The 144,179-nt window shown below is 37.6% G+C and overlaps 1 protein-coding gene across 4 annotated transcripts; it reads left to right on the forward strand.

Moving 5' to 3' along the window:
* Positions 1–2,534: 2,534 nt before the first annotated feature.
* RB1CC1 (RB1 inducible coiled-coil 1) lies at positions 2,535–119,800 on the forward strand. 4 transcript variants are annotated; one of them, XM_032180790.1, is made up of 24 exons: positions 2,535–2,713; positions 57,607–57,722; positions 59,620–59,747; positions 62,581–62,707; positions 62,964–63,134; positions 73,503–73,705; positions 74,790–75,225; positions 78,094–78,264; positions 84,566–84,750; positions 87,390–87,576; positions 87,657–87,738; positions 88,597–88,658; positions 89,642–89,745; positions 91,808–91,934; positions 99,484–101,399; positions 105,481–105,640; positions 107,402–107,510; positions 107,626–107,866; positions 108,772–108,823; positions 110,163–110,210; positions 113,227–113,285; positions 114,999–115,135; positions 118,198–118,268; positions 118,832–119,800. In XM_032180790.1, the coding sequence occupies exons 3-24, from the start codon at positions 59,677–59,679 to the stop codon at positions 118,907–118,909; spliced, it is 4,797 nt and encodes a 1,598-aa protein (XP_032036681.1). In that variant the 5' UTR covers positions 2,535–2,713; positions 57,607–57,722; positions 59,620–59,676; the 3' UTR covers positions 118,910–119,800. The 4 variants fall into 4 exon arrangements, with proteins under 4 accessions (XP_032036681.1, XP_032036684.1, XP_032036682.1 ...); XM_032180793.1 differs by having other exon boundaries at positions 114,999–115,126; XM_032180791.1 differs by lacking the exon at positions 2,535–2,713 and adding an exon at positions 29,456–29,477.
* The last annotated feature ends 24,379 nt before the right edge of the window (positions 119,801–144,179 follow it).

Genomic DNA, 144,179 nt, shown 5'->3' on the forward strand with positions numbered 1-144,179 from the left:
GATCATTAATAAAGATGTCAAAAAGGACTGAACCAAGTATTGACCTCTAGGGTACAATGCCAGTTATTGGCAACTAAAATTTGCAGCACTAATCACCATCTTCCTGGCTTAGCCATTCAGCTGCTTTTCAGTCCATTACACTGCCAGTTCATTTCATCATAGGAGATTATCAGGCTGGGCAAGCATCACTTCCCCTTGGTGAACCTGTGCAGACTCCTAGTTATCTTCTTGTCCTTCATGTTTCCAGGATTGGCTTCCCCATTACATCCCCAGGTATAGGGATGAAGCTGAGTAATTGGTACTTCCCTGGGTCCTCCTTCCTGCCCTTCTAGAAGATAGGAGTCACATTTGCTTTCTTCTGGTCCTCAGACACCTTTATCAGTCACCAGCATTATTCAAAGATTATAGAGTGGTCTTGCAATGACATCTGCTAGCTCCCTCAGCTGGCATTCCATCAGGACCATGGAATTATGCATGTCCACTTTGCTTAAATATTCTCTAATCTGATTCTGTTCTACCTGTTCCAACATATTCCTTTTTCACTGAGGGTCCATCTTCTTTGCTACAGACTTTCTCCCCTTCATCTCCTAGGTCTAGGAATTCTGAAGATTGTTTTTGCTAGGACCATAATTCTCCAGGATGATTGGCAGAACCTAGATTAGCCTGAAGACCTGTCAGAACACAGAAAAGGCCAAGAAAGTTTTCAGATGGAGCAAAATATGTTCATAAATGTGATTGTATGTTGGGGTGTTGTGGCAATGGGGAACTGAGCATTGCAACCCTTTGAGGTTCCCTGTCTTGTGTATAGTCTTCCAGTGTTCAGCTGTGAATTGTCTTCACTTTTCTGCCAGCAATTGAGTGGGGAAGCTGCCACCTGGCTTTCAAATCAGCAGGAACATTATCTTGCCATATGCTTAGTAAGAAAGTCCCCAGGCCACTGTATTTTGGTTACAAGTGTGTGTGTGGCTTCCCTGGATTCTTCATGTCCCTATCTATGTTATGCACAGTCAGTCTCAGTCCCAGCCTTTCTTCATGTCTCCCTGTGCTACTGCAATGAGGATTACAAGTGCATGTTTTCTCTTGCCAAAGCAGTGGTCAAAATGGAAAGGCTGTCTCTCATTATGGGACAGGGAGAAAAAGGATGAACCTTGGTGATCAAGTCCTGATAAGAGGTTTCTGCAGAACTCGTTATCTTTTTCCTCCACAGGGACACAATTTAAACAGAATTGTTTATAGCACAGAAGAGACAGCTATTATTGGCAAAGAATATGGTAGTGCTTTGGTGCCTTATAAACATCTGTAACAACCTTAGAGAACTGCGAGTGTAAAGAAATCTACAAGCCCCTTTGCAGTCCCTGGGTAGTTATGATGTAGGCATTTCCAAATCTTGAGCAGCATAAACCCTCTCTGTTGCTTGCTAGCAACCCAGGTGTACAGGCTAAAACATTCCCTCAGGCAGAGCCACAGAGCAAAAGGATTGCACTGCTGCCACAACTTAAGCCATAATTTCTATAAAACACCAAGTGGAGGTTGTTGCTTGGGGTTAGCCTGCAAGAAACATGCTGCATTTAGAGAGCAGCCCCTGGGGTGTGTGGGCCACCAGTGAGCCTTATTGGCCAGTTCGATATCTGGGAGATGGGATGACACAGAGGCTTTGCTGTAGCCTGCAGTCTGGGATGTGCCCAGTGGACCATGACAAGAGCACTTCTGGAGGCTCCTGCTGTGATTCCAAGAAGCTCCCAAGAGGTACAAGCAGGCTGAACACGGCAGAGCTCAGACTGCCTGCCCTCCTGGGCTCTCAGCCCCACACAGCAGATTTTAAAATGCATTATGTTAAGATCTATCAAACTCCGTAATAGTTCCCTGAGTAATGGAAGCAACTTTTGTTTGTTACACTGTACTGGACAAAGCATTGAAATATGCTTTAAGAGCTTATTCTGAAATAGCAAGCTGTATAGGAGATAAAGCTTTTCACAATGTGTGAATAAATTGGTTTTCTTTTATAATCTTATTAACCAGGCTGTGGCTTTGGCCAGTAATTTCCTTCTTGCCTGAAGAATTCATATTCTGAGTTGAGATGAAGGGAAACATGTAATTTGGAAAATATTATGCTGGGTATGTGAAAGGTACCAACTTTCCAGTTCTCTTTAAAAAGGAAAAAGAGCCATTGGAGTTCAGAAGTTTCAAAATTAATCTCAATTGAAACATCATGTCAAGTTGAGAAAGATGTAGGCTCATACGCTGCAAGGAAAATGTTGATGTGGGAAGTGGGAACAGGCTAGACTGAATTGTATTTGATTCCCTAATGGTTCCTATAAGACCTCTGTTTCTCTGAAAACAAGACCAAAAGAAGACAAAGGAAATAGGATGCACTTTCTGCACTCTGCTGCTCTTTGGCTGGGGCCCAGGAAACACATATTACTTTGCTCTGTACTATCCTGTGAATGCATTTAATATTAATGAATCCTCTCAATAAATTTTCTTAGGCACATGTCTATCAAATCCTGTACATCTAGTGAGTAGCAGCTCTGTGGCAGGTTACATTACTGACCACATCAAATTTTTCAGTGCATGGCAGCCACGGCTGCCACGAGAGCCTCCTGAGGTGGAATGGCCCCAGCTGCAGCACTGTGCAACTACTCAGGTCAGAAGCAACCTGACCAGAGATGGACAAGGTCAGCCCTGGCAGAGGAACCACAACACCACAATGCAGGTCAGTGAAGAATGGTTCATGGCTGAATGTAGAGTGGGAACCAGTTGTTTTGCAAAAGTTGTGCAAATCTTGATAGATTTGGAGATGTTTGAAATGTGGATCTGAATGTGATTTTGATTGTGTTATCACAGTACAACAAGGTGTTTATTAAGGGTTATCCGCTGAAGAGCTCAAAATCTGTATAATAATGACTTTCAAGAGTGACAATATCAGCAAAAAGGTTGATATACTGGAGAAAAGAAATGTAAAACAGATGCCTGTGTAAAGTCATAAATTGCTACTACTACTATTACATGTATTGGGGAAAATAGATGGCCAATAGTATATTCTGTGAAACATGTCTTGACTTAATCCCAGTGGCTTAAATAATGTTGATTCATGATCCATTCTACACGGTAAGTAAAAGGGATGTTTTGGATACAAGATTAATATTTCCTTGTTAGAAAAATAAGAGCCTTTGAGCTTATTAAAAACATACACTATGTGACTGAAGCCCACTCTGGTGCAGCTGAGGTGCTGCTACAAAAGGACTAAATCTCTTCTTTGAATCTATTCTTTGGTAAATGCAAAGTTCATTGTGGGATAGGAAAAACATGGAAAAGACAGGTGTGTGTTTCCATCCGCAGGGAGCTGAATGGGGTGGACTTGTTTCACTTTCACAAGGCTTTTTAATTTAGAATAGGTTATTTTGCTTTGATATCAATCGTTAAATAATGCTTGAATGATGGAGAAGAATCACAAGGAGGCACCTGTTGAGAAGGATGCAGTGGTGTGCTGTTGCCATGCAACCCGCAGCAGGAACACTTTGATAATCTGCCTGTCTCTTTGGACATGCTGATCTGGACTTGGAATGGGAAGGTTGGAAATAGGCTTTGAAAAAAAACAATTATAATAATATTATGCAGTAATTAGTAAGTAACTTTATTCAAGCTGGCTGGAATGTTACAGAAAATGTTTTGTATGTCCTGCCTGTGCTTTGGAAAGTCATTAAAATCCTTTGATAGTCAGGGCACCAGCCTCATTTTCTTTAGTCAGGGAAAAACATAGTTTGGGATGGCTGGAGGGCTGGAAACTGAAATATTTTCACTATTTTACATGAAAAAAAGTTTATATCTTGCTGTCCATGTGTGAGGTGGTCAGTCAAATTAAGTATATTTGTTTCCCTTCACTGAAAATAATATAAAACTCATTGAAAAACTTCAGAGTATCTTGTTGCCATGTAAACTTTTGGCTTTTGGATACTGTTTAATAAAATGGCCAAACCCTGCAGTTTTTTGTTTGTTTGTTTTAAAGTTTATTTAATCTCAATTTCAATTGTCAGGAGGGAACTCCCAAGGAAGGGGACATTGACTTTGTAGCTGTCCTTTCAAAATATGATCACTTGATTTGTGAGAACATGAGAAAATTTAGATGGCCCACAGATTTCATATCTCATCTTTGTGAGGTGATGAAATTAATCTTGAGAAGGATAATTGAAAAAACTGATCTTCTAGGACTGAAGTCTGAGCCATTTGATCATTTATAACTCTCTTCAAGTTGTAAAATACAATGTATCCCACCTAAAACAAACAAGCAAATAAATAAAAGGGAAACTGTACTTTCTGATTTCATAGGTATTTAAATTGAGAGCATTTTCCATTGCATTCTTATTTTGTGATAAAAAGGGGCTGACCTGAAGAATCTGCTACTTGGGATCCAACTTAAAATGATTTTACCAAGATTCTTAACAAAATAGCAGGCTCCTAGAAGAAACTTTCACATGACCATTATTAATACAAACCTGACAAGAGCTTGCATTGAATTTTTATGAGTGTTTTTGCAGAAAATTCAGAAGTAGCAATTTATTCCAGTCTTTCCATAGTCATACTTGTGTTCATGTATGGTGAGAGGCCTTATATATCTGTTGTCTTTACCATAATAACAGAAAAATGAAGTGCCAGAGAAGTATCTTGAGGAGTGGAATAAGCAATAATGTAATAGTAATAGTTTTATATATAATGCCTAGATCTGTACTTATTTATAAATATTTATGAACAAGTATGTTGGTAATTTATCATTCATAACAAATAATAACACGTGCAAATAAGTCAAATGTAGATTTAACAAAGTAATTTTTTTCCGTATCAGTGGCAGATAATTTTTAGCTTATGCTGATATAAAATATTGCAGCCTGACTTTGATCTCTTGTAGCTAACATATAGTTGCAAAGATTTAATGTTGCTGAAGAGCTTGCTTGGATGCCTTTCCAATGATCTGCAAAGCCTTAAGGATTTCACAGTGATTAACTCTACCATATGTTTTTTTTGAAATGCCAATTTTGCCAGGCCATCAGTTTATACTCAGATTAAACTGGCAAGTATGAGCAAACTTTCAGAATGAAGTAAAGTGTTAACCGCTTGTTAATGCCTTTGGTTATCATGTTATATAGACTATTATTGTAGTAGAAAAGTTACAAAATAAGGAGGATAGGCGGGTAATGAATGAAGTTCCCATTTGGCATGACAGCTGGAGTATCAGAAAATTTTCCTGTTGCCATGGGTTGTTGCTACCAGTTATTTTACATATAAATTGCTTCACTCATCTCTGGTTGGCAAGTTTTCTTGGCATGGCCAATATTTAGTGTTTAAATCTCTAAGCAAATGCTAAGAAATATTTTCCTCTCTAGCTGCTTATGAATGATTCGCACTTGGCACCAGAAAAAAAGGCAGGTTTCTGAATACACATTAGAGGTTTTGGGGCCCTGAAAATGGACAGAAGCAGGCAGGAATGAATAAACATGCCTATACTAAGCTAGTAAGGAAGACAGAGAAAACCTCCTTCTGCGGCAACGGATTATCTGACAAGAAGATAATGGAAGTCCTGGTGCTCTGACAACAGGCATGAAGCAGAACAGATAACTGTTCACAGGAACATGTAAGGTGTCTGGCATAGTGGACTTCAAACCAAGGACAGGAAGTAATATATCCAAAAATGTGTTTTGATATTGTAGTTTCAACTAAAAACAGCACACAATTTCATATCTATATTTGTACATAGCATAGATTTATAATTTATAGATTGACTTGTGCATAATCTCAGGTTTGTGCCCTGAGATCTCCATCTCTGTCTGCCAGGAGAAAAGGAACACTTCTCAGAAGTTGATAAGCAGTTTACTTTGAGCAAAGATTGCTTTGCTTAGCCAGTAATGTTTGCTAAATTTGTGGGTATGTGAGGAAATTTCCCTCAGGAAAAAGCTATGTTCAAAGTCCTGAATGATTCCTGTTCTCAGAAATCTTGTAGTAAGGGAAAAGGGATAACTCTGAGAGAAACCGAGGGAGAGCTTTAGGTTTATGATTTGCCCACATCCTGAGATTGCAGTCCTTTTCTTGTGTATCAGATGTAAGGTTTATTTAAGACCAGACAGACAGCTGAATTTGCAGTTAGACAACACAGAGAGATTTTACATTGATACTGATGAAAACTTGCAGGTTTGTTTATTTCTGGCAACCTACCCATAAAAAACTTTTAACTGTATTGCCTACATGCAAAGTATGCAAATGAATTCCTAATATTTACTTATCTTGAGTTCTTGGCAAACAATAAAGCCCATAGATAACTCTGCTCAGTATAATCTTTAAGGTACCTGTGGGAAAAAAACACAGGTGCCCTTGCCTAGAGGAGCTGAAACAGATCTGGTAATGCTCTCTATAGTGAGTATATCTTGTGATGAGACTACAGTGACTCCCTGGGGACGGGAAAAGCTGCTTGAAATTCAAGGGTTTACAAGTTTGTCATAGGTCTGCTGTGCTTTCAGAGCTGGAAAGATCTAGGAGAGCTACTGAAACTGAAAATCAGTCCTTGTTTACCTTAGTAGATCCTGACATTAATTGTTATGTTTCAGGAAAAGTTTTGCATTCTGAACAGGAATTAGGGGAATAATAATTGCTCAGGAATTAGGGGAATAATTATTTCATTCCCCTTAAGTGAAGTTTGCTTAACACTAGCTTAATAGCCACCACAATGAAAAAAGTTATCAGGATCATAAAAAAAAAAAAAAGCAAAAAAAAAAAAAAAAAGCACAAGTATCTAATAGGATAAAACTTGTCTGGAAGGGAAAGGTGGAAAGTCTGATGAATAAAACAGATATCATAACTTAGAGGTTATCAACATTTTGAATTTGGGGAGAAAATAAACACAGAACAAGAAAGAGGAAAAAAGATAATGAAACAGTAAGGAAATTGAAGGATTAGCCATAATTAAAGACTTATCAGGGAAAAACAAAAAAAAATAAGAAATGCTGAAGTGAAGAAAGAAATGATTTGTTAATATTAATCAAAGAAGAAATCAATAAATGTATCAGGGTGATATATCCTAAAAGGAAGAAACTGCACCAGCATGAGTATAAATAAATCAATAACAAAGAAGACGATGAAGAGTCTGAATAACAGGAGGTATTATAAATGTGGAGAACTTTAATGACTGGTTATAGAAACAAAGATTTAGCAGACTGAATTCTTTCCCTGTTGGACCACAGGAGCTTTCCTAGACAGGGGAGACAGTTCACCAAAAAGCAGTGGAGACAGGTCACTAGCTCTGAAGAGACTTTTTTTTTTGTATGAAATAACTGAGCAGTGTATTTTAATGATTGCATATGTTAGCTGCTGTGACATAAGAGTATCTTTTAAGATTGTAACAGACTTAAAGCCTTTTTTCCTTCTCATCTTCAGAATAAGGGTTAGCAAACTGTCTCTGTTGTTTCTCTGTCTCTCTCTCTCCCGCCTTCCCCCACAAATTGACTTGGTGCAGTTCTGTTTGACTTCTTCTAACAAATGGGTTAAGGTGATCAATAACTGTGAATAACATGCTTGTGCACAAATTTGTAGAGAAGTCCTACCAGACATAAAATACAGGAGGGGAAAAATCTAAAACAGCTGGATTACTCTTGAACGAAGACTGATGCTTATATGATCACAAACCTTTGTGAAATAGTAACCCTAGAGAGTTTCTAATGAATGAAAGCTTCCTCACCTTAATCATATTACTAAATGGAAAAGGAATTCCAGCTTCACTACGTTTATATAGTCAAGATCATGGGATGATGTGTGAGAGCCACTGCTCATATTTTGTATGATACATTTGCTGACTTTCTGCTTAAAAAAAAAAAAAAAAAGAGAGAGAGAGAGAGAAAATGCAGTCTGAAAATACCGTTTTTCTCATACTTTTCTTTTACTTTTTTATTGAGAAATAAAAGCAGAGATACAAACACCTTGCTTTGTCTTGTTAGTATAATGCATGACAGGAGACTGAGACTGGGGGAATTGGAGTGCTCAGCAGACCTGCTGTGAATTTTAGAGAAGAAACCAAATTGTTTTTGTTCTAAAATATGTTTCCTGCTCCTAGGCACCATTCATCATACACACTATAAAAGCACAATACAACACAACGTTTGGAATACACACAATACTACATGAGTACTGTCAACACTAAATCCCAGTCAACAATGATACAAACTATTGTTTTTGGCAGGGAGATTCATTTGACAGTCATTGCAGGGATTTCTGAAGTTTCTGGTGATGTTTTACATATCAGGATATGGAAGAAATATTTCAGACCTCCCTTTTTAATCTGGAGAAAGCAACACAACCATTGTAGATGAAGAATTAGTTACACCCATGCCCCTTACACAGCTTTACCTCTCTTGCAAATCAGGAGCTGAAATCAGCTGTCAACATCACCCTTTGATGAAGCTGAATGTAGTATAATTAACGTTGAATTGCCCTTACCTGAGAACTTTGAGGTGAACAAATAGTCAATCTGGCACATCTAATATTGTTATCCTTTGCTTATTCTTAAACAGATCCATTAAGTTCAACAGTGAAGCAGTTTAACAAATGTATGTGCTCCTGCCTAACAGAGTCATCCTTAACCCAGGTTAAAAATGTACTAGAAGCTAGTTTGAATATCTAGTCCCAACAGTTTATAAAAGAGGAGTGACCAGCAGATGGAGGGAGGTGATTCTTCCCCTCTGCCCTTGTGAGGCCCTACTGCATCCAGGTCTGGGGCTCTCAGGACAAGAAAGACGTGCACTTGTTTGAGTGAGTCCAGGGAAGGTCCACAAAGATGATCAAAGGGCTGTATCACCTTTCTTATGAAGACAAGATGAGGGAGTTGGGGATGTTCAGCCTGGAGAAGAGAAGGCTCCTGGCTGCCTATTGCAGCCCTCCAGTATCTAAAGGGGGCCTACAAGAAAGCTGGGGAGGAACTCTGTGTCAGGGATTGTGATAGGATAAGAGGTAACGGCTTTAAACTAGAGGTTAGGTTTAGACTAGATATGAGGAAGAAATTCTTTACTCTGAGGGTGGTGAGGCACTGGCACAGGTTGCCTGGAGAAACTGTGGATGCCCCATCCCTGGAAGTGTTCAAGGTCAGGTTGGATGGGGCTTTGGGCAACCTGGTGTGGTGTGAGGTGTTTCGTCCCATGGCAGGGAGGTTGGCACTAGATGACCTTTAAAGGTACCTACCAGCCCAAATTTCTATGATAACATGATTTTATGATCATATAATCACAGTGTTTAGGTGTGTGCTGGGACTATGGGAGCTGTAACCATGAATCAAGCAGAAGAGGTAAAGAAACACATTCTGGATTAGTGTTCCAACAAATATGCTGTTGCTTAAGGCAGGCAGGCTTAACCGTAGCTCTTCCTCCTGCTGTATTTTATAAAAAAGCAGATGTTATGAATGCTTTTTGTTTGAACTGTCAGGCTCAGACTCCAATTCAGGCACTGTGCTTACCCATAGCCCAAGAGAGCCTACCAGGCTGATCCCTTCCAGGAGGGCAAAGCTCACTCTGTGGCTCTCTGACTTGTTTAAATATGAGAGATATTTGTTCAGCAATGTTAAAGCTGGATAGTTCTCTGGTGCATGCACCAGAGAAGTATCTGTTGAACTTTGAGTCAGAAAACCCTCCAGGCATATCTCTATGGAATCAGAGATAGCAGCTGGCTGGAGGTTTCTGAGGTTATTTGGTGTTTAGGGAGAAAGTTAGGTCATTCAATATTACTTTAAGTGCATTCTTTAAGCTGGTTGTTCAAATAAGGTTATATAGCAGGCAACATAATCAGCTGTAAAATTGTTCTTTTCTGCCCTTTAAAATTAAACTGAAAATAGCAAACCAATTTAGTTCATAAATAATTACAATGGCTTCTTAATTGCCTCAGTGCGGGTTGCCACTCCAGCTGATGTGCTGATGGGGTATTCAGCGATTATCTTCTGACATTTTCTAAGGGCCCCTGGAGATGTCTGACATAACCAGTGGCAGTAGCTGAGCATTGAGCTGGCCTCCCTGCTGCAGTGTACAAACTGCAGGCTGCCTGAGTGCCTTGTGAGCCCGCATCTCACCACAGCATTTAAATGCCTGCTCAGTTGATTCACTACTTCCACTGCTGGTGGAAGTGGGTGAAATGAAACTGCTGAACTGTCGGATGGGGGAGCATGGTGGAAATGTGTGCTTCTCTTCCTTGTCTGGAAATGTATGCTTCTCTTCCTTGTCTGTCTACAATGACATTCCTTTAGTGAAGGGACAGAGGAGAGTGTAGGCTCGTAGTCCTTCCTGTTACTGTATCATGTTTAAAACACTACTATAAAAGGTTCAGAAGTTTGTTTGTTTGTTTGTTTAGCTCCTCCTATCGGCTGTCAGAAAAAATACAGTTACAGAAGAGGATTTGATGACCTGTGGATAGTTAAGTGTGACCATGTCAGGGAAGTCACAGAAGGGGGAGGAATTGAAGGGTCAGGGTCAGATTAGGGCAAAAATGACACAGTTTTTCAGCATTTGTGAATCCTGAAAGATCTAAGTGGCCACGCTAATTGCCATCTTTAGTTGGCAATTTCTGTGGAAAATCTGAAAGTCTCAGGATATTGTATTTATTGTATCATATTCCACATGTCTGATGTAGCATCCCTTCAATTTCTCCACAAGCCTCATATCTGAGTGTCCCCCAATTTCTCTGGAAAACATTTTATTTCCTGGTAGTGTGTTCTTCCTCTTCACTACAAACTTTTATTAGCCAACTGAGGAGTAGGGGTATCCTGCTCTGTTTAGGGCAACAGTTATGTTCTACCTCCCAAAGTATTCCTTGGGACTAGCTAGGTCTACTTTGCTTTTTACACTAAAATTTTTATCCTGGCAAAACATTCCATCTCAGGACATTGTGATTAAACTATAAAACACTTGGCATGATAGTTCAGTGAGAATGAGTGGTGCCTTACTTCATGCTTTATTCAATTAGACAATGGACTGTGAGTGAGGTAAGATAAAGAGCTGACTGATGTGTTTGTCAGGTTTTTTTTTTTTTTTTTTTTTTTGTAAGGCAATGCATAAGAAATTTCTCTTATCACATATTCCTCTTTACTCAAAGTAGAAGAGTATCTAATTGAAACTGAATATATAGAATCATAGAATGTCTCGGGTTGTAAGGGACCTCATAGATCATCTAGTTACAATCCCACTGCCATATGCAGGAATGCTACCCACTAGATCAGGTTGCTCAGGGCCTCATTTCCACTTTGCCACTGTTATAGGATGAAAGGAATGGAAATTAATGAAAAGCAATCAAATGGAAGGTAAAGAAATATTTTGGTTGGGGCTGAACAGAAGATGATTTTAAATGAGATTGGAACAGAAAGGAGGAAAAAGAAAAGCATTAATTTTGTATATTTTATTTTACAAAAAATAAATAAATAAAAGGCTTTTTTTTGCTGTTTTGTTTTGGCTAAGGTATATTTGACTAAACTTACCCTCTTTCAAACCTGTTAATGTGAAATAAATTTAGAAAAGATTTTCCAATTTGGAAAAGAATTTGCCCAAACAAGTAGGCGCTTCAAAAGCAGACAGTTTTTTTTTTTTTTTCAAGTAGGCACTTCAGAAAACAATAATAGCTGAAAAACAAACAAAACAAAACAAAAAAAAGTGATGTTCCATCTCTTGGTTTTCTTCCACAATTGAATTAAAATGAAAATGAATTTTCATAATGAAAGAAGTAAAAGCAAGAATAAGCATTATTCAAATATAGGCAAAAGACTGTTATTTGGATGCTCCAAGAGCCCCTCTTGCTCTCAGATACTTGCATTCAAAACCCAAGAAAACTTCTGCTTTCACTGTGGTTATTCTTTTAATGACAGACTTCCACAATAAGTCTTTTTAGAAACAGCATCTTTATCTATCTATCTATCTATCTATCTATCTATCTATCTATCTATCTATCTATCATTTGCTATTTTAAAATAGCATATTTTATTTGAAATTATTATGATGCCAGACACTTATGTAAAGTCCATTGTCTGTTTTATTGGGCTTTTTCTTTCACACGTACATACCATATTTCAGAGAACAGCAGGACTGCACAAAATAAAAGGGCTGGGTACTGGCTAATATTGAAGGCTATCATTAGTGAAAATGAAATTAATTGGATTATGCATAGTGTGCTATCGGTTCTTACAGAAATACCAGAATAAAACAGCAGGCTTTCTTGAGAAGGGACAAAATCATGTAAACAAAGCATCAAAAACCCCACTAAGGAGCATTAAACTTCCGAAAACTAGAAAGAAATTAACCGTAATTGCTTGCTTGCTTACTAGGGAGGTTATAACCAGAGCCTCTTAAATATTGTCTGCACTTTTGCAAGAAAACACACTTTTTTTCCCCTGTGAAGATGACATCTACTGAAGTGCCTGTGTGTGCCCATCTACATGTATTGCTGGAGAATTCCTGTGGTCAGGTATTACGCAGAGGGAGAATTTATGTTATTTGACCCTAGCTGTTCTCCTCCTTGGATTTCACAGAAATTTTTGAAGCTGGAAGACTTCAAGTGCATTTTGTCTTAAATATTTGGTTACTGGAAGTTGTTCTGTTGGTTCATCTGCCTCCATTTGACATTCAGCAGAGTGACCACAGCACAGAACAAGCATGGATGCCCAACCCTATGCTGCTGGGCACCTGTGAGCTGTGTCCAATAAACCTGTGATAGTCTCTTTGATGGTTGTGTCTTTTCCACAGTTAAATCTTCATATCTGTTAGTGTGTGGAGCATAATCCACTCTTTGGTGCTCATATTACTCATCTTACATCAATTAATTTCATTACCCTTTTAAATTTATTGTTACATTCAGAGTAAATTATTCCTGCACACAGAAATATTCCTCACACTCTGTTCAACTGGATAAGAATACAAATCATATTTAAACACAATACTCAAGATTATTTGTTATTTACTTCATTCTGCTTGGGAAATGACTGTTGTTTTTGTTTCTTTGTTTTTGTTTTTCCATTAAGTGATAGAAAAATTTATCAAGACTAGGTTGCAAAATTCTAGCAGAAAGAATTGTACCCCTCCATCCAAAAGTAATCTTGAAAGTTTCATTTTTTGTAATTTTGAATCAATTGCACATGTATCAATCTGATCCATGTATTTTTAGTATCCTAATTGCTTTGATATCTAGAATGTGCATAATATAATAAGAGGTTAGCCAAACTTGCTAATTCAGCAAAACTAGCTTCTGAAAAGCATTTCATGTTTCCAGTTTAAAGGCATATAGATTTTATGAGTCACATTTAAGCAGTGCCAAATGCAGCTGATAAATGGCTTTTTAATGTATCACAAGGTATTGCTGCCTGTTTTAATCTGGAGTCTGCAAGCTACATAGGCCATAAACATCTTCTGAATATTTACAAATGTCTCCTATTAGTCAGAAAGAAGCATGTCCCATCTGATGACTTTTGAGAATAGAAGCCTTCCTGAAGCTGTTGTGGTTTTACCCTGCTGGGCAGCTGAGCTCCACCACAACCGCTCTCTCGCTTCTCCTCAAAAGGAAAGGAGAAAATACAATGGAAAGGGCTCAAGGGTTGAGATAAGGACAGGGAGATCACTCAACAATTATCAGAGACAAAACAGACTCAGCATTGGGAAAATAGAGAAATTTATTACCTATTACTAACAATCTAGAGAAGTGAAAAACAAACTAAAAACTCCATTCCCTGCCATCCACCCTCTTCTACCTTCTCCCCCTGAACAGTGCAAGGGAATGGGGAATAGGGGCTGTGGTTCATCTCTCCCACTCCCTCACGGTCCCTCTCTGCCTCTGCTCCCCAACGGGGTCCCTCCTACGGAATGCCATCCTTCCCCAACTGAGCCTGCGAGGACTGATCACAGGCAGCAGCTCTCCAAGCACTGCTCCCACACGGCTCCGTCCCACAGGGTCCATCCCCCAGGAGCAAACTGCTCCAGCACGGGTCCCCCACGGGTGGGCGGCAGCTCCCCCCAGACCTCCTGCTCCTGCGGGGGCTTTCCATGGGCCGCAGCCTCCTCCAGGCCACATCCACCTGCTCCACCGGGGGCTCCTCCACACATGGGGGGGCTGCAGCGTGGAGATCTGCTCCATGTAGGACCCATGGGCTGCAGGGGGACAGCCTGCTCCACCAGGGGCCTCTCCACAGGCCGCAGGGGAACTGCTGCTGCATGCCTGGAGCACTTCCTGCCCTCCTTCTGGTTCTCGCTCCTTGCTCTCCCAGCTGCCATGTGCAGCAGTTTTTTTCCCTTTCTTAAATCTGCTCTCCCAGAGGCTCAACCAGCGCCGCTCACTGGCTTGGCTCTGGCCAGCAGTGGGTCCCTTTTGGAGCTGGCTGGAGCTGGCTCTGATCTGACATGGGGCAGCTGCTGGGCTCTGCTCACAGAGGCCACCCCTTCAGCCCTCCCTGCTACCAAAACCTCGACGCATTAACCAAGACAGAAGCTTCTTTTAACATTTCTCAATTTTGTGAAACCTTAAACATAATATGTAATATTATATCCATTGTTTATATTTCATTAGTATTATATGTAATATTAACAAAAAAAATAAAGTTTAAATACTTAGTGCATATATGAGTAGCTTATCCCAGATGCTGGAGTTTGAGGTAATACAAATCTTTAGTACAGTAATTGAAGCTGCATGAAAAAGGGGCTTTATGTAAGACTAATGTTACTAGTGTTATATGACACAGGACAAAGTATCTGTCACAGTTAGAATGAAAAAAAAAAAAGTCCAGCACCTCTTCCTAATTGTTCTTTGAACTTGGAAATTAGTATTCCAGTCTAAGGCTGCTTTGTATTTTCTAGTATAAATCCTCACACTGAAGTATGTTTGCACTCACACATGCTTAATGACTGTGTAGCACAGGTATTAAAGAAAATTGAGACACTATATTAGAAATTGTGAAATATAACTTCTGAGATTTATACATCAAATTTTGTGTATTGATGCTTAATATCCAAATACAATTCTTTTCCCTTTACTACAAGGCCACATATAATATATCTATTATCAAGAGATTGTATTTGGAAGTGAAGTTTAATCATATGCATGTGTTGATTGTTTCAAAACATTTAATTTTATGGAGTGTTTTCAACAAATAAGTTAAAGGATGTAAATATTGTGATCTTAGCCCCTCTGGTTAAGTCAATGTCATTATCTATAGGAGGTGTTGGTGATCTCCAAAAACAAACAAACAAAAAAAGAGACCTCCAAAAGTGATTTGCTGATATGTATGCTGAATCAGCTTACAGCTTATTCAAAGAGCTAAATGAGACACTTGAGATAGCACAGAAAATTTAAAAAGTGAGAATATGTGTTGTGGAAATTGAGCTATGAAGTGAAATTAGAAGGCAGGTTTTAGTAGAGTGAAAATCAAAGATAATCAGAAGATGGGGTTAAGATCATCAGAGGCCTTGAAACAGCAGTTTGGATCAGCTTGGGAAGCAAGGACTTTGCTGTGATATTTAAAGAGCAGCAAAATGACACATTTTAATGAGATGTGAAGAGTTAGAGCAGAAAAAGACAAAAACTCTAAAAAGTGTTATTGATGCAGATGGAGAACAAGAATCTGCAAAACAGAACCCTTTAGTTGCAGTTATGGAGTAAGAGGTACTACCAGGATGTCCTGTGTAACTTAATTAAAGCTAGGACAGTTACATATACCTAGGACATGGGTTTGGGCTTTATATGGAGACTGAGGGAGGAAAAAAAAAAAAATAAAAAATAAAAAAATACATATAACAGCCAATCACTTAAAAAAAGAGCCATTTACTGATAAAATGGTGTTAGAAAGCTTTAGATCTCAGCTACTGCCATAGTCAAGAAGAAACAATGAAAGATGATGTCAACTTGCTTAGAGGAAACTTCTAGGAGGGAGCAGGAGAAAGAATTGGAAGAGGCAAGCTGCTGTACAGCAGGGCCACCGTGAGAACAGGAGGGGAGAAAGATATAAGCGAGTCAGAAACCACTCAATCTCTGTCCCTGAGTGAGCCAGTAGGTATGTGAGAGGATTTCAGCTGTCATCCAGGTGAGCACATGGTCAGCTGACTGCTCTGATGTTGGGATACTGGCGCCAGTAGTTAGGAACTGGAGGGCAAGGAAGACAAGCACCTTTGGGACCCCTTTGTAGGGAAAGGGGAACTGGCAAAGTGATTGGAAAATGGGCACAAATCCTCAGCCTCTGGAGGTGACTCCTGTCTTGTCCGAAGGAAAGGAATCCCTTCAAGGAAGATACTGTAAATTTCCAAAGCAAGTAGACCGATGTGGAAGGAGGTATCCAGTACCTGAGAGGGTCTTGTTATGAAAGTGTGGTCTTCCCAAGCAACCACTGTGAGCCTTGAAACTTTGCCTTCCAAGATATGGCTGAACATTGCTAGCTGATGGAAAGTATAGAATAATTGTTTTCTCCTTTTACTTCCATTCAGCTTTTGCTTTTAGAGGTCTATCAGTGTGAAACCACCACAGCTGGTTCAATTGAACTGCTTGATTCCTTTTTTTCTCAGGTGGCTAAGATGGCATGAGCAAAACAAAACTTTCAGAAGTAAGATGAAAATCTTTCTTTTCTGGACGTGGTGATCACTAAAAGAGATGTTACATAAACTACTGTTTAAAGTTTTTGAAGGTAATTAGATCTTTGATGTTTGTGGGAGTGCTTTGTGCATTCAACTGTTTTGAGGCTGAGATATCACTAACTAATACAGAAATGTGAAGGTGGAATGCTGAGTCACATGGCTAGTGATACCATGGCTAACAAACTGTGAACAAAGGTGTAAGAACATTTTTTTTTTTTTTAACAAACAAACACTTTTGCTCAAGTTAAGTAATGCCTTTATGCAGTATTTTTTTCCCTCTCTTTTCTTTATTTTGAAATCCTTAGGGTCAAGGGATTTATTTGTGTGTGTGTGTGTGTGTGTGTGTTTAGGTCACTGTTAAGTGCAATATAAGAGATGATTTCAGATATGCAGGCTTATATCAGGCTCAAAAAGGTGCATATATGCATTTGCTATTGTTTCTAATACTATATGCTTATGCATCATAAGCTATTAAACCTCTAAATATGTGTTAGGCAGTGATGTTTATATCTTAAAATGATTGGTTTAAACAACCATCCAAAATGTCAGACTTACCTGAAGATAAGTCAGAATTTCTGACTTTTTTCTTTGGTGTTACTAGACTCTATAGAAGGCTTAGTTCAGAAACATTTATTGCATCATTGGGCAGTACTAGTGGGCAAAGATCGTTAAACAAGCCAATAGTTTAACTATAGTCATACAAAGATAATTATCACAATGATTTTTTGTTGCATTTCTGTAACTACATAAAGGTAATTCTATAAAAATTTCAGTTACACAGAAATGTAATTTCATTTCTCACTTTGAAATTATATTTTCTTTTCATTTCAGTTCATGTAAATCCAAATGATGTTTCATTCAGTTTCCTTTCTTCTCTCTTTTGTAGATCTGAAAAGACATCTTGCCATTCCCTATTTCATACTGTTATCTCTCTCCTCGTACTCATGGTGCTGCCATTAAACTTTTTCACATGTTTTATAGTACTTTATCTATCCAAAAGATTAAAGCAGATGGGCTAGCTTTCTCTCTTCTTCCTTTGTTGTTTTTTGTTTTTGTTTTTTTTCCTTCTTAGTCTCTAAGTAAGGGTAAATTTTTTTGCATCTAGTGAACTGCCTGTAGTTCTGTATGCAGGGAAAAAAAAAATATTTCATAAAGTAACTCTGTATCCATAATTAGTAATTTGTGCCAGAAAATTTCTGTCTTTGAAACATAATTTGAACTAGAAAATCCAAAATCAACACAGGATGAATTTTATTTCACTGAACAGTAGAGAACAATTGAAATGCAAAAACAATATATATATATATATATTTGGAAACACTTTATTTAAACTTACAGTTTATAGTATTACCAATATATTTCAGAAATTGAAATTAATATTTATTCAACTTCACAATACTTTTTAAACAGTTGGTTTTACAAACTGCGTAAAAGCTTATACTTTTGTTGCCATTTATTCAGGCTTGTGCCTCTGAAAAGCTTCCAAAGTGTTCATTCTTCTTCATAGAGAGGAAGACAAAATCAATAACTTCTTCGTCAAAGATGTTTCATGCACTAGTGAAAAGCTATTCACATGAGGTAGAGTTTCAAATGTCTCTGATGCTTGTTTTTCTGAAAGCAGCATCTTCCAAAGACAAACAGATTTGGCTGATTTTCTGCCCCAGACAGTTAAGGAGGTTTGTATAGAGAAGCCTGGGATAAAGGTACAGGAAGGTGGGCATTACCATGTTGACATAAACAGCCTCTTGTATAGGTTCTGGAAGGAAAAACAAAACAAGACAAAACAAAACAACAAAAAAAAACAGCTTCTTTTGGAATAAGATAACTGAGCCACTGTCAGGTCTGCTTAAGAAAAAAACTATGTGAGCTAAAGACTGTTTTACTAGAGGCTGAAGACAAATGCAAATGTAGGTTTTTCTGGAGTAGCATGTTTGCAACAAGCAGTGAAGTACTGCAAAAGAAAATGTAGGAAGTATAGCCAGAAAGAAAAAAAAAAAAAAAGTATAGCCAGAAAAACTTAAGAATGCATTGAGAAGGACTGGGGCTTTTGGCTGATGAGAAGCTCAACATGAGCTGGCAATGTCTGCTTACAGCCCAGAAAGCCAATTGTGTCCTGGGCTGCATCAGAAGCAGTGTGGCCAGCAGGGTGAGGGAGGTGATTGTTCCCCTCTGCACTGCTCTTGTGAGGCGCCACCTGCAGTGCTGGGTCTAGGTCTGGGGCCCCCAGCACAAGAAAGATGTGGGGCTGGTAGAACAAGTCCAGAGGGCCAAGAGGATTATAAGAGGGCTGGAGCACCTCTTCTATGAAGACAGGCTGAGAGAGCTGGGGATGTTCAGTCTGGAAAAGAGAAGGCTCTGGGGAGACCTTACAGTGGCCTTCCAGTACCTAAAGGGGGCCTACGGGAAAGCTGGGGAGGGACTCGGTCTCAGGGAGTGTAGTGACATGACAAAGAGTAATGACTTTAGTCTAAAGAGTGGTAGATTTAGGTAAGGAGGAAATTCTTTACTCAGAGGGTGGTGAGGCACTGGCACAGGTTGCCCAGAAAAGCTGTGGTTGCCCCATCCCTGGAAGTGTTCAAAGACAGGCTGGATGAGGCTTTGGGCAACCTGGTCCGGTAGGAGGTGTCCCTGCCCATGGCACGGGGGTTGGCACTAAAGGATCTTTAAGGTCCTTTTCAACCCATACCATTCTATGATTTTATGATTTGAAAGGGTGACACTGTGAATGAGTCTCTGTTATAAATGAAGGCTCTTTTGAAATGTGATGACCAGATCTCAATGGTCCATTTTAAAAGTGTGATTTTTATTTTTTTATTTTTTTTGGCACAGGCAACAAGCAGTCTGTGGCTGTATCTTCTGAGCTTTGCAAGCGTGAGGTGGGTGGTGAACGACAGATCAACATTATCATCAATTCAGCTTTCACTGAGCCCTGTAAAACATGTCCCTTGTAAAAGCTGTCCAAGGATCACAACACATATCTTTAAAAACTGTTGCACCATCCACATGTGTAGCAATAAGATTTTATAGGTAATAGAAATTGAAAGCAAAAATATTATGTTTTTTTCCAAGTTTTAAATGTCAGAAAGCAGCGTGAACTGTAGGAAGGACTCTTTCATAAAAGTGTGTACTATAACCTAAAACTATACATAAAGATACGGAAACTTGCAGATGGAGTAAATACAGAGATTCCATTTTAAGGCATAGAAGAAACTGAAGTGTCAAAGCAGTCTTTAACAACAAGAAACAGGATGACAGCACTGGATTTAGCTGCAGAAGGTGAAGAGCCTTCTTTACAAATGAATGGGATGATAGAGATGCCAAGCAAAGTTGAGTGGAATTTTATTAGTCTTTTTTTTTTTTTTCAATTTTATTGCACTGTTGGAATCACGTGTTTTCAAAAGTGCTCAGCTTTATCTTTTAAAAAGATCTACAGGAATAAAATGGAACCTGAGTTCTTTAATGCATCAGGTCATTCTGCTTCTGCTAATAAGATTCCTAAAGCCATGCTACAAGGAAAGCTCTTGCAGTAAGGACACTACGTGAATTCTCAAGAGTACCTATCATGTATGGTTTTGCCTTCAACAGTTTTCTCAAGTACATTTGAGGGCTCCTTAAACAGCCCTATGTCAACAGCAGGAATCTACTTCTCAGTGGCCAATGTTACACAAGAAACCCCTGTGGCATGTAGAGCCCATGGGAGATGATAACATTTGAAATACATTGACAGCATCGTGAAGGCAGTCTACGCTTGCCTACATCTCAAACCACTTCTGCATACCAAAGTGCCTTAGATATTTCTTATGAACAGCTTTCCAAGGCTGTTTATCCTATCCAAATCTGTGAGCCCATTGGAAATCAGTTCCTTTTATAATAATCACATAAACAGATTCCTTGGTCAAAGTCACGGGCAGACACCAACTGATTGTCTCGTGTATGTAATGAAGTATCTTAAGGAGCACAAAGCTGAAGAGACTTACTGTATACACCCTGCATCAAGATTGTTTCATTTTACTGAAAACTAGAATGCATCTTAGCTATGTTGACAGGGTTCAGCTCTGCGGCCTCACTGAGATACTTTTTTTTTTTTTTGTGTGTATTTACGTAGAAACATTGTAGATTCAATGACTTACCATTGGATTTTATTTTATTTATTTAATTCAGATTATGTATTTCTATATCAAAAGCTGGTCTCTGATATGGGTGCTGTTAGGCTATTGTGAAATCATCTTTTTAACCTACTTCAGGAATAAATTCAGCCTTTTAGGAAACAACTTTAAGAGATATTTTTCTGACTTTGCAACTTCTCTCTGAATCCTCTCCACTCGGTAAAGCTCCTTCCTTAAATGCAGTTACAGTGCTTGGCACTGTTGTGCTACAGTTGGACTGTAGTTCTTCTAATACTTATATAAAAATGCCTTATTCTTAACCTTTATGGGCTTAATTTTCATATATTCTTCTTTATAACTGTCATCTTCACTTGCTTTTAATTGCTGTCAATTTGTTGTGTATATTTTCCATTTATTATATGTTGGTAGGATGGGGTGTTTGGTTTCCTTAGAGTATGCACTTGCACTCAACAAGTACAGAGCTTAAATTAACAGGGCATTCTTTCTCTTGCATGTTAAAACATTTTCAAATAATTACCCTTTATCATTCACATTTATGTATTTATACTTTTTGGACCAGATGATCTCTAAAAATCCCTTCCAACCTAAGCCATTCTATGATTTTCCTCCTTTTCAGTATTTTGATCTTCTTTTTCATGGTAAAGGCTTTTCTATTTCATTTTATTTACTTTGAGTTGTGTCTCATCTTTCTAAACATAAAATAAGCCATATTCTTTACATTCTACTGAACATATTAGAAGCCAGTTTTCAGTCTCTAGATGCAGCAGCTGGATGTCAACATATGGGCAATTGGAGTAATTATTTAACAACAAGTGATTATTATCTTTGTCATGAACATATGCAGGAAAATGCAACAGAAATAATTTGCTGGAAATGCAAAATATATTTAAGAGGGAGAATTAAAGGTTCAACCCACCTGTCTATAAATGTTAATAAAATTGCCAATATGCTGCCTGTTCAGAAAACAAAAATCAGAGTTGATTGCAGTCATTTTCATCCATACAGTTTGCAGTGACAGAAAAAAATTACAGTGAAGCAAAGCCTACAACAGTCCAAATGCAGTTTAGTACATATAATTTATCTCTCTACCCACACTCAATTAAATAGCATGCTTTGAGGTTCATCTAATTTCCTTGCTCCAACACACAAACACCCACCATTGAAGTTAATGGTTTTTATTTTATTTTACAAAGGTTTTCCAGCTATGCTAAATTAGCAGGAACATTTTAATTAAAGCTTGCAGTGGATAGTCCCTTGCCAGTTTCTGGGGAACTACAGTTTGGTGCATGCAGGGAGTGTGTTTGCTTAAAGACAGCTATGCACAGATATCTGGTCGGCTCATCACATGAACAGAGACAGACTGGTTGAACCATATTACTTGATCATAGCTCTGACAAGCTTCAACTAATATCCTGAGAGGACAGCTGCTACTAACCATGGCAGGGTTAAGTTACAATTGGATTATTTTAAGAAATATTCTGAAAGGAAATAAATTACAGCTAGTTACTACCACAGATCTCACCACTCACTTTGCAATAACAAGGTGGATTTCTTTGATTTTGTTCTCTCTATTATAATGAATACTACGACTTTTTTTTTTTTCCTATAATACATAAGAGAACTTAATGTTTTGTCTTACAAAACAAGAAATCAAGGAATACTCTATACCTGATATAGGCAATGCCAGAAGATAGGATGATCTGACAAACAATAAGTGATATATGCCAGCCACAGTGTGATTTTGAAGTATCTGCCTTAAGTATTGTGAGATGCTCCTTGTGAGACTTACACTTTTCTCTGCCTTTGTCATTTTGGGTACTGTTATAGGACATGCACTTAGGACAGTAAGAATACTAGATATTGGATATTCTACTGGCTAATGGGGGAGGGGGGAAGGAAGGCAGGGCATGGAAACGTGCTTCATATCTTTAGTACTTTATCACTGCTCTTCTGTGAGAGAAACTGAGCCTTAACTTTGTGCTTACAGAAATGTTACTTAAGAGGGCCTATGCAAAACAAAATATTTAGTGCAGGTGTTTGCAGTATAATACCACACAGTTTCTACTAAGAGAGCTATGAAGAAAATTAATGAATATTGACTAATTTTCTGTTTCCTAACATCATTCTACAAACACCAATTTTGGCACCTCAAGCAAGTAATAACAGCCTTTAGCCTGTGTGGGAGCACATTTGGCTTTGATGGCACTGTTGGATGCCAGAGAGTATGTTTTGTCCCAGTATTATCTGGGTCCTTGCTTTGCTCTTTGCCAGATTCTAAGAGGGAAAATGCTGAAAATGTTGAACAACTTTTGGATCTAATGCAACATGTTGTTTCTTTCATCTAGAATTTGTATTAGCTTTAAAAAAAACAAAAAAACAACAAAAAAAAAAACAAAAACAAAAAAAAAAAAACGTTTAAAAAAAAAAACGCTTTAGTGATGCTTTAGATAACTAAAGCAGATGGAGGAGACTATGTGTGAAGATTTTGTTTATACATTTTGAAAGGCATTTAAAACAAATCAAATGTATTTCTCCATACTGACCTTCTAACAAGAAGAAAGACCATTTCTTTTCTCTGCCATAAGATCTCTGCTGGTTCCTTCTCTTAATATATAGGAATGGAGTTTCATTGCAAAAAAAAAAAAAAAAAGTCATGAGAAAAGAAGTATTTCAATGGAATTTCTCATATTGACGCAATATTGACTCAAAATATGCTTCAAACTTGGGTTTTACCAATATTTCCCTCTGGTTGAGCTCTGGGAGGATGTGATGTGGATTGAAAATAAATTTTGGAATTTTCTGGGGAATGGGATTTTCATTTGTCAGTCACCTACAAGCCCATTGCCTCCTCCACACTTCTCCCTGGTCACATTCTGAGAGGGCTTATTTACCCTCCCACATTCTGAGAGGGTTTATTTATCAAGTTGCATAGCTGGATCTCAAGTGGTGAAAATTAGCAAATTGCAAGCATTGTAACTAGATTCCCAAGTATAGGAATTGTGTCTGTTCTTGAACCCAGGAATTCCCATGCCTTGCACATTTCATATACCAAATTGTGCTCTGACCTCCAAGTACAGCTATTTGCTTGTTTCCTTCAATTACGTGGCCAGAGAAAGCTGCTTCCAGACCTGATCCTTGCTCCTGTCCTACCTGCTTATTTATACTGTAAGGCGAAATTGATTTTTGAATCTATTTTAACCTATCTCTGTTTCTTTTTTATCACACAACTCCACAATCAAGCAATGATACTGGAGCAGTAGTTGACATGGTTTTTAAAGAAATGTAAATCTAAACGCATGATTTTTTTTTCCCTTTGTCATGATGAGCTGGGTAAAAGTGCTTGAAGGTCTGCTTAACCTCTCTGAAATAATCTTTGTGGGAGCTGTGAGCTGTTAATTTGTTTAAATGAGACACCAAGTTTGAAATCTAAAGATGTTAGAGTGAAAATTCAAAGTGCAAATTGCTTCATCACTTCTTATCCTAGCAGAAAGCAGCCGTCTAACATGATTCCTTCACAATCCTGCACTTCCACTTCAAGCATTTGGAAATCAAATTCACATAAAAAGTTCAACATACATGTAATTACCAAAACATTCACAGGTCTATGGATATCAATATCTATTGTCATTGGTTTCTCTCTTAAGCATATTAATATTTGTTCATGGCAGCTTCTCTCCTAAGCATACTTTTATGCAAAGATTATGGTTAGATATTGTCCCATCCTGACATTACAGAAATACATACTAACCTTATGAGTAGTTCTTAATACCTTAGTTTTCTGTTGCTTAATATGATATTTTTCTTTTGTTTAGTTTCCTCAGCTTTTCTGTAAATTTCATTAGGAGAAATTTCTTCTCAGAGAGAGCAGTTAGGCATTGGAACAGGTTGAGATAAGGACAGCTTAATAAGACAGGTAAAAAATAAGAACTAATAATAATAATTATAATGATAATAATAATAATTTAAATAAAAAAAAAAAGTGATGCACAATGCAATTGCTCATCACCTGCTGACCAACACACAGCCGGTCCCTGAGCAACAGCAGCAGCCCCGACCAACTCACCCCTTTTTATCATTCCTCGTGACACTCTATGGTATGGGACATCCCTTTGGCCAGCTTGGGCCAGCTGCCCTGGCTGTGTCCCCAACAACTCCTGGCACACCCCCAGCATCCTCGCTGGCAGGGCAACACGAGGAGCTGGAAAGGCCTTGGCTCTGTGTGAGCACTGCTCTGAAACAACTAAAGCATTGGTGTGTTATCTGCATTATTCTCTTCCTAAATCCAAAACACAGCACCTTACCAGCTACTAGGAGGAACATTAACTCTATGCCAGCTGCAACCAGGATAAAGAAGTACAATTATAGTTTTCAGTTTTGCTTAATATTTATGGCTTTCAATAGATCCATTTATGAGCTTGGAACAAGAAACTATCAAAATTATTTTATCTCTGAGTTAAAAAGAGCAGAGAAAGAAACACGTTTTGAAAATAATTTTCCACTTTTAATATTTTTTTTCTTTGTCTGTATCCAATCAAAACATTTTTAGGCAACTATGAATGGTTTTCAACACAAAGAATTTAAGCTGAGACTCATTCTGAGCTGAGACTCATTCACCTTTAGCAGTGGCAGAGTCAATATCTGGAGAGAAGATAAAACATACTTCTAAATGGATTTTAGGGTGTGTGTGTGAAAAATGAAGACAGCCACTTGCTACAATTACAGTTCAACTTTTTAATTTCTCATGATGTGTCTGCTTTTGAATTTACAGGCTAGATTGAGGCACTTCCATGCAGGCAGCAATCTGGAGAAGAGTAAGTTATGGGCTTTGGTGGGCCCACTTGCCCAATACCACTTTTACAGGAGGGATTTCATTAAGTAGTTGCTCTAGCACCAAAACTAATGCTGTTCCTTCACCATCATTTTAGGTATTTCAGTAACTCAAACAATTTTTTCAACTTTTAAATGTATCTCCTATTAGCTTGCTAAGTCAAGACGTTGGGTCTAATGAAGTGAACGTGCCTTTTACATCACCTGGAAGAGAGAAGCAGCCATATGGTTTGTTGTTGTGAAGTAGTGATTTAACAAAGCTTATGTGTTTTAAAGATTTGACGATGTCAATTTGTCTATTTACTGCATAGAGGATAAGAACAGACAATATCATCAGGGAGGCCCTGCCATTGAGTCCCACAGTTCATAGTGCACCCCCTTGCTCTCTAAACTCCTTGAACCAAGGAGGTAAGGAGCATAGGTACAGCTAAATACAATCCAAGTACCACACTTGGTCAGAGACTTATGTCTGAAGGATTATATATGCACAATCTATCCTTTCTATTACTTAGAAGTGTGGCTCTCCCATTTGGCACATTTCTGTTGTGTGATTTGGCTTTTCAAACATTCCCTTTCAAAGCAGCAGTTTGGAACTGGAATTAAAATGATGGCAAAAAGCCCTAATCAGAGCCCAGAGCCTCATCCAACCTGGCTCTGAACATCTCCAGGGATGGGGCAACCACAGCTTCTCTGGGCCACCTGTGCCAGTGCCTCACCACCCTCTGAGTGAAGAATTTCCTCCTAATTTCTAATCTAAATCTCCCCTCTTTTAGTTTAAAACCATCCCCCCTTGTCCTGTCACTGTCTGCCTGTGCAAAAAGTTCTTCCCATTTTTTTTATAAGCAAACCCCTGTTAAGAATTGAGAAGCTACAATAAGGTCACCAAGGAGCCTTCTCTTGTTTAGGCTGAACAAATAGGCAAGAGTGTTTTAGTAAATTAAAGATTCCTTTTAATTGACTCATAGTTGTATTCTTTTGCACATGCTCCACTCACCCAAGATGTCTGCAAGATGTCTGTCTGTCTGTCTGTCAGCTCCTCCAGCGCCCAGCTTGAGCCAATACCATGGTTGCTCTCTGCCTGAGCAAGGCCTCTGGTGCGGCCAGGACACTTTTAGAGCAAGGGAACAGCCAGACCAAAGTGGGGGTGGGAGCACACTGTCACATTTCCTTCATACATACACACAACATGTTTTATTTTTCCATGACCGTGATCTCATCTCCTGCAGGATTGCAGATTTTTGTAGCCTGCACTGTTTCAATGGAAGATTATTTGGGTTAACAACCACTTGATGTTGCTATACCAACCCAGCTGATGGTGATGCTGAGCAGCTGGCTTGGTACAAATAGAGGTTTTACAGGCTACAACTCAAGCAGCTGGCTCCATGGAACTGTTAGTTAGGCTAAGGCAATTCCCTAGTGAAAAGCAGATAGATCCACGCATTAGAAAGACAATACATGCTGCTTATGCCCTACTGCTAGCACTGATAACACTTTGTGATTTCTGAGGTCAGGCACAAATTGTGAACTGAAAGCAGGGTCCAACTGTTGAGCAGTATTTTATCTTTTCCCTGGATGGTATAATTTGGACTCTCAATTTAAGGAGACAACATTAAAAACAAAAAACAAGTACCAGCGACCAGTAGGATTCAAGCTTATGGTCAGAAATTCAGTGCAAAATATATCATAAGAAAAACACAGATTTAAGAGATTTTAGATTTTTCTTCTGTTCAAGAATATTCAGTTCAGTACTGATGATAGTTTAGTATTCTTAGTATTTTTAATCTTCTACTGTTTTCTTTACACAGATATGCTAAACATACCATTTAACTGCCATGACATCCTCTGTGAGAAAAGGTAAAGACTGTGAATATTTAGGATCTCATCAATGCTTTTCTTCTAGCAGTCCTGAGAACTGGAGCAGGTAATGTGACCCCATATGACTCCAGTGTGCTTATAAATGTATAGGTCCTCTTCAGACCAAGGCAAAACCACTGGTGAAGGATTATATTGGGGATGTACTCTTTATTTTGAGAAGTAAATCTGTTTTGTTTTCAGCATTTTTTATATCTTCACTTGTTAAGTATTTCTTCAAATTTAAGTTTGCTTTTGATAGGCAGAGCAGGCTACCAAAATAGGCCCAGGGTGCACAACTCAGCCAGCCTCTGTGCTGCAGTGGGTGCTGAGGTGCTAGCTGTGGACCAGTAATGATAAGAGCTATGGTCTGAAAAAAACAGTGATGAATTCTTTATACCACAAATAATAAATATTTTTGTGGTTATTAAGTCTCACATAGAAAATAACCATACTGATTGTATTTAGCTCAAGATCAAGATGGTTGTTTTATTTATTTTTTGTTTGTTTGTTTTCTTTTTTTTTTTTTTTGTCATGTAATGTGTTTGTTTTGACTGAATGTGAAGTTGATTAGAACTAATAATTCCCTCATTCTTAACTGTGATTCATGAAAAAGTCTGGAGCGTTTCCAGAGATTAGCTCACTGTTAAACTTCATACCAAATGATTTAATTTAAAGATATTTACCACACAACTCATTGTTTGAACTACTTGAGGTAATGCAGAGAAAACTGATTCTGCAACCACCACTGTATTCCTGTGTAATTACAGCAAAATATTCAACATTCTTTATCTAATTCAACTTTTTCATCAATGTGTTAACCTCAGTCTTTTTCTTTCCTTTCATCACAATCAGAATCAACTTCAACAAAACACTCTAACATCAACGTGATTGTAATGCAAAATCCTTCCTCTTTGAAAACAAAATTCTAATTTTAAGGTAAGCTTTTACTCTTGTGCTCTTTTTGTATGTTAACAGTTCAAACAAGTTGTTGGCAGATTTGTCACCTCAGAATTGAAATCTAATGTGGCTGTTTGAGGCTTGAAATTTATGTGAAATTAATTCTGTTTTGTAAGCTTTCAGCAGTACTGCTTGGTCCAGGTCCCTTATTAATTCTGACATTCAAGCACACCTGCCTGACAGCAGCAATGGCAGAGACTGGTGAAATAAGAGGAACAAAAGAGAAAGCTGATTCCGCTTAATCTAAATATTTACAGTGCTATCATTGCTGGGCAAGCAAAGTTCAAGTTTTAAATTAGCAAGTTTAAATTAACAAAATAATTTATATTTTTATTTTAGTTTTTATATTCCATATGGGATAGGAGCTTTCAATTCACTTTTCATGGAAATGCTGGAGGGAGAAGAGTCTGGAGAGAAACATCAGCAGTGATTTCCAACATCCAAAATGAATGAAGAAATGATGCTTTCCCCAGTCATTTGTTTGATTGTAATGGCTGATGCAGTTTTATTATTCAGACCATGGAAATATCTCTCAAAATGCATGAGAAATTTTTTTTTGAGAAAACAATGCCGCTAGAGACAGGGTTACTATAACACATTAGAAGTCAAATAGCTCTTGCTATTTAACCACAGAACTGGAAAGGAAAGGATGCATTCTGTGCAGTAGCAAGTTTGCTGCTTTGTCATCAGAAGATTATTAATGGTTTAAAAACTAGGCATAAAAAACAGTTTTGAGCTTAGCTTTAAGTTATACATTATTTAAAGCATTTCTTATTCCATATCTAAATTGCTCCTACACCTACAACAACATTATGTCAGGAATGTCTTCAGTAGAGTCCTTACCAAATGCTGACACAAACTTGTCAGGCTGTATTTTTATTTCCCACAGAAAGTGATTTTTTTTTTCCTGTCTCTGTTGGACAGGTTTTCCTCCATAAGTCTGTGGTACTTGTTGATCTTCAAAAGCCACAGGGACGTGATTCTGGGTCCCCACTCAAGCAGCAGGGTTAGACCAGATGACTTCCAGGAGTCCCTTTCAACCTCAACCATTCTGTATTTCTGTGGTACAGAGCTGATGCTGATAAGCAGTGTTGAGTAAAAGGTAATTAATCCCAAGCAAAAAATCACTCACAAAAATCATTTGCTGTCTAGCTTGTGAATGTTGGAGACTTTACACAGCCATATTTTCACCTCAGCTGCCCTTGCTGTCAAGAGGGCAGGCTTAGGTGCTCACTGTTACAAGCACTGGTGACATGTTCCTTCCCCAGGATGAGCTCTTTACCCTAAAATTGAGTGAACAGAGACTGAAATCGACTGAACAGAGATGTTTTCTTCTAGGTTACTAGGACTAGGAACAGAGGACTGAGGACTGACAAGGAGCTTAAAGACATTATTTTTTTCCTAAGGATTTGCAATAGGAAGCAGTTTTATTTCTATAGTGGCAGGGTGCACTTCTTATTACTGCCCGCATTTTGGGTCTGCTTTTTGCTCAGACTAACTACATGCTGTTTGCAGGTGCAAAAGTCCAGCTGAGAGGTCACAGGGAGAAAACATCTTTTATTTAAACAGGTGCAAGCCCTCTGTGTAAACTGCATTGCCTTCTGCGGCTTAGTGCACAGCTTGCCTCTGAATAAAGCTAGACCTGGGAGGGCTTCTCTACGGACTCACAAACTTGTGAAATAGCAGGTGGTTTGGAAAGACATCTGTGTGTTCTTGGAGTTTCAGTTGCTTTTCAGAGAGAAACATGTGGGAGCACTGGCTCGGTTTGACAGATTTCATTCTGTCTTAAAGTTTATTTGACTGAAAAGAACCAGCCCTGTCTTCAGTTTTTCCTCTACCTACATTTATCAATTGTCATTTTTTGACAGTATACTATTAACCATAATATGACGCTAATGAAGCAATTCACTTATAAATTTGGAAGTATTTGTTGTACCACAGTAGGAATATGTCAGACATGAAGTACTATCAAGACAATTCATGCTGCTCTTTTGTATTCAATATACTTCTATACTACCCTGAAACCAATGAAATCATGTAATGTTAAAAAAGGCATGTGTTTATTCATATGTTCTTGATTTAAACTCATTGAAGAAATCTAAGGTAAATCTGCTAATTTTCATTGGCTGTAGACCATGCCTCGTATAGAATAAGCACTGTCCTTAAGCATGATACAGAATAAACTTTTTGCTTGGTATTAAGACAATCTCTGAGCAGTGAGTAGACAGCTGACCACAGTTGCATTCTCAATAAATATTGGGTCTTAAATTTGCTATATTTACATCAGAATATCATAAAGAACTCCTGCTAATTGAGGAGTAACTAATATTCTGGGATGATGACAGAAATCATGTTTCTGCTGATACTCTTTTTATTGACCTTCCAAAGACTTGTTCATAACGTACCATAGAGAAAGCTATAAGACCAGTCATGGTTGATGGGCTCAAATTAAAGCAACTGTAAGCATGTGAAACTAACTTGAATTAATCTTGTGCAGTATTCAGAGTTGTTGGTATTTTGTTTACAGTAAAATGTGAGCATTCCAGAAATTCTGGCAAAATACTTCTGCTTCTGTGCTCATATGAAGACCACAAAGCATTACAGTTTGATGATGAAAAAAGTAGTTTACCACTGCTGTGAAAAACAAGCATATTAAGGATGCTTTTGACACCTTCTGTCTCTTGCCGCTACATGAATTCATATTGAATATCATGACTTGCAAGCTGAGCATATGTCCTCTAAATTGCCAGCCTTACAAAGGCAATGGTAAAAATAAAATTGTCTTCGTTCTGCTGCTATCAGCAGAAGAGATGTTCATCGAGTCAAATATACAATTAAAAAAATCTCCTTTTTCCTCTTCCAGTTGCAGAATTATAAAAACAAGATAATGGGAATGACAGTTAGAACTTAAGCCCACAAAGAAACATCAGTGTAGTGACAGGAATTGTTTCAGTTGTGGAGGCTGGCTCTTACAGAAGAATTCGCTTAATTGAAAAGGAGGTCTAAATTCTCCACGTAGTTTACTAATAGTAAACTTACTAGTAGTCTCTTATTAAAACTTTATTATTAAACTTTACTATTTATTAGTAATAAGAGACTAAAAACCAAGAAGAAAGTCCTAGAATGCAAGATACTGAGCTGAAGGGACTGCTAAACCAGCCAAGAAGAAATGCCAGGCAGAAATCCTATCTTATTCTTGATCTAAACATTTACCTGCACCACTGAGATCAAATTCACAGTATCAAACTGCTTCTGAATTTAGATGTGTGAATTGTTCCTTTGAAAATCCTCCACTCATTTCTTACAAACAGCAATAATGCTTGGGGGGGGGGGGTGGGGTGGGGTGAGAGAGTAGGAATTTATAACGTATCTATTTGCTGGAAGTTTAACATGAAATCTAAGGAGCATGAAATTTGGCCATCAGCTGGAAGAGGCAGTGAGCACTACAAAGATGCTGACAGCACTCACTTTGCTGGATAGTGTCTGGGCTGCCTATCAGAAAAAAAAATCAAAAAAAAAAAAAAAAACAGAAATTAAAGAGATTTAAGAACAAGTAACAGAAAATGACAATCATAAGACCTCTCTCTCTCTCTCTCTCTCTCTCTCTTTTCCCTTGCCTTTTGCAGTGAAGGATTATTAGAAATCCCTGGAATTTGTGGGAAGTCATCTTTGAAGCCTTTGGTGTAAATTGAAAATTTTCATCATTTCAGGAGAGACATTTATCTGATGATAAAGTGCTTCTTTACAGTCTTGGGAATTACCCTTGACATTATTAAGGCATAATATATAGAAAGTGAAGAAGCAACACTTCAGAAAGGCTATCCTGGCAGGCAGAGCAGATGTCGTTTTTTGTCGTGCAGATTTCTATTGCACATCTCCATTAGACCAGGAGTCTTGTACCTGACGGTGCCGAGCACTTAAAAGTAATCAAAGTGAGGTCTGTGAGAATGGGTTTTACACAAAGCTGAGCCCTGTTCTGACCGACTGCAGGGCTGGTGCTCCTTGAAACCTCATTTCTGGATAAATTTGATCAATCTTAGTGGTAACTTTCATAGCTCTGTAGGTTTCTTTTCCAAAATGATGCAGGAGCCAGAATGCTCCTGCCTTCAGTGATTTGCATTGCCAGGTACTGATGATTATGGGATTTGGGAAAGAATATTTAGTTTGAATATTAACACCCGTTTAAAACTTTTTTTTTTTTTTGTGATAATAAGTTTAAGTTTGCCTTCAGTGTAATTCTTAAATTTTGTGAATAATATATCCTTGATAGAAAAGATTTACAGGAAACTATATTTATTTGAAAAGATTAACTGGTAATGAAAAATGCATGTGTTGTTTCACTAAGGTAGTACTTTGGCTAAGAGAATGGCCTGCTTGAAAATAAAGAATTTGCATGTTACCAGCAAGTTCTCAAGAACTATTCAAATATTTTTGTACCACTTAAAAGATTTAGTCATCTCTACTTTAAACCATGCAACTCCATGTTCCTTCTTCGTTGTTTCTTCTTTTTTTTTTTTTTTTTTCTTTTTTTAAATGTAGTATGTTCATTTGGAATGGTCAATCTTATTTCCTGAATATCTAATATCATATTTGATTGTGAATGTATTAATTGTATCTACTAAAACAGGCTTTACGAATCTGTTTTTTTAGGTTAGGCTAAAAAAATATGGTGTTCAGTATAAGCAAAAAATTGTCTAGTCTCAGAATAAAAATGGTAAAAAAAAAAAAAAAAAGGTAAATCAAGTGGTAAATCAAATTTTTACATGGTAAAATCAAGGTAACATTACATTTTTATGTTACAGCTGAAGTTCTATAATGCAAAATTCTATACTGCAAAATATCTAACTCTAGAAATAACATTAGTGGTTAATCAACTGTCATAACACATAACCTTAGGAAATGTTTCTAATGATGTTCTCCTTCAAATTCTTGTTTGCAATTACTATCTTCCACTGTCATCTAGTGTCCAAATAAACTTTCTGCAAGTGCTTAGTGATTAAACAGAAAAATGAAATGCTGCTTTTTCCCAACTTAAATTGAAATGAAAAAAACAAAACAAAACAATCCACAAACAAGCAAACCAGACCACAACAAACAAAAACAACTAACAAACTAATCAAACAAATTTATTCCTAAACCTTGGGTATTTTCTTCTGTCTCTGTAGTTACTCAGTCTTGAAAAACTCTCTGTAGCTGAATATGCATGTCCAGCAAAGAAATGTGAAATGGAGAAGCAATACAGAGCTTTGAAAAACAACAGCATTACAAATGATAGTTGAAGGAACAGGGACTGCAGGTCCTCCTTGTGTCTGAGCTTGAAGGGAACTAGAAGAATGTGGGCTAGGAGAAGGCACTGTCAAAATGTCTCAGCACAATTAAACATAAGAAGTAAATAAACATATCTAGTGAATAAAGATATTAAGATATTATTGAAAACCAAAACAAAACCACAACAAAATAACAACTAAAACCCTGGCAAAACAAGAACATGCATTAAATATATTCCATGCTTTTCCATGGAATCTGCCTCTTTCCCACATAAAGTAACAAGAAAGCAGACGTGGCAGATTTGAGACATTCCCCAATGCATTTTTATGGTATTTCAGTGAGCACACTGCCAGTACGGTGCAAAATTGAGCCATATCCAATAGTTTCCTCTTCATAAACACCCCTGTCTATCATTCTGATTAGTATTTCAATAGAACTTGTTAAAGTATTGCACTGAGAAAATTTGACAACCATTTCACAGAAATACCAATTAATTTTCAAAGTGAAAGATGATATGAAACTTGTTTCTCCTTACGTGTATTTGCCACAGCCACCTGACCAAATTCAGTTTTCATTTCACAACATTCATGTAGCACACAAGACATTCTCGGAAAAGGGGGGGGGACTGTGCTCACATATTGATAAGAAAATAGGATTTAAAATAAACTTTGATAACATGAGATGTCATATATGTATTTAGCCTTGCTAGAATTAGCTTCCAGGAACCACAGCACCAGACTCTAACAACAAACTTAGCCCAGGGCATTAATATCTGTTTTTGAATGCAAGGTTGCTGCCAAATGTGCATTACCTGTTTACTTCATAAATATAATTCCAAGGGCAAAAATAGAAGTATATTGAAGTTAAATAACCCAAGGTGACATAAGGCCCATTTATTATTACATAACATATTAATAAAAGGCTGTTAAAAAAAATGTAAAAAACTTGCTATTCTCGATTAAAGTACATACTGAATTTTAGTAGGTAAGTGCAATAAAAGTTTTCATCTGCTTAATGGGATTTTTCTTAACCTTTAAGTTCTTTTCCTGTATTTAGTAAATATGTAAATAACCTACCATGTTTACCTGTTTTTAGTCAGAAAGAAAGAACTTACTGTCACTCTCTTTTAGTAGGTGATTTTTGTCTAATGTTAAAATAAGGTTATTAGGTTATTATATAGCCTGTTAAAAAGGCTACATATTAAGTCCCAGTATGTCCTTTAGAGAGGTCCATATGGAAAATGCAAAAGACACTTGGAACCCAATGAAATAAGTATGTGCATTATTTATTATCCTGTCTATTGCCTTACCAAGTAACTAAGGAAATTTCGGTAGCTTGGAGTTCTGAAAGAGCTTTAATGCATTTTCTATAGAGAAAAAAAATATTATTCTATAAATCTGAATGTTAATTTCCTTGCATTATGGTGTGCAGAAAGAAAATCTAACAGTAGCTTTAGAAGTCAATAGAAAATACTATACCAGGGTGGCTGTCCCATCTGCAATGTTGCTTTAAGAAAACAGAAGAAAAAATGTTCCAAAAAGTTTTTTTTTCTTTTTTTTTTTTTTAATATGAAATTATTCTTTATTTATTTTTGAACACGGTAAGCTTCAATTGAAACATAACCTTGAAACCCACTAAGCAGCACAATACAACTTCAGTCCTTTGTGAAATGAAGTCTCTGTGTGTCTAGTAAAGTATCGAAGTATTGGTACTTGAACTTTTGATATTGTGCTATATTGGACCTGCTCTTTGCTAGAATATTAGAAACATTCAAGGACATGCCTTTTTGCATAGAGTAAATGACATTCAGACAACTTTGTACTCATCAGACTATAAAAGAAACAGAACAAATATTAAATTCCTTTCTGAATCACTGCCTAACCTTAGCAAGCATTCTACGTGCCAGAGGCAGCTCAACAGTAATTCCTAATATAAGTCTTTAATGAAAAATATTAAAATTCACATTCAGGCTTGCTAAATTAGATATTTGGAAAATAATTAAGAAGCAAATAGAGAGAAAGAAATAAATCGTGTAGGACTGACATGCAGACATGCAGGTTATTAGACCACTGTGTTGGTTTTAATGCATATATTCACTTGTCTGTTCTGGGACTGATGCTCTACTCATTTGATTAAAAAAAAAAAAAAAAAAAAAAAAAGATTAAGAAAATATGAAGCGTGAAAACTTATGAAACCATGCATCACGAGCGGGTTTGGTTCCTAAACATACCCCTCATTATATACGTTTAAAGAGAAAAACAGTAACTCAGCTCTGAGAGCTCTGCTTGCTTTCAGGCAGAATCAACGTGTAAAGACTAACAATGTCCTCTAGCGTTGCTTTCTCAGAACTGCAATATAGTGTTGCCAGCAATAAACCACAGCATCCATGAAATAGGTAATTCTAGACTGTATTCAACTATGTGGTGTAATGCATAAGATCTTTGAGAGAAGAAAAAATGCTTATTCTATTAAATAAATACACCAGCAGAAGTACTCTGTCGTCTTCTCTTAAAAGCTAGTAAAAACTTATGGAGCCCTGTTTGGATTGATAGCTCCTGTTTCTGACTATAGTAGGGAAAAAATTTCTGTGCTCTTCTTTGCCCCTGGATGGGGAAGAAAGACAATGGCTCAGCTGAGAGGCTACTCCCTCTGGCTCTCAGGACAGGCAAGACAGGAGGAGTAGGAGAAAATGAATTAAACCCCAACAACAAAAGCAAGTGAAAGGCTATTACATTTCATACTGTTGCTGGCTATGCATAACATCCTACAGAGCTTTTGTGGGGAAATGATAGAGAAGCAGTGCTTTCTAAGACAACCTTCATGCAGGGATAAGGCTGTTACTGTCCCCTACGCAGACAAATACCCCTGTTGCATATTGGCTTCAATAGCCATGAGCCTGAACAGAAAGAGCCTAGATACACAGACGTGGTTAGAAAAAGACAGTACTAGTATGTAAATTAATTGCTCGTTTGGGCTTGAGAGGAAACACAATACTTCTCTTTGGTAACATCACAGATATGCCAAGAATCTTTGGCCTTAGTCCCACAGCCCAGACCTTGATTTCAGATCTCTGGTGCATCTGTTGGAGAAGTGAGATCCATTCGGTTCTATTGAAAATACCAACTGCTTCAGAGTAATTAAAAAAAAAAAAAAAAAAAAAATTGTCTTTAGGGACAAATTGCCAAAGCAGGATGGTTAAAAAGATTAATCAAAATCTGTGGAAGCCATCTTACAGAAGGACTCCAGAGACCTTCATAAACACAGCTGAACTGAAATCACAAAATAATCTTCCAGGGTTCTTTCAGAGTTTGCTCTGGTCAGCAGGCACTGAAGAGTGCAATGTTTCTATGTCTAATTCCACTTTTGGGTCTGGCTTGCTCTCACTTGCTCCTCATTTTTCTCCTTCTTAACCTTTCTTCCTTTTCAATGACAATATTAAGCACACCGCTGAGCTACTGCTTGTATCTGCAAGACATATATATTTATATAATATATATACATATTTATATACATATAATATATAAAATATTCTATATAATATATACTATATATTAATATATATTAAATTTATATGATATATAGATATATAGAATATAAAATATAGAATATTTTATATATATATAAATATTCTATATTTTCTTTAATTGCCTCTATTTCATTGCTACTTGCTGTGTAAACAGATGTGTGGTTTTTTTTGTTTGTTTGTTTTTTGTTGTTTTTGTGTGTGTGTGTGTGTTTGGGTTTTTTTTTTTTTTTTTTTTTTTTTGGTTTGGCTTGTGGATTTGTTTTTTGTTTGTTAGTTTGTTAGTTTGTTGGTTTTTTTTTTCAGAGTACACCTATGCAATTCTCTAGTCGATCTATATCTGCAACTTGAGATGATTTCTATTGCACAGTTTAAGAAATGTAATCCTGCCATTAGAGAAAAGAGTGACCGTAAAGCCTACAGGGAAAGGTTTGACTCTGCTAGCCCTCAATGGGTCACAGCACTACTGGTGGCATAGCTGCAGCGACACAGAACTCAGGCTGGGGTAGCCAGTTGTGAATTTCCCGAGTTCACAAAGCAGTTTTGCAGCCACGGCTGGGCAGGTGATGCTTCGGCTGTGCTATCACTAATGAAAGACGCACATTTCATGCAAGTTCTGCTCCACATCTGCGGCCTGAAATCCAATACAGAGCATTGGCACTGTGTGCGAGTTGTGGGACGAGCTGTCTGCAGCAAAATCACAAGACATCCTGGCACGCGCTAGAATGTACCTCACAAAATATTAAAAGGGACAATGAACTTAGGAGGGTGTGAGAAGCAATGGCTTTTTGAGATGGTTGTCTGGAGTATTTCTGAATTGAAGATAACCACAGGAAATGCTTGAATTTCTATATGCCTCTGGAGAGCCTGATGCAAAATCAATCGTAAGCACACTCAGACTATAAGAAGCATTTGGAAAAGATTGGGCTTCTGTGCTCCTATGAACTAAGTAAACTGAAAAGTGGAGTTACTACTTGGAGAAATAGTAAATGAACAAAATTATGACAGTTTATCTACCTCTGTCTTTCTAAAATTACCTTTTTTTTAAACCAGCCAGAAATAAAACAATTCCTCTTGCAGATAAACCTACATTATTCATCAAGTAGAATGTGTGGCTGTTTAGTGACCACCAATAGTTTGTCTCATTCAGAATGGGTGTACTTTGGTCAGGTAAGGGGACATAGATAAACTTGGCAATTCCTTTTGCCTAGTCTTCCAATGGGAAAGGTAATGAGCAAAACTGGAAATCTGAAGTCCATAGCCTGTCAAGGCATGGGTCAATCACTCTTCTGTTCCCCGAATCCTAGAACTAACACTAAGCCCATAACAAGCTGCTGAAAATGTTAATGACATAAAAATTGTCTAGTGCTAATCAAGGAATTTACTAGAACCTGGCTAGGGATTAATAATTTGAGTGAGTAAATCCAGGTAATTTGGAGTTCTGCACTGTGGTCCATTAAAGTTAATACAATAAAAATGTGAAAAGCAGGGAAACTTCAGAAGACTAAAATGCGGAGTTCTAAGGTCAAGGCAATTTTTGAAAGTTGCAAATGGATAAAACTAGTTAAAATCTATAGTTTGATGTGACACCTAAAGAACACATTTTCATCATGATGTCAACAGTTTAATTCAGTTAAAACAGCTAAAAGGATTAAGAATAATGTTAATACTGCTCAGAATCCAGGAAAATGGATCCAAAACGGTAAAACTTCATTGACTCAGGCTATATATTAGAGGAAACAATAGACTCACTGAAGCTCATTTCTTCACAGTTAAATCATGAACACAGAAAAATTCTTATATACCTAATTTTGTATATATTCTGAAAAAATAATAATTAAAAATGAAACACAGATCCCGAACCAATCTTCAAGAAAAGAATCCTATTCAGAATTTGATGGTGGTGAGATTACAGTTTTGACATAATTTTCTTACTTTCCTGTGCCCAAATGATTATGCAGATAGTGATCTGCATTATCGCTAATTTTCTTATTTCAGCAGAAAACATTAATTTGTTCTTAGTAGAGATTTTTACCCGTTAATCTCCATTTTGGTGTCCTTCATGCATTGCTGCATAAATATACTAAATTCAATCATTTTAGAAATACATTCTAGAAAAATATTCATTTTATGATATTTGAGAATTTTTAACTGCAAAACAGCCTTCCACAATCTCTATCTCTTTAAATAATTCCCTCTCTGCACTGCTTCAACAATCTATACATGTTTTTAAAATGCATAGGGAACATAAATGATGCAATGAAACCAGCAGACTTCAGAGTTGCTGTATTGCAAAGCTCAAATGCAGAGCAAATTCCAAAGCTGCAAAGCCCTGAAAGAGGATTTTGCCAGCACCCACGGCTTATCTCATCAATGAATATAAAAAAGCTTCTAAGAATGAGTAATGAATGCAAGTACACTAAGAAGTCAGATTTTTATTTTTTTATTTTTTGAAAATGATTTAAAATCTAGCTTAAATTAGTCTACTCCTACAGTATCTTTTAAAAATACTTTAACTAGGTGCTTAGGGATGGTACTTAGGTATAGCCTCTTCTGGTGATACGAAGAATCACCACTTCAGTTTATTCAGTTAATTGAGGTCAATGACTAATTCTTTGCATTAAGAATCTGGGAGCTAGAAGAAAATGATGGTTTTGTTTCCATTCCATTCAGGAATAAAAATGAATAAAAATGAAACAAAAAGCACTGAATGCTACCAGACCAAAGGAGGAAAAAATAATTCAATATGTTAATAGGTGATATTTTCTCTTCATAACATCTTCATTTAAGCACAAAGTGGGTTTTATAAATTTGGTTTGAGGATCTTAATAATCTATTTAAATATAAATAATAAATTATATCAAATGAAGAGTTTCTGCACTTTGAATTTCCAGTTTGTGTAAATAGAAAGCTTGTGGGTGGGGGGAAGTTATACGCTAATATAAAATCCAAGCAGTGCTTTTTAACAACAGCAAAAGAAAACAAACAAAAAAATGCCCAAGTTACTGACTTAGATTATATGTAATCATACTTTTTCTTGCCTTTAAAAAATAGAGTGCCCATTAAAATCTAAACATAGGAGTGGACATGATCTAGAAGCATATGAGGCTATCTCAGGGCAGTGCCTGCTGAAGGGCATCTCCAGGCTGGGTGCTGGGAGGTTGGTTAGCTTGTGGCCTGGGTTTTCAGCTGGGTACATCCCAAATCCCTTTTTCATGAATAATGCCATTTGAACATGGCTTTGTGTACTGTGCCAGGGTTATAGTGAGATACAAAGTTCACTGCTGGGGCTGAAAGGAGCCTTACCTCACAGGTAAGCCTGCACCCCTTGGTTTGTGAATTATTTCTTTATGGTCACTGATTCAGGACAGGGACTGATGCAAGTCATGAGAGGATGTGATCTGTGAACAGAAAGACTATCAGGTATTTAGAATGATGTTTTGCAAATGGGAACAGTGTATCCCATGCCATAACTCTAGAATGAAGAGATGTCTCCACAGCTTTCTAGCAACTTAGGCCAAACTGAATTCCTGGGATAACTTCTTGAACCCAAATATCTGCTTATATAATTAATTTTCTTGTCTGTGGGAATTAGGTTTAACATTTAAAACTATCATTGTATATGTGAATGTGACTTAAGTGCTTTAAAAAAAAAAAAAAAAAAAAAAAAAAAACACAAAATAAACAACAAGCTGTTACACATTAAAAAGTAAATTCTATTTCCAGTAACATGAAATAGAAATACTAATATAGCAATGCCTTTATATAATTGTAATTATTATTACTGTTGCTCTGTGTAGTCTTTAATGCCTTACTTGTTTGGCCTTGTGTTCAGTATCCTCCACGTGTTGTGGAGAGGAGGTGGTGCAGGAAGGTCTGGTTGTTACATTACGTACAAACGAGGTCTCTAAATCAACATGAGCAAAGAGGATTTTTATATGATTATTCAGGTGGCCTGTGTTCCTTTCAAAGCTCCTGCTCTTAACCACTTCTGAAGGTATGTCCATTCTGACTATTTTATCTGAGGTTTAAATGTCATTTGCATGTTTCTGCCCAGGACCAAAACCTACCTGATCGCATGACCTAAATGTTAAATTGATGCTAAATAATTAGCTTCCTGCTCAGAGCTCAGGCAATGAATACAAAAAAATCAAGTTACTCACTTATGAATTCAGAACCTGTGTAGTCAGAATTACAGAAATATATTGGGAAGAGTCACGTGGTGTTAAAATCACTGGTTAGGAATGATCCATAAAAGGGTCAGAGGGAGTGGTGTGCTTTCAAAAATGGCATCAGCTGCTCCTGAGTCATTGACCATTCAAAAACAAATTACTGAGAGCTTATGGACCAGTCTGTGCTCTGGAAAGAAGCAAGAGATGGGACGGTATTTGGTGTTTGCTCCGGAGCGCCAGGCTCCATTAAGGGATAATCAAAGTTCTTGAAGCCTCTCTGCCTAATGTAGAGGAGAACTTGTGTTGTAGGAGGCTGGTATTTACTTTGTACACTCCAGTTCAGAGCAGAAATACACTTTGTGCTTTAAAAACCCTCACTATTTGAAAAAGTGATTAACTTATTTTGTTGCAGGAAAACTTAAACTGAAAACAAATACTTGTTCAAGATTTCTCTAATAAAAGATGCCACAAGGACTCAATGAGTGTGAATGGAGAGACGAGGAACTTAGGTATAAAACGTCAGCCTGGCTCAGCAGGGAAGGAAAAGCAGCTATCTCCATTATCCACCCCATCCCCCTAGCCCCCCAAAAAGACAAAATTGAAGGGAAGTTTATAAAGATATCAAGTGTAAGGGAAGCAGAAGTACACAGGGACAGTTATGGGCAAGTAGAGCTAAAGAAAACAGGAAGATGTGGTTTTTCAAGTACATTTGGAACTGAATAAATACCAAACAGTATTGGTCTATTACTGGCAAGGCAGGTTACAACTGCAGATGAAAAAGTTACAGAAAGATTGATATGCTACTTCCCCATTTGATACTGACCTAGTGCTACCAGTTCAAAGCATATGCCTGACAGAAGTGTTAGGGATACACTATGGGAATAAACACTTAGGAGCAGAACTCGAGGAGTTAGCTTATTTGGTGTTATGGAGAAAATTCAGAGGTGCTAAGGAATCATGTGTGAACAAACATCTCTAGAAGAGAAATATGTAAGAAATTAAATGGCTGACAGTTAAACTGCCCATCTGAGGTAACAATATGATGCTAATTAACCACTGTAATCACAGAAAGTTTAGATTAACACTGGATGTTTTTCTTAAAACACTGTTAATCAAACAGTTTTCACAGTCTTGTCTCATTTGTTTTGGGAGTACTCAGACTCAGTCATGTCTCCTAGTTTTCTTTTGGAATTAAATTACATCAGTATATATATATATTTCTCTAAAGCATTTTCACTCAAAAAGCATTCTTGACTTTGTGAAATTACAACCCCTATAGTTTGTAGTAAGTAGCTAACCAACCTCTCTTCATTTTTTTTCTATCTATAGCTTTGGCTTGCAACTGGAATTTTTAAGTATAAATCACATTTTCAGCACATAGTTTAATATACACAATCTATTACAAAGTGTGTACTTAAACAGACGTTGCAGAAGGCTAAATGGGCTAAAAAGGCTAATGTTGTCTGCAACAGCTAAGGTAAAACGGACTACCTTTTTTTTTTTTTTTTTTGTATCTACACTGTGTTTCAACTTCGTACATAGGTCTACACCCACTTATGGCAGCTGTCACGGCCCTCAAAGCACAAACAGGCTGTGCAAGCCCTTCCAAGGGGCCTGGCTGTCCTGCTTGAGGCCCCTTGTGTCATGGTGTGGCCGTGGGGACCTGGTCAGGCTGTGTGGGTGGCCCCTGGGGTCTGCTCCCCTCTGCTCTGGAGCTGCATTTACATTTCAGCCCTTGGCCTCGGCCTTTTCTCGAGCTGCACTGCAGCTGTGGCCCCGCGGATCCTGATGCGCTGTGCTGGCTCCACCCCAGGCCTGCCTTGTCACCACGGATTTGCCTCCCTGCCATTGACCTGGTGGCTGAACCAGGTTTTTGTCACCAGACCTCTTTCTGTTACAGTGGGACTGCACTATTTATTCACAGACAGTGCCCCTGCCAACCTCGCCACCAGCCTCAGCTGCCAGCTTGCCTGCCCTCGCAGAGCACCGCTTTCTTTTTGGTCCCCAGCTACAGCTGCATGAACATACAACTTAAGAGACATGTTCCTTGGTACGCCAAATTTAGCTCCCAAAATTAAAAGCACACAGTGAAAAACTCCTTCAACCTCGTTGGCTGTTTTACAGAATGTGAAAACAATGTACCGGTGAATCCTGAACAATAAGTTGAAAGAATAATAACTTAAATACAGCGCTTTGGAAATGTGAAGAATTATCAGCAACCCCAAATTAAAGCCTTTTATATATATGTCCTGGAGCAAAATAGTCTTCATAAAATACAGCTTTTCAGGGCAGATGTGCTAGATATTATGTTAAACTTTTGCTTGTTTTTGTTCAGACAGGTTCGTGAAAAAAAAAAAAAAAACACACACACACACTGTAATTAGTTGCTTGGCATGAAGTGGCTCTGGATCACTTTGAGAGGAAGCAACATAATGAAATGTTACAAGATCAAGCCAGACCAACCTGCTCTGCTAGCAGTGCTTTGCTTACTCCTGTTCCTGCTTCAGTCCTTCCTGAGCTGCCCCTGAAATCAAGGTGTCCTGCACGTGCTGGCAAAGACTGTACAGCCCTTCTTCAGTGCCTAGAGCCTTTATGCAATTGCGGAAAGCCTGAATGGCAGAGGTTCTTTGTTAGGAAACTACCAAGCCTGTTGGCACCGCCACTTCAGTGTCTGAGTATCTGCTGTTGCTTCTCTCATTGACCCTCAAACTGCAATAGGTAACTCCCAGTGGTATCTCCTCAAGATACTTGGCCAGACAAGTTCAATGAGGCTCTCTGGTGCTTCAGGCTTACTAAACCTCAATGTTGTTTTTTTTTTTTTTTTTTTTTTTAACTTTGGCTTACCTCCCTGTTCAGAGTGTATATAGCACTTATTAAGTTCTAGCTGGATGTCGTTCCCTTCACAGTACAGAAGATCAATCCTTCATCGCATTCAATTAATTTATGAAGGAAAAGACCATTTTTGGAGATAAAGTTAACTTCTGTAGAACACTTGACTGATGTAATCACAGTTCAATTACCCAAAGCTGCCCTGAATTGCTCAATTGCCCCGATCATATTTCCCATAAAATCACGTGTGCTCATTTCAGTAGCAATGCCTTCTCCGCTCCAGTCACGGTTGTACTCCGGAGTGCCAGAGTTGTCTTCCACAATGTGGGTAACTAGGCCACGTATCCCAGCAAGCTACAGGAGTCAGAAAGCACTGGGTATCAGGTGCCACAAGGTGGCAACTGGGGGTAGCAAGGCCTTATTTACTTGCAAAATCCCATAGCAGTGGTGTTTTCCAGGAACAAATACCTGTCTGCACAAGCTGTGGCTGTTCAATGTTACTTAACATGACAAGCAGGCACCAAGCTCTTCAACCTGACAGAAGTAACTACTTCAGAGTTTACTGTGAGAACCATAAGCCTGGTCTAGCTTGTAAGAAAGTGTGTTTTCTGGCTGATGAACTAAAGAAAAAATAGAATTGGGTGAAGGGCCGTGCATGTAAGATTTAAACAGGCCTAAGAGGAAACCTCAGGTGAAGGGAAGAAAACACGCTATATAGTGCCCCTAGTTATTTTATTAAATGCATCTGTCCTGCAGGCTGAAAATGAGATGCCTGTGCTCTTGCTTTGCATTCCTCCTCCTATGTGCTTGCTTCCTATTCTGACCGGGGCATCGTGCTTTGAATATTGTCTGTTCTCTGACCTGCTGCCTATGGTACATGTTACAGGAGAGGTCACGGTGGTGCAGCACAGAAGACATGACCCAGCAATACGCAGAAAATATAACACAAATAACATGATATGGAGAAGGTATGATGCAAGGGAGCCTTGCTTCTTGTGAGGATGCCCTCAACCCCGGGCAGGCAGCCGAGGCCGAAGCCCCCTCACGCCGCCCTCTGCCTCGCTCTTTTGTGGGTGACCACACCACCGGAGAAACCAAAAACAAAAGGGAAACCCGAAAGCGAGGCGTGCAAAGTTTATTTTCGCTTTCTCAGCTCAGGAGCGAGAGACCAGCCCCCGAGGAAGCTCAGGGGCTGCTTCGTACCAAAAAAAAAATAATAATAATAATAATAATGTCATGAGACAACTTGGGGAGGCGGCAAGGGGACCTGGGGCGGGCAGACGGCGCCTTTCTAAGCTCGGTGGGGGCTGCAATGAGCCTGGCGGTGGCCGCCGCGGCGCAGCCCAGCCCCGCACGGCCCCGCCGCTTCCGCCGCCCGGTTCCTCCCTGCCCGGGGCCGCCCCCTCCCGGCGTCCCCCGGCTCCGGAAGCGGCTGCCGACAATAACAAACAGCGGCGGCGGCGGCTGCGCCCCGGCTCCCCCGGCCCCGCACCGCCCGCTCCCCGCCTGCCTCCAGCGCCCGGGGCGGGGGGCGCCGCTGCCTCCCTGCCTCCCTCCCTCCCTCCCTCCCTGCCGCACCGTGCGCGGGGGCTGCCGCCGCCGGCCCCCGGGGTGAGTGGCGCTGCGGGGGGGGTGCGGTGGTGGTGGTGGTGGGGGTAGTGGGGGGGGGGACGGGCACCCCCGGGTGGGTTGGGGCGCTCCCTGCCCGCGGCTGGGCGGAGGAGCCCTGGCAGCGAAGTTGGTCCGAGGGATGACTCAGCCGGCCTGTGCCTCCCGAGCAGGCAGGCAGGGTTAGTGCTGGTGAGGGCTGACCGGCTGCCGGCTCGCCCCTTGGCTGCTGTCTGCTCCCCTGGGGGCCAGCCGTCCCCTGGTTGTGACCCCAGAGTTGTGCCGGGGGTGCAGCTGCTCACCTGGGTGCCGGGGGGGCAGAGCCTGGCGTCGCCGTCTGTCTTACCTTATCTAGAGGTTAAAGGAAAACAAACCGAGGTGCTGAGCAGTAACCTTGGCGTGTTAGTTTAGCCCTCTGTTAGCCCTGGTTGTTTTTACTCTGCCGTCTGTTTCGTGCCTGGAGTAACCAAGCGGTGCCCTCGCATTGGAAGTTTTGCCTGTGTTTCGTTTTGGGAGGTTGGGTGGCTTTCCCACCCCTGCCTAATATTGGGAGGAGGTGGTTGGCGTGGCAGGCTTTCTGGAAGAGCTACGCCTCCGAAATCAGTCGGTTGATTGTGCAGTAGGATACCCCATGTGTGTTGGAGAAATCACAAAGGTAGAAGATGAATCTTAAGAGTTTGTGTAGCTGGGCAGTGTTATGAGGAGTACTAGATACTAGAAACACCTGGTAACAATTAAGCAAGCTTGTGCACTCCCGTGATACATCCAAGCTGTGAACCTAAAATAAATTAATACCTAGTACTTTAGGATGTTTTCAGAAGATGAAGCACATCAAGAAGGGTTTTTGCCATTGGTTAATGCTTTCTCATAAACTTTAGTGCCAAAGAGCAAACACTAACAAGAAAGAAATTGGTTGTATAAGTCATTGTATTTAGTATAAAAGAAAGCATGCAGAGGATACATTTGTACTTACACTAAACACCATCTAAAGGTCCAGATGGTTTTATTTTATTGGGAATAGTGAGGAGAATTTACCCGAGGGCATGGAGAAAGGGACTTCAGGAGGGCCAGTTATAGAGCCAGAAATAGAAGCAGGAACCTTTGGGATAATGGATTAGTGTAAGATAGACGTAACTGCACTTTGGAGGTGTGTTATCATTCTACACTTTGTATAAATAGCTGTACGCCTTGTAGGTTTAAAAAAAAAAAACAAAAACCAACCAACCCCACTATATGTTGTGCTGTAATCTGTTGGTCTGGCCTTTTGCTCGGCGCAGATTTGGGTTAGTAGTGTCTGAGATCTTCCTCAAGGGGCTGGCTCTCTCCCCATGTCATGTTACCATATTTATAATTAGAAGTGCACGAAGCAGATTTGCGCCTACTGGAGGAGAGGGCAACGGTTATTTTGAGGTCTTTTGTGGTGTCTGTTTAAAGCATGGTTTGTCCCTGCATGTACTCCAAACATCGCTGAGGTTATGCATAGCTTTGCAAAACTTGAAGCGAAAAGCATGGTTTCTAAGCTATTTGCAAGTTTCTTAGAATTTCAGTTATTCTGGTTAAACTGGAGGTAGGTTTATGTGAGAGGATAGGAATGGTGTGTGTCCTTCTGCTCCTTTTGATATGAGTGACAGAGCAGGATCATTGGAGAGTTCTCCTTACGTTACCCCGTGGGGTTGGGTGTTATCAGCGTGGTCTTAAGCATTTGTTTTTAAAGTAATAATTTTAGTGGACGGCTGGCTCTGCTCTGTGAGGATCTTGAGGTTTGTATTGCAAAGTTTGGGTTTGCTCACGTACTAAGGTAAAATGAACCAGGGGGTTCATTTTGTGTGAGGTGGGTACTCTGAAAACTATAGCTTGCATACCCGGCTGTCTCATGAGCTGCTCCAGAGTCATTTGGACAGTGTCCAGGCTGCCGTGCCTCTACTTCTGCATGTGCATGCCCGAGAACAGTTATGCTCCTGATGTTGGTCTGCAGCTCTACGATATTACACGAGGAGTTTCCAAAAAGGGGGAGGAAAAAAAAATCTAATACCCTACCAACTTTGCACCAGAGCATTAGTGGTTAGTGGGGTCCTTAGAAGTAGTAATCTGTGAAGAAGCAAAGCTTGATTACAAGATGCAAGCTTACATAATGTTGCATGATACTGCAAGGCCTGGTTGAATGCACTGATACCAAGCAGGCAAAAAAAATAAACACCAAAACATCTAAATTACTAAGCTAGTTGCTAGAGGTCATGCGTGCGTTTTGTAGCCAATTTTTCAGAGTAATAATTTCCGTGTACAAGTTTTTATGAACTCTGTGTCATAAAAGCTTGCGGTGCAATTGATGGCGATAGAGAAATCACTAACAGTAACTTGTTCTGGGAACTAGTGAGGGATTCTGTGGTTATTGCGAAAGTCACTTGTCTATGGGCTAACTCATATCGCAGATGTGCTTTTAGTTCAGTTTTTAGCTCAGTTGGAAGACACTAGCTCTGTATCAGCTGTTTCCCTTTGTAAGCAGGGTTGGCAGTGGATGTATTTTGATGTTTCCTGAAGATAATGGGATTTCAACATATCTGGATTGTTACTATCTAAATTAAATTGTTGGCAGTTGTTGACAGAAATATCAAAACAAATTTATTGATATAAAAACTTTTGCTCAGAGATTCAGGTGGGGCTGGTTGCTTTTGGCTGTTTAGGAGAAGCCCCTGGGGTATCGGGAGAACTCTCGCTTGTCTTCTGTCCATCTCCAGGTGTGTATTTTCCTTTTTGTTGTTGGGGATTGCAGTTGGGGTTTGTGTTGCCCCAGCAGGGTTCTGAGCTCAAGCAATGACAGTTGCTAGTGGAGCTTTTTTTATGTGCATCCAGGATGCTGACAGTTTCTTCTGGGAAGAGATTTTGCAGCTGGGCCTGCTGCCTTTATCACATCAAGGTAAAATGATTACAGGATGCTGTATGTAAGTCTCTAGTAGCTGGTGTACCTAGAAAATCAGCTGTTGTAAGAAGTGGTAGCCTGCTTTCTGTGACTTGAAGTGTTACATGAATTTTTCTCCAATATGTATTGATTACCTGTTGATTGAAAATAAAATGTAAAGCTGCTTTGTTGGCTAGGTGGGGTCCAGATGTCTTGCTGTGTTATGCCACTCTGACTTCAGAACTTTTCTTGCTATGAATAGCTTTTCTTACCTGCTGAGGATTATTTTTGAAACACTTTCTGCTTTTTTTTTTTTTTTTTTTTCCTGGAGACTGGGAAAGCTTTGGCAGTGTGTGTGGGAGTAGTGTGTTCATTATTTGAATTGCCCGTTTTTTATTTGGACAGATGAGTTGGAACTAGTGTCTATATGATAGAAACACAGTACAGCAATCTTCATTACTACTCTTAAAGATGTGTTTGAAAGGCCAGCATGGTGTTTTCAGTTTGAACAGATTGAAAGCAATGTGTATTTTTGAGGTAGAAAGTGGCGCTGGAGAAGTAATTAAAGGGCAAGTTTGGCTTCCATCACGAATTCACAGATCAGGCCTCTCTTAGCAAAGCTGCAATATGAAATCTGTTCAGGATGGCACTTTGCTGAGACCTGATTTCCATGAACATTTGAGATAGCTGCTTCTAAATTCCCAAATTTTGTGTTCACATTCTGTTTCGTAACTGATCTTATCTTGTAACTTATCTCCACTTTTTATATGGCTGAATATGTTTGTGCTCCATTCTGTAAAATATGCTCTTGTCTATTGCATATGTTGCAGAAATGGCTGCAGCAATTTTTATTCTTTTTCCTTTTTGAATGGCAGTGTTTCCCTGATATTGCAGGGATTATAAATGTCAGTGTTTTATCTCAAATTTTATTTTGGGTTCATTGCTGCCTACTAGCTGTGATGGTACGTCAAAAGTATGGATATTTGTTTCTTACTTAGTGTAGTTGTGCTTAGGTTAGGCAGTTTACACTGATAAAATGGTGCTTGTATTGTTCCAGTTTTCCTTCCATCTTCCAGTGTGTGTATTTCTATTAAATTCAGATGAAATGAAGGTGGTTATGTAAGAATATATTGTGTAACTGGACTAGCAGCTCTTTTACAGTATATTATGCTTATGTCATTGTTATATTGCAAGTATTTTACTAGTAAACTCGAGATGATTTGTCTATTGTAATTAAAAATATTCTGTCCAGATACTTGTGTTATGTACTAATTGGAAGAGACTTGATGTAAACCCAATGAACACTTCTTTACACAAAAAAAAAAAACACTAAAATATCACAAAACTTCTCAGATCTCAGTCTGAGCAGAAAGAGGGGGTGGAGTGTGTAAATTTTTCTTTACTTATGTGGAAGACTCAGAGATAAAATACACTTTTTTTTTTTTTCAATTTATAGGCATATGATACAACAAAGCAATTTCACATTAATGGTCTGTCAACAACATGACCAGGGTTTAAAAAGGTGGGGGTGTGGTTGTCATATATAAAGAGTTGTGGGTTGGTTTTGTTGTCTGTGTACTTTTTTGTCAGAGGTTATCTATTTCGTAAGTTGGTGATATTCCACGGAAGGAATTATTGATGCACTTTGTTAGTCGTTTTAAACTGCCAAAGATTAAGCCAAGAAAGGTAAAGAGGCTAGTTGAAGTTAAATTTAACTTCAAGAAACTGTTTAATAATATTCTTCATACCCATCCTGCACTTCTTCTCATTTTTTGATACATTAATGTTATCTTTCAGATTGATTCCAATGGAGACCTGAAGAAGATTTGTAATTATGTAATATGCAAATAGAGCAGTAAGCTGGTTTGCCAAAAATCTAGATGTGTTTTTTTTTGAAATGTGTTCATAGGGAGGATATGAACTCTGCATGTTCATAACTATCCATATGAGGAATAAAAAGTTTGAAAACGTTTTGGAAGTTGCTGATTGTTTGAAGAGTTTACCAAGGCTATGGGAGTATTCTTTCTAACTTGCTACAGCAAAGTAATCCTGTTTTCTGCATCTATGGAAAGTTGCACAACTGAAAGCTGATGCAGGGAGAGGAGCAGAAGGACGACTGGCTGAGGAGAAGGGACGCTGCTGCTCGTGCTCTAATCAGTGTTTGTGATCATGGTCTTGGTTAGCCAGAGGGAGAGTGGTAATGAGGAGAGGCATTGGTGCTGACTTGTCTGATTTTGATGTAAGAAGTAAAGGAATTTTTTGTTGGCTGTTTCTTACAGAATTGTTTGCAAACACTGCATAATTTTCATGCTAATTATTTTTAAAATAGCTTGTTACAGGGAAACCTCCCCACCAGTATGGAGTCAGTGAGTAACTTGAATAAAACCACCTGAAGCTCTACATACCCAAAAGCACCATTCTTTGCAAAGTATTAATCTCCATAATTGGAGGGAGATGTGTAGTCTGGCAAAATTACAATTAAAAAAAAAAAAAAAAAAAAAAAGCTGACTAAACCTGCAGTTAACTTTGCTAAAGACAAAGTTGCAGGCAGCTGTGCAAAGACTGTTTTCATCAATTAAAAAAAAAAAAAAAAAAAAGCACTTTTACAAGCTGTGGGCTGTTTCCTAGCAATAAGAATGTCAGAAAACCTTGGTTTGTTTTCCAACTTGTTAACCGAGGCACAGAAATTTCACTTTCTGACAGATAAGAGATGTGGCGTTTTGCAAAAGCCAGTAAACTTTTTTATTTTTTTTTAAACTGTTGGAGGAGAAAAACTTTTGCCTGATTCTTTATGTGGATCGTGTTTTGGCACAGATACAGTGAAAAGAGTAATGTAAATAGACGCTAACCCCTCACAACTGAAGTTTTATAATTATATGCATACAGAATCATGACATAATGTCTAATCATGTACATTTTGCCTCATAAAAGTGCTTGAAACTATTCTTTTCCTACAGTTCCTGGTGTGAGTTCTGTCTGAACTTGAAAGAAGCTGCATTATTTGGGCCAACTCAATTTTAAAGCTACTCTTTGAGGTGTGGTGTGTTCTTACCTGCCCAGCTGCAGTCGCTTCGGGTCTCGTGCTCTTCCACCCTCGGTGGCGCTGGGGACCTCTGAGGGTCCTTGGAGAGCAGAAATAAAAGTAGGAATGGCTCTTACACTCTGAGTTACCGAGTTCTGAAACTCCTCTCCAGTGAATTGGGAAGTAGGGACTCGGGCACGTTTCCTGCTTCCTGTGCAGGACTGCGGCTCCTTTCCTGCGCTCGGAGAGGAAGGGACTTGCTTTGCTGACCAGCCTGCAGCTGTGAGGGCTGCTAACAGGGCAGGGGCTGTTGGAGGCGCTTTAATTAACTAACCGCTTCTGTGCCTGACGCACATCTCAGCACAGTATAAATAGAGCTCCAGATGGCACCTTGCAGATGTCAGGGATTGACAGCCTTTCTCGAAGACTACTATGTTCTGGCTTCAACATGAGTTTTTTAGGACTTGTTGTAAAGTGGCCGTGGGAGATAGGATCTCCACCTGGAGTAATATGCATCTTGGGCATTAGGTGTGGCCTGGTTTAAAACTTTGAAGGGATGGGCGATGAGGTTTCTCTTCACATCTGGGTCAGGAGAGGCCCTGCTGTATATTCATCAGGCAGCACAGCCAGCTGTATGCTGGGCGGCATCGAAAGCAGCATAGCCAGCAGGTGGAGGTGGAGATTGTGCCCCTCAGCTCGGCTCTTGTGAGGCCCCACCTGGGGTGCTGCATCCAGGTCTGGGGCCCCCAGCATAAGAAGGATGTAAGGCTGGTAGAGCAGGTCCAGAGGAGGGCCATGAGGATGATCAGAAGGCTGGAGCACCTCTCCTATAAAGACAGGCTGAGAGAGCTGTGGATGGTCAGTCTGGAGAAGAGAAGGCTCTGGGGAGACCTTACAGTGGCCTTCCAGTACCTAAAGGAGGCTTACAGGAAAGCTTTGGAGGGACTCCTTGTCAGGGAGTGTGCTGACAGGACAAGGGGTTAATGAATTTAAATTAAACAAGGGTAGTTTTAGACTGGACATGAGGAAGAAATCCTTCACTCAGATGGTGGTGAGGCACTGGCACAGGCTGCCCAGAGAAGCTGTGGATGCCCCATCCCTGGAGGTGTTCAAGGCCAGGTTGGATGGGACTCTGAGCAACCTGGTCTAGTGGGAATTGCCCTTGCCCACGGCAGGGAGGTTGGCACTAGGGGATCTTTAAGGTCTCTTCCAACCCAAACCATTCTATGATTTATTGAAGAAGTTTGGAATTTGTTTTTTGAAGTGCCTCTTAAAGCATGTTTCCTTTCAGTTGCCCAGATAAGGGTATGCATTTGCATTGTGTTTCAGAAATGAAGCGGTTTGTGTTGCTAAAAATATTAGGGAAGAATGTTGTGAGGTCATCCTGTCTGTTTTTCTGGATAGTTGCAGTGGTCTTTTGCAAAATTAAGAGGTTTTTGGTTGCATTGGTGGCAATAATGAGGAAAGCTCCTTGACGTCTGCTTTTAGAGATGATCTTAACAGTATGAAGAAAGATGTTTTTCTCCTTAAATTCAGCTTTAGTCTCTGTTCACTCTCCTTTGATATTAGGAAATGTGATGTTAAGTCCTTTGCTTCTGAAGTGAGGTGTGGAAGATCAAGAGATTTTTATTTTTTTTTGAGAAGGGCACCAGAAAAAAGGAAAGCAAATAGAGGCAGAGATTTGTAGAAGAAAGCAAATTGAATTGGAAGGAACATTCTGTGCTAGTCTACTACTTTGTCTATTATAGAGTTGCCTAAGTTGAAGTGAAACAGGAAATCCTGCTCAGAGGAGAGCAAGGTGAAATCACAGGAATTGCAGCAGCTCAAAGGCAAAATTTAAATTTTTGCTGCATGGACATGAAGGGCAGCTTAACAAAATGATAATGTGCTCCAGAGTTGGTTCTCAATCCCCAGAGGTAACAAAGGCATATCCTTCTAGAGGAGAGAAGTACTTCAAATAAGATGCTCAGTGAATGAGGAATACATCATGAGTCTTTTTAGCACGTGACAGTCTTGTCGGACTCTGCCTCGGATGAATTGTCCTTGTGGCAGGTAGGAATTCAACAGTGATCTCCAGTGAGAATCCAGACCCTTGTAATCACAGGTAACATTTGTGACTCATATTGGAGGCAATATCTATTACCTGTAACGTAGCCTCAGTAAGAGAAGAGAGCTATCCTTTATTAGCTTATACAGATGATGTTCATAAAGAGCTGTTACAATGTCTAATAATTAGCAATGTGGATAATTTCAGGCTTTTAAGTGAATAACAAGGGTACTGCCCTGCTTAAGCTAGTTCTGTCTGATTTTAGAGCCATGCTCCTTCCTACCTGGAGATAAGTATGGGGGCAAGGAGTTCGGTCTCCTTGGTCCTCTCTGACCTTGGTGGTGAAGTAGTGTTGAGTACAGCACTTGCTGTGCAGATATGAAGTAACACTTCCCCACTAAAAGAACGGTACCCTATACTGCTGACATGTTGCTGTTCCCTCTTGAACCCGTGGGCTTTAAGGGAAGCCATGACTTTGGCATAATTTAGATTAAGTTCTAGGTGCTTAAATAAAAAATGATTAATAACTTGGATTACAGATGAAACTTGAAGAACCCAGTTTATAAAGGAGACATGGAAAATGAGATGCCAACAAACAAAAAAAAAAAACACACACAAAAAAATACACAAACTGAAATATGAAAATACATTTTATCAGGTATCCTCTATAATAAAGTGAAATTGATGATGCCCCTTTAAACACAAAGAGCAAAGGTAAACATTGGTTGCTGTCTTTGTCACACCCTGCTTGCTGTATTTTAGTGTTTGGGTTAGTGAAGTTGGAAAGAATTGTTCTGTGAAGCAGCGGAGCAGTCGGTGGGAAGGTGGAGCAGGGATTCTGCACTTAATGGGAGATGTGGATGGTTAATGTAGCCATAGGATTATATGTGGAGTGCTGTGAGACCCATGATGTCTGTGCTGTAGTTACAAAAAGGAAAGGTTTGTAAACAGACATTCATTTCCTTTTACAGATGTAGAAATAATAAGCATATTCTGAACTAAATAAGCAACATTTAAAAATTTTTAAACAACATACGTTGAAAGTATTGATCAACACAGACTTCAAAAGTTCTCGGTTGTGTTTTGGAGTTTATATTGGATAGGACAAGCTTGCAATATTTTTGTGAAGTGAAGCAGATGTAATTGTATTGCAATGTAAGCACAACATAGAGCAGTGAAATAAATATTATATTGTCAGCATAACATATTCCCAGCTGGTTTTGGTGTTAGCTAATGTTACAAAATACACATCTGAGTTACTTCGTGAAGGTTTTCCTGCTTTGTGCTATTTTCACTTCACTTTTTGTCATCTTAATCTTTTTCTTACATTAATTTCTACCATTTTCTGTCTGCTCTGGCAGTTATTGCTCTGACAGCAATTCTTCTTTTCAGGCTTCTGGCTTTCTAAAATGATGTTGTTAATAACTCCTGGGTGCTGATCATACAAGCTTCCACCCCATGACTCGAAAGATCTTATTTCTATGATAGCATTGACCTAATAGTGCAGGCAGGTCATGCAGTTCAGACAACAAATCTGGGTAGACGAGTCATTTCGTTACAGCTTCTAATTACTTAATTAGAAGCTTTGAAGACAAGTTTTTTTAACTTTGTTTTAACAAGTTTTTTTTAACTTTTTTAACTTTGAAGTTAAAGGCTTTGTCTTCAGTAGTTGTCAAACTCTGTAATTTTTCAACCTCTATCAAAATGGCTGAAAATAATTTAGCAGTGTAGCGCTAAAAAGCCTAACAAACACTTGTAACACTATGTAGAAGTGTAACACTAAAGATTGTGAAATTCTCTTAACAGCCTATTGAAGTAATGCCAGCAGAAGAGTAATAAAATGTATTTGTTTATGGGTATATTCTGTTGACAATTGACTGTTCCTGTTTTTTCACTCCAAGCTTACATTAAAAACCTGTGTTGCTGCTGAATCATATTCTTGGAATCGTATTCTCGAATTCTAGGAACAAACCTAAAAGCTAATTTGTGGAATGGAGCTGACTTTACTTGTGTTAGCCTACTTTACCCTTTTTGAAGAAAAAAGATTTAGGCACCTGTGACTGAATTTCGTCACCCTTTAACTAATCTTGGACATTGTTGGGCAAACTCAGGCAGGCATTATCCAGAGATGCAAGAGTAGTGAGAGCTCTCAGTGTTAAGTTTCTTCAAGTGTTGTGAAAAGAGGCAGCTGGGGAGACTCTTGGTGTCTTGTCTTCAGCTGATGCCCTTCTGCTGAAGGGAGGGCCGCAACCTACCTTTGTTATTCCTTAGGGAAATATTGCAAGGAAACTCAACATTCAAAGGATATATTTTCTAAAACCTTGCCTCACATGACTCCTCTATTCGTGGAAGTACTCACTGAATTTTGTGGCAACCTTGGGAGTGGGTAAACTCTACTTTTTTTTTCCTTTAAATAGTAACCTAACAGTGTGAACATACAGATTTGTCCTGCTTGTCTGAGCATAATTCTGTTCCCTCAGGGTTGTTTGTTAGCTTGTCTGTTGAAGTGTTGGGTGGAAGAAACAATACTTGGTTTCTGTCTTCTGAATGGTCACAAAGGAATTAGGATAAAGATTATAGTACTGGGGTCCTTCTTTGTGGTAGAAGTAGTTTCTTATGACTTGTGGTAACACCCATTACTTCAGTCTAAAACAAGTATTCCTGAATTTATTTTGCTTGAGTACAACAGCTGATAGCCAAAGGAGGATGCCTCAGTTAGTACTTTTCCCAATGGTGATACTTCAGCACATTGCTTTTTTTCATCTTCTTGCACCTTTACTTCTGACTCTGTGATGTGTATGCCTTTGAATGGGAGGAAAGAGGGAGTGTGCAGGAATGGAGGAAGATAAAAGCTCAAATAATGACCTGCCTGACAAACTGCCATCTGTTCCATGCACGTAAAATGCAGTTGTGTAATCTTCCCCTCGATCACAATGTTTACAAATTTAGGATGAAGAGAGTTTGTTTCCAATTTACTGTTAGAGGCATGAGTTGCGTAAAACAAGTTACATGTTCTAATGGTTTTGGGGCTTCAGCAATCCTATTTTTAGTAGTGGATTATCACCCTTTATAGTGCCTGATCATCTTCTCAGAGAGCTTGCTAGGGTATTAACGTGGCAGAAATAATGTTTGTTTCAGTTTGATTGTGCACTTTCCTGACTGCTGTTGCACCAGTTGAGCTGAACGGGTTACTGAGCCCAGTTGCTTGTCACCGCCTCCTTGCCAAGGGCTCCTTCTCCTTCAGCATGCTACCTAACTGATAGCAGTTAAAACGAACTAAACTGGCTTTAAAAGACCACTTTTGCTGATCTGGCTCACTTTGATTGTTGTATTACTAACAGTGTTTCGGGGAGAGGAAACCCCTGGCAGAGATGCCAGTGATGAGCAGCTGGATCTGGTAACATCTTCAGTTTAGGGAAATGCCTTTTTACTCTGGGTTTTCTTAGATCAATTGCACGACATTCTGACTTACGTTGCTCTTAGCATCGTATCAGCATTTTGCACCAGTTATAAAAAAAACAAAAACAAAACAAAAAAAAAACATGCTTTTAGTTAATGGAAATGCAAGCAATTCTTTTTAGTGAACCAGCTCTACCTCCTTGTAAATACTGAAAAATGTTGCGATGATTTTAAATTGAACTAATGGGGAAAGTACCAAGGTGTGTAATAGCTTTGTGTAGACTTACAACTTGATGTCAATGTTTAAAAAAAACAAAACAAAACAAAAAAAAAAAAACAACACAACACTACATAATTCTTTCTAGTATTGGCATATACATTGGCTTCAGTGTTAAACACTGCGATAACCATAAAATCCTGATGTTTTCATGGTGCTAGTAATTACGTTCTGTATCTTTTCTTTACAGATCTTCTCTGGTTTTGAATAGTCATGCTACTCTGTTGCCAAAATCAAGTAAAGCGAGCAGGCGTCTATTCTCCCTGTGTATTTGAAGAAGGTGATAGCTTTGTATAGTGCCTGAAGGTAATTCTTTCTTTGCTTGAAGTTGAAAAGTTTGAGACTGTTGCGTGCGTGGCGGATGCTGTCATAAATATTTTTGATCTTGATGCTGTTTTTTCTTTAGAACCTTTAAATGGTTAGCCACAGTGTTAAAGATAGGGTGTATCAATTAAAATTTCACTTTCTGTACATGAATAAATGAGGTTTCAAGACAAATTGTCTATTAAATACCACTCAGGCTTGCAAAGTAATGTTTCTGTAAAAACTAGATACTAGACAAGTATTTTACTCTGTTTAGGTGAGAAAGACAAGAACAGCAGCTTTTATGTGCTCTGTGGTACTTGTTTTAAACGTTGTATTTAACATGTCTATTTCTAATTTTATGTGGACCATGGTCACAAATAATACCATTTACCAGATGAACTCACTCTGTGCTTGTGAGACTGATTTAAATTCTCTGGCCTAAGCTATAGAATTATAATGAATTACTGCTAATATGTTCTTGAGATTCAAGAGTTTTTATATGTCTAGCATGTGTCTTTATAGAGTATATTCTTTACTGAGGCTTTTTTTTTTTTTGACAGTTCTCTTTCTAAGCCTTGTTGTTAAAATGCACCTCTTGACTAGTTTATGTTCATACTTGGAAAGTGTGCAGAAAACCATTCTTGAAAAAAAAGCTGTTATGACTTTCTGGAATTGTTCTTCTGGTAGAACTACCTTCTGACCCCTCACACGCTTTAACAGTTTTGTTATTTTTCTTTGTGGTCTGTCAGGTTTTTTGCCTGTGTAGACAAAGATAAATGCAATTTAAAACTCATTTTAAAATAATGCAAGTAGCTGTGCAGATCTTGTGCGTTTTCCTCTTATTTCAGGGAAAGAAGGATGACTTACTCTTCCTGTGAAGTAATTTAATCAAAAAAGTCATTCTAATAATGATGTAGGGGTATTGCTGAGGCTAAAGCATCCCCGGTTTAACTTTTCATTGCTCTTTCCACATCAAAATAAAAAAAAATAAAAATAAAAATGCATTGCATTAGTGGCTGCAGTGACAGTGTGCTTTTGCAGCCACTCTGTTAGTGTAGTGAAAAAGGCCTGGAAGGATGGAGTATTTCAGGGGTAGAATATCAGATTAGATCTCAGAATGTCTTGCAAAGCAATTAAATGTTTTTCTTCTATTATGTACTCTGGAAAAACATGTGCGTGCTTATAGTCATTAATCCAGAAACTTGTAGGGTACATGACTGAAAATGTCCGATGTTTCTTTGATCACTCCATAGTGGCTAGTAGTGACTAAGAAGGTAGCTACAGATTTAGCTACTGAAAACAAATGAAAACCTGTAGGGTTTTTTTTATGTCTGTAATTACCTAATAGTTTTTAAAAACTAGTTTCAGCAATTTTTTGTTTGATATTGTTTCTATATATCTGAGAGGAAAAAATTATGCATAGGGATAAGTAAGCTTTGTAGGGAGTTGTAGGTTGGGGAATGAATGCTTACAACGTAGACCATGCTGCTATTTGTAAAATGTAGAAAAGATAACTGGAAATGACTGTATCTGGGGATTTAAAAATGTATTTCGTATCTGAGAAAAGCCAGGTAATCATCTGAGATGATGGCCTCTGCAACTGAAAGTTGTCTTCACCTCTCCTTCCTGTCTTTCCCCAGTGTATACTATGGAAATAGTATGTGTTCTGTATGGGCTAGAAATGTGTTCTAGCCCATTCGCATATGAGAAAGCCTCCTGTGCCCATGTTTCTCGTAAGAGAAGCATCTGTATGTGTAGTATCAGCTAAAGAACTGCGGAATATGAAAGCTGATGTGTTAACCCACTATATGTCTGAAAGTATTTCTTTCAAAAAGCATGTACGTGCTTTTTCATAACTCATATGTGAAACTAACACTTTAATCTTTTTTCTTTTCAGTTTCTAGATGATTTTAACAGTGGAAGTTATAAACTTCGGAGACTTAAATAAATCATCATGAAGCTATATGTATTTCTGGTCAACACTGGAACTACCCTAACCTTTGACACAGAACTTGCTGTACAAAAGTAAGAAAGTAAATTCATCCCGTTTTATTTCCTTAATAAATAAGTGGTATATGCTATGTTTTTTAATGAGTTCTTGAACGTTGATATTCAACTGTTTGTTGTGTATGTCCACATAGTTTCCCCCTAGGTTTTCATGTATTTCAGTGAATTGGGGATGTTTTTTATTAGCATTTTCAATGCCTTGCAGGTGGTTGTGCTCCTGAGATCCCATGAAAGAGCAGGGAGGTTACTTTCTGCAGCAGTGACATAGGGTGTAGGTGTTATTTACTTGATCTTAGTGCAGTCTGGTGTTATACTTGGGATTGCGTTTTGGAAAAAACGTCAGATTTACTTCTGGTGTTCTGTGATCTTTTACTGAACAGCATTTTTGATTTTTGCTTATTGACATCATAAAATAAGTTCTGTGGATTGCTTTTTCTACTTGCATCCTTAGGAAAATGTGTTCTAGATGCTGAAGAACTGGAATATAATTTTTTGTCTTATGTCCAGGATGGGAAAAACTTGGTTCTGTCATATGTTATAAGGCTCTAACATATCTTACAGCATTCTTCCTATCAAACAAACTTACAGACTGTGAACTACTTGAAATGTGAGCAGTGTTTTAGGTTCCCAGTTAAATCCCAGCGACTTCACAACTTCTTGTTTCACCACAAATTAAATACATCTTGCAACCTTAATGATGCTTTAGAGAGACCTAGATATACTAAGTGTATTGTAACATCTACCCTTGTTCTCATGTAGAATGCTGATCTAATACAATAAATCTTGTATAACATCATCATAGCCCATGTGCACTGGAGCTAGCAAGAGCCAACCTAACCTGCTGTTTTCATATTCGATCAGTGGTGAATGAGTTGCAAGTGATTCATGTACATGCTGTTACATGTGTTAGATAATGCTGATCGAAAGACTTCCATGGATTTTGTAATGGAGTCCATTGTTTCCATACTCCTGAATTTCTGTATGTAACTTTCCAAATTCACTTGTTGAGTCAAAATTTTGAAACTTTTAGGCTGGAAGAGCCCTAACACTGTGTGCGTTGAATGATTTTGCATGCTGTCTTGCAAAGCTAACTGAGGATATTATTGAGGATGAAATAAAATACCACAGCCATTTTGGATCTACTGAGTCATGAAGCTTGTGAAGGGACTAGAAAATAAGATATGAGGAGTGACTGGGGGAACTGGGGTTGTTCAGTCTGGAGAAGAAGAGGCTGAGGGGAGACCTAATCGCTTTCTACAACTACCTGAAAGGAGGTTGCAGCAAGGAGGATGAGACTCTTTTCTCAGGTGGCAACACAATTAAAATGGCCTCGGGTTGGTGACACAATTAAATGGCCTCAGGTTACTCCGGGAAAGCTTTAGATTGGAAATCAAGAGAGGGTGGTTAAGTATTGGAACAGGCTGGCTAGGGAAGTGTCACCATCCCTGGAAGTATTTAAAAGATGTTCTTAAGTACCACATCCACACATGGGTTAGAGGTGGACTTGGAAGTTTTAGGTTGATGGTTGGACTTGATCATAAGTGTATTTTCCAACCTAAGTTATTGCACGATTCTGTCATTTGCAGATGTGTCAGTACCTCTTTGTGTCATCTAGTACATTGAGATCTTAAAATTGCCTAAATCATGGTGAGGTGCAGCATCTGAACTGCCAGACAGGGTATCTAATAGCATGGCATGGACCAACTTTTTGCTCTGTCTGATATTTTTTGAGGATAAACTGGTGGATGAGACAAAATACAAGGCATTTCAGTTGAGTAGTTTAACTTTGTATTCTGAAAAACTGTATAAACTTGCTCTTTTTAGCAAGACCTTTTTCTTGGGTTCTTTGGGTCTCCTTGTATGTGAACAGGCCAATCAATTTTCCCAATGAACATGAGAATGATAGGTGAGTTCTTATAACACAGCTAGTGAGTATGAGCTTGTGTTTGAGGTTTTTGTAGTGAATTAATTTTGTCATCACAGCTATTTTAGGTAATAGATACCTCTTTTTTCAAGTACCTTATAGGCAGTAACTTTGTTTTGCTTCCTGCTAATTATATCGAAAACAGTGATGCTTACGTTGATTATTCACTTGATAATCTGAAGCCTTTCAGTGCTTTTGCACAGTTGTCACCACAGTGTATTATAGTTTTGGTCAGTTACTGTATCATATTAATGAATTCTTAATTATTTGTTTCTTGGAGATAAAGTCTAGAATTGTTCAAGTAAGCAGTGTCATAAAGATGTCATCACCTGAAATTGAAGCTGCTAGGATGGAGGACGAAAGTAGGGATGGCTTATTGGTCTACTGTTCTTGCATTAAACATGTCTGCAATGTTTATATGTGTTTGTTGCGTATGCATTGATTGAATTTCCTGTAAGTTGAGCATTATACTGCACTTCATGTACTGTAAATCAATCAGAGTTGATTAAGTGGAAATGTGTTTAAATTAGGCTTAATGAAGTGTTGAGTATTCTTGTTATATTATAGAATTTCATAAAGTCATTTGTATGATCATAACGTAAACATTCAAAGAACATAATATGACTTTTACAGGTATCCTAAGTGCTTGATTTGATCTAGTATTTCAGCACATTATCAGATCTTATTGGAAGAAGATTACTGATTATGTATCAGTATTCTACAGGCTCTACTCCGTTAGCTGATAGCTTGTTAGGTGAATATCCAGAACACAACATGTTGCAGCCTTTACAGACTTAAATATTTCATTGTGCAGAATGCAAGTGTGACAAGTGCTGCCTTGAAACAGACAAGTTGCCTGTCTATATTATAGGAATGTGTGAAATTAGCTACACATGTTATTGTCATCTTCTCCCCCATTTTTTTCAGCGTGGCTGATCTGAAACATGCAATACAAACCAAGTACAAGATTGCCATTCAGCACCAGGTACTGGTCGTCAATGGAGGAGAGTGTATGGCACCAGACAGACGAGTGTGTAGTTACAGTGCTGGAACAGTAAGTCCATACTGCATTTGTCATCTGAGCTGTGATAGGGGAAGAAAAAACTATTTTAGTAAAGGATTTTTAAGTATTTTTCTGTAGTATACCTTGTTTGCTGATTTTTTTTTTCATTTGAGATTTTTCTTATCTACTTGGTTTATACATGTGGATTTTGACATGGTCTTAAGACATATTACCCATATGATGGAATAATTGGTGATTGAATGGTACCTTTACTAAACGTGTGATTTCACTTTCTTCTTGAGTGTAGGACACCAACCCAATTTTCCTATTCAACAAAGAAATGATCTTGTGTGAGCGTCCCCCAGCTATCCCCAAAACTACATTTTCAGCGGAGAATGAGATGGAATTGAAAGTAGAAGAATCTCTAATGATGCCTGCAGTTTTTCATACGGTAGCATCGCGGACACAACTTGCTGTGGTAAGTAAATTTGTGGTGTACTTGCGCACAAAAGGACAATAACCTTTTTATGTCAGAGAGGTAACTTGATGTAAATTTTGAAGTGGTTTTGTCAGAAGACAGTGAAAATGGTATACTATTAATGATCTATTCCTTGAAGCCTTTGTCCCTAATTTTCAAGGTAGGTACTAAAATGTGCTTCTGTAGCATTTTCAAAGCTTCTTTCAAAAACAAAATGCAATATGGCTTTATGGATGCATATGTTTATAACATTGACAAAATGAAAGCAATTTGGTTTCTTTGGACTCGCGCCTCAATTCCCTGCCTTATTTTTAGTGACTTCAGTCTATTCCAACCAGAAGACAGAAAAGTTTGTTAGTTCAGAAACAGTGTTAACCCAGATTGAAACGAATTACATTGCAAATTTTCTAAGTACCTTTCTAATCTCTTGCTTCCTCTTATAAATTTCTCACCAGTTGTTTAGACGTGTAAAACTAAGCTTCATTTTCCCAAAATTTCTTTCAGGTCTTTTCTTATTGTGTACTTATTGAGTGTTGGCTTCTACTTGCCTGAAAAGCAAACATGATCTAATCCTATTTGATTATTTCATATTGCTTTGAGGAGGGGGCTACCCTGCAACAAGGGTGGTAGAATATCAAGTGTGCATGTGGTATGAATGGTGGCCGCGTGCTCTATAATGTAACACAACGTGCGCAGTAGCTGAACTGACTGCGTTTCGTGTTACAAAATGCTGTCCTCAGTCTCCTTTTCAAATTTTACGTTCTAAATGCATTAAATGTTTTTGCTGTCTCTAATAATTAAATTTCCTTCTCTAATTATTTAAATTTCCAAGAGTTAGGAGTGGGTTAATGGTTGTGTAGCACTTAGCACAGACTGAACAGTAATTCATGATTTTAGCATGTTGTCTTGGTAATTGTTTCCAAGTTCCAGTAACAACGTTAAGGCAGTCTCAAAGAACACTTAGTGTTTTAAGTGACGTACTTCTTAAATACTGTACAGCAGAATTGGGAGAAAAGTGCTAAGTCATGCATATAGCACAGACTTTTGTTTTGCTTTTTTTCTTCCTTGGGCCTATCAGGAGTGAGGTTAGCTTGAATAATCTAACATTGACATACTGTCTAATTTAAGGCAAGGATCAAGTCCAATAAACACTCTTCTTCCCTCTACCACCTGTTGACAGTTATTGCTGACTTAGTAAATAAGACCTTGAGTAATTAGGGATCTGTGAATCATATGACTGTCAGACTGAAAAGAGTAGATGTAGATGTGAATTCATCTAGGAGTAGGAGGTTTTCATTTGTGCTCCGTACTTGAAGAGTGTGAAGATTGTTTTTTCAGCAGCTGAGACTGAAATACTGATTTTTATGAGGTGTTAAAAGGATTTTATAGAAGTCAGTAAGACTAGTATCTGTTAAATGCTTAATATGTTAATTGATTTAACATGAATGGGGGTTCTGGTATTCATGTTTGAACTTCACTTGAGAAGGTGGTGTTAATAAGTGTCTTGTTTCTAATTGTTGATATTCTCTCTTTGCTTTCCCCATCTCTGAAGGGGAAAAATTAACACAGCAGGTATTCCCAACTTTTGTTTTGACCCAGTGAAGTTACTATAAATTGATAGATAAACAGATTTAATTCCTGTGGAGTAAGTTTTTGTATTCTAGGAGTGTTTTTTAATGTATATTTGTACTTGAGAAGGATTGTTAGTGCTACCTTCTCTTCCCCCTCAATTCTGAAGGCTGTATTATTACACAGAGCAAGTAAGTTTTTTCAAGTGTTTCTGCTTGTAAATTATTTATATTTAAATGACTTGTTCTGGTGACAAGTCTTCTGTCAGGGAAATCCATATTTCAGAAATACTCTCAAAGTCCGTGTGAAGTACAGCATTTAGTGGACAACTGGAGCAATAACATTTAGCGTAAGACTGTGAAGTTTACATAGAGATTGATCCTGAACTGATTCCCAAGTAAAGAAATCTTTCCATACTTGATGGAATCTATTATTATTGTTGAAGGAGGGCGGATTTAGAATGTTAAAGGTGTTTAAACATCTATTTAAGTGGAATGGAGTTGTTGTTTTAGCCTGCACGTTGATCTTGTAAAAGATTGTCCTATGTGCTACACTTCTTCCAGCTCTTCCCTGCTGGGTAACAATGGTAGTAAGTTTTTTTCCTGGAAAAAAAAAAAAGACTGAATAGCTAGTTATGTTCTTAAATCTGATGTGCCTTTATATCATCAGTTAGCTTTGCCCAGTATTTTAAGTATTTCAAAATCATGGGCTCTATATTTGGCTGTGAAAATGCTTTGGGTGCTTTTCTGAGAGTTGAGAGTTGAATGCTAAGAAAACAGCTCTGTATCATAGAAGATGAGTAAATAGTCTAACCTGACTTGAGATGTGCCAGGGTGTGAAGACTTTATAAAGGACTATTGCAGTGTTTCTACAGCCTTTCATGATGCCTATTTGAAGCACATTGAGCAGTAATTCAGAATAAACTAGAGAGGCTAGAAATGTGGTTAAAACGTTAATCTTCTTCAAGGTTCATTGTAAGCCTCTGGTCTGGGAGAAAGATGGAACATGGGAGCATTAGTCCTCAAAATTAAGATCTGGGGAGAGGAAGTGAGGCTCTGAACCTCTATAGTTGTGAGAATGATGCATCCAAAGCCACACTGACGATACTGTATGCTAGACTTCATGCAAAATGGTCATGAAAAATCTGCAGTATAAAGATCAAAGGTTTATCTTTTAATTAATTTTAGAGAGGCAGTAATTTGTATTACTAGAAAAACAGTTACAGTACTTGATAGTGGGATAGTGGTTTTGCCTGTTGTAATTATTTAGGGAGCTTAAATAATTATCATGTATTAATTACATTTAAAGATGTTTTGTATTAGGAGAATAGAAGTCTCAGTCTAAGTTGTTGCTTATGATTACAAAATGTTACTGTCAGGAATAAAAAACAGTGATGTGCAACTACTTAAAAGTAGAGGAGAATGTCTGATAGCTGCCAGTTTATATTTAATTTGCTATCTCTTCTGCCCAGAAGATATGCAGTACAATTTTAAAATCAGATTTTATAAGACATAGTAACACAGTATATTAAATAGTAAGCACTGCTTAGAAGATAACTTTGAATTTACTGTGCAGGAGTACAATTAGTATTCTTGGTCGTCTCTTGTAGCTTGTGGCCTGCTTCTAATTTGGTAATAGGTAAATGTCTTTTCTTGTATGGAGTGTTATATATGCTTCAGGGCGTAATGGCTTTTGTTGTCATCTTAGTTTTCCCTTATTTTAAGTCTTCCTGAAAACCTTTGAATTTGATCAGTTTTTCCATGGGTTGTATTATGCTGTAGAACAGTGTGAAAGGGTATTTTTATCTTACCTTATTTTGAAGTTTATTTGTGCTGTAGAGGAAGCTGACAGATGCTCACTTTCTGATACGGTCTTTTACAAACTACTTTTCAATAGCAAGTAGTTCTATGTTTTCCTTTAACAAGGATTTCTCTTAGTCTGTGTATATATATTCTTCCCCAAATTCTTGTTTTGTATCTTCCCTTTGTTAGATGAGCAGCTATAGCTGAAAATACAAAATTTTTTTTTGTAAAAACAAAAGTTATCTTTTAGTTCACAGCGGAGGCCATTTTTTTCCTGCGTTGTAGGTAGCTTAAATCTTCTGAGTTGGGTAAATAGTTGTATTCTGTGCATTACTTCAGGAACATAGTTATAGCAAGATAATTATAGTTGGAATTATTGTTAAAGAAAGACTCTTAAGAAACCTGTGTAAGCTTTGCTACTTCATGGCTCTCTTTTTTTTTTTTTTTTTTTCTTCCAGGTCAGTAATTTAGAATCATGGGGAGGGAAAAATATGCAGAACTGTAACATTTTTCAGGAAGACTGTTTGTCATGGCTTGCATTTTTTCCCTTTCAGATGTTGCTCTCACCTACATTACTGAGCCATTGTCACATGAAGAGCTGAACTGCTTTTGAGACTTGAATGAGTCAAGTTAATTCACTTACAAATATTTTTTTTTTATTGAACAGGGACCTTTAAAAGCCCTATGGGGATGTTTGCATTCTTGTAACTTTTTATCCACATGGTATAGAGATGTGTAAAAGCAGCAGATATTGATTTTCTTATTTACTGATTGGAGCTAACTTCATAAATTTACATTTAGTCTTTAGGTTTTAATACCTCCTAACGAAAAGTCATTCCTATGTCAAGTTTATTACCACCTGTTTGGTTTTCTGCTGTAGTATAACTCATATTCAATTCATATCAAGATAAATTCTTTTTGATTTCCTGAATTTAACACTTAAACAGATTTCTCTAAGGTGTGTGGTTTTTTTAAACTGGAGATCTCATTACATAAAATTCACAGTATAAAGACTTTGTAGCTTTAGAGAAGCTATATCTGTTACCACAACTTGCTCTTTCACTGACTAAACTGAAATTCTTTCCATAGCTTTTTGTCAAATGTGTTGATGTCTTAGTGTTTTGAACTTTTTTTTTAATCATCTCTTCCTTGTTCAGTGTTTGTTTCATCTACTGTCTGGCTTTTAAATAGCAGTTAAAGCAACTTTCTAAGCCTATTTTCATTTTATGATGTCCAAGTATCCTGGTTTTCCTCTGGCTAAAAATCTGCTGTTGAGATGTAAGTGCCTGAAGTGTTACAGCATGCTTTTCTACAGCTACCCTACTTTCTTACTTCTCTTCCAGTTCAGCAGTTCTGGCCTTGAGCTGCAGAATGTGGACAATGAGGTGCACAGTGTGTTTGCAAAAAGTTGCATACACATCAGCTTAGGAGAAAACAAGCTGTTCTCTACACAATGCATTGCGCAATAAACTCTGTTCTATGAATCTTGTCTAATCTTTTGGTCTTTTAATGCTACTGCTAAAAAAAAAGAAAAGCATAACTGATAGTTTATCTTTTAGAACAGGATTTATTTAGTTACTTTTAAGCAATTTAAATGAAATTTCCTTATTTTAACTGAAGTCCCAGAAAAGGTTATTAGAGGCTTGGACTTTTGGTTAGTGGATACATTTCACATCTCAAGTGATACTGTTGCTGACATCATCAAACTGTCGATTCCAGTCATTTTTTCTTTTAGAGATAGGGAAGACAATGAGAAATTGTGTGGTTGTTCCATATGGCTAGATAAAACTAACTGTAGTCATAGTACCAACATCATTCTTGGTTCAGTTCCAAATGCTTTCAACTCTAGTGAAGATGTATAATCATGCTTCCTGAAAGCTAAGTAACTACTATTTAAATACGTATGCTTTCACTTTGGCTAGAAAGCTGCTTTGAGACCCAGTGGAAAACAATTATTTAAAAATGTTGTGTTCTGAAAGCATTTATAACGATTGTAGCAATTGTGTGATTACATTGCTATTACTAGTTCATTTTTACTAAATCTTCTAATAGCAAGAAACACTTCTAGCTCTTCCACAGAAGTCCAGACTTCTTTAACTTGCATTAATGATGAATCTCATCATCTTTGAATGTCTTTGAGCTGTGAAAGGTTAAAATAGAAAAGCTCTTATGATTAGATGGTTTTTGGTTGGCTTTTGTGACCAAAATCGTTAGATTAAGGTTTTGGAAAATTCACCGGGAGTGTTTTTTTTTGGATGGCTTGGAATCAAGCTAGTGAAAATTATCACTTACCTCATACCCTGCTTTGATTCATTGGCTGGTTGTTTTATATCAGCTTCTCAGTGTCCTTTTTGGTGGTAAATTCTGTCACTTGACTTCTCTCAGCTTGCTTTTAGGATCTCAGCCAAGAGCTAGTGAAAACAGGACTGAAGAAAAAGTCACTAAGCTATGAATAGCGTGGTTCTGTATCACACTGATGAAATAAATACTTAATGAATATGTAATAAGTCATGAACTGTGTGGACAAATGTCCAAACGACAGTCACCAAAATTGATCAATGTTAAATGAGAGTGGAATAATATTCTGTCTAATGAAAGAAGAGAAGTTATAATGAAATCTCAAGTCTCCCTCCCAGTGAAATTAACTGTTCAACTTCAGGTTTTAAAAGCTGAAATCTTGAGAAGTGGTTAATATAATAGCATTACTGTTGTTTTCAGTTGAGGTGTATAAAAAGGGATATTGGTCTTAGTTCCTGATACTGGTAACTAAGATATTGGTTACCTTTTGTGGAAGTGGTTATCCTCTAGTGTAGTGTATGGTGTAACTTCACTTTCAGGGATCCTTTTTGGTGGCCTGAGGTTGATTTTTTTGTTGAGGATGACTCAAATCTATAAGGAGTCCTTCTAACAGAATTTCAGACACATGGCAATAGAGGACTTTGATGCCTTGTTTCCTTTTACCACAGGGTTGTAGAGAATGGAAAGAACCCTGCATTTCCTGAAAACTTTTGCTCTTTAGAGGTAAGTCCAAAGAGCACTGAAGACAAATGGATCTTCCCATGATTTTTTTCCCCCGTTCAGATTAGCAAAATTAGGGTGGTAGGATGCAAGGGCAAAGTCTTGAAATGAATGGGAAGCACTTTACCAATTAATTATTGTTTTAGATAAAATGTATTTTGTTGTTTCTACTGATTTTGGGTGCAACTGACTAAAATGAAATAGTTGTAATCAAAAGAATAACCTATGTTTAAGTCATGCTTATGGAATAAAGTAATTCATGTAAATATTCTGTTAACACATCTAGACAGAGATAAAGGAAATCTTTCTGGTGAGCCTGTGGATTTTTAGACAAATTAAAAAGTCAAGATGCCTTTATTTGCTCTTCAACGTAAATGGGAAAACTGAGTTTGTCTAGTCTTGTAGAGGTGCTTTTTGAGGTCTACATTCCAGTGGTATCTTGAAACTCTGTTCTAGTTATATTGATGTATTTGAGTAAAATTAGTGTAGCTGTGCAAGGCATCCAGTTTTTCATTTTTATATTCTGTGAACCATTGGGTGTCTGGAAATTACTCTGAACTGATCTGTGGAAGAATCAATGACAAAAGCATACCTGTTGTTAGGCAGGCTTCATTTTCTGTGCTGGAGCTGGCAACTTTACTGAGAAGTGTTAAAACATATGTTGAACTGCAGGTCTTTATATGCCTACAGTTTTAGATGTTAGTCGTTTGGAAGGGAACTGCTTAATTCTTCATGCAGGCATACTGATCGTGGAAAATAGATTGGTCTTGATCTTCTAAAGTAGCTTGATGCCTCCCCCTTAGTATTGTTTATAGAAAAGGCAGGAAAAACAAGCCCAATCACTTGAAGCTGCATTAAGTAGTGATGGAATTATAAGAAAGATGCACTTGTGCAGATTTTAATTGAACTACTTCTAAACTACATATAAAATATCTTTTTGTTTCAGTATCATATTTATAGTTCATTTCATAAGATTTTCATGAGATTTTTTTGTTTCAATGTTCATGTCTTCTGTGTGTATGTCCACCAAAGAGCTGTAGTACACTTCACACTGAAGATGAAATTGGTTGAACAGTTACATGGTGCTGGGGTGTTTTTATATAGCAGTTTCTTTGGGTCTGCCTCTATTACATGACCGATCTTGACAGTTACTAGAATGCCCTTCTGTTATGTGGTTGCTAAAAAGTAGTAGTTTGCCTCTGTGGGAAATACTGTTCTTTACTCTTTCACTTTTCTAGGACACAAGTTTCTGACTCGGATAAGTTTGGATCATGGCAGGTCAGATAAAAAGTGTCAGTGCTGGTCATCCGTAGTGTAACAAGCAATCTCAGTTGTAATGTTTTTTTTTCCTATTAAAATTTGATAACTTGCAGTTTTTGTTTTTAGCTTGAAAGTGTTGTGACAACCTTGACAGAATTAATGTCTTAAGTTGACAACATTTAAATTCTCCAGGGAGTATCAAAACACAAAACAAAACAAAAAAAGACACACAAAACTTAATAGAACAAAGCTAATTTTGTAGCTTCTGACTCCTATATTGAACGCAGTAAATAGATCTAGTTTAAAAAAAAAAAAAGTGGCCTGAGTTGGGAGTATGTTTCGGGGCAGAGCATCTGGTCTAATCATGCCTAGTGTATGCATCTTGTCATTACACAGTTGATCTGTGCTGCCAAGTCAATTTGTCCAAAGGAAAATAGAACTAACAAAGGCCCCTCTGCCCAAGGCTTTTAAAGAAACATTTTAGTTAGGTGGTGGGATGAATTCAGTCTTTTCCCCAATACACTGTGATGATACTAGCTTGAAGACACTGCTGCATAAAAAGACTTTGAGATCAGTTTAGATTTTGTAGATGGCTTAAATCGTTTTAGTCTTCAGACTAATGTGTGGTTTCCATATTTATAGGGTTCTTGCCAATAGGGTGGGAGCAGGCTGACTTTGGGAAGGGAGTAGTGTTTGTCGGTTGAAAGTAGAATGCTCGCTTACTTTCACAGGGCATACATTAGAACACAACAGAGACATCCAGTTGCCTTTCAGCTTTATATTGTGGATATATCTTCTAGTATACTTTAGGGTAGAAAAGTCTGTTCTGGTTTTCAGTATGATAATTGAGAAAGCAGTAGTTCTTTTTTTTTCAGCTGATACAGAATTTGCTTTAGCAATTTGTATTCAAGAATGAATAATAAAAATTCGTCAAGTTGTCAGTATTGCTTTAGTTTGCAGGTGTATATTTAAATTGTACAGAGAGGGACTGGATCTAGTATTAAGATAATGACTTGAAGATGTCAGCATAACCTGGATGCTGTCTAAATTGTGTTGCTAGTTTTGATTTAGGAAGTGAGAGCTCATACTGCAAATAAAATAACTGTTGTTCTCAAAGTAGAAATTATTGATGTCCTGTGCGCAGAAGGTGAACAAAGTTCATAAAACAAGACAGAGTTGGAAAGACAATACTAAAGACAAACCAGTGTCTGTACTATGAAATGGTAGAAATTTGTAATAGCTTTTGATTTCCTTGGGTTTCATGTGTAAGTAGTTATCAGCATGCAAACAATGGATATATAAGTTAGATAAGTTAGTAATTTGAAGGATGATGGAATTTTGTGATGCTGCTGGAGACTTTTTTGTTTATTTTTAAAGGGGGTTCATAACTTAGGCTTTGCTAAGATTAATTCTGAAATGTTCAGATAAAATGCTCTGCAGTTTTGTGATTTATTTTGAGAATATAAGTGTTACCTTTAGAAAATTTTGGGTTTGAAAATATGTGCTGTTAACCATGTGGTCAGAAGTGAAAGTATTTTATAATATGTTGGGGTTTTAACGCTGCTTTTTCACTGTACTTAAATAATGTAAACTTGTTTCTCCATGTATGCTTTTCCCACATGCACTCTAACAAAGATATGCTTTGTTTAGTTCAACACTATGAAAAACATGCAAAAAGTTGTAGGATTTTCTTCCTTGGTGGATAGGCAGACACTAAAACCAAACATCCAGGTATTCTGAGGAGACTATTTCCAATGTAGTATGTTATAAAGTATTGAGCTGAAGGATTAAGTGTGACTTCTATATTATTGTCTTACTTGGGTGTTTGGGAAGTAAGAACCTTGGGAGTAGTAGGGGGGATGCAGTCTGCTTCCTTAAGTTAGTATACTTTAAATAAATGTTCTACTAATAGTTAAAATTTTGGAATTGAATACAATAAGGCATTGCTATTAGTGCACTTCTAATAGGATACGGTACTTGCCAAATCTAGGTCTCTGTTTTAACTCTACTGAGTTGGGTGGTAATTAAATTCTCACCCTCTTACGGGGGTTAAATGTTTGTTTCATCCAGTTATTTAACAGAAAAGCTGCTGTGTTGGTTTGCGTGCACCAAGTTTCAGGTGTGTTAGAGTTTTGTATGCTCTCTGCACTGCTCCTCTGGTTTATTAATTGCTAGACTTCAGTGAAGTATCTACCTACCATTTACATTATGAATCTCTCCCTGCATCTGAAGTACCTGTGTTTCTATCAATGGATACTACGATTCTTTGTCTTGTTCTGAGTTTCTGCTTGGCTCTTCCTCTTTAATCTACCTTGTTTGCCAGCTCCTTCTGTTAGATTACTACAAGTATTATTATTCACATATGCACTATTTCATTTTAGCAGAATTTAATTCTGAGTTTTTATTTTGATAAAAATAAACTCATAGAAATTAAAACTCATAGAATTAAATTCTGCAACTTTTCATCTGCCTATTTAGAAGAAAAATAACTCAGTAAATATCTCATTTTTTTTCATCCTCTAACTGTTTTTCTTTTAAGAGTAAAGGAAGTTGTTATTTTTGGTTGAAGTTTTAAAAGATGTGCAGCTTTAGCTGTCACAGTTTAACACTTTTTATCTTAATATTTTCCAAGTGTCTCACTTTTCTATGGTAGCTATATAAAACATCACAAGTCTGGCTAAGTGACTTTCATTTTGTTGTTGGATTTTTTTTCTTCCAGGAAATGTATGAAGTTGCCAAGAAGCTTTGCTCGTTCTGTGAAGGTCTTGTACATGATGAACATCTTCAGCATCAAGGCTGGGCTGCCATAATGGCCAACTTGGAAGATTGTACATACTCTTACCAAAAGCTACTTTTCAAGTTTGAAAATGTATATTCAAGCTATTTGCAGTCCATAGATGATATCAAGTTGAAACTCACACAGTAGGTTTGCCATTAAACTTCAGTCTCAATCTCCAGAGCTTATTTATGTTTTTTGTGTTTTAAGTAATCAGGCATGTATTGTTTGATTTTTATGTCACTGAAAACATTATTTCTCTTCTATGCTAGTCTTTTTTTTTTTTTTAATTGACTTTTTTTTTCATTACATTCATCAGCACACAGATACCTGTACTGAATTATCTGGAAAATTATGCTCACTACTGTGAGCTGTTTAAGAGCTGGAGTCCTTCCAAATGTACACTAGAAACATCTAAATAATAAATTTAGTCATTAAATAGTATTTTGAATACATATTTGCACTTCTGAATTAATTACTTCTGAATACACTTATTAAGAATGATGATTTATGTTGCAAAATTGAAGCTACTTATAACACAATCTTGGTGTGTGTAGACATACATCTTTGGGTGTACGTATATAAATGTATACTTAGAGCCTTGCAAACTTTGGATGTTGCTTGAAGGAAAATATTTTTTTGATGTCTTTCTGGAGACGTTATATTATTGTGGTATTTCTGTGACTGATGTGCCTAATAGAATTTCAGGTACTTAGAGAAATCAAGCAGAAATATGGTGTACATTTTTTAATAAAACAAAAAATAAGTTGAATTTCATAGCTTTTACCAAATATGTAGAGAGCATTCAATCTCTGCAAAAGTAGTCAGCCAGAGGGCACTCAGTCTTTGCTAATAAGCATTGATGTGTACCTATGCAGAATGCAAACATGCAAGTCCTAGTTGTGTGTTTAAAATATGGACATGTCTCAGTTTATCAAACTGTTGTCTTTTTTCATGTTTTTGTCATTGCATTATAACTATAAGCTTACCTTGAAGTTTAGAAGAGTTCATATTGAGCAGTGGAAGAGCAAAAATTTCTCTAGCTGTGCTCTCATAATGTTGTTACTGAACACAGTGCTTTGAAAGGGTAATAAGCAAATTCATTTTGAAGTCTGTTTCAGTTTTAAAATATACAAATAGCACTTCAATTATGAGTGGCTTGTGTCAAAGTTGTCATGCAATTGGCTTCTGGATACTGATGGCTTTTTGTTTTCACCCTTTTTAAAAAAGCTTGGGTTCTGCTGTTTCTATCATGGCCAAGATACCACTGCTGGAGTGCCTAACGAGACATAGTTACAGGGAGTGTTTAGGAAGACTGGATTCTTCAGCTGAGCATGGAGGGGCAGAAAGTGAAGAAACTGAGGATGGGAAATCTCCTGAACTGGTGCTTTATTCTGATGTATCTAAAGTGAACAATAAATCAATGTTAGCATCATTTTGCAAGTCAGTTGAACATTCAGCTTTGGAAGGCACAAATCCTGAAAATGTAAAAGATGATAAGGAGTCGGGTCAAAATGCTACTGTCCAGGACAATGAAACATCAGTAGAATTGAAAGATGATGATCAGCCTTCATTCAATGTGTCTTTATTAGACTGGATAAACGTTCAAGATAGACCTAACGATGTTGAATCGCTGGTCAGAAAATGTTTTGATTCTATGAGCAGGGTAAGTTAACTTTTTTTTTCCCTCACTCAAATTATATTGGAAATTTGCTATGGGATGATTCTTTTTTTCCAGATGCCAGTTCTTTTGAAGTGATTCAACTCTATAGCTTGTTGTTTCTCAAATAACTTTCTGAAGGGGAGACCAAAACAGAGTGGGGGCGGGGGAAGTATTTTGTGAATGAGTTTGAGTTTTAAGAATTTGACCTTTGAGAAAATTTATAATGAACGTTTATTGTGAAATATTGTGAAATTGTCTTGGAGGTTTTGTTGTTGTTTTGGGGTTCCCCTGCTTTTTTTCGAAAGTAGCCACTCCTTCTGGAAAAACAGTAGTTCCTTGTATCAAAGCAGCTTCTACTCTTAGTTGATTGTGGATTTGTGCTTATAATGAAACTAAAATTTTCCTGGACCAAACTCACTGTTAGTATGTGTTTTAAAAATACTGACATATTTATTGAAACACAGATCAAATTCATGTGGTTAATCATAATATTTCTTCAGTCTTTATTAACTGGTACATGCTCATGTTCTTTCTGAATCACTGCTTTAACCAATTATAGCATAGTACCCTTCTACACTGAGATTTCCATCTTGCTTCCTTGTACATTTTGCTGTAGCTTATATTTCTTATGTTGTGTAACCTTGTTTGCATATGTATATATGCAAATTATATGTAATATAATTCAATGTACCTAGAACAAAGAAAATAATTTCTATAGCCTTGGACACTGTAAGGTAAGACTGTAAGACTCTCAATTATGTCTAAGCGTCATCTGTTATAAGGAGTGTTACCATGTGATCAGGTTTATACTTTTTTTTTAATTCTGACTTAAAAGTAAGTGGAGAATTGAGAGTAATATTAAGGCCTGCCCAAGGTTTTGAGCTGTCTCAATTTTAGTACTGTGGAAAAGGCTGAGTGAATGACTGTACTTCCCAAGTTGTGACGCTTTTATTTTCCTTTGCCAAAAACAAGTATATTTAGTGCTGTCTCTGAAAAACTTTTGTAATTGTCGAAGTCTGAGACAGTCCTCTGTTTTGTTTCTTTGATAATGCTACAAGGTGGCTTCTGATAGTTTTAAACAAGTAACAAAACCTTGTAGCTCAGTTTGAGAGAGAAGAAATTCATTTTGTTCGTACTAGTTAAAGTTGTACAGTGTTATATCCCTATATCTATCAATATTTTAAGAGACAGGAATTAAAGAGTTGCTTCAAAATACACTTAGTGATGCTGAAGGAAAAAAAACACATTTTAGTTGAATGCTTGTACCTTTTTCAGACCAGCTTGTAGACTTATTTGACCTTTTCCACATGTTTTGAACAGGCTATATTGTAACCGTGTACTTTTCTGTCCTTGCTTCTCTTATCTAGTTGTTTGTTTTTTTTTGTAGGGGGGAAAAAGGGGAAATTGCCCCTGCAAAGTTTTGTTCTTGTTTTCCTATCATAATTGGTAGATACTCCATCTATTCTGGCTACCACCAGACCAACTATAAGTGATCAATTTTGATTTATTTTCGTTTTCACAAAAACTCAAAAGCTTCAATATGATAGTTCCTAGGAAAACATTAATTTACTCTTTTTAATGCAGTACAGACAAAGGATTCAATCTTTGTTTACCATTGATTCAGTCTTTGTTTACCATTGATTTAGAATTATAAAATAGAATTAATGTGTAGCTGGAAAGGAAAATCAACCAAATAAATATCTCACAACACAGTTGTCATCTCAAGTAAATACTAAGAGAACACTTAAATGTGAGAATACAAAAGCCAATTTTTTTTTTGTTACTGTTCTTTGCTGTTCTTCCCCTGCCCTTTCCTTCTTGGAAATATGAACCATACCAATGGCTTATTGCAATTCTTATTTGAAACTCTGAATTCAGGTAAGACTTTCATTGAAGTGTAACATCTCAGAGTATGAGATTTGTAACAGAATGAAAGTATTGCATAGGAAAGCTTTTATACAGTCAAATATTAGATTAGGGGAAAATAGATTTTTTTATTCATGTTAATATTGATACATGTAAGTGGCTTCTTTAGAAAGGTGTAAGTACGCTTTGTGTTGTGGGTTGATGTAAAACCTGCATATTAGTGGAAGAAACTAGTGTTATGACAGCTCGTATGACCACATACCTGTATATTTCAGAATCATTAGTTTCTCACATAATAAAGACTTCTAATTTGTTTTGCTGTTTCCTTAGTGAAACTTGAAGAGTTACCCTTACTGTCTGTGGGTGTTGTAGCCTTTTAATGTTTCACAGTTTTTTTGTTTCCTAGATAATGGATCACAAAGGAGTAAAGTGAAACAATTGTATTAACAATATGTTATAAAAACTAATAGTGAAAAGTATTAGAAATGTACTATTTTTCTGTAGCTTGTATTCCAGTTACTAGTACTGATCTGCTTATACATGAAGCCATCAATTAAATGCTTTCATTTAGTGGGAAAGTGCTAATGGATCTTGCAGATCTTTCCTACCACCCTCCCTGTTGCACTCCCTACTGAGTCACGTTTGTCATTTGTTCTGATTATAGCTGTATAGACTCTATTCTAGTGTACACTCTGTCCATTGGCTTTAATCCTCACTGTCCCCTCATTGTCCCTTCCCCTTGCAAGGACCTGATTTGTATTATGATCTGGTTGGAAAATTTAAAAGAAGTTGATGCGTTGATCAGAAATTCACAGTCTAATTCAGGATTCTGAAACAAGTGAAAGCTGTAGGCACGCCTTTGATTCAAAGAAAATGCCTAGTGGAAATAGTATTAGAAATGATAGAATATAACCTTAAATATTAAGGTTATAAAAATTAATGTAGCTATTTCGTGTTACCTTTGAATACATCAAGTGCTAACTTTTTTCATTATTTTATTTCTAGCTCGATCCAAGGATCATCCAGCCCTTCTTGGCAGAATGTCGACAAACTATTGCCAAACTAGATAATCAGAACATGAAGGCTATTAAAGGCCTTGAGGATAGGCTCTATGCGTTGGATCAGATGATTGCAAGTTGCAGCAGACTGGTGAATGAACAAAAAGAACTTGCTCAGGTAATACAAATGTATATTTGTCTGTGACATTGGAAGATGGTAGACTTTTGATATGTGTATGCTGTTAAAGATTATAATGAAACAGTTGCATGTCTTAATGCAAGATAGTTTTCAATGTGTTACAGTAAAGTGCTGTATTTATAATAATTTGACATTTAAATATTTTTTACATCTTATGTTTTCAGTGCACAACTGAACAACTGATTATCATATTCTTTTAAATATTTTAAAGTGTTCTTTTTTTGATCTGAGAAGAGGAGTTACGACATCACTGTTGTATACTTCAGGAGTTACAGAAGGTCTGTTTACCTTCAGGTTTCAGATATGGAGGGATTTACTGTTTACCGTTACCCTTTCCCTAGTTCTAGGCAGAAAACACTAGAAAATCAGAGCTTGAGTGAGAAATACAGAATAAGAGAGAGACAGATTAATTTCTGTTTTTGAAGGGAAATGCTTAGTCCTTGGTAATTGTCCCTCTATAAAAGTACCTGAGAAGAGGTAATGTGCTTAATGGTTAATCACCAAGCTTGTAGTGAGGAGAGAATGTAGTGTGCCTGTATTAGACAGTGTCATTTGAAGTGGTAAGAAATTGGATGTAAAGCTTCTCTAAATATTAAAATACACAAACACATGAGCTGTACATTTTAAATAGTATAATGCTGTAGTAAAGCTTCTTCATTAAATACAGCTTCTGTGAAGAGCTTCAGGTAATTTTATACCCAATTGTCTTTTTGAAACTCAAAATACATTAAGAACCGTATGTGATCATTACCTGAAGTAATAGATGTGTAGATTTTCACCATTGCATCAGAATAGGGACCATAAAGAAACAGACAAGTTTCTCATTTCTGCTTGCATGGTGGTATATCATTCATGGGAGTAAGTGGGCAGTGTTCTTCCCTATCTTGCTGGTCAGCTGGGTAATCAGGGGCCCCTTTCAAGGCCCAGGGAAGAATTGGACTGGCAGTCATATAGGACCCAGGTGTTAGCTGCATCCTCTGGCTGGTATGTAAAGGTGGGTGCTACTAGTACTTCCAGCAGCATTGTTTAAAAGTGTAGACTGTTCTCCAATACTTTCAATGAGGAAATCCAGGCATATTTTTTTGTTAAATCTCAGTCTTGCATACATGTTACGTTGTAGGCAGGTGCTAAATCCAAGAGAAATTTAGCATGGTGGAGAAGCTATTCTTGCATCTCTCTACTTGGTTGCCCAGTGCTGTTGTGGTCTTAGCTGTGTTCTCCCTCTCCACTTGAATGAGGAATGTACCTCAAGTTTACCAATTCTACTTGAGTAAAATGCCTAAAAGTCAATTGGAAAGATACTTGGTACCTTTTTTTTAAATACCTCTGTACATTTTGATTTTGTGTCTTTTGAAGATTTATCAGACTTAAAACTTTCAAATCTTCATCTTGTCTTTTTTTTTTTTTTTTTTGTAAATTGGCTTTTCTACGTGTATCATAAAATACACAAGTTTGTTTTTAAGAATAGTAAGATAGCATTTAAGGTACCTGCCAATTCAAACCATTCTATTTTATTCTGATCCCTCTACCATGGACAAGGATACCTTCCATTAGATCAGGATGTCCAAAGCCATATCCAGCCTGAGCACTTCCAGGGTTCCACAACCTCTATGGGCAACCAGTTTCAGTGCCTTACCACCCTCATCATGAAGAATATGCCTTGCCTTATACTATAGATAGGACAACGTTATTTTTTTTTTCCCCTCAGTGAATTGAATGTTTGTGATTAAGTGCGAAGTGTGCTACTTGGATAGCTTTATTCCTTGGTTTTATATGGAACCATTTCTGTATATGCTGCATATATGATGGAAAAACCTCAGGAAGCATTTTCTAATCAGATGTAGGAAGACATGGTTTTTCATTTCATATACTTATATTATTTCATCTACTACATTTAATGTAGTTGTTTAGATACTGTTTACAAAAACTAGATGCTTGTAGATGCTTAATGTGAGATTAGTTAGAGCTAGTATGTTACACAAATGATAGGCTGCATAGAAATATTAAAAAGAACAGCTAGATTCAAAGGTTTAAGTTTATTCATATAGGCAAAGACTTGGGTATTTTTAAAGGGAGTGCTCAAAATTTTTGTGGTAACTGTTGATATTTGGTGTTACTAGAAGAAAACTCTAAATTTTCAATACATCACATATTTCAGCAGGGAACTATTTCTGTTCATAAAGAAATAGCAAGTGGATGTATTTTATGGAACAAGAATAAGGAAGATGCAAATGGCAATTCCAGTGGCCGTATATGTATTGGAAGCTGTATAGTTGTCTTTCCCAGGCTGGAGAAAGCTATGTTCCTTCTAGAATTTGACTTGACTTTCTATTCCAACTTAGGTTCTATTACTGAAATTCAAAACAAACTTAGCCCAGAGAACAGTCTGCTAGAAGTCCTTGTTACTTAGATAATTTGTTTGTCCCTTGGACTGTCTTAAGAGTTATTTTGTCTCTGGTTAGCCTTTTCTGTGAACTGACCTGACCCTTAAGCAGCCTTTTATATGAAAATTACCTTTTGATTTATGTACTTGAATAGTAAATCTCTAGCTGTTGGAGCAATGGAAAGCTGCTTTGTTAAATTCAAAAACTACTTTTCTCTATGGAAGCTGGGATTTGTAGCATACGCATATATAACTATGGTCAGTAGGTGGCATTATGTAATAACAGTACTCCTCTAGAAAATTTGGAGCCTCTTTAATCTTTCAGTATGGTTCTGTCCAGTAGCTTGTCGTTTACAGCATTTTCTTGTATTTGATTTTTTTCTAAATTTTCTCAATTAATAGTTGTAGCTCTTTAAAACATCAAAATTCACTTCCAGAAACTAGATTCATAGAAGTATCAGTCTTCTGTTAGTTCTGTTAACCATAGCCAACACACAGATTTTCAGATGGCTTTCTCGGTTCTAGGATTCTTCTGCTTCTCTTGAAGTTGATGAGAAAAGAACTTTGACTTAAAAGGGGGAGAGTTATCCATATTGTCAGTGTCATATTCTGTACTTTTATATCCCTTCTACTTCTTGACATCAGGGGGAAAATCTTATTTAGTTTAGTTTTGGGGGGGATTTACAGTGCTTCTAGGTCTTCTTAGATGTTAAGTACTGCAGTGACTACCACCTTTCCCTATTAACTATTTGCATTTAAGTCTAAAGTGTTAAATATTCTTTCTTGTTGCTTTTTTCATTTGGAAATAGGCACTGGGAAAATCAATGAAAGCACTATCATATCTGTTTTTCAGGACTCTTCTGAGTTTACCTTTGAAGCTCATGTTATGAATTCTTTAATTTTCTCAGGACTAGAAAGGCAGGAACTTGTTAGTACAATTGATTACTCACGTCTTGGATTTCTCCAATCTTTGTTTTCCTCTCCTTTTTCTTTTTTTAAATTCACTGTAGTTTTTCTTAACTAGCTGTTGTGGTTTAATTCCCAGCAGGCAGCTCCGTGCCGCACAGCTGCTTGCTCGCTCTCCCCAGGTGAGATAGGGGAAAAGAACTGGAGAGGTAAAAGTGTGAGAAATCATGGGTTGAGATAAAGGCAGTTTACTGGGTAAAGCAAAAGGTATGTGCACAGGCAGAGCTAAACCAGGAGTTCATTAGCTGCTTTCCAGCAGGCAGGGTTTCAGCCACTCCAAGGAGATCTGGGCACATCACACATAATGTTTTCTTGGGAAGACAAAAGACCCTGAACATCCCCCTTCCTTCTTCTTTACCCCAGCTTTTATTACTGAGCATGATGCCCTATGGCATGGGACATCTCTCTGGCCAGCCTGGGCCAGCTGTCCTGGCTGTGTATCCACCCAGCTCCTGGTACACCCCAGCCTCCTCACAGCATGAGGAGCTGGAAAGGCCTTGGCTCTGTGTAGGCACTGCTCTGCAACAGCTAAAACATTGAGGTGTTATCACTACTAGTCTCATAAAAAAAAAAAAAAAAAAATCCAAACCACAGCATTATGCAAGCCTGTACTAACTCTATCCCAGCCAAAACCATGACATTGGCTTTTTTTCTAGTATGATTAGAATTTTATTTCTGATCTGATTGTTCTAAAATATATATACATTCTTTCATCTCAGATATGCATGTATTCTTGTCTAGTTCATATCTGTATTTTTTCATGCCTAATCCTGTCTTTGATTTTGGTACTTGGCGATTCCCTAATGGTTACCACAGTATGTGCAATGTCTTGTCTTCTGTAGCTAAACAATTCAAGTTATTTTGGTGAGACTCCTCATCTTGATAGTCTCTAACAATTCTTCTCACTTTTTCCAGTCTCCATTCACCTGGGTTGAATAAGACAGGCAGTTAAAACGTTGGCAACCTGTTTTTGTTTCCCAAAGGGTCCTCCCCTGTTCAGTGTGGAAGTTGCACAGAGTTCACTAACTGCATAGCTCTTCCGTATTCTCTTCCATCTTCAGTGTTCATCTTTCACTTTCTTTTCATTACACTTAACTTTTATGATATTTTACCTTTTGATTTCTGTGCTTTTCTCATAAGGATGCAAATACTTACTGCAGGCTTTGTAAATAAGCTTTACAGTATTTTATATCAAGACCTCTTCGCTTTTAATATCAAACCAGCAATGACAGTAACTTCATTTGTCACCTGGTATATGTAATTCTATATGGCTTACTGTTCTCATTGACTTCAACATCAGAAACAAACACTTAGAACTAATATGTTTTTTATTTCTTTATTAAGAAAACAAAGGGTTAATAAGCTTATGGAAGCGCAAATGTAGCGTCCACTGTGTTCAAGCAATGTGTCAGATGCAACATGAAAGTGCCTAGCTGACCTTTCCCATTCTCATTGTCTTGCTGAAGCTTATTCCTTTCCCTACTTCCTCTTGTTCCACTGGTTCACCAGAAACAAGAAGAGTTTAGAGCAAATGTTAACAACTGGAGAGACTTATCAGCCCTCCCCACCATGATGCGTATGGATTTGCTGGAGACCCTGTTGCTTTATGGGAGGTGTTTTGTAACCCTTCACTGTTTGACTTCACTACTTCAGCTTTTTAAATATTTTTGTGTCTTTCTGGATTATTGAAGAGAAGTCGGTGGGGAGAATTTCCTTACATGAAACTTCTTCCACCCTCAAATATGGCGTTGATAGGGTGTTTGCCAACAAAACTTTCTACTTGGTTCTTAAGCAAAGCCAGCACCCTTTACAGGAATAAAAGAAAAAAGTGTTGCTGATAGCATTTGCTGTATTCTCAGCCCTGCAATTGGTAAAATGTTTCAGAGAGTCTGTAGTGTGGTCTAGATTCCACAGAAAATCCTGGTCATAATGCTCTTTTGTCCTTCGCTCTTTCATCGCATTTTCTGACACCATAGAGAACCAGGGTGAAATTCTAATTCCTGCCCCATAATAGGAAAGTTAATACCTCTGAGTAAAAACAACTATAAGAATTTTAACATCTTGCAAAAGCACTTAATGTTCCTCAGGCTGTTTTTTTTTTTTAAAATGCTTCAGTATTTGACTTTTCAGAAATTAACATCAAATTCAGAAATTTGTGAGGAACAGTTTTACCAAGTAGAATACAGAAGAGCTAATGCCAGGCAGTTACATTTTGGAATGATTAAGACTAAGTGAAAATGGATGCTCTAATAAAGAGTATCAGGCATCCTTAATTGTCACTGCATGCATTTACTTTGTGTTTTGAAGGTTATGCATTCCATACTGCATAAAGAAGTTCAGTAATTTGTCTTAGATAAGCCTTGCATGGCTGAAAATTTCATGACAATTATGATGTACTTCCTAATTGTCAGATAATGAAGATGATGTTTAAATTTGTACATACTACATTCTGAGGGTGGAGGAGGGGAATTGTTTTCATACATGAATTTGTGGTTCAAGAGGTAGATTCTTTAGCCTGCAGTAATAATACTGGATATGCTATGATGTTAAATCTTGGATATGCCAGAATTTAAAAAGCTGTTTGAAGAAATTAGAATGATGGTTGATTGCCCAACTACTAGTATCTACTTCTTTCTGCTGTATTAAATTTATAATCTTTCACTTGTGCTAGTTAGTTGCGTGAAGTTCTTAAAAGGTTGTGTTGGCACTGTTTGGAGATTAAATCTTAGGTGAGATTTATTTGGTATTATAAAATGGAAGTAACATGAGCTTGACACTTGATTCCTCTATGTAGGATTCTGTTATACCCTTCAATAGTTACAGGAAGTTTATTAAGTCTTGTGTGGTTGCTGCACAGTTGCTTGCAAGGTGGTTGCTTCAGTGCTTTTTGATTATTACAGACTTGTGTAACAAATGTCTTTTTTCTTCTAGGGATTTTTGGCTAATCAGAAGAGAGCTGAGAACTTGAAAGATCCTTCTGTTCTGCCTGACTTGTGTTTAAGTCATGCAAATCAGCTGATGATCATGTTAACTAATCACAGAAAACTGTTAGATATTAAACAGAAATGCACCACTGCCAAACAGGAGCTTGCAAATAATCTACAAGTCAGACTAAAGTAAGTTACAACTTCTCAACTTGGTATTGCAAATTCCACTTGCACTGATACTCTTAAAAAGTGCCATAAAGAAATCTTCAGTAATGCACAGAGGCTTTTCTTAATGGAAGAAAAAATAAAAGTTGGATTAGTTGAGTTTGTATATCAAGTCATCAGTAAGTATGAAACAAAATATTACTTAAGCTTCAAGAAAAAAACCTCTTAATGACCTTCATATCAATAAAACAATAGTGTTGAACCTACAATCCCCTCTCCTGTCAACCTTGGAAGCCATCAATTTCTTATTTAAAATTTGACTGGCAATTGATGTTTTCATAAGAGTGTAATAAATATAAGTAAAACGTTCTTCAGTAGCTTGTGATTGTATCAAAGCAAGAAAGCATGACATTAGTTTGTGATTTACTTGCAGTTAATGAAAAAGAATTACATGTACTGACATTGAGAACGTCATTTTTTTTTTCACGTAAGCATCATTGCCATATGCCATAGAAGGCAATAAGTAGTCTATATTGCTAAATGGAAAAACAGTTCTTTCCACTGTTAAACCTAATCCTTAAGCTTTATTTAATGTGATGTCAGATATATAGGGGAAGTGTACAGGCTTGTATCATTTCTTCAGAAAGGATTATGTTTATACTAGCTGTTAACAATTAGGCAACATTCGTGAAGGGTCTAGAGGGCAAGACGTATGAGGAGTGGCTGAGATCCCTTGGTTTGCTCAGCCCCGAGCAGAGCAGGCTGAGGGGAGGCCTCATGGCGGCCTGCAGCTCCCTCACGAGGGGAGCGGAGGGGCAGGCGCTGAGCTCTGCTCTCTGGGGACAGCGACAGGACCCGAGAGGACAGCATGGAGCTGGGACAGGGGAGGGACAGGCTGGGGGTCAGGGAAAGGGTCTGCACCCAGAGAGTGCTCGGGCACTGGGACAGGCTCCCCAGGGCAGTGGTCATGGCACTGAGCCTGTCAGACTTCAAGGAGCATTTGGACAATGCACTCAGACATTTGGTTTGATTTTTTGGGTTGTCCTGTGTGGAGCCAGGAGCTGAACTTAAGGATCCTTGTGGCTCCCTTCCAACTTGGGGTATTCTGTGGCTCTACAAACACTGATTCTGTTAAGACTCTGCTAAACTTGCACACTGGATCCATCAATCCATCTTTTTTTTTTTTTTTTCTTCTTGAAAAGATTACAGTTTGTATGAAAAAATTTAGTTTAAAGATTCAGGAAAAAGTAAAGCAGAGTCAGCAGTGCAGTAATGACAAAGATTGTGTTTGTAAGATGAATTATTGCTAGGGAAATCAGAATAGGAATTGGTCTGTCTTCAGTGCCCATGCATCTTCTCTTACCCTTCTGAAAAGATGTTTTTTTTTGTTATTTCACCATTTTTCACAAGTATCAAGGGTTAGTATGTAGAAGCTAGCTTACCATAAACATCAATTTGATTTCCTATATGCTGAAGTATTGGTGTAGCTGTGCACCTAATTCATAAGTTACTAGAGGAAAAGAATTGAATCCCTTTGGAAGGAGAAAGTGAGGCACAGAGAATGAATCCGAGGAGGATAGATCTTGAGAAGAATAAAACATAGACTTTAAAAAAAAAAAAAAAAAAAAAAAAAAAAAAAAAAACACTTTTTTGTGTCAAACCAAAGGTTCTTCTAGATTGCCTTCATCAGCAGCTAATAACAAATGACTAAAACAGGAATGAGGAGAATGCATAATATTTTCCTCTAAGAATATTTACATACAGAAGCAGTTCTGTGTTTAACTACTGGTTAATTAGCTTAACTAGTTCTTTTGAATCCACAAAATCCTCCTGGCTTTTGTAAGTTCAGCAGCATAACTGTTGTGTGGAAAAAGTACTTTTTTAGTAGTGTTACTACTACTAGTGTTGACTTCGTTGTATTTGTCGCTTTTACTTCACTTCTGTCAACGAAAATTTCTTTGTTACTGCAGGGGTGTAGCTCCATGTTATGACTTTGGAAAAGTTGCTGTAATGTTTCCACTCAGACACCAGTTTATCACCTTTTCAGTAGCTAAGCTGTGGTTTAATTATTATGGTGTCTGTTTGAAATTAGTGTATTGACCAAGAAATACATGTGTATATTTTCAATAAGGTAATTGGATGTGTGGTTACATAAAATGAGAACTTGCATGTTAGCAGGGTGGTTATTTGTAGTGAGTGAGTAGATAGTGTGAACTTCTGGGCAGTCTTTAGATCTTCTCTTTGACAGTATCGCCACCCCTGCTATTTCTGGATAATGCTTTTCAATGTTTTTAAGACTTATAAACAAAGACTAGTGTCATATTTGCTCTGGCTGTACCGACTTCTTTGTTAATTCTTCTAGAGAAAATTACATTACTATTTTAAGGTTATGTATGTTAAGAGTATTACTTACCAAAAACAATACCTTAAGTGTTGGTGAGCATTAATTTGAGTATTTATGTGGATTTTTTACTCTGAGAGGTTCATAGGGAAGACAACTACTGAATTCTGAATGACTTGGTACTTACAGATAGCCTGTTGTTGACCTGTGTAAAATAATATAATTGTTCCGTTGATCCAGAGATATTGCTAATTTTGGATAAATTCAAATGCAGAAGAGATGACTAAGTTGCTATCTTCTAAAGTGTAACCTGCTTTTGTAGGTGGTGTTGTTTTGTAATGCTTCATGCTGACCAAGATGGAGAGAAACTGCAAGCTTTGCTTCGTCTTGTAACAGAGCTGCTAGAAAGGGTCAAGGTTGTAGAGGCTCTCAGCACTGTTCCTCAAATGTACTGTCTAGCTGTTGTTGAGGTTGTAAGGAGAAAAATGTTCATAAAACACTACAGGGAGGTAAGTAAATGCAAAGGTTTGGTCTTGACAGTTTGTCAATGTATAAATTAACTACTAACTATGTATTTTTCTTTCTGTAGTGGGCTGGTGCTTTAATAAAAGATGGGAAACACCTATATGAAGCTGAAAGAGCAAAAAGAGAATCTTTTGGTAAACTGTTCAGTAAGTACTTTCTCTTCTGTGAATTCAAAGCTATGGTTTAGTATGTACTGTTGTCTTTAAAAGTAGCTAAAATATTTTAATTATGTTGTAATTTAAATACCTTCATGTTGTTTTTTGTTGCTTAAAAAGGGAACGTACGGTGTGCCAGGAGGTACTATTAGTAGCAAAGTTTGTTCATAAGTTATGTTATGATTTAACAAACTATTCCGTATAGATTACCCAAAATACTGTGAAAGTTCTAATTAGCTTAAAGCTTTCAAAAGAAAAAAATTCTGATTACTACTCTTAAATGCAGTTTCTGCTTGAACATGTACAAGCTTTAAATAGCACTTGTGAAACCATTACTGAATATTTGAGTATTGGTACAGCTTCATCTGTAGTTCTTCAGGAAAGACAAAAACTAAAGTTTCACGTATATAACACTTGACCAGAGGCTTAAAAAAAAAGTATGAAGTTTGATTAAAAAAAATAAATCAGAGAAACTGGATTTTTCTATTAAATCTTCATCCTATGTTCTAAATGAACTACTAAAATAAGAAAATTGAGTAAAAGGTTATCAAAATTTTGGGAAGGAGATTTGTAAGATTACAAAGAAGAAAATTTGAAAAACAACTTGAAGATTTTAAGAGGTAAGCACTAAGGGAACTATCTCAAATGGAGTGCGAAGTTGTATTTTTCATGGTGGGTTTTGCATGATGTTCCATGCAAAAAGCTTCACTTTTTGTTAAGAAATAGCATGGTTGGTAATACTTTCAAATTTAGTTCAGTTGTTAAACTCTTTCTCTTGAGGCAGTGTTTGTATGTTGCATTTATTTATTTTGCAGTTTAAATAACCACTCTTTTTTTTTCTTTGCCCAGGGAAATCTTTTCTAAGGAATCGCTTGTTTAGAGGACTTGATTCCTGGCCTCCGTCATTTTGTGTATGTACTCGGCATCTTTGTTTCTTTCATATTTGTAAACAGTACTTTTGTAAATTAAACTAGGCTTAATTCATGTGATATGCCTGTCACATTGCTCTGACACAAAAGAAAGAGCTAGAAACTAGCACTTTTTTGCTATTTAAAGTGACCTATATTAATGTCGGTTCCTAACTTGCTTTGCAGTGGGAGAGGAAATGTCAGTTTGATACTCCTTTTTAACAAGGAGTCTCTGAAATTGAAACAAAAAAAAAAGCTGTTGATCGGAAAGCTGAAGCCAGGAGGGATAATTTACCCATGTAATCCAATATTTTGAATAATACGGCCATAAAATTAATCATGCTGCGAAAGCAAGTAAAAGGTTTTCGTGTTTTCCCGTAATTACTAGACGAGTGGAGCAGAGTTTTCATCTCTTCATTGGTTGATAACATGATGGTGAAAAAGTGTAGCTATAATCAAGCATTGTCTATTAAATTTAATTTCACGCAGACTGGTTAATTCAAGTAAAATCTATCTCTGATTCTAATGTTGCCATCTTATTTTGCCTTGTTTACTCTTTTCAGCTTCTATTTTGCAGCTTTTTTTTTTTTTTTGAAAAGATGCTGGGAAGAAATAAAAATTGTACTTGTCTTATTAAACACTGAACTGGATTGATAGTTAAATGTCTGTTTAGCAGCACAATAAGTAAAGTTTCAGTGCCATCTCTTAACTTCTTAAATCAGTAATGTTTACAAAGCTTGGTAATAGGGAGACAGTATTGATGACAGAGGCACTATGGATAATGACTGTAAATGTAAATTAATTTTTTAGGGTTGTTTGGGTGAGGGTGTGGCTGGACATGGTTCCCTTAAAAGGATACTGAATTCTTTTGTGAGATCAGTTTGTTAAACTTCTCCATTATGAATTAGGCTCCTTTTTTGAGTCATTCCTTAGTCATCTTGATATCACCTTCATAACAAAAATCAATTAATTTCTTCTTAATACAGACACGAAAACCTCGCAGATTTGACAGTGAGCTTCCAGATATCTCATTAAGTGACTTGCAGTTTTTGCAGTCATTTTGTCCTTCAGAAGTACAGCCGTTACTCAGGTAAATCACCTTTTTAAACTTTGTGCAATGTGGGGGTAGCTTCCCTTTCTGTCCTGCTTCCACCTCCAATTTATTTCGCATAAGGAACAGACAAGGATATTTTTTTAAACTGATATTCTTAAGCAATGCTCTTTTGCCCGCTTACTGCAGATGGATGTTACTTACATGCTTATACACAAGTTCAGATGACCTGAACACATGTATGCCCTATGTATTCTGTATGGAGATGTAGAGTATGTTGGACATTGCTCTAATAGTGAGCTTTCAATTTATATGTCTTAAACATGTTAAAAAAAAAAAAAAAGTACAAAATAGGCAGGAGCAAGTCCTGTGTAAGGTCCTGTCTAGGATGAGGTCTATCTATATCACCATAATCAGATGCTACAGGTATCTATCATCCTCTGTTCTAACAAACGTGGCTGTAGTTAAAGATTTTTCTCAGATTTCATTTTCTAGCTCCAATGCCATAATCCCACAAAGGATGGTAATATAAAAAGGAGTTGCTCCAGTGTCATTTGTCAGGTTCACCAACAGTACCAACCTGCAGCCTGTTACTGGTGCACAGTGCAGGAGCTGAATTGACTGCGTTTTTCACTTTTATGTTTACTGGCATTCTTGTTAATTCAGAAGTCCTGGAAATCCTCCTGGTGCTATGGCTGCTGACGTTAAACAATAAGTATAGTGAGCTTAGTGTGCTTGAGAGTGAATTTGCCATAGATCACAATGCAACTGATAAACCATTCTAATTTCCTCTTGTTACACTGTTAAGTTTGCTTCTGAGTCACTGTGGAGATAAAATGAAAACTATTATAATATGTATTGCTGATATTTGCTGTGAATTTTACAACCTTCCTAGTAAATCCAGACTGAGTTCAGGAATAACTTTGTTTTTCTATTGTCAGGAAATCATCAGTAACAAAACTGTTGTGGGTTACTGATGTAATGATAGAGCTTTCCACTTGATGGCAATAGAGGTGGAATTATGTCATGTTCACTCTGTTTTGTGTTTACATTTGGTGGCAATGTTGATGACAGTGGAGGACTTGTAACTTGAGTGGGCTGAGTACCCCACCTGGGTACACTCTGAACTTCAGAACAAACTTTAGAGCAGTGCTTTGTCTGGTATTTTCATTTAATATCAAAAAAAACAAAACAATCGGCAAACTAGCAGTCTGAAACCTAGCACGGAATCCTCTCCTATCATCACCAGCCCCCTGAGCTGCATAATTAAATGCTTCTGTTATGCTTTTATTTACTTAGTGTTTCAGTCTTCTCAACTGCTAAATTTAAGCAATTACTGAAATCTTAATTCTATAAAATTCACTAGATGCTACGTGCATCTACTACATAATGTTTTTATCTAGTGTATATATACTATTATCTAGTATATTTGAATAGAGAATGCAAAATACAGTGAAATATAATCTGTTTTTATTATGTTGCTAGTCTAAATTAACTTCTGCTTCATGACTTCAGTGGAGTAATTCCAAACAAATAGCGTGGAGGTACAGGCTCTCAAGAAAAATGGAATAAATATTACTTTTATGGAGGTTTAGGAAACTTGCAATTGAAATCTTACAGTGCAAAACATGCAATGTGATCACAAAACATTATTCAGCCTTTTGATCTATCGTTGACAAAGAGTAATTGAGAATTAATTGTTGCTTCAAAGGAAGAGCTGGATTGGAGTGAATCCAAGAGAATAATCGAGTCATAAGTGCTTCAATTACGCATCTAATCACCATCAATTCTCTTCTGTTAGTGTTGTTGTAACTCTAGGTACTAGTGGTAAATGTTTCCCTCAGAAGGAAAAACTCTATATTACTTCCCCATTACTGTGTTTACAGTTATTTAGTACTTAAGAGCTATTGAGTTCTTATTTTAAAGCACAAATACCAGGTGTTTCTGTGGATTTTCCATGTAAAATAGATGAAACGAAGAAAATATAAACTTTATACAGAAGAAAGTTCAGTCTTATTGAAATATCTATATAATATGTTAATATATTTGAATATTAGATGTAACAATAAGGGGGAAAAGGTAATCCTGTACTGTTTTTAAGGGTTCCCATACTATGCGACTTTGAACCTCTTCACCAGCATGTACGTGCTCTACATAACCTGGTAAAAGCAGCACAGAGTTTGGATGAAATGTCACAAACCATTACAGACCTGCTGAATGAACAAAAGGTATGTGCTTTTCTTTTTACCAAGAAAATAGAATACTGGAAAATAGTTGTATATCTTCATAATATTGCTTTAGCTGAAAGAAACTTTGTTGTTGCAGACATGATTAGCTTTTCTCATAACTGCATAGTAATTGTTTCCTTTCTGATGAGTAAAATGAGCCTATTTAGAAAGCAGTCTAAAGATACTAAACATTTATCAGATGTTTATATTTTACAGAAGTTTTAAAACTAGGAGAATAAATTAAAGAGTCTAATAGAATTATTCTGTTAATATTTTTCTGCCTTTTGTGAGCTTCTGTGTGTGCAATGTGTATATTTTGCCTATGTTGCTTTAGCTTGTCTTTAAGTTTGTTCTTTCTCTAGATACTTGCATTGCTTTTTAAGTCTTTCTGGCACAAACAGGTAAGGTAGAATTCAGAACCTTAACTGGTTGGCCCCATTAATCTGCATATTGATGTGTCATCTACTCCTTTTGTTGCAGTCCTGTTTCCTGGGGAAGTAATATGTGCAGTTCTTCTTTGAGTATAGAAGAAATAGATGGGAAAAACTTCTTCCTCATTTCACTCTACTGTTAAGCAGATACTTTGCCCTAGAAACTCTTCCTGTCAATCACTTTTGATTCTACACATTCTGCCTCTAACTTTCATAGTGTGCTAAATGGAGTCCTTTTTGCTTGTGACTGTAACCTGTCCTGTTGACTTCAAGCAAAAGTTTACACATCGCTTAAAGTTGACTGCTTCAGATTGGGCTTCTCTAGTAGTTGTATAGAATTTTTGCAGGACTGCATGGTATCTACAGTATGTGTTCAGATACATTGTGATGCTGACTAGAAGCAATTTTTGTATTGAGCCTGTTCTAGTCCAACTGAAATTTAAGGTATATGCTTCAAATAGGTTGTTACTATTTTATCTTCAAGATCATGTGCATGTTCAATTTTGAATTAGCAAATTCCTGCTTAAACTATATGGATGAAGTTCTCTTCTTTTTACTCCTTTGAAATCTGAACAAGAGATTTACTGGAAGTCTTCTATTTATATAAAGTCTGAGATCTGTGCTGTTCTTCATTCTGAAATATAAAAAACGGGATGCTATTTGTCAGCTTAGCTCTTTTCTATTTATGAAGATTGCTTTCTCTATGAGCAGCTGTTATGGACAAGAGGGTTAGGGCCTGATTGTATTAGAAAATGGAACGACTAGGAGTAGTATAACTTCTGTGAAGTCTGGGAGTTTTCTGAATATACTCTTCCACCACACCATGCTATGGTATGTAGAAGTCCACCCCCAACTTGGAGCATACTGAAATTTATCTCTTAAGAAACCAAGTCAGTGACGGGGGTTCTAGGGAATTCTTAATTACTGAAGTTTGCAGTGTCAGGATAGCGTAAAATAAATCAAGAGAGTAACTTTTAATCCAAGATGTACATAACAGTAGAACAAGAAACAGGAAAGGTGCCTTGTTCAGTCTTGATCATAGAATCATAGAATTGTTAAGGTTGGAAAAGACCTCTAAGATACCTGATCCAACTGTCCCCCTATCACCAATATCGCCCACTTAACCATGTCCCTAAGCACCACGTCCAACCTTTGCTTAAACACCCCCAGGGATGGTGACTGTACCACCTCCCCAGGCAACCCATCCCAATGCTTGACTACTATTTCTGAGAAATGTCTCCTAATTTCCAATCTGAACCTCCCCTGGCACAACTTGAGGCTGTTCCCTCTAGTCCTGTTACTAGTTCTGTATGAGAAGAGGCCAACCCCCTGCTCCTCACTTCTTTTCAGATAGCTGTAGAGAGCAATGAGGTCTGCCCTGAGCTGCCTCCTCTCCAGACTAAAAAACCTCAGTTCCCTCAGCCACTCCTCATAGGACTTGTGCTCCAGGCCCTTCACCAGTTTTGTAGCCCTTCTCTGGACACATTCCAGGGTCTCTGTACTTCTTTTACTGAGGGTCCCAAAACTGAACACAATACTGGAGATGCAGCCTCACCAGAGTAGAGCACAAGGGGACAATCACCTCCCTGGTCCTGCTGGTTATGCTATTCCTGATACAAGCCAGGATGCTGTTGGCCACGTGGGCCAAGGTGCTCATGTTCAGGCAAGCATCGTTCAACACCCCCCAGATCCTTTTCCTCTGCAGAGCTTTTGAGCCACTCTGTCCCAAGCTCTAGCACTGCATGGTGGTGTTGCGGGCAAAGTGTAGGACCTGGAACTTAGCTATGTTGAACTTCATCCCATTGGCCTCTGCCCATCGACCTGTCCAGGTCCCTCTGCAGGGTCTTTCTACCCTCCGGAAGATCGACGCTTCCCCACAACTTGGTGTCATCTGCAAACTTACTGAGGATGCCCTCAATTACCTCATCCAAGTCATCAATAAAGAGGATGGGCCCCAACACCGACCCCTGGGAAACACCACTGGCGATTGGTCACCAGCTGGATTTCACTCCTTTCACCACCACTCTCTGGGCCTGGCTGTCTAGCCAGTTTCTAAGCAAGCAAAGCGTGTACCTGTCTATGCCATGGGCTGCCAGCTTCTCCCAGGGCATGCTGTGAGACCATGTCAAAGGCCTTGCTGCAGTCTAGGTAGACTACGTCAACAGGCTTTCCCTCACCCACCAGGTGGGTTACTTGGTCATAGAAAGGATAGTTTCTATTGCTCTGAAAGTCCACCTAAATATTGGTTCAGACTTTGTTTATCTGAGAAATTTGTATCTGTATCAGGCTTTACAAAAAATGCTTGCCAAATCAGGATCTGTTCTATCCACATTTTTTTGCTATTCTGTGATCAGTTTGGATTCTTGGCTGACTCAAAAATGTCAAATGCCTAGACAGATTTGGATAATTCTCTTTCCTTTAAGTAAATTAAATTACAGTCAGAGTTGGGCAACTCGTGATGTCATCTTGAAAATGCCCATCTCTGTATGTCATTTCAGTGATTCATTTGAACATCTTTTTAACTGAATCAAATAGGTCTGTTGAAGGCATTTTTCTTTGTCAGTGTTCCTGTTATCATTTGGTAGAAGACTGGGCCCTTTCTCTGTGTCACTTTGTTTTGCAAATGATCTAGAAGTATTTTTTATTTGTTTTAAGTCACAGAGCATAATCAAGGAAAGGCTTGGGTTGGAAAGGACTTTAAAGATCACCTAGTTCCAACCTGGTCTTGAACATCTCCAGACGTGGCATCCACAGCTTCTCTTAGCAACCCATGCCAGTGCCTTACCACCCTCAGAATGAAGAATTTCCTCCTAACCTCTAATCTAAATCTCCCCTCTTTTAGTTTAAAACCATTTCCCTTTGCCCAGTCATTACCTACCCAAGCAAAAAGTTGTTCTCCATCTTTTTTATAAACCTTCTTTAAGTACTGAACCCCTCCCCGTTTAAGTACTGAAAGATCTCAGTGAGGTCACCCCGGAGCCTTCACTTCTGTACCCTGAACATCCTCAGCTCTCTCAACCTTTCTTCAGAGGTGCTTCAGCCCTCTGATCATCCTCATGGCCCTCCTCTCAACCTGCTCTAACAGATCTACATCCCTGATTGCATATGCTCTTTTGTTTTTGTTTAAAAATGATTGAGATAACATCAAAGTGTCCTCTTGTCCTCAATATTGCTAGGAATTTCTAATCACGAGCCAGCAATGTGCCCTTGTGGCCAAGAAGGCCAATGGTATCTTGGGGTGCATTTAGAAGAGTGTTGCCAGCAGGCCAAGGGAGGTGATCCTCCCCCTCTGCTCAGCCCTGGTGAGGCCACACCTGGAGTATCATGTCCAGTTCTGGGCTCCCCAGTACAAGAGGGACATAGGACTGCAGGAGTGAGTTCGGAGGAGGGTTACAAAGATGATTAGAGGACTGGAGCACCTGTTGTATGAGGACAGGCTGAAAGAACTGGGCCTGTTTAGCCTGGGAAAGAGAGGACTGAGGACAGACCTCATTAATTTATATAAATATCCGAGGGGAGAGTGTCAAGAGGATGGAGCTGGTGTCTTTCCAGTTTTGCGCAGTGACAGAATTGAGAGGCAGTGGACACAAACTGAAGCACAAGAAGTTCCAGCTGAATATGAGAGGGCACCTCTTCACTGTGAGGGTGACAGAGCACCAGAACAGGTTGCCCGGAGTCCACAGGTTGTGGACTCTTCTTCTCTGGAGATACTCAAAACCCACCTGTATGCCATCCACACAGGTGGCAGGCAGGAGGAGCCTGGTTCTTCAAGTTGAACTGTGATAGTTTTTCAGGCTTCTCGATAGTGCAGCAGTTCAGCTTTTTCTGGGTCAGGTGGGAGTTCAGCTTCTGTGGCTGATGCAGGAGGATCCTCTTTTGATAGCTGCTTTAGGAAGGAGAAGAAATATGTGTCTGCAGCCAAGTGAACAAAGAGTAAGTTAAAGGGAATCCAGTAACTGATCGGGGATGCTAATAATATATTCTAAGTGTCCCCTTAATTCTTACCAATCCAGCTTTGATGAACATGGATAATACGCATTTTTATCTGAGGTTTCTTTTTTTTTTTAGCATTACATCAAAGTATTTAAAGAACAATGTTGTTTGTTTTTAATTTGTTGCTATTTGAAATGTGTTTTTCTTTGCTTTCTGCTTTTTCTGTTTCATTTAGTGGTCTCACAAAGATTGCTGTGTCCTTTTATTTCTATAATACAAAGTTTAATCTGATTAATGATTGGGTTAAAGATACCTAGGAGAAAGTTAAGGTGCCCATAGCAGTGAGGTAAGAGGATTAAGGTGTCTTCTCCGTGGTTAGCAGGTAATTAACATGTGCAATCCTGTGGTGATAAGAGGTCCTAATGTAAGAGAAGGCTTTTCAAATGAGATTATGTATATAGCATTTGTTCTAGTTGAATTCAAAATTTATCGCCATTTGTAATCCTTTGAAGAGTTGCACAACTCCTTGCCTATGATTTTATCTACTGATATAACTAGAACAAGGCATGTAATCTAGTAACACCTCAGAGCATTAAAATTACTTCTGCTTTCTAGTTTTCCTTGTTTGCTCTGGACTTTTTTCTTTGTTGTCACAGAAATTACAGCATATGACGCATGCATTACTGTGTATGCTTTGTAAATGGACTATGTAGCAGGCATCAAGTTCTCAGGGAAATAAGCAGTGGTAAACAAAATCTTCCATGTAGTTTCAGTTCTTCAAAATGTGAGGTTTTACTCTTCACTAGGAAATCTAGTGATTCAGCTAGAGTTCCACCTCAGTTCACAGCAGCCACTGCAGAGACATCTGATTCGTTACAGCCTGGGTTTCCCTCAGAACTGTATTTAAAAAAAAAAAAAACAAAAAAAAAAAAAAAAAAAAAACGCAAGTTCACTTCAGCATATTGCTCTACACAATGAAAAGTTGTGGTTTATTTTCCTCTTCTTTATGCTGTATTCTTACTCTGAGCCTTCTAATATGATCCTCCAGGAGTGCCAAAAGTTGATACCGCCTTTGCTTTGTATGTGGCTTTCTGTAGGACTTTCTAATATTTGATCTTCAAAGTCATTTTTTACGTGCTTACTTACATCTGTGATGCTAGCTTTCATTACTGTTAAAGCTCTGGTTTATTGATATTAAATGCTTGTCAGTTAAAGCATGTGGTTTGAGTCCAGGCATTTACCAACATAGAGAGTATCTTTCAACATTTCTTTTTCTCAATTTTCTTAGATAAACAGCAAGCTGAAATTAATCACAAGGGAGGAAACATATTGAAATCTGAACTGATAGTATCTTTAACAAAAGGAACGGTTCCATTTATGTTTTTTCTCTCTTGTATCTTGTATTCATTTTTGATGGCTGAAGACAGTATTTTGAATAACAACATAAAGCTTTTTGCAGTGGATTTTGGTCATCAAATTTAAAATCATTGTATGATTTACTTTCGTAGAAATGAAAAGGCAAATCGAGGTAAGATACATATGCAGCTTGCCTGTTTAGGTGAGTGTCACAACTGGAAATAGATTATTCCTCAATCTTAGTTTAGCATTCATTTCTTACTCACATTAGTCATGCTACATTTCCTTGAAGAAAGCGTTTACCTCATACTGAGAAGGATAAGGTACCTTTTTGGGTAGCAGCTATTTGTAAAAAGATTGAGAAAATAAAAAATTAGGTATTTATGCAACAGCAGTCTGGTGTCTGCCACTTTTGTCTGGTTTTGGTTTCTGTTGCTGACCATTTATTGCCCTGCTCTACTAACTTGTCATTTAAGTAGTTGAGTTAGATAACAGAAGTTTCTTCAGTAAAAACTAATATACTGGAGGAGACTAGACACTATTTAAATGCATGGAGACAGCATGTAGATTTTGGAAAAGAGGCATGCACAGGATCATTAGCTGGAGGAGGTTGTTGGCTTTCTGGAACTGAGCATCATTCTGAAAGATGTCCTTCAACTGAATTCACTTAAAGTATATTTTCCATGGCAGTAAATATAGAAAAGCATTTACAGTTTTGAAATTTAGTGTAACATCTGTAAGATATCTTTGAAATTGCTTAAGATTTGTTTTCAAACACTGTGCATGAACATACACTACACAGTAGAGTTTGCAGAATTTGAACTCTTTCTTTATAATTCTCATAGTACTGAACAAGAGGTAATAGTGATGAGATTTAAACATGTTATCTAATCCCAATTAATTGGAAAATTGATGAGAGGTAAACTTCAGCCTTTTAAATATCAAAAGCACTGTGATCAGAGTTTTTTTGGAAATAACTCCATAAAGATGAAGAAGCTTGCATAATATTTGTGCTGGGTTACAAGTTGCTGTTACTCAGGGGTGATTGTGGAGAGGTATTCTAATCCTTAGCCTTTCAGTTGAAGACTGAGTTGTTTGGAGTTACAGAATCAAGTTTAGTGCTATCTGGTGTCTCTAGGCAAAAAGACAAAAATTGATGTTGGTAGTAACATGGGAAAATAAATCCACACCAACTGCAATGTCCTGATTTCTGAAAAGTAAGAATTTTTGCTTTTAATAAGAATGTACACTTTATTATATTAGTAGTCTTTTACACTTGCACTTACTGATCTCTGAAGCAGGACAATTCTCTTTGCATGTTTTTGATACTTGCATTAGAAGACAACAGTTTTGTCATTATAAAGTTTTTTGTAAATCTTTTTAATTTAATATTAATTAATAGTATCTGAATTAAACTAAATTTTAACAGTATTAACAAGAATAAATTAGAAATATCTTAACAAAATTATTAATGCAAAACAAATTCAGCAGATTGTTGGAAAACAAAGGGTGTCTATTTCTGACTGGTAGCTTCATTTTTTCATCCAAAGTTGTTCCAGACTTTTCAAAGACAATTGTATGTGATTTCTGTAGGATTTTTGTATAGCTGGACATTTAATATTTGTTTGAGCAATTTTGAAAGTAATTAAAACAAAGTACCACTTGCAATTTCTGCAATTTTTAGTTAAACTGCAGTCTTAGTTATTTTGGATTGTTACAGGTAAAGCTGACTTCATTGTAGTTTTTCCTGGAAATTATTGATCAATTTAAAATACTTGTCAACACTTCTGCCAATCTCTAAACGCTTTTTTGTGTTCTTTAAATTCTAGGCCTCCAATAGTCAAGCATCGCCACAATCTGCTACTACACCAAGGATGGAAAGTACAACAGGAACCACAATTGCTACCTCTTCAAAAACTCCTCCATCACTCAGTCTTCAGGGTCCCCTGTGTCCTCCTGTGTGTCCCCCAGCTCCATTAGAGGAATTGTCACCAGACAGCATTGATGCTCACACATTTGATTTTGAAACTATTGCCCATCCGAACCTGGAGCAAGCTCTTAAACAAGGATCATTAGACTTGGATTCATTAGCAGAAAGTCCAGAATCTGACTTTATGTCAGCGGTAAATGAATTTGTAATAGAAGAAAATCCAGTATCTCCTAATGTAATAAGTGATCCACAAAGTCCTGAAATGATGGTGGAATCTCTTTATTCTTCAGTTATCAATGCAATAGACAGTAGACGCATGCAAGACACAAATTCATGCGTAAAGGACGTTTCAGTAGAAAATGCATCGCTCAGTGTTCGCATGGAGAAGTGTAGGGTTATTGCTCAAGATTCAAAGGTACATTTAAGAGGCATAAAAGAAGATCTTTGCCACTTTAGAACACTTGTACAAAGAGAACAGTGTGACTTTTCTAATTCTTTAAAATGCACTTCATTAGAAATATTAAATACTATTGAGAAGGTAAAACTTTCACTTGAAAAAACACTAAAAGATAAACATCAAAAAGAACTGCAATCTTTGAAAAGTGAATATGAAACTAAAATTAATAAATTACTGGAGGATGGTGAAGAAAGCCAAAAAAAGATTACAAAGTTGAAAGGTGACTTGTTAGGCCTAGAGGAAGTACTTCAGAATAAAAATGATGAATTCGCAATGGTGAAAAATGAAAAAGAAGCTGTAGTTTGCCTTCAGAATGAAAAAGATCAGAAATTACATGAATTAAAATGCCAAATGGAGACACAAAATTGTGAAATTAAGAAACTGAGACAGTCACGTGAGACTGTTCTGGAAGACTTGAAAAAACTTCATGTTGAAAGTGATGAAAGACTACAACTCCTGAGGGCAGAACTCCAGAGTTTAGAACAAAGCCATTTGAAAGAACTGGAAAACAACCTACAAGCTAGACATTTACAGGAATTTGAGAAAGTGCTAGCTGAGCACAAGGACTGTTTAGATAAATTAAAAAAAGAGAACCAGCATAGACTTGAACAAATGCAGGAATCTCATGCAGCAGTTGTACAAGAGAAACAACAACAGGTAGAAGAGTTAAAACTCAAAGTTTCAGATCTATCTGATATAAGGTGCAAATTAGAAGTTGAACTTGCCCTGAAAGAAGCAGAAACGGATGAAATGAAGCTTCTCTTGGAAGAAAGCAGGAACCAGCAACAAGAGACCTTAAAATCTCAGATTGATAAGGAAACTGAAAGCTTAAAAAAAGAGATTGATAAATTAAACAGTAAGATACAAAACAGCAGTGATGAATATCAAGTGGGCTTATCAGAACTGAGAACTCTAATGACAATTGAGAAAGATCAGTGCATTTCTGAGCTGGTAGACAGATATGAAGAAGAATCAAATTTGCTTAGAACTGAACTAAACAAAGTAACAGTTCTGCATCAAAAAACTTGTGAAGCAGAAAAAAGACTTTCAGAGCAAATAGCAGAACTGCAAAGTAAGTTAGAGTTGGAAGTGAATGCCTTAGAAAAGGAAAAAACGGAAAAAATGGCACTCTGTGAGCAGCGGGAAAAATATGAAGCTATTATCCATACGCTTAAGGAAGAGAAAGAACTGTTAGTATCTAACCAAGAGCAAGACAGGCAGTTGCTCATTCAGAAACTCAATTCTGAAAAAGAGGACGCAGTGCAAACTGCTTGTAAAGAGTTTGAATTACAGAGAGAAGCTGCTGAAAAAGGGCTTTTGGAAAAAATAGAACAACTTGAGATGCAAGTAAATCGGAGGTACTGTAAGAATTAAGTTGCTGTGTTGTCTTAGTATTCTAAAGTAATTAATCTGGTTTGTTCATGATGCAGTATGCAGTAGGTAAAATTTCTACATGTTTGTAGCAGTGTTTGTCTGATTTGTTTTTTATTCAGGTTTCAAGTTATTTCTGTTTTATAAGTAATGATGTTCCTGTGTCTGCATTTAGTATAAAAGACCGTAATATACTTTATACAGTAATGATTTTCAGACAGCAATGAAGATTTTTATTTCAGTCTTGTAATGCTCTGTTGAAGGAGCACTTCCACAGTTGCTTGAACTTCATGATTCAATGGTCTCATCAGCCTCTCCTCTCCTGTCCTTTGCTCTTGCACTAGCACTGTATAAGGTTGAAGTGGATGGCTTTTAGGCTAGTAACTTTCTTATGTTGGTTAATTGTACGCTCATGGTGGTGCTAATGCTGCCATGAAAAAATGTGTGACAATACATGGTCAACTGAAAACTGGACCGTAGCTGCCTTGTTTCTAGGGTCTGCCATTTGAGCTTTATAATGAAACGTTATTGGGCAACGTCATTTTAAAGGCCATCCTAGCATAATTGTTTTTCCTTGTTCATTTTTGCAGTATTTTTCCAATTGGGGAAAAAAATTCTTGCCATAAAAACCTAGAGTTACTTCTCCTGACTTCCTATTTCTAATCTACCTACTAGTTCATAATGCCCGTCAGAGTAGACATTTGTATATTATATAATGGAAATACTAGACTTTTTCTATGCAACTATGGCTTAGATACAATATTCTAATTTGAAATGCTAGAATTTGTTTTTAATCTCCCTGTAGAGTTTTGGAGCTCCGAAGATAATTCTTATTTATATCATCGTACCTAGAGCAAAAAGCTTCAGCTGGGTATTATACATCGAGTATGTGAGATGTGAAGAGTGATAAAATGGGCACATAAAAAGAACAGTGCAGAACTCAAACACAAACTTATTAAGTTGGCATTCACCTTTTAAATATCAATGTAATGTTTTTTAAAAATAAAAATGGGGAGAGTTTATACAGAGAATCCAGTACACAGCTTACTTCCGTGGTGTAAAGAAATGTAAACATCCACATCACTTGAAATATCCACTTCATCCCCATTACCTAAGGATTTTGATATGCTAATGTATCTGTCGTTGTGTTATCACTGTCTGCTTTTTGTGTGTCTGTGTACAAAAAAAAAAAAAGGTCAAAATGAAGGTGTGCTTCCTGCGTTAAGATTCAGTGATTGGGATACAATTAAATTAAAACTCCTGTCTTTAAATATTCTCTAAATTTAAGGAAATGTGCTGGAATTAGAAGGGAAAAATGAATAAATCAAGCACTGTGTTCTTTTCCTTTTGTTTGTATTAATGCATGTAGACACGATATGATGCGTATGACTCAACAGGAAAAAGATACAGCTATGTCATCAGACTTTTTTAAAAAAAAAAAAAAAAGAAAGACTAACATTTAAATTTGAACTGAACACAGCTGTGTGCATTGCTATACAAACTGGATAAAATGGAGAGCAATATATTTCAAAGAAATATTATCTGCTTCAGTCTGAAGACATGCTAGTAGTTTGTTATGAGTTCTATCAAGTAATTGTAATTTTCAAAGTGTGATGTTAAAATACGGCCACTCTATGCCTTTAATCTGCTGTTAGGCTTTTTCTCTAGGAATAAAGACACAACGTGTTTCATCTCCAGAGGGCACATATGTTATGTGAATATGTCTTACTATTTCAGAGTCACTGCCTAGCTGTTTGGTTTTGAAGTTCCTAAGACCCAAGCTGTGGCAGTAACTTGAGTTGACTTGTTATTCTGTCTCAGTTGTTCTTTAGTCATTAACTTGTAACAGTGGAAAACAACCTTTATTTGGCACGTGCTTGTCAAATAAGTGCCTTTTTCTGCAAGATCAATCTTATGCTAGCATTCCAGAAGTCACTGAGAGGGACTTCTGTTGTTGAATTTGATCTGAGCGTTGCACTGGTACCAGGAACTTCATTTTTTGAACTTTCATGAAATCTAACAAAAATATTTAGAAGCTAGAAAGGAATGTTTGTGGCCCATGCATTACTAACACGTGAAAACTGATGTATTTTGTTTATAAAGTGCCTGGAGTTCAAGTCGTCATGATTAGGAGAGAGAATAGATGCGCAAAGCATTTGTAATTGTTTAATTTTTCTTTTGTATGTAGTATGTGCCCAATTTGATTAACAGAGATTAATTGAACAATGCAATTTTTGTAATTACTGTCATTAAGCAATTTGTTTTGCTAAAAGATTTATAACTTTGAAAAAATGTTAAAAGCGTAGTAGGGCTTCTGACTGGTTTTAAAACTCAATTACGAATTTGGTATCTTCCAGCCTTGGGATTTTCCAGCTCAGTGATGAAGCTTTTCCATAAAGCATGCATGTTGTATCTCACAGATAGTTTTAATTTATTTAAAAAATGAGCTGAAATTTAATCCAGCACAAAGAAAGCTTTCTCTGTGGCATAAAAAAAGACTTGCCTGGGTGCTTCACAACTTGCTTTGTTTTCCTGCTCATTTTCCTTCTGACTTAAGGAATCGCAAAAGGTTGTTTTGCCACTGTGTGCACTTAGTTCTTTCAGGGCCTTTGTATTTACAACTTCTAACAGGCTTTCAGAGCACTTAGCTACTACACCATAGTTTGTACCTTCAGTGTATGCCCATGTGGTAGAGGAGTGGCAGTATTCCTAAGTATGTCCTTTGTCATCTTAAATTAGAGTAGTACAGTGTTTATTTGCAAGAGGAGTCCTTGAAGAAAGGTGCCTTTGGTATCTGGAAGAAAAATAAAAAAGGTTAAGTAGGTGTTGTAACTAATGCCATAGGTATTAAGCATCCTTAGAGTAACGACATACTTGAGTGTCATCTTCCAAAGAGCTGAGAGTTCACTCAGTCCATCTGCGAGGCAGATGACACCTCCTTTGGTTTGGTGCAGCTATCAGTCTTAGGTTTAGGCTGGTGCCTTAGCTTGGCACTCAGGCAACCTGGAGTAACGTGACTAGTGTGTTTTTGTTTGTATTGTAAGATGTAGGCATACCTCATTACACTTCCCAGCCAAACTTTTACTTAGCTCTCTTAATTAGGGAGAATTGGTGGCAGATACAGGTGAGTTTGTGCCGGATGATGTGGTGAAGAATTCTTGAAGCATTTTCAGATTAAGAGTTGTGCTTGTGGGAGTTGGTACGTTAGCACACTGTTTTGATTTCAGCACAGCCTATCTAATGTCAGGAGACTGTCCCTTCAGGCTGCTGAGACTGGAGAGAGGGGGGAAAACAAAAACAAAAACAAAAAACATTGACACGTGTATGTAGGTAGGTTTGAGGAAATTTTTATTTAAAAAATAACTCCAGTGTGGAGAAACAATTGAAATGTAATACAAGTTTTCACAAAAATTGTTGAACAAAAGGGGTTTGTCTGTACTGTACACAGTGGTGGTATAGCCAAACCACAGAAACTGTGGTTAACGCTTTGGGTTCAGTGATGGAAAATATTTGAGCTGTATAACATTGTCTGTTTCAAGAGCCATGTTAGGTTGTTATTAACCTTCCTGCCTGAGTGACATCTAATGCTTTCTTTTCTTTATGATCATCACTGCATTACTGCTGTTCTTCAGATTCTGCAAGCCAGTGTTGTCTTTTACATCTGCATTCCATTGAATTATTGCTGAATGGTGTATTTTTATAAGGGTACTGTAGGCATTGCATTTTGACATACTAAAAATCTCAGTGGAATTGATCTGTCGTTGTTTCTTGTTTCACCACTTTCCATACCTTGTGTCCAAAAAGTAAAAACAGAAGTCCCTCTCTCAAGAAAATTTCAAAAGTATAGTCACTGTAGCGTACTAGAAAACAATGCTTAAGTGTGCTGAGACATACATGATTGAAAATAGAATTAAATATTAATAATGACTTAATTGGAATACAGTATTCGTTAAATATTTCAGAGAAAACTGTCTCAAAACTGATGTGATTTCTGTATGTTTGCTTCTTTCATATATTCTGGGACTCTGTATATGACATAAATTTAAAGCCTAAACATTTCCTTTTAAGTCCTCCCACTGAATCATCTGCTGAATCAACTTTGGTTGCTGAACTTCAAGAAAAGCTTCAGGAAGAAAAAATGAAATTCTTGGAGCAACTTGAAGAACAAGAGAGGAGAAAGAATGAAGAAATGCAGAACATCAGAACATCGCTAACTGCAGAGCAGCAGGTAAAGTTGATTCTTTATTACTTTTCCTCCCATGAGCATGTGTTCTTTTGCTGTTCTGAAGATAATGACTTCTTTTTTGCTGTGTAACACACTCAGAATTTGTGCTATGTTCGGTGGAGTCCTATAATGTGTTAATGAAATTCAACACTCCACAATTTATTTATTAATTGCTTAACGATCTGTGAATGTGCAATCCAGTTTCAGTTTCTGTTCTTTCATCACTTGCTTGTGTTGTTATGCTAGTGCTGTAAATTTTATCTGTTGATATACTGAACTCCAGAAAGATGTCACTTAAGTACGGTTTAAGTTAAGTGTTACTCTGTGCAATACATAATTAAAGCTTTGAAATACTAATTGATTTGGAATGCTACTTAATGGCTTTTATACATCGTTAGCCTGGGCAGATGGCCTTTGAGGTTCAAAGCAAATGTGATCTTTTACGTCTTTCTAAACTTATATTAAACAACTCTGTATTCCTCACCTCGATACAAACTCCCATTACACTGATTTAATTATTACAGTATCTTTACTGGTGTATTTTTCTTTTTAAAATGTCATGAATCTCCAATTTTGTAGATGCGCTCAGTTCTGAAATTAAATCTCTCTTAGTAACAGCTATTATCTACAGCTTAGCATTTAAACACTAAGAAAGGTTTTTCTGTTTTAAGCACCTCTACTTTAGTTATAATAGGATCAAATAAGGTCAGAGAGACAGTGTAGTAATCAACCAGCTTAGTGAATGAACTTTGAATCACTTCGTACAGAGAGCAGAAAATCAGACAGTTATAAAGAAATGAGTATTTTTAAAATTTCTGGACTGCAGACATTAATACTGAAGTACATAGTTAATCTAATAGGGATATCTTACAGATTGATAATTTTAAGATCTCTTTTTGTGTTGGAATCTGCCTTAGTATACCATTTTCCTTGTTATCTAATAATCTTCATTCATGCAGCAAAGCATGGTAGAGAAAGCATTAACATCAAATTTCAGTGAAATACAGAACCTAATTAAAAATAAACATATACTCCAGTGCTGAAAACTTACGTCTGCCTCCAACGATTGCTGAATTTTCTGGGTATTTAACTTCATACTTGATGTCATTTTCACCTTAGCAAAGTTACTTAAGTTTTTGCTTATGCTTGCGATGTGTTATGTTATGTGAGTTTTGTTAGACAGACTCAACAGGAAAAAGATACAACTATAAAAGTTGTATGACCAGACAAATAACTTCTGATTTAAGACAGAGATGAATAGGCATAGAAAAAAAATATAAAATACAGAATTAAAGAATCTAAAGCTAGTCAAGGTCATTACTGGCTCCTATAATTCACCAAAGAAGTGAAATTGTGATTTAAAATACCCTCTTAATAGATAGTTGGTAGTTTTTTTTTTATCTCCCTTCACCACAGCCTTAAAAGTAGGAGGTATGAGGGTATAATGGTTAGAGGGATTCATATCATAGAATCAGTAAAGTTGGAAAAGATCTCTAAGACCAACCTCTGGTCCAACCATCCCCCTACCACTATTATCACCCACCAAACCATGTCCCTAAGCACCACGTCCAACCTTTTCTTGAACACCCCCATGGACAGCAACTCTAACACCTCCCTGGGCAACCCATTCCAATACCTAAAATTTCCTCAGCGTGGCATAAAAACAAACAGCTTAGTTCTTGCTTGGGCTTTTATTTCTCTCTTCTCTTGCTCTAACTAGTCTCTTACGTTTCCTATTTCAGTAATACTTCTTTTTGTTTTCAGACCAACTTTAACACTGTTTTGGCAAGAGAAAAAATGAAGAAAGAAAATATAATTAATGACCTTAGTGACAAATTAAAAATGCTAACACAACAGCAAGAAAAAGATAAGGGTAAGCATACTGTGAAAGTATTTCTTTTCTAATAGGACAATTCCATTTGCGTCAGGTTGGTTTTGCTCCTTTGCTCTGCTATTATTAAAGGAATTTTTATTTATTTGCGTCATAGATTTGATTGAAACGCTTTCTGAAGATCGAGCTCGTTTACTTGAAGAAAAGAAAAAGCTTGAAGAACAAGTTAATAAGCTGAGGAGTAGTAATCTTTCTCCATCAACCTACTTAGCAGCAGCTTCAGAAGCTTGTGGAGCATGTGCAGCTGATATTCCTGCTGACACAGATAGATTAGCTTCTGACATTGCAGCTGAAGGGAGAATGGACTCCACAATGGAAACCAGTATGATGGCTGTGCAGTAAGTATGGGGGCATGGTAGTAGAATTACACAAAGCATGCTCACGTTCTTTGTGTGTGTGCTGTTGGGTGTTCTAAAGTACAAATGAGCACGTTTAGCACTCCCTCCACCTTTGATATTCTTACTAAGAATGTTCTTTTAAATGTACATATACAATTGTGGCATCACAGTCATCAGAAATGGATGGTTTTGATGGCTTTGAAGTAGACAGCCTTAAGGGCTTTGCAATTATAAGGTGAAAAATTACATCTAAGTGTATGAAATATAAATCAAGTGGAAGAAGAGCAATTGTAATAGCGACCTAGGATGAGCTAGTAGAGTTTACATTTTGTTGGCATATCTTTTGAACAGTGGCTGACTTCAGATCAAACACAGAAAACTTTCTGGTTGGTTGAGCGTGTGACTGTTGTAGATTGCATAATGATGTTTGTGTATGAGTGGGAAGTGGAGATACTTGCCTGTGGTAGAAATTAGACTGAATCTTGGGCTGAATCTTGTGAAATATGCAGAAATGGCCCCTTTCTTCTTAAATGACCACAAACTTATCATTTATCAGTGACTGAAAATTCACTGGATTATAGAAGGGGGTAAGGGTTTTTTTAATTTTTCAAAGGTTTTGCCAGTCAATGCTGATTCTTAAATTGCCTTTCTGTTCTGTAGTTTTGTTTCTTCTCCTTCAGCTTCCCAGCTACTTTCCTGATTCTTTGCTTTCCTGATTCTTTCTTTCCTAAATATATACCTTGCCTATGTATTAGGAATGCTAGTACCAAAGTATTCTGTAAGCTCCTTATGCTAGCAGAATGATGGCATTCATCTGTGCATGAATGAGAAGGGGGTGGGAAAAGCACTTTTGAGTGTGTGGGGAAAAAAATTGCTTTTACTGTACCCATTTCTTTCTCTTGTAGTGAAAATGTCCATATGTCTGAAGAAAAACAGAGGATCATGTTGTTAGAAAGAGTGAGTAGATTATCTGTGAGATTAAGCATTACAGCTAATTACTATAAATGTCTGTTAGTACTCTGGTGCAATATAGCATTAGCAAAGCTAATAATAAAGCTAATAATAATAAATACTATTTCGAGGAATGTTTTCTATTTGAATGATTTTCGGATTGGTATAACCGAAGTCATTCAAAATAAGTATTAATACAGTGTATTTATACTGAGCCTAGCTTAATGCGCATTTATACTTTGCTCTGTTTATATAGATTTTGGGGATAAATGAGTTGGGTGTAGTATTTCTTCTTTGCAGTAACAGTTCATTCATTGGCCTAGGGAATTTTTTTACCATGGAAAAAAAAAGTTTGCATGTTTAAATCAAGGCATCCAAAACAGTTGGACAGGAGTCAAGATTGATTTTATGCTCTTCCTTTGGAAGCAGGTTACTTCTACTCTTAGACTGTTACTACTTAGGTGATCTTAGTTCTACCTGGGATGCATTATAATCTTGACAGTATTACTTCAGTAAAAATTGAGATAACGCCTGTTTTGAAAGTTCATATTCCAATTTTCTGACTTTACTGTAATGCTCCTACGTTAAGTACTTATTTAACGTGCAGGTTAGGATTGTGAGTTTAAAGCTAGAGTCACTCCCCTGCCTCTCACAAATAATATACGTTAATTTAATTTTTACTTCTGTTACTCCTTTTATTTTGAGTGTAGCTTTCAGCATAATTGAATTGTGGAACCTGTTTGATGAAATAAGCTTTTTACTTATTGGTAAACAGTTAAATCAATCCTCAGTGGTTGAACTGAAATCTTTCATGTTCTGGTCATTTTTAACAATTCAGTCATATTTAATTCCTCTCTAGTTGCCTTTTTTTTCCTCTTCAAAGTTGAAACCTGAGTTTCTTTAGGATCACTTACACTGCATTCTGTGATCAGCAGGAGAACTTGAATGTTGAACCACATCATGCAAGTGACTGGATGTTTCTGATTAAGACTACTTGCACATTTTATTCTGTATTCTGCTTGCAAAGCAGAATACATGTCATATTGTCATGGTTAGTAGCTAGCAGCCACAAAATAGTAACATATTTTTTTCTGTTTTATTGATGGCATATTTTCAAGTTGAGGAGAAGAATGAGTGTGGAGATAAGCATAGTTTAGCAGTAGTAATTGCTGGCCTTTGAACTTTGTGCAAGTCTTCATTCAAAATATCTTTTGATACTGTTTTAAAACTGAAGCAAGTAAAGATTTCTATTGTGCAACTACTCTGGAACTCGTAGTGTCAACACTATTTAAGATGTATATACTGTACAAGTTGTATTAGTTAATCAGATAAGATTTTCTTTCAGACTTTGCAGTTGAAAGAAGAGGAAAATAAGAGATTAAATCAAAGATTGGTAAGTATTTGTGCAATGCACATCTTTTAGGTACCTTTAAAAAAAAAATTACAAATTTTAAATTTGTTAAAATTTCTTTAAATCTGAAAATGTGGTTTATTAACTACAAAAGTGTTTTAAATGGTAATGCAAGGGGCAAATCTGATAACCTTTGAGTTACCTCAATTTAGCAGTTTTCCCATAGGATGGATGAATATGATTGGAGCTCTTCATCCCAAAAAGCACAGACTCTCCAGGCTTGGTGTGGGGGGAATAAATTTCAGTGTCAGCAAGGCTCGGTTCTTCAGCAACAGTAGATTGAAAGCCAGTTTACAAGTTTATATATATGCCTGCACATTAAGCATATTTAGCAATAACCTAGATATTGTTTTTGGAAAACTGTTTTTTGATGTTAGAATTTTTAGAGGTTTTCTTGTTTGCTTTTAATTTTCAAAATAGGGATGCAGCACATCAGAATACAACAGTGCTGTTGGCTCTGTCACACTTCTGTTACAAAGTGCTTTTAAGTTATAAGCCAAAAGTCTACTTATCCTAATAAAGCGTTCAGAATACTCAGAGACCCTTCCACCTGCATTTGTATTTTTATCAAGTGTGGAACTTTAATTTTGCATAGCTACTGAAAATACTGTCATCATTTTTAACTTATATGCTGAAATATCAGTCAATGCCTAAGGAAGGATAGAGAATATGCTGACAGAGTTCCTTTAATTCATGAGCTATGAATCCTTCTTGACTGATTTAGCTGGAGCGTAGCATTGCTAGTAGGTCTTAACCTGAATTCAAAATAATGTTTATACAGGAAATTGTTAGTTCTGTTGGCAGTTGAGTGGTTGGACTGGCGATGGAGATCTCCATTTCTTTAAATGGATAGATATCTAGGAATTTTATAAGAACTGGTATCTGTGTGGTTGCATGAAGTTACCTGCCATAGAAGAAGTCTTTAAATTTCTTCAGTTACATAACACCAGTCAGTTTTCTGCCTGGGATAGGACTGAAATTTGGTTTAGAAGTTACTTCTGTTCTCCTGTTACATACTCAGGTATTAAATGACTGTTTTTTTCAAAAGCTTTCCATTCCCCATTAAAATCTGTCCTTAAAAATCTTGCTATTGCAGATCATAAAAGATTGCAACACCTTTTAAAGCATATTTCCTTATACCTGTTCATTCAGAATGCTTATAAAGTGCACAAAAGGCATTTCTTTATAACAAACACATTGGACGGTCTGCCAAACTTCCCTGTAGTATCCTGAATTAAATTCTGTATCTTTTGCCATCTAAGAGTAAAATTAAGTTGAAGGAAGTTTGGTGTTGTACAAGATAAATACAAAATCATTTCCGTTAGTGTATTTAATAACAAGCTGTGTAGGAGAAATTAACAGTTTATTAGTATCTAAATCTATTCAAAGTTAATTTCTAAATGGGCATAAGAACATACCTTCTCAATACCTTACATGTAGGTCAGCTGTTTCAAAAATAAAATATTTAGTCATCTCTTCCTCCTCCTTTTTCTCACCCCCTTCCCAATACTCTTCTAAAACTAAAATACACATCAGTGTTAACATATCAATATTTATTTATACCCAGCTACCTCAGATAAGGAACCCAGAAGGTGTACTGCATAATAAAAGAATCTTTTTCAGGTCACTGGATTTTGCAGTAAAGTTTGTGGGTTACCTCTGTAAGCAATACAAGTTAAAAAGGATCTTTTAATGACAGGAATGTTGTTAGAGGATATTCATTACTTTATAAGAGCTGTTGAAAAAACTTGTATTTATTTTATTTCTATTTGTTTATTTTATTTTAATTTATGTGTTTGGTTTACATGGCAAGGTTTTGTTAGTGGGGCAGCTTCAGGGGTGGCCACTCTGAGAAGGATCCAGCAGCTGCCCCATGTTAGATAAGGGCCAGTTTCAGCCTGCTCCAAAGGGACCTGCAGCTGGCCAGACCCAAGCCAATAAGTGATGTTTTTGCCTCTGAGAGCAGAATTAGGAAAGGAGGAAAAAAAGAGTGGGTGGATGTGGCCTGGAGGAGGCTGTTGCCCATGGAGAGCCCCCTCAGGAGCAGGCCCCGGGCTGGAGCACTTCTCATTGCTATTAACAAGGGAGAGGTCAGCTATTTCATAATTAGTGGTGGTTTTTTTTTTTTTTTTTTTTTTTTAAAAAAAAAAAAAAAGCTGCTACAGAGCAAGCTGACAGAAAGATAATCTTTTCTTGAGTGAATGAGAGGGATCTGGGGGTCGTGGTAGACAGCAAGTTGAATATGAGCCAGCAGTGTGCCCTGGCAGCCAGGAGGGCCAACCGTATCCTGGGGTGCATCAAGCACGGCATCGCTAGTAGGTCAAGGGAGGTGATTGTCCCGCTCTACTCTGCGCTGGTGCGGCCTCACCTCGAGTACTGTGTGCAGTTCTGGGCACCACAGTATAAAAAGGACATGAAACTGTTGGAAAGTGTCCAGAGGAGGGCTACGAAGATGGTGAAAGGCCTGGAGGGGAAGACGTATGAGGAACGGCTGAGGTCACTGGGCCTGTTCAGCCTGGAGAAGAGGAGGCTGAGGGGAGACCTCATCACAGTCTACAACTTCCTCGTAAGGGGGTGTCGAGAGGCAGGAGACCTTTTCTCCATTAACACCAGTGACAGGACCCACGGGAACGGGGTTAAGCTGAGGCAGGGGAAATTTAGGCTTGACATCAGGAGGGGGTTCTTCACAGAGAGGGTGGTTGCACACTGGAACAGGCTCCCCAGGGAAGTGGTCACTGCACCGAGCCTGTCTGAATTTAAGAAGAGATTGGACTGTGCACTTAGTCACATGGTCTGAACTTTTGGGTAGACCTGTGCGGTGTCAAGAGTTGGACTTGATGATCCTTAAGGGTCCCTTCCAACTCAGGATATTCTATGATCTACGAGAGCAGGCAGGTTTGAAAACAGCAGCGAACAATTTATTTCAACCATATTGTTATCTGCCATTTACATTTCATCATAGCTTGCCAATTCTTTATATCTATTTTGTTTTTTATAGATGTCCCAGAGCATGTCTTCAGTATCCTCAAGACATTCTGAAAAAATAGCAATTAGAGAGTAAGTACATGTTTATTTTCCTATAGTCAGATGGACGTGCCTTCAGTAATAAATGTTGTTAAAGAATGTCACAGTTCTTCTGTCTTTTCTCTGTAATGAAAAGGTGTGTAGATCATCTTTATAGCTCACACATCAGTTACTGAACCATGCCAGTTCAGAATAAATCAAATTTTATAAACTTCTTTTTTTTTTCCTTTTTAAAAAAGGCCTTTCTGAATTCATTATTGAATTTTTGATTTCTTGATTTCTTAGTTTTCCTTTATAAGGCTAATATTCCTTGGGATTTCTAGAATGCGTCCATTATTTTCTTTTAGATTTACTTTTTCTTTAGCTGTTATCTTTCTGAAATAATGCTAAGAAAAAGTCAAAGGAATGCTATTCACCCTGAATCTGTATAGTGCTGTATAGTGTATTTCAGTAGAAATTCTACTTTCTTAAAATTTTGACCTATCTTGAGAGAATGAAATTAACTCAAATATTTTTTTATGTATTCTGGAACTCTTAACATGTAAAATTGTTGTGTGTGTGTGTGTCAATTATTGCAAAATATGAAAGCTACAGACAGTTGTTTTCAAATAATATTTCAATTTGAGGAACATCAAAAATGCTTGTTTTGGGGGGAAAAACAAAACATTCTGTTAATGTTTTCTGAATTACACCAAATAGCATGTTTATTGTAACAAGGGCAGTATGTACAGAATCAACCCTTCATTTGAGCATCTGAATATTATGGCAGCTCTCATGGTATTATCTGGGGAGAAAAATATTATGAAAGAAGATTTTACTCATCCAAGAGAAATATCTTTGAGTCATAGTCTGTCATCATATCAGTACGGGGGAAAAGCTGTGTTATTTTATCTGAAAGTGTGCATTAAAGCATATGAGAGAGATTTCTCTCCAGACTTGTTTATACCTGAGTATCTTTCTGCCCCCCACCCTTTTACAAAGAAGTATTTCCCACTCTCTTTGCCACTTCATCCCCCACATTCAGTATAATAGTAACATTTATTCTTAGTATTCTCATGGTTTAATGCTTAACTTGTAGCTGTTTCAGAATTCATTTCATTCATGGGTAATTAAATTACTTCCAACACATTTGAACCGTGAAACAAATTGGAGACAGAAGTTCTCTAACTTCTTCGGCCAAGTTTCAGCAACAGAACTTTATGGCTTGTGTTAACCTGCTGTCAGGAAGAAGCAGACTTCTGAAACTTTTTATGTGAAGTAACCACAGTATTTCTTCGTTTCTAACCTTTTGATCAGAGTCAGATGAACATTTCATCTCTTTGTCCCGTGTGCTTAAAATCTTAGGATATCTACATAAATGCTTTGCCGTATTTTTTGAGATCATATTAGCAACAGTTTAAAACATCAAAAAGCTGTTTGTAAATACTATGGTACAGCGATAAGTATCATAAGTATGGGTGAATAAAAAACAGTTTAAAAAAAAAAAAAGACCGTAGTAGAATATTTTAAGTATTCCTGTTTAATGAGCTGATGGATGTAGAAAAACATTCAAAAATATTTTTTAAAGGTATTTTTGTTGACTCCAGAAAATATAAAATGCGTATGAATTAACATAAGTAGAAAATTCTGTGTTGCTATGCGGCTTAAGTCTCATCCTGCCTGTGCAGTATATGGAAAAATAGTTATTGTAACTTATGTAGTCTTAAACTGTTGTGCTTCTGTTGCTAAATTCCTTAATATCTCTAGTTTTCAGGTTGGCGATTTGGTTCTAATAATCTTGGATGAAAGGCATGACAACTACGTATTATTTACTGTTAGTCCAACCTTGTATTTCTTGCACTCAGAATCTCTTGCTGCATTGGATCTCAAACCAGGTGAGTGTGGTAAGTGTCAAATTATTTTCAATATTTGTCTTCCTACAAATAATGCTTAAATTTCTAACAGTTAGTAAGTGATATAAATACTTATGTGGTAAATGCAACAAGTGTGTAATGTAAATAGCTATTAACTTTCTCTGCAGCTTTTGCTATTTGATACTAAATGTTTTTCAACACAGAACACTTTAAATCAAAATTTTATGCAGGTGTTGATATCTCTGAAAAATAGAAAAGAATATCTGCATCTTCAAGCTGTAATAAATGCCAATTTTATATACAGTGTATATTAACATAGAGTCATAGAACAGCCTAGGTTAGAGGGGACCTCAAAAGAGCATCCCATCCAACCTTTTGTAGTAAAAGGGAGCCTGGATGAGATTGTCTAGCACTCTGTCCAGTTGCATCTTGAAAACCTGTAGCGATGGGGAATTCTAGCATATCTCTGGGGACTCCAGTGATTGATTCTTCTCACTGTAAAACGTTTTTCTTAGACAACCTGGGTTTTTCTGGGAGACAAACCTCTCCCAGTGCATCTTGAACCCAATTGCCTCTTGCATTCTCCATGTAGCTGTCAGTGAAGAGATCCTCTGTCCTCTTTGCAGCTGTCCGTTAAGTACCGGAATACTGTGATGAAGTTTGCCCAAGCCTTGTGTTCTCCAAGGTCGAAAGACCTGCCTTTCCTCGTAGGGCAGCTTTGCCAATCTTTTGATCATTTAGGGAAAACGTTCTATCAGGTCACTTGCTATTCAGTATCAGCAATAATAGCGTATAATTGGGTAGGTCTTAGGCCTATTATTATGTGGAATTTGTTCTCAGTGTCTTTTTTTATTTGATGAGGATAGCAAATGCAAAACTCATTGTAACATTTCTGTCAAAACTGTGCATGCTCAGTTCTTATTTTTAATTCCTGGCTTTATGATGCTCTTTAAAGATTCTTTGGATAAAATGTGTTTTCTCTCTAGCTCATCTTCTGTGAAGTGACTTGAATTTAGGTTCATGTATTTATGGCCCTAAATATGGGTCTATAATAATAAAATGTAAGCTATAGTATAGGGGAGTTTGCAAGCAATTTTTTTGCTGATAAAGTTTTCCCACTGTATTTATATGGTGAAACTACTCTCTGAAGAATAATGAGTCCTGCTAGTTTCGGTACATTTTGTTTATGTTCAGGTTGGTGACACATTTGCTTTTTTCCCCTGTTTAATCTTCAGGTTATACATTGGTGATTTTTGGCAGCTATGTAAACTTAAAAAATTGAAGTATTAATCTTTCAGATATCAGGAAAAATAACAATGTTTAGTGCATTACAATGAACTGTGCTAAATTAAATAGATTAATGTAAATGTCTTTAATCTATCATACCTAATGTATGTTTTACAAACCTCCCCATCTCACCATGCTCCAGATCTTTGTTCCAGAAATATTTAAGAGTATGCATCAAAAGGAACTTTATTAATTCTTACAAGTGAAAATATATACCTGCTGTTGCTTGTCAGAAGCTGTTAATTTATACTCAAGCAGCAGACCTCATTATGGGTTTCAGTTACAATAAAAGATCACCAAGTTCTAACTGAATTCAGAAACTGCTGAAGAATCTGTGCTGTATGTTTTCTCATATATGTCTGGGCAGAATCCCTATCTTACAGACATAATACAGTACAACAATGGCATTAGTGTTGCATACGTAACTGTGATATACGACTGATTTTTTTCTTACTGTTGGTTTATGTACATAAGGTAACCACTGTTTCAGTTTGTATATTATCCTGAGTATGCAATTCACTGAAAACTGTTTTTGAATGGACTTACTTTGTTCTGTCCTTACCACTTGCTAACCAGAGGTAGTGTTACGTCTGAGAAAACTGCACATGAAACAACCATGAAGACTTACCTTTGGAACACACTTATTTCTAGCTCAGTATTTCAAGAAATAGCGTCTTGATTCTATTTCTGCATCAGAAAAGTAGGGAAAATGAAATAAAGGTTACTTTAGTATTATTTGTGACAGATCGGAATTGGTGTGGACCTAGGTACTACAAATTGTTTCAAAGTCTGCCAAAACCAACATAAATCTGACCTTTTGAACCAACATGTATAAATTTTTAATACATCTGTATAGATCTCTACAATATTAAGTGTCAGGGACTTAGACTGTCATAGTGTGTGCCTCCATTAAGAAAACTTAGAATGTTAGGATGATGCTGAAGTTGGCTGAAGACTGCAGGGTTCGTTTTGTCACACATCGTCTCAATATGGAAGTTTTAATTTGCAAATTTCAGGAATGAATGGCATCTTTCTCATTTTTGTGAATTTAATGAAGTCCACCAGCCAAGCAAATTCAAAAAAAATCTAGTATTTTAATCATAACATATTGTTGTACAGCATTCAGATCAGATATGAATACTTCCTACTGATACATAGGAGCTTTGAGCAGAATGGAATCTGCTTTATTATTAATAGCCAAACTAATTTTGAAGAGCTACATTAAAACTTCAAACACTGGTTCTTGAGTGACTTACGTTCTAGTCGCTGGATCCAGTTTTTTGTAGATGTGTTTAGAAGAGCACTGATTATGCAGAGCACATTCCTTCAGTCTGTTTTTGATGTTTTATTCATGCCATAATCACTGACAAAATAGATGTAATTTCTTGGAATAATAGACAAATACATGTCCTTACTCTCACTGGAATTTATAAATGCTGAAAGTTTTATATGGAATCCTTTGAAATACTTCAAGAAATTATCATCCTAAATCTGACTAAATGGTCAAACAAGGTTGACTAGAATAACTCCGAGTTGTTAAATTAATTTCAATTTTGATTTGCTTTTTCTCTTTGCTAATTTTTATTTTTCAAATAAAGTTTGAACTGAAACATTGTTTTTATTTGAAAATGCCAGTAACCCCATTTTGACATCATTTCTTTATTTTTTGTGGCTTTAACTTTAAAATGGTTGTTGAACAATTCATGTTTTCAAGGAAAATGTTGACAAATATTTCACTGTAGTTAATATAATGTCCTGTTGCCTGTAGTTGACTATCCAAAATAGTAAACACATTGTCTCTTTAGCTTCAGGTGCATCTAGGAGACCTTGGGTGCTAGGAAAAGTTATGGAAAAGGAATACTGCCAGGCAAAAAAGGTAAGAGTATTGGAATAGAAACATCTGATTACATTAATAAGGAAGAAAAACAGATTAAATGTTACAATTACATAAAGTATACTCTTCACATAATATGTGAGAGTACTTCAGTATAGAGATTGTCCAGGGTCAGTGAACAGTAAGAAAAGGGGAGCTAGAAAAAAGAGTAAGTGAGCAAGTGGCTTGGATAGGTTTGCCTCTGGAAAACCTGCTTGTGTGATAAAAACTTTTTGTTGGGATCCTAGTGACTATTTCCATCAACCCTGTGTAATAATATTTCAATGACCTGTAGGCTACAATTCCTAAACTTTGGTTCAGTTCCTAGTAAGATTTTGGTACCTCGAAACCATCAGAATTTAACAGCGATCAGGGAAAATAATGAAGTATCTTTGGAGACCCAGATAAGGCAATAATTTAGTATGAAGAGGAACCTTGCCAGGGTCTGGCATACTTAGAGGGATGGGAGTTAGACTTTATTTAAAACAAAACAAAACAGGTATAAAACAACAGGTATAATCCTCTGATTACATCTGTAATATGCTTTTTTTTTTTTTTTTTTGTAGGCACAAAACAGATTTAAAGTTCCTTTGGGTACAAAATTCTACAGAGTGAAAGCAGTACCATGGAACAAGAAAGTATAACACAACAGAATTTCAGTTCATTTTGTCTCCATTCTTTTTTGACTTGTCCTTCAGTGCTTGTTCATCGCTCCGAATACCAGGCCATGTTTTTATACTGAGGTCATGTGACAAGATACTTCACTGATGTACTGCTTTTACTTTTTAACAGGTCGCATTTTAGAAACAAGAATTTCATCAGAATCTCTGACCCTGTTCCAATTTTTTTACCCAGATAACTTTAGGAGTGTGGACCAAATGAGTTCATTTTCTCAAAGGGCAACCACATGCAACATGGTTTGTTAGCCATGTTAATTGCCTGTTAAATATACATTAGCTTGTATTTAGGTGTTAAATGTTAGTTACCATTATTACCAGCATATGTCCTTTTGTGAAATCATTATCAAAGTACTTGCACTCTTTAACAGATTCTTTATATGTGTAAAATTCATCAACTATTTAAAGAGGAGTGTTCATTGCATGCAGATAATCATATAATTTTTCTTCAACATGAGTTTGCCTCAGTAGATGAATAAAAATAACTACTGCAACTTGTTTCATTACATGAAAATGCTCTTTAATGTTTAAAAAAAGTAATTTGATGGACTGATTTTGGAAATCAGTCACAGTTAGATCTGCAATCTTCAAAAGCACTTTCGATGGATTGATCACACAGATTCTGAAGGGAAGACTCACGTGCTGTTTATTCAAAGTGAAGTACTTGTTCTTCCCAACAAACCAGAAATCTTGTATTAATCTATTTAGAAAAATCATATTGATGAAATTGTATTTCATGGTTGAGTTTCAGGAAAAAACTCATTGTACATTAACCCATACAAGAGTCATTTAAGTAACAAATTATTGTAATTGTAAAAGACATGTAGAATTTTAAAACAATAAAGATTTGAAACTGTATGTGTTTGAAGCATTTGTGTGCCTTTTAAATATTAACTTCCTATAATGTTTATTTTGTATTAATCTGTTACAGCTCTTATCTGATTGGTCAAGCAAAGTTTCATTACAACTACATTTTCACCAGAAGGAGTTAGTGTTCAACAACATTCAGTAATTGCCTTGTAATAATAGTTAGGCAGTATGGTAGCTAGATAAATAGTAATTTTGTTAACAAATCAGACTGATACATGACATTTTTAAAAACAATTATACTGGCTACAGTTTAAAAATATAGTCTACTTTATTTTTTTTAATAATGCTATAAGAAAATGCACCACAAATGAGTAACCAGTTGAAAGTGAAATTCTGGATACAGAAGCTTATGTCTAGGACTTAACTGATACAGTTACATGTATGTAATGACGATTTATCTTCGGAAGGTATAGAGTGGAGGAAGAGAGAAGATAAAGAAATGATCACATGAAAATGTCAATGCTTCTCCCCATATGTTGCAAATATTATTCCTTCAGACTAAATAATTCACTTCAATGCTTCTCCCCATATGTTGCAAATATTATTCCTCCAGACTAAATAATTCACTTCAATACCCTGAAAATCCAGTGTTTTACTTTAAAGCAAACAAACAAAAACTTAAGGTCAGATTATTTTTTTTAAATTGTGAAATGTGTAGACTTGGAATTGTATCTCACCTTCGATTAAAATAAAACTAAGACAGTTGATCTCTGGAAAATAGGATGGCATTTCATCAAGCCTCTTTCTTACACGATTCTTAAATTTGCTAGTTGGTGGATGGACTCTTTAAAGCTACTTAGTTTAAAAAACAAAGTGCCTTGTTCTTCAGGAACAATATTACCATACTTGAGTATTACCCAGTGGCAAATATGTAAATAACATCGATCTATAAAGCAAGGTTAAAGTTCTGTAATCAGTTGAGTCAAGTGGCTTACAAAGGTGCGCACATAGCACTATTCATTCCTTCTAATAAGCTGTGTGTTCAGTTGCCTTGATACTGACAAAACTCCACTGACAAAACTTCTCCAATCCTTAGATAATCTTCCTACTGCTTTGAGCCTTATTTGCCTTTTAGGGACTCATCTCCTGGAAGCCACCAGGCCTAGCTAAGAGGCACAGAGTCCTTCCATTTCTGGGAGAATGGTTACTCCTTGAGTAGCAATGGATCTGCATAATAGTATGCATGTAGTTCGGCACTACAATGTAAAATATCACTCTGCCATTATTGAATAGCCTACTTCGAAGATAAGTAGAAGGTCCTCTGGATCTTTCCTCATGGAGAAAAGGATCTGTTTGTGAAGTTCTAGATAGGATAAAATGGTAGACTTCGTTGTGGGCCTCCAGAACTGTGCACCTACAAACAACAGTCCTTTTAGGACATTCAAAAATGTGCTTCTGGTACTCCAACCTCTAAGACTGCACCAAGGTCTGTGTGTCTTGCTACTCTTTAGATGACATTAGGTTGTTGCAGCTTCTCAGATTATCTTCCTGAGCGTACAACTCCATGCTGAGAATTTTTTAACAATATAAAATAGCTTTAGTTTTGTCTTAAGAAAAGTCTGTGCTTTCATTTTAAATTAATCAAAGTTGTTTGCTGTGCAGATTGAAATTATATGTAACTTTTATGTGGACAATAGCAGTATTGATGCATGGTGCTATGAAAGTTGGTTTGATTTCCTTCTGATTTCTGTCTTATCATAGGCAGAGACATGATTGATGCTTATAGAACCAAGAAACACACAAGCAATTTGAGCGTGAAAAAGCCTAAATACTTGGTTTAAAAAAAAAAGTACTGTAATGCAAACCATGAATGCAGAAAAAAGTCCTTCCCAGCTGATATCTGCCACTTAAAAGAATACCAGGATATAGCTGTTATTTTTACATGACATCATACTTCTAAAATATAAATAACCAGCAATGGCTTTGGTTTTTAGGAATATTTGTCATGTGTTTCATTTTATAATCTTTATGTATATTTGAAATGGAAATTCTGTCAAACAAACTCCTAACATATTCAGTAATGATTCTGAACAGTCATTGAAAAAAATTTAGTTTACATATTTTTTGTATGTCACAGCCTTACTGGTTCTTGAAACTATGCTTGTTATGCACCACCTATGTGTTTCATCTTGCTCCATAATAAAATTTTGTATATGGCTATATAATTTGGAGCAACAGCATATTCAGAAGAGGTCAGGGAAGGCTGGGAATTAGTTAGGTCATGAGAGATTTCTTTCATTGTTTTGTGTGTGGCTGTGTGTTGGAAATGTATTTGACTTATTTAAAAACAAACCCTCTTGTGCTACTGCTAATATATATTTAGTCTGTAAGTCTGGCTTTTAACAAGAGCAACTATATTTTGAAGTGCAAAAAGAAACATGAAGAGTAGATAAAGTTGATTCAGAGCAAACCTTATCCTGCAGACCTAAACAGAAAGGAGGTGATAATTTAAAAGGACTTTAAAATAATAATAATAATCTTGGAAGTCTCTATCTGAGTGCTCTGAGCGTTACGTGGCTTTTGCACCTCTGCTGCTGTTCGTCTCCAGTCAGGAGGTTGTGCTGTTAAGAATTCAGTTGTGGTTCATTTGAATCTTAAGATGGCCAATGAGTAAGACTGATTAAGCATGAGTAAGACTGATTAAGCATACACAGAAGTATACGTGTTTCCCTAAATATAGCTGCCGTTACATATGTTGTATAGCAGGACTGGAAAGTATGCCTTTCGCTCTGCAAAATTATTGTGCTGTTTTGTAGTCCAAGATTTCCTCCGTACCCAATATTGCAGCCTTTCTTTTTCTGTGGAGCTTCAGCTAGAAACCGCATTGGCTGTAAACAGCAAAAATTGAGTAGTAGCTTGTAGCGCTTACTCATTCTGGTAGATTTTTCATCAACAAGCTGTAATACAGGGAGCTACTTTTTCATAGCGTAAAAAGGTTAATTTTAGTAATTTTAGAAATGGAGCATTCACCACACAAGAACACTTCCCTTTTCAAGTTACGTTTGGCTATTAAACTTCAGTAAGCTGTCTCGGTGCTGCGTTTTAAGGTCACAGTGTCTTAATATCACTTTACAAGCCATTCCACGGTCCTAAAGCAATGATGATAAATTAGAAACGTTAAACAGTTACTTCCTTTAGCAGTCACTGTAATTAAATCACTTGTATTAACAACATCCATATATAATACTGAGGAGTAAAGGAGTGTCTAGTCCTGTATTCCAAGTAGCTACTGGCAAAGAATTCAGTTCAATGTTAACATGCTCAAGTGGTGTCAGAATCACAGGATAGTTGAGGTTGGAAGGGATCTCTCAAGGTCAGTCCGTTCAAGCCCCTGCTCAGGCAGAATTGCAGGGACATTTTCACCAGGGGATTTGAGATTAAAACTAATTTGTTCAATTCAGCAAACTCAAAATGTTCAATTTATTTCCTTTGTTTTGAAAGCTGGGTTGAAACTGATGGTATAATTTGGGTAATTTTATTTTTTTCTACTTTTCCCCTCAAAAAAAATAATATATTGGTAAATACTGGCTTTCCGTATCTTTTTGTTTTATAACAGTTTTTAAAAGTTTTTAAATAAAAGAAACTTAGCTGCCAAATTAATATTTCTATGGCTGCTCCCAGCAAATGCTATTTTTTTTTTTTTTGCCTTATATGTTGATTCCATTGTATAGCTGTAGAATATTTCAAGCCATATGTGCTGAATTTCCTTTTCTTAAGGCATCTGTCCTGTTCTTAAGGCACCACTTTCACTGAGTTTTGTACTGAAAAGAGAAATTAGAAAAAAATATTGGGTAAGAAGCTGATCTTTCTGCAATGGGAGCAGCTTTGAAGGAAGGTGTCTTATAATCAAGAACTTGTAAAGTTCACCAGGGGGGTGTTAGAAGCTATGTTGACACATTCATATAAAGTAAGAAAACCTGTTTCTGCCTCACATCTCTGCATGAGATCTACCTAACCTAAACACGTGTGCAACAAATGATTGAGTGATACTGACCTACTTGCAGCCAAACCTGCTATATTTTGATCCTGTTTACCTGTGTGGGGAGTATCAGAGGTCTAGAAAAAATTAGAAAAGTATCCTCTCAATTTTTATGCACAGATTAACTACAGAAGTAGGACCTACTTGTTTGTATTGCTGAAGGATTTCTGTTCTGTTGGAGTTTGTTGCTTAGCAGCTCATCCTTTCAACAGTTGCTGCAGGGAAAATATGGAGGAAGAACAAAGTTGACCTAAAGATCCTGGACACTTAAGGAGAAGCAGTTGATTTGAAGTATTTGAATAACCATTTCATATCTGAGCCTGTATTAATTTAAGCATATAAAACATTTAATGTAATCAGGAGACTGCTGAGCGGTGCCTCTCTCAAGGGACTGGTCAGGATAAATTGACTGCCATGACTCTTGTGAGGAGGGGTATTTTCAGATTGAAATTGTAGAAAAAGCTTATGATGAATACTAAACTTGGCAAAAAAGTTCCTGATGTTGCTATAGAAGACTGTGTTTTGTTTTGTTTTGTTTTAAACTTTGTGATAGAGCTTTTTTATGTAATTATTCTACACATAGGGGAAAAAAAAGTATTGTTTCAATTGAGCATGCCTAAGAGGCTTTAAACTGGAAATAACCTTGCTTGGTTTAATACTAAATTTTCTTGAATCAAGCTAAAGTAACTTTTTCAGAGATTGTACCTGTAAAAGTATTTAACAAAATGGCTAAGAAGTAAAATGACCTTTTTTAATTTTAGACCTTGTGGTGCTCATTGTATTTATAATTTTTGTTTGTAGCTCTTGGATATAAGTGAACTTCTGTATGCACAAATAATTATGCAAACATGATGCATGCAGTTAAATATGCTTCTGTTGACCTTCTAACAACATACTGTAGAGTTTGTAAAAATTGTTAAATGACATTAAAATGTAAGTGCATATAGTTGCATGCTTGATTTGTGATTGTAGTCCAGAATGCCAGATCTCTTCAGACCTATGTATGTTTGCCTTGTGTGTATGTAGTCTGATAGAATGCATTTAGATTTTTGCAATGTTAGTTTTAAAGCACTGAAAAGTTAGGAAATTTCGGTTTGACTGCTTGACAAACTTTTAAACTTCTTTCATACATGTATGCACGAGGATGCACATTTTAATTAGTTCTTATTTTCCTGCTCTTCTCTTCCACATCTTTTCTTACAGTTCTACATTAAAACCTTGTATTAAATATATGATTACATTCCTGTCCTTTTTATGTTGACAGTTTTCAAGTAGAATACTTGCTATGTGCCTCTTAGGTAAGAAATAAGATTTTCCAGATTTCTTAGTTTCCACTTATTTCTGGTACCTGAAAACCAAGGTGACCAAATTGAGGTACTTGAACTGTTTCACACTGTTTCGGTGCAATTTATAGCTTCAAAAAACTGTGTTCTTGCTGTCTGTGCTCTGTTCTGTAAGAGAGAGAATGCTATTAGAAAGTAAAACAATGTGTGTGAAGGCACAAAGTACCAGGACAAAAAACTCCAGCTGTGAATCTGTGCCCTCTGATGTTTCTGACTCTGCTGTCAGGAACCCCTGCAAGCTGCTGTGTTGAAAGCCTGCATGTTGCGAGCCAGTTCTTGCTCTTAGAATTTCTCTGAGATTATGCACACAGGAGGAAATTCACTTTTAGAATGGTTGATTAAAGACCTGTAATTTATTTTCAGATGAGTTATATAGGTTTCAATTTCTGTCCACTGGGATCTTGTTCATTTTTCTGCTTTATGTTTTTTCCTTAATCTTTTTCAGTACTTCTCCATCTGCCAAATTAGTTCTTTCTTTCCTAATCTACAAGAGTAATTTTGAACCTTTAGTCTTTCTATGGATATAGTTCTTTAGCAATAATCTTGCAAAAATTTGTTGAAATTCTGAACCCATACTTCACAGGAAACTTAGGATAAGCCAGAATTTTAATATGGTGCCTTTTGAGTATTTATGATTATTTTTCTTTTTGTCTTTAGTCTCTCTTTACTCTTTCTTCTTCTTCAATGAGATTGGTTACCAGCAATTAAGTTTCTCTTTCCAAAGTTATTTCTCTTTATCCCTGCATGGCAGGATGTTTTTGCCTCATTGTGTAGATGAATCATAATTTCCATTGTATGTATGTAGCTTACCTATCCCATGGTGACAAAGAATAGTGCATAAGCTTTGTGTACCCTGATGCTGGTTGTAAGTTTTTAGCAGAAATCTTTTTTTTTGTCAAATGCCAACTTCTCCAAATGTGAAATGTCCCATAGAAGTACATCTAATATTTAGGAAACTTTACTTATTAACATTGAAGCAGATATGCCACAGTGGCATGGAGGGAGGGGTTTGCTGTTAAGGGAAGCCACCTCATTGTGTATCTACTAGGCCATTGGTTAAATAGACCTCTGCAGGGGGCCCACACTTTTTTTTTTTTCCTAAGCTGGTTACAAGAGTTAAACACAAAAACTGCAACACCATCAATGAAATGGAATAGCTATTTTGTAGCCAGCCTCAGCAGTGCCCCCAGTTCCTCTCCTACCTACAAAGCATTTTTACAACCAACTATTTCAATAGCTATATTAAGAAACAACGAGGAGGAAGTTAAAATGACTTTATTCTGTATCCATGTGTATGCAGCGCTACTACAACAACAACAACAAAAGGGAAACTGGGGAGGAAATGGCAATCGTTTTCCTTTCTACCTGTTGCAGACTTTCCACCAGGCTCCATAAATATTCTCCATGTTTTCAGTTGCTCCATATTAGCTATATTAACTTATTTTCATTATTTCTGTGGGTTGGTGGGATTTTGCGTTTGCCATAGGGGTTTTCTGCTGAAGAAACTGAAATCATTTTGCTACAGGTTGTATGCTATTTTCTTTTATGCTCATACCTTTTCAACTTCAGTAAGTACTGTGTCAGCCTCTTCACATGTACTGTAATCCTCTTGCTGGATTTACAGATGGCAAGCTAATGGCAGCACTGTTTTGCTGCAGACCAAGTGTAGTGGCTTTGGGCTGGGCTGTAATGAAAAGCCCCAGCAGAATGTTCTCAGATCTCTTGCTGCTCTGCACTGCCTTTATAGTGTTCTATTTTTCCTCATCAAAGGCACCTTGTACACATCCCCAGGAGCAATGCATGTGCCTTTCATGGCCAGTTCTGCTGCCCAAGTAACTTGTTTGATGCCTTCTCACAGAAGGTTGTAAGTTTTATTGTTAAGGTTGCCTGCTTCATGCTGCAGTTATCCTATCACTTTCGTTAGCATTGTGATGAACTAAATATTTATTTCTAATGAAATGCACCTTCCCATGTGATTCTTTGGCCCTCTGACCTGCTTACCAAATCCTGCTTTGTTGCTTCTGGAATTTGTTGTGTTTCTATACTATGAGTCCCATCCATGTCATTATAAGCTCTTTCGGATGACTGAGCCAGTTTAAAGGAGCAAAGTAGGGAGCAGGTATTTCAGTATGTGCTGCAGAGCAGCAGGCTGTGCTGAGACCAGAGCTCTGTCACTGGTTTCTGACCATGCACGTGATGCAGGATCAACAGGCCAGTGCTTTAGGATGCTGTGAGGCAGGTTGCTGTGGTTGCGTTGACCTCTGAACGCAGGTGCAAGGAATGGCAGACAATTTCTGGAACTTTTCGTGAAGTTTAATTTCATCTTTCAACTGAGTGCTCCAGGTAAATCTGTGCCCTGGGTTGCAGTCTATAGAATCAGTGGTGAAGCAGATCTTGTACTGTTGTTCTCCAAACAAACCAACCAACCAAAACCACCATCACCAAAAAAACAGGACAGTGTTTGTAGCTTATGTCCTTTCCTACACAGCGTAGTGCTGCAAGAGGTAGTGATTCATTAACCTGAAATTTATTTATTTATTTATTTTAATCCATCTGTTATTACTCACACTTGCAGCTATGGCATTTATGTATCCTTAATACATCTTCAGAAACTGCTCTCCACACTTTTAGCTTCTTACAAATGAATGAATATTTTCTACAGGGAGATGTTGTCTCTGTTGCATAACCTTTGGGTTCTTTCTGAAGGCATATTTTTAAGTCTATGAACACAGTTATTTAGGTAAATGACAGAGCAATAGTAGCGCTTCCATTTCTACATGCGTAGTTGTTCCTGTTGAAACAAGCGTATGATTATAATATGAAAATCAAACTGCTTGATTTGATACATATTTTCACATAAAGAATTGATTTAAAATGGAAAAAAAAAATAAAAAAATAAAAGAACGATACCTGCTGAAATACCAGTGCAGAAGAGGACTATTATTAGGTTTCTGAAGTCATGAAATGGCTCTCAATAAGTTACTATTTCAAGTATGTCCCTGTAATTCAGGAGCCTTTTTATAACACCAAATCCGTGGGTTACTTCAGTGAAGAGAAAGAAAGCAAACTATTAGTCTTGTACAATTTTTTGACATACATGTAAGTAATGCTTAAATCTATTTTTAAAGAAAGAATTAGATGCTTTCATATTTTAAAACCAGAGTTAAATTCTGGTTTTCTTATTGAATCGCATGCTATTATGTATGCAGGATATTTAAACAGGTCTTTTCTGGTTTTTGACCCCTTTCATGTGTGTTTATTTCATGAACAATAAAAGCAGGCAATAAGCAATATGCTAACAGCTACAATGAAATTGCTTTCTTCCCGCCGTGTTTCATCCTTTAGGAAATGGTTGTGACTAAGGCAGTAAACCTGAGATGTGTTCATGCCCTGCTTCTAGCCTATGTTTGTGTAGAGGTTATGTAGCATGAAAGCAGCATTGCTTTGTGCATAGCTCTACGTGTGTGTGACACTTCTGAATGGGTGTAACGTAAAGTTCCTGCTGCCTGTTTCTGCCTCATTCAAGATTAGACTTTTTATTAGAAGAACGTCCTCTAGGACTGCTTTTAAAAAATTGCATATTTTGAAGAAAGACATCAAAAAATAAAATCCCGTAAATCATTATTCTAAACAGCCTGTGTTTCCTGTCTTTCCACCAAGTTCTACTTTTGATTTGTGAATGAATGTATCTCCCATTTAAAAAAAAAAAAAAAAAGAATAATTATATATGTATCAAAGAAGTGTGGCGCTATACAGACTACACTTATGCTTTGGAAGACAAAAAAAAAAAAAAAAAAAATGTAGATCTAGAAAAATCATAAAGAAAAGGGCTAGAGCTAATGGATAAAGTAACTTCCTGACTATTGGACTTAAAAAGTAACTTGGTGGGGGTATTTTCTTAAGAATAATTAATTTTATAAATAATAATAAGTAATATAAATAATGTTACCATATAGTAGTGCCACTGATTCTTAGCATTAGTGGTTACTCCTAATTCTACCCACTTCTCTGTATAATACTTCAGTAGATGGAAATAAGCATCTTGGCTGAGCTGCTTCTCCCGGTCCGTGTTTCACATAGATTAAGCCTTACAACCTCTAGCTGTCCTACATCTTATTCTTTTTGTCCCATCTGTGAGGTTTTCCACTTTCCATTGTACATCTATCCCTCCTTCCTTTCCTTGTCTCCTGATTTTTCATCTCCATTATTAGGTACTGTGGGAGAATATACAGGTTGTTTTTTTTTTCCCCTTGAGATTTTATCATTTACTTCCCAAATGTCTTGAACTATGGAAGAACAGGGTGGTGCCAGACAGCTGAAACTCATCTGAGTACTCTCATTTGAGCTCTCAATAGCTTGATTGACCTGAAGATTTCACACCTTCTGAGTATCTCTTTGATGGCAATTTTAAGGAGGAAATGGCTGCTCCATTTCAGGAAGATATTAAAGCTATGAAGAGGCGAGTAAAATTCTGATGTCCTCAGGGTAAGTGTGAAAACTGATTATTCGTGGTATTAGTTGCTTGAAAAAGGTTCAGTGCCTGTAAGTAATAACTGAGTGGAAATGATGTAATTCATTTCTGAGGTGGAAACTAGCAATGCAACACAGTTCCTAGAATAATACCAAAAGTTCACGGTCTCATAATAGAAACAGCTGTTGGCTTTGAATGGGGGAAGGAAATTTCTAGCTATTGCCTCAGCCAAAAGGATGCAGGACTGCTGGCTGCAGACCTCTGGGAGGAGCAAGCCTAGCGGTGGAGCAGGGACTGCAACCCTGAGGGAAGCCATTGAGCTCCTGAAGACAAGGTCCTGCTGGTGAGACATTGCCAGAGAGATCTGCTAACTTGTCGTTCCAACCTGTTGAGAGAATTATGTGCTGGTACCATCAGCCATATACACAGCCTTATTATGGCTCAGTGCAAGTTTGACAAATAACTATCAGAGGTGGGAAGGGACCTCTGGAGGTCACCTGGTCCAATCCCCTGCTCAGGCAGGGCCATCCAGAGCAGGGTGCCCAGGACCATGTCCAGGTAGTTTTGAAGATCTCCAAGGAGAGATCCACAGCCTCTCTGGGCAGCCTGTGCCAGTGCTCTGCCACCTGCAGAGTAAAGAAGTGCTTCTTGATGTTGAGATGGAGCCTCTTGAGTTCCCGGTTCCGTTGTGCTTCTTGGCTTCTGGATCTTTTCTGAAGGCTACTGTGTGCTTCACTAAATATGTCTATGGATCCTGGTTTTCCCAGTACCTCTAGTTTTCAAGCATGAAAAAACGTTCCCATAATCCTCACAGTTAAATATGAAGATATATAAAGATTTTAATGAAAGACATCCTTCATGTGTATTTCATTCTAGACCAGAATGATGATCCTTCATATTACATTAAAATATTCATGAAAAATACATAAGCGTCTGACCAGTTCAAAAATTTGGGAAGGTGTTTTCATACTGACTTGGTTAGATCTACTCCTATCAAGAAACACTCGAGGCTTTGCTGTATATGCTAAAAATACAGACAAGTAAAAGAGCCCAAGCTGGTGGCTAAAGGCAGATCAAAATTAGCCTGACTAGTTTGTGTTGCATCGGGGAAAAACAGGCACTTCCCTTATGCCTTTAGCCTTGATATGTTAAAACATTCTTGTTAAGGCTTTGCTGTAATGTTACAGGCTGACTTTTTTTTTTTTTTTTAATACACTTAAACTTTTAAACTTTTGTTTAATAGACAACCCAGAATAACCACGTTAGAAACCAATGTTAAAGGAATACAGACAGGTACAAATATAAAAACAGACAATGATTAAAAACATCAACAGGAAAAAATCCATGGTTCTTTAGGATGCCAGCATCTGATGCTGCGGCAGAAGAATGATGCTTTGTGAGTGCAGGGAGAAAGGTGGTGCTTTCTGATAACTGTGTTTACAAACAAGATAACCTTTTAAGAAAATAAAGTTACCTTCAGAGATCGGCAAGTAGGAGGATTATGTGACTTCAAGACACACAAAGCCGTCGTGAATTAAAAATGCCAGATCTTTTATCCTGGTGGAGGAAAGCAACTATATATATATATATATATTGCTTTTATATATATATATATATATATATATTTTTTTTTTTTTTCTTCTCTCTGAGGCCACGTGGTGCTGGATCAAATGAATCTAATGCCTCCTGATAGCAGAGTACTGCTATTTAAAGAAAGAGCCACAAGCCCAGACAACAAATCACTTATAAAATTAATTCATTGGACTGGCACTAACCATTTGGAATTTCAAACTATTTTTGCCAAATTTTAGGAGGCAGGGTTTGCTTTGTTTGTTTTTCCTGTAACAGAAAGCCATAATGGAATTTGTAACTGAATTTCTCCATTGGCAGAAGAAAGGGATAGAGATTTTTCTGCTGGTGGAAGCAGTGGTAATTGGATGGGTCTCAGTGAGCGAAGCAGATATCTTTCAATACTTCGAATCTTTGAATATCACAGCTATAAGTGTAGGAAATTCCTATGAAGTTATCAAACTAATCAAAAACCTACTGTTACTTTGAAGTATTCTTTTTTTTTTTTTTTTTTTCTTCCCCATACTAGGAAAAAGTCATCTGTGACAGGAAATATGAACCAAAAGACAACTGATGAATTCTCCTTTGATTTTTTATTTTATTTTATTTTTTTTCATTATTCATTAGAAGCCTTATCCTTAGTAAGAATGTTTTTTATTAGCATCTTGCTGAGAGGAGCCTTTGACTTCTCTAACACATGCAATACCATGAGCAAGGTATTCTGTTAACTGATACGGAGTGTTCTGCAAGAATTCAGACAGTCCTTGATAGAAAGCACGCTGTGGAAGATGTTGCAGGATCATACACTGGCTAGCTTGGTCAGAAAAATATAGTTGTTGCCTCTCTCTAGCATTTTTCTTTAAAAATAATAAAGTAGCCAACAACCATCTGCAAGGAAATCCATGTGCCAAAATAAAAACATTTAATGAGAAAGGCTGCCTTCTGGGATTCTATTAGAGGTATACCAGTTTAAAGGAATATTTTTAATCATGTATGAGATAGAGCTGTCAATATCTGTTCTATCTAATTTATGCTTTTTTCTTTTTTTTTTTTTTTTTTCAGCAATTAAAAAAAATCTCACCTAAAACATTTTTTTCACAGTTTTAAGCCAAATGTTTCCTCTACACCTCTGATGACTGAGGAAAGTACAAGTATTCTTGAACAAAGCATGTTTGTTGTTGTTTGTTTGTTTTTACTTTATCTTGGGAAAACTCTAATGAACATGTTGTAAGTCTCTTGGCATTGTACTATGAGACCAAAGAAATGTGTGTTAATTATAATAAGCTTATCCATCTAGGTAAGTATTCTGGGAAGTTACTCCTTTAGAGTGGTCATCCACTCCAAGCTAAATAGCTTGATGCTCTTTTAACTTGTAAACTTTAGCTACAATGTATGTTCTTAGGGTAATCTCATGGTGATAAAGTATCTTGTTCATGGACAAGTATGGATTTATTTTACATAACTCATTAGATGATCCTCTTTAAAAAGTAAATGTTTTTTGTTTAGACCATCTGATCTATTTTTACAGTGCTGAAGTCTTTAAAATGACTGGACATTCAGCCAGTATAATCGATTCCTACATCTGCCAGAAATTCTGGTGATGAGTGTTTTCATGTTTGTTTGTTTGTTGTTGTTTTTTGTTTGTTTGTTTGTTTTTCCCCCTGATTTTAAAGAGGTTAAGTCAAATGATTAGATCACTTAGTTTGACCTTAGTTTGGCATACTAAAGACCATCATATTTTTCTTCATTAGGACTGAATCAAATGCAATAATCTGCCTAAATAATAATGACTTAAATCATGAACCTGTCTTCCACAATGACACTTGATCTTGCTGTCAAGATTGTCATTAACACCTAGCTGTTTGTTGCAGTGATTAAAATTGCTTTCTAAAAATAAGAACAAAAATGGGCCTGAATTCAGTTTCCAGCCCTTTGTCTAGCTCTGCTGGCCTGTGGCCCAGGGCATGTTAGACAGCGTCCAAGGGGAGTTGTAGTAGGCAGAATTATTTGAGTGACCACGCTGTGTCTGGTGGGCTATGGGAAGCAGAAAAGCATGTTCCCTTCTTGAAGATGCTTATATCTTGTTCTTCTTCTTGACTGGCTGCATAGATTGACATCTTGAAGTCTTGAGGTTCTTTTTCTAACTGGGAGAGCAGCAGGGAGGGATCTGAGGTAACTTTGTGAATATCTATCACCCAGACTGACCACTCTAGTCAGGGTCACCTCTGAGGGCAAAGACTCCATATCACTAATGAGGGTGGTCCTGTTACTATGTCTGCTGTGTATATCTGTGCAGGTATTACTTGGTGTTTGTCTAGCTTCCAGCTCTGTGACTCAAAATCCCAGAGCAGACTGCCAACCCAAGGGTGGGTATCACATTGTCTGTAGGACATCTTTGCATTGGCTAAGTGCCAGGGGAGAAAATAGCTGAAGGTGCTCTCTTGTGTTGGATGTGTACATGACACACTAAAATACATGTATGTATTTAGAAATACATGTATAACAAATGTTTAGGATTAGGGACTAATACATACAAAAGTGTCCACCAAAGCCAGTGTGTTGTGCAAGTTAAATAGCAGTAAAATCAACTATGAACTGCTGTTAGGGATGCTTTTGAGACATTTTGAAAAAAATTGAATGGGTGATATTCTCACCCTGTGTGTTAGTGTCTGCATCTCGTATTTGATGCTCTTATTGGAAAAAATAAGAAAGTAACTATTTGAGATTAATGCCTGGGGACACATTTCAGAAGACTGAAAGACAGCTCTGCTGGCTGTGACAACACCTGTCCTATATAAATTATTTTCTCCTATCTTTACTAATATAGGTTGTACAGCAACTTATTCAATATGGCACTATTAGATCTGAAATGACACTTGTGATCTCTTTAAAAAAAAACACTGCCTATTTTTTGTTGCTGTTGTTTTTAGTAGTTTGTTTTCTTCTGTTTATTATATTCCCCACCCATATTTCACAATTAAATTGCACTTTTCTTAGTACGTATCCTTGCTGTTTTGTATGTGGTATACAGTGAGCTAAGTTTTGACAATAAACTAGACATTGCATGTCATATATCTTACTTGAATTGCTCATATAGAATATAGTCCCAAATAAAATCTCTCCCATCTCTTTGACAGTTTTTTTTTTGTTGTTGTTGTTGTTTTTTTTTTTTTTTTTTTGTTTGGGTTGTTTTTTTTTTGGGGGGGGTGGGGTGGGGGAGGAAGCCTTGCTTTCCTAAACCTGATATCTGGTATTAGGCACTTACGATCTCTGCAGAGTTCTCTTTGTTACTATAAAAATTGCTATGAAAAGAGCTGCAGAACAGCCAACTGCAAACTAACAAGATTAGAGTTCTTTTATTGCTCCATGGAACAAATTTCCTCTCAAGGACTGTAAGCCTGAAGTTTGAATTGACACTTAATCTGTTTCCTCTTCTCCATAAAAACCTGTACTTTTTAAGAGGCAATAGGTAGACTTTGTCTTTTTGCAGTAATCTGTGGTCCTGGTATGAGGGACAAGACTTCACAGAGAGCTGTTGCCTCATACAGCAGCACCTTCCATGAGAAAGGTAATATTTTACATCAAAATGAAGTGCTGTGGTTGTCAGTATACAGGGATATACAAAGGTGGTTGACAAACCTCCCAGGAGACAGTTCCCTCAACATCAGTTAGATGTGATAGTAAAACATGCTCTAGATGGTGGAAGAGGTGCGTGTCCCTCAAGCAGGGATAGGAATTCAGTTTTTCCCATTTTTTTGGAGTCTAATTGTTATAAAACAGGACTTTGGATCTGGATTTTTATATTAATTTGTGTTTTTCATAACCAAAATTGGCCAACAGTTTGATTTGCCTCCAGGCTTGTTCACGGCCACTATCTCCTTTATATTCAGTCAGCTGCTGGCCTGTGATGGCCTTCCTTCTCAAAGAAATGCTAGATTATTTTCAGTAAATCAGTGTTTTACCAAAAATGTTGCTCAGGTCTCCTCAGGCCCAGAAGGAGCTGACTTCACATCTCGTGTTACCCAGACCTGTGATTTAAACCTCTATAAAAGAGAAGGGTCAGTAGCGTTTCCTTTCACAGCTGTTTTATGAATAGTTGTTTGTTTTAGTCCCATTTCTGTGGGTGTCAGGATGACTAGTTGGTTGATGTGAGTCATTAGGAGGGACCCCAGGTTTTCCCAGCTGTGTGTTGCCTAAAGAAAACCATGTTCCCTGAGACTACTCATACTTTTTCTCCACTTCTCCTTCTGGATAAGTTTGGACTGTAACCCCATGAGTTGACTTCAGTTAATTTATTTTTATCTTATACCTATTTCCTTGGCTGTCCTTAGTATTATTCAGATTGCTAGATGCTTGGCATGAGCAAAACTATTTTGAGAATCTAGCTCCTACTGACAAATCTTGCTTCCGTGTCCCGTGCCATTGTTTATTTTGCAGTGAAGCACTGTGAGGATCAGGTCTCCACCAACTGGGTGGACCGACTGCTGCTATCCACAAGCTGCAAAGACCAAAGTTCGGCCTTTCTTTATCGTCATGAGGTTCTGGCTTACTCTGGTTGAAAAAAGCAATACAAATTTTAAAATCATATAAAAAGCAGTTCATGAAGATACTCATTGCCTTAACAAGGGGTAAAACACTGCAGGGTCAAAGCAATCAAAGCAGTAATAGGTAGTGAAAAGTATCACTTCTCAACTTATACTCTTAGTATTCAAGTCAGCATAATAGGTCTTCAAAGCCATTTCTTATTGTTGGCTCAGCAACCAAAATCTGATTTGATTTCCTCTTTGCAGGCTCCTTCAAAACAGTATTTGGTATTGTCTTCAGGCTGGTCTTCTCAAAATGAGATGGGCATAAGTGTTACTTTTTTATTATTATTATTTTGTATTTCCTTAAGTTGGTATGAAGCCCCTTTTACCTTTTGATCTTTATCTGCTCTGCGTTTGTTAAAACAAAATGATTACATTTTGATAGTATGGTGTAGTGGATTTACATGGCATGGTTTTCGTAGCAGCGGTGGCCTCTGCAAGAAGAATCCAGAAGCTGCCCCATGTTAGATAAGGGCCCTGCCGCTGGGAAGAGCCCAGCCAATAAGCGATGTTGTTTGTGCCTCTGTGAGAGAAGATTTAAGAAAGAAGAAAAAGAAAAAAACTGCTGCCACACAGCAGCTGGGAGAGAGGAGTGAGAAACGGCCTTGCAGGCACCAAGGTCGGTGAAGAAGGAGGGGGAGAGGTGCTCCAGGTGCCGGAGCAGACACCCCCTGCGGCCTGTGGAGAGGCCCCTGGTGGAGCAGGCTGTCCCCCTGCAGCCCATGGGTCCCACATGGAGCACATCTCCACGGTGCAGCCCAGGGAGGAGCCTCAGGTGGAGCAGGTGGATGTGGCCTGGAGGAGGCTGTGGCCCATGGAGAGCCCCCGCAGGAGCAGAGCCCGGGCCAGAGCTGCAGCCCATGGAGAGGAGCCCATATAGGAGCTGGGGGGAGCTGCCACCTGTGCTGGAGCAGTTTGTTCCTGGGGGATGGACCCTGTGATATGAAGCCATGTGGGAGCAGTTCTTGAAGAGCTGCTGCCTGTGGGCAACCCACGCAGGATCAGTTTAGGAAGGATGGCATCCTGTGGAGCAGGGGCAGAGAGTTGTCGTGGTTCCGCTTGAGTGGGCAGCTGAGCTCCACCACAGCCGCTCTCTTGCTCCCCCTCTTCAAAGAGGAACGGGGAGAAAATACGATGCAAAGGGCTCAAAGGTTGAGATAAGGACATGAAGATCGTGCAGTAATTATTGTAACAGGCAAAACAGACTCAGCATAGGGAGATAGTAAGATTTATTGCCTATTACTAACAAGCTAGAGAAGTGAGAAACAAAGGAAGGAAACCAAAAGCACCTTCCCCCCCATCCACCCTCTTCCACCTCCTCCCCCGAGTGGCGCAGGGGAACGGGAATGGGGGTTACGGTTAGTCTACAGCGCTTCTTCTCTGCCGCTCCTTCTCAGTCACTCTCGTCCCCTGTGCTGTGGGGTCCCACCCACGGGATGCAGTCCTTGATAAACTGATCCAGCGTGGGCTTCCCACAGGCAGCAGCTCTTCCAGAACTGCTCCAGATATGGGTCCGTACCACGGGGTCCATCCCTCAGGAGAAAACTGCTCCAACCTGTGTCCCCCACGGGCAGCAGCTCCTGCCAGGTCACCTGCTCCTGCATGGGCTCCTCTCCTCGGGCTACAGGTCCGGCCCGGAATCTGCTCCGGCAGGGGTCTTCCACAGGCGGCAGCCTCCGTCGGTGCAGGGCCACCTGCTCCACCGTGGTCTCCTCCACGGGCTGCAGCGTGGAACCCTGCTCCACCGTGGTACTCCATGGGCTGCAGGGGGACATCCTGCTTCACCATGGTCCTCACCACAGGCCACAGGGGACTTGTACTCCGGCACCTGGAGCACCTCTCCCCCTCCTTCTTCACTGACCTTGGTGCCTGCAAGGCTGTTCCTCACTGCTCTCACTCTCCCAGCTGCTGTGTGGTGCAGCGTTTTTTTTTTTTTTTTTTTTTTTTATTGGCTTGTCTCTGGTCAGCAGTGGGGCCCTTCCCGAACATGGGGCAGCTTCTAGATCCTTCTCACAGAAACCACCCCTATGGCCTCCTGCTACCAAAACCTTGCCACGTAAACCCACTACAAGAGTGACCATGAGGGAGCAGCAGAGATGAAGCATCAGGGACTGATCACAACCCCCATTCCCTGTTCCCCTGCTCCACGTGGGGGGAGGAGGTGGAAGAGGGTGAATGAGGGGAAGTTGACTTTGGTTTCTTTCCTTTGTTTCTCACTTCTCTATCTTGTTAGTAATAGGTAATTGATCTTACTATCTCCCTACTCTGAGTCTGTTTTGCCCATCACGATAATTGTTGAGCGATCTCCCTGTCCTTATCTCAGCCGTTGAGCCCTTTGCATTGTATTTTCTCCCCCTTTCCCTTTGAGTGAGAGAGCGGCCATGGTGGAACTCAGCTGCCCACCTGAGTAAAACTACCACATATGTCAACATCGGGTCTCAAACACAATTGGTACCCATCTGACAGCTACTGCAGAAGGAGAGGCACCTTGATAGCTGACAAAGGGCAGGGCTTCCCGTGCCTTGGATTTTGTTCCTAAGCAGGGTGTAAAGCCAGTGCTGGGAAGGAGCAGCTAAGGGGGAGATCCTGTGCTCTTCTCCATCTGCAACTCTGCAGCTGCTCTAGCTGCTAGACGTGGAGAAATCTACAGGCAGGTTATGTCTCCTGAGACATTCACACTGTGGGAGGTGGGAAACATCCAACACAGCCTGAAGGGTTCCCAGGAGTCATAAAGGATAATAAACATATGGATTTAAATTTTTTTATTTTTTTTTAAGTTGGCTTAGATATTCATCTTGCCAGAGAATTTATCATTGGGGCAACAACAACCCTATTTAGCAAGGTATAAACTTCCCTTTTTCCTAAACATCCCAGGCGTTAAGGAATTTGCAGCTTAAACAGCTGAGAGGAGAAGAGCACAGCTGAAGTATTTGAGGAACTGCATTACATAGACAAGTAGGGTCATAACTTATTAAAACATTTGCAAAACACATTCCAGTGAGATGAAGTTAAACAGTTAGAGCATCTTCCCACGTAAGAAAGGCATCGGGGAGCAGAATCACAGAAATCAACTGCCCAGGCGCATTCCTCAGATGGCTGAACTCACTTTTGATAACTCTGAACTCTCCAGCATTGGCTTGTAGGGCAAATTCAGTTGGTATTACAGTGTAAATGATGCTGGAGCTTATGTAAGAATATTTTTCTTCCTACATCCCACTGTATATCTAATCTGCACATAACTGTAGACTTCCTTTCAGCATATATTTGGGTCAGAAATAGTTTGGTGTGTAATATACTTTTTACTAAAAATCTTGAATATAAATAGCACAGGTGGGAAAGATAAATCCCGTTTTCTTCCAGTTCAAAGGCAGTCTGAATACTGGTTTGGCTTTCCTTGTCTAATGATGTAATATTGGCAATGGTAAGCAGGAGCAGAGCCAGGGATTTCAGCTTCATGCACTCCTAGACTGCTTCTCTGTGCCCCATCCAACATGCAATTAGTGTAGCTGCACGGTCACGACTACATCCCCTCCCAGGCCTGTTAGCTATTGCATTTCATGGGGCCAGAGCATTAGATGGGATATCCTGTAAAGAAGAGGACACAAGGTAGGAAGCTTCCCCCACATCCCTTCCTAGGAAGGCAGTGAAGGTGCTTGCCCTGCACCATTAACAGCAAATGTTATGTTCATTGTGGTGCACAAATGTGTTCCATTGATGAGTATGCGGAGTTCCTTCCGCAATATATAAAAGGCAAAACAACTATGAAAATTTCCCACAGGTCTCTGCTGAGCTTTCTCTTAAGAAGGTTGCAGCAACTGGTCTGAAGGCAATATGGTTGTGTACCTAAAAGGTTTTGTTCAGTTTGCCTCATGTGACAAAAAAGTTGTTCTGAATATTAAATAATTATCACCATCATATGCAGGATATATCCATACTGTATACTCTCCCCTGTCAACCATTCAACAATGTAAGGAAAACCAACTGCCATGCTAAATGGAGAATTCAGTGTATCTGTGTATCATCTCTTGAAAGCTTCTTTGAATAATGCTTTCACTCAATAATGATGAAAATCTGCAAATAAATCAACGAATATCGTAGCAGAAAGTTAACAATAAAGTAGAGCTTTTAATTGTTACTGATCAGTTCCTTAATAAGACATATTTAGGATTTATTATTCTTAATTCAGCACCCGCCTCTGTGAGGCTGAGTGCTGTTAAGTGTCACATGCTTTTGTATTAATTGTAAGAAACGGATTCTTTTTCTGACTCCAAGGCTAAAAATCTGCTAGCCCAAAGGAGCTATCAAGGTGATATGATAAAGGCCCTGCTGAATATTTATGCACAATTAAATTAAATACGCACGTGCCACTTGTTCTGCAAAGAACACAAGGGAAAATATGACTAATACGTAAGAGCAAAGATTAGTTTACTTGTCAGTTCATGATCATGATATAGATGGAATTTCCTTCCATAAAAATAGCATGACAAAGAGTTCATGAATATTTTCATCAGTAGCTAATGTTTCCATTCCCAGAGGAGAGCTCTAAGCCCACAAACAAGAGAGGCTGCCACACTTAAGATTCAAAAGAACGTCATCACAAAATGTAAACTGTCTGCAAGAAACTTTCAGCTTTGATAGTTTTATCACATTAGAAACAAGTGCATCATAGCACAGATGTGACCTGTATTTATAAAAATATTTGACTAATATAGGATTTTGTTGTATTAGAAATCTGTGCAGTATTGTAACAGAGAACAGGTCTGAGCTCTGCCGAGAGCAATGAGTTTGGCGACTGAGAGCAGTCTTGTGTTTCTATTGTGTTACCATTTTAAGGTGAAAGATGCATCTTTTCCAGTACTACAAGAGTGAGATGTGTTTTCAGAGGATGGCATAATGCATTTTTATGGATTCACTGTCTGACATTCAGGATTGTTCAAAAAATGTAGTAGGCTGAATTACAAATGAGTAATTAGTAAGTGGGTGCAAGATAAATATATATTGATTATACATTTTGAATATGTTTATCATGAAAATTATTGGCCTTGTTTAAGAACTCAAAAACAATTCTCTCCTAGAATAAAGACCTTAGGAGTGAATACAAGATAGATATAATCTGACTTTGAGGCATTGCATAAATGTATTATGCACTGAGCAGATTTAAAACAGTAGTATCAAGAATTTGGAGATAAATTACCTTCTGCCAAGAAGAAATGTGTGCACAATTTTAGTCATTCTCTTCTATTTTTCCCAAATTTTTTATCGTTTCTTCCTGAAATTTGAAGGGATAAGCAAATGGCATTGGAAGTATTGTTACACAAGTGTGGGTAGTAATAAAAAAAATAATAAAATAATAAAATAATGATAATAATTAAAAAAAAAAAAACAGTGCTGCAGCACAACTGCAAGAATTAACACAGGAGAAAGTAGGCTTAATAGTAAACAGAGGAGAACAGTGAGGATAAAGTTGGAACAAAGTTCTTAAAAGCGCATAGTTAGCACAATGAGTTAGAGAAATCATGGATGGGGGAACATCTTGCAAAATGTATTATGGGAAATAACTTGCAGTCTTCAAAATGTGATAGATTAGAAAATCAGCAAGATTCTATAAAGGGAAAAAAATTCACAACCATCTAAAAATATTTTTATTTTCAGCTGAGTGCTGTGACACCTTTTCCACATAAGGAGTACAGAAATTCAGGAAGTTCTTATTATAGCTGTTGAATAAACCCAAGTGGGCAAACAGTTATTTTTTTCCAAGTGCACCCAAGCTCTAGTGGCAAACAGCAAAGTTCTAAGAAAACGAGATAATAAAGCCAAAGGATTACAGACATTTACTTCTAAGGAAGTCTTAAAGAGTATTTTACTACATTTCTATTGTTTATATTATTTTAACATCCCTACTTAAGAGACAGCTGGCCTTTGTCTGTGGGCCATGTAATAAAATCTTCTGTTTAATGTGCAGAGCTGTCCAAGAAGCAGCAAGAGTGTATCTGGAGCAGGAGACTGAACAATGTCTTCCAACAGCCAAAAGCATACCTGGGGAGAGCAAGGATTCAGTGCTTCCCCATGCTGCATTGCAGAGCGAACCCTTGGCAGCAGGTATGGTACGACTGCACTGGGCAGTGCATTGTAGCATGGGCAGCTCTGCCTCTGATCCACACTGGCTGAACATCAGGAAATGCTACATGGTGGTCACTACAAGAAATGCCACATCTCTCCCAGTAATACACTTAGCATTTTGCCAACAATCACTATATAAGGTGTCAGTGGGGAAATAGTTGGATAAAGAGCAGTTTATTGTACTTTTCTGTAGAATTTGAGGGCAGTTCCACATAGCATTGCGGGAATGATCAAGGCTACAGGAGGAAAAGGTATGAGTGTTTTTTGGGGGGGGAGGGACAACAAGAATGGAAAAGAATAATGGGATGTCTATTTTGGAAAGAAGATATGTAAAGGGAAAGATACAAACATAAAGCAGCAAATGGAGCACAGTGGTATGTGAGGAACTTCTCTTGTGTCAACATAAAACTCAGGAAATCTAATGTTATGAAAAGGCACATAATATACTTTGTGATACCGCAAAGGCAGGGGCAGTTCTCTGCTCTCTTAAAGGGATGCTAGAATGACAGCCAGATGAGCCTCAGCAATCTTTGGCTTGTGTAGGGGATGGCCAGACAAAAATAATGAGAAGCTGCTATAGCGCCTAGGCAAGCAGCTGATTTTCAAAGAAAATGCTCTGAAAGCTTGGGAGTACATTGTCCAGTTATAAAAGATGACTGATAATTCTGGTGAAAGGTCTGTTTGGCTAAGCAATGAGCTTTTCGATCAACTAGAATGGAAAAGGAGAGGAAATAAAAAGGAGAAACAACAACAGGCTACAGAGGTGTTGCATAAAAACATTGATTGCTTGGACACATAGGTGTGAAATTGGGAAGACCAAAGCCGCCACTGGAGCTAAAAGTCGTAAGGGGCATAAGGAAAACATTTTACAGGTTTGAGAACCATCCAGTGATGCACCAGGAAACATGGATGGGAAGGGTAAAAGGAGAATTAGGGGAGCTACAGGCTCCTTTCCTGGGAAAGTGATGGACCTATGTACTGAGGCAGAGCACACACTCAAGCAACTCTGCTAAAAAAGAACAGACATTACGGCAGAATCCAAACTTAATACACAACAGTGGTCTCATCACTAGTAAGGTAAACCCTATCCTGAGTTACTTTAGGAGAAGCATGGATGGCAAAAAGTTTGTATTTTGCCTACTTGGCACAGCTGAAGTTGGTGTAGCATGCCCTCTTCTGGGTCCCCTGGTTCAAGACAGACATGTCTGCAGACATGTTATGTATCAGATGCATGTTTTTAAATTTGTGAGGGAGACTGCAGGCCCTCTCAGAAAGCTCACTTCCTGACTGGACTGAAATGGGTGTGCCAGCTTCTAGCCTGGTCATGTCCCCCTTTAGGTACTGGAAGGCCACTAAAAGGTGTCCCTGGAGCTTTCTCTTCTCCAGACTGAACAACCCCAGCTCTCTCAGCCTGTCTTCACAGGAGAGGTGCTCCACTGCTCTATTCATCCTCATGGCCCTCCTCTGGACTCATTCTGACAGCTCCATGTCCTTCTTGTGCTGGGGACCCCAGAGCTGAACACAGCACTACAGATGGGGTCTTGCAAGAGCAGTGTAGAGAGGGAGTATCACCTCCTTCATACTGCTGGACACGGACACACTTCTTTTGATGCAGGGTCTGTAGCCCAAAAAACACTGCATCATATATTAATATCTTCTTTTGATATTATTTGATGTATCACATATTAATATCTTGTTCAAAATCAAATAGTCATAGTGAAGTTATTTGAATGCAATTAACAACAACTTGAGGGCTAAAGCCTTTTGTATATGTGTATATATATATATATATATATATGATCTAGACCCACTGTAGTTCTGTATGCTTTGTAAACCTTGGACATATGCACTGAAAATAGATTTTATTTAGGGAATTGATATTGTTGAAGCACCTATTGAGAAAAAGCAAAAACTAGCTCTAACTGCTTTTTCTGCACTTACTAGCCTAAGCATGCAGACTGTTGTTTTCCTCAAGCAGTGGCATCTGTTATTGAAAAAAATGATGTGTGAAGTATACTAGTAGTCAAGAAATATCAGAGACCAAGATGAGTCTTCAGCACCTCCAGAGGCAGCAAGGAAATTGGAAGAGACAACAGATACAATATGTGCTTGCAAACAGAGAGTGCAGAACAGAAGAAAAAAAAAATTAAAAAAAGACACCATGTGAATTGTTTAATTTGGAACAATAAAGAAAAAGCTCCAGGAAGAAAAGTACAATATTGTGTTCATGTTTTTGTTCTCTTTAATCACATTCTTTATTTATAACAGAGTTGATGGAGTTGATGACTTAAGGGCGTTC

This window comes from Aythya fuligula, chromosome 2 (genome assembly GCF_009819795.1).
Source record: "Aythya fuligula isolate bAytFul2 chromosome 2, bAytFul2.pri, whole genome shotgun sequence".
NCBI lineage: Eukaryota > Metazoa > Chordata > Aves > Anseriformes > Anatidae > Aythya > Aythya fuligula.

Excerpts from the sequence above, each read along its gene's own strand:
- RB1CC1 (XM_032180790.1), top strand. The coding sequence starts at position 59,677 with ATGAAGCTATATGTATTTCTGGTCAACACTGGAACTACCCTAACCTTT. Across the intron at positions 88,659-89,641 it reads CCTGGCCTCCGTCATTTTGT|ACACGAAAACCTCGCAGATT; the intron begins GTATGTACTCGG and ends TTCTTAATACAG. Across the intron at positions 108,824-110,162 it reads GGATCATGTTGTTAGAAAGA|ACTTTGCAGTTGAAAGAAGA; the intron begins GTGAGTAGATTA and ends ATTTTCTTTCAG.